At 37.6% G+C, this 144179-nt stretch overlaps 1 protein-coding gene, 2 long non-coding RNA genes and 1 pseudogene across 3 annotated transcripts; 1 reads left to right on the top strand and 3 right to left on the bottom strand.

Annotated features, from left to right (window-relative positions):
* Positions 1 to 2600: 2600 nt before the first annotated feature.
* On the bottom strand, positions 2601 to 5735 carry FSCB (fibrous sheath CABYR binding protein). The gene has a single exon (NM_032135.4). The coding sequence runs from the start codon at positions 5437 to 5439 to the stop codon at positions 2962 to 2964; it is 2478 nt and encodes an 825-aa protein (NP_115511.3). The 5' UTR covers positions 5440 to 5735; the 3' UTR covers positions 2601 to 2961.
* A 125-nt stretch (positions 5736 to 5860) lies between these two features.
* LOC105370473 (uncharacterized) lies at positions 5861 to 36965 on the top strand. Its single transcript, NR_135257.1, has 3 exons — positions 5861 to 5921; positions 7104 to 7181; positions 36726 to 36965. It is a non-coding gene; the product is annotated as an uncharacterized LOC105370473 (long non-coding RNA).
* Positions 36966 to 65364: 28399 nt separating this feature from the next.
* LOC124903432 (uncharacterized) lies at positions 65365 to 65450 on the bottom strand (annotated as a pseudogene).
* A 19820-nt stretch (positions 65451 to 85270) lies between these two features.
* On the bottom strand, positions 85271 to 94186 carry LOC105370472 (uncharacterized). The gene is made up of 3 exons (XR_943809.2): positions 88500 to 94186; positions 87781 to 87807; positions 85271 to 85756 (listed from the first exon to the last, which is right to left on the bottom strand). It is a non-coding gene; the product is annotated as an uncharacterized LOC105370472 (long non-coding RNA).
* Between the last annotated feature and the right edge of the window lie 49993 nt (positions 94187 to 144179).

Below are 144179 nucleotides of genomic sequence, written 5' to 3' on the forward strand. Positions count from 1 at the left end.
TCAAGATTATAAATCTACTGGTTTCAAAACAATGTTAATTGATGTAGAGACAGACATAAAGATCAATGGAACAATAGTGTACAAAAATATACACCTACATATATGATCAATTAATTTTCAACAAAGGCTCCAAGGCAGTTCAATGAGGACAAGATAATCACTTAAATAGTGTTGGGAGAAGTGGCTACCTGTACATCTAAAAAAATAAAAGTTAACCTCATATCTCTTCTCACACCACATAAAAAGATTACTGATGACAGATCTTAGAATTAAGTATAAGATACAGAAAAATAGCATTTTTAGAAGAAAACTTAGGAAGAAATCTTAGTAATACTCAGTTTGGCAAAGATTTCTTAAATTTGACACATAAAAAAGAAAAAGCATCGGCTTCACCAAAGAAGATATGCAGATGGCAAATAAGCACATAAAAGGATGCCCCAAATTATTAGTCATTAGAGAAACGCACATTAAAATTACAAGGAGATAGCACTATCCTCCTAGTAAAGTGGCTAAAATGAAAAAGACCAACCAGCCCAAGTGTTGATAAGGATGTAGAACAGCTTTAACTCCAACAGCTGTTGGTCAGAAAGTAAATGGTTTGTCACTTTGGAAAACAGTTTGGCAGTATTTTAAAGTCAGACATACACCTATCACACAGCCTGACCATTCTATACCCAGGTATTTTCTCTAGAGAAATAAAAGCATATGTCCACACAAAGACTCATACGTGAATGTTCATAGCAGCTTTATGTAGAATAGCAAAAACTGGAAACAACCCAAATGTGTATCAAATGAATTTTAAAATTTTGCAATATTCATATAATGGAATACAACTTCTCAATAAAAGTAAAAATATATTTTTACTATTTATATAACAGTCTAGAAAAATGCATAAAAATTTCCAGTGACAGAAAACAGATCAGAAATTGCTTGTATGTATGGGGTGGAGGGGTAGAAGCAGGGAAAGAGAAGTTACAAATGATCATAGTGGGAACTTTTGGCTTATGGCCATCTTCATTGTTTTCATTGTGGTGATGGTTTCACAGGTGTATACATGATGTCAAAACGCATCGAACTGTACAATTTAAGTAAATGTTATTTATTTTATGTAGGTTATATCTCAGGAAAGCTATCTTTAAAATACCTCACATTTAAGAAAAAAAATTTAATGGTTAGCAGCCTGACGTCATTCTTCCATTTGGTAGAGACTATCACCTGTATGTGTTTCTATTCACACGAATTTTTGCCAATGTTCAATGTATTCAGATTTTCTTACTTATACCTGTCTCTTAGAAGCATCAAATCAATGTTTCTTGCCCTAAATTTTCACAGCTACTCCTGTCAGAACTTATATTTGCCGCACTTTTTAACTTGATCTCCAGAATCTTACGAATATATTTGTTTACTATTTATACAGTGTACTATATATATATTCAGATAAATGTAAGCTCCACCTCAGCTCCAGAAACATCCAACTTTTAAGTGTTGAAAGCTTTCTCATGTTGCCAATTGATAGATCCCATCTTTATTAAACATATTCTCATTCTAGTATAATTCTGTACTCTCATGTGGCTTCTGAATTTAAAAAGAAAACAAGCCACAACAGAAAATCCAAAATAGAAACAAAAAGACCTAATTTAGAAAACCAAGTTTAACTGGATTTAAGTATCTCAGAAAACATAAAATGGAGGACTTGTACATTGCAAAAAAACAGCCCTCATTCTACATAGTCTAGAATAACATTTTCAACCTCAAGTTTGGCACATACAAGAAAGAATGTTCTTGCAATAATTTTTATAAAATTCTCAAAAACTTACTTAAAATATCATATACTCTTGATTACTGAGGTAATGAAGAATGTGACAAAAATCCAACAATGATAGGACATCAAAGCTTAATGAGGTTTGAAATCATCAACCTAGAGTTCTCACTAAATAGAGAAATACACTGACAAAATTTTAAAATTTTTGAGAAAATTATCTCAATATTTCAGCACATTGTAATTAATTTGTAGCTAGAGAAAATATTTTCCCAACGTTGTTATAACCATGGAAAACTAGATATCCTTTAATAACAGACATCTTAGAATACGTATTATTAAGGCTTGATGCCCTTTAAAAACTTCAATAGCTTTTACTACAGTAATTTCATTTTATTCTAAGTTGCTCTTCATTACCAGTTCATAGAGCAAAAAGCATAAGCCAAACTTCCCAAGGACTCATCACATTCTCAGTTGAAATCAAATTAAAAACTAAACACAGGGATGTGCCCTCAAGGCCATCTAAATATATTTTTCTTTATTTGCACACTTTTTAGTACTTTATCTATGACCATCTTCATTTCATTGAACTGAAGATTTTTACAAAAGAAATAAGGTTTTCTATCCAGACATTGAAATGTAAAACGTGCAAGAAGATAAAGAAGAACACTTAGGCTAAAACCAGGAAAGTAATGCTTGTCTCAGAAGGAATTGAATGAAAAGAGAATAAGAGATACAATGAATTATAATAAGGAGAAAGAGAACATCACATAACTTTAGATGTGTGACTAAGACTCAAGGAATTTAAAGTAGATGACAGATCTGCAGAAAAGACATTGGCTTTTCCACTAGAAACTATATTTACTTATAAAGGGAAGGCAAAGACAAGAAAAGATGGCTGCAGATTAAACTTTACTCGTGTCAACAAGTTTACTGTAGGAAGGATATTTTAAGCAATTTTTTTCAATTATAAACTTACTTTCAAAATAGGTATTTTTCATGCCATAAATTTGAATGAAATTAACACAAGTAATTTTATGCTGCTACAGTTTTTATTGTTCATTTTCCAACCTGTATTCCAAGTCTTGGGGTCCCCTTTAATTTGCCTTATTGACAAAGCTACTTCCCGCTGCCCACCCTTTTCTAAAGTATGTTCTTCCAAAACCATGTAGCTTCTGATTGCTAGCTTAGGTACAACCTGACTACAGTTCAGGAGGACGTTGTTTTAATTCTATATGAAAAACACTTTCTATTTCAAGAGTGGGAGCCTGTCCATCATTGGTATTAGACAAATCTTTAAGGACAGAATTGATTTTTGAAACCTCTTCAAATTTTGCTTCACCTTCCAAAACAACCGATCCTAATTTTACTGCTGGAATTCCTGCCACCTGCGGTGACTGAAATTCTGTAGACACATTCTCTACCAGAGCCTCATCTTCAGGGGTTTGTTCAGATGGTGGAGGTGAAACTTCAGCAGAGGCCTCTCCTATAGGAAACTCCTCAGTCAGAAGCAAATCAGCTGGTGGGGAATGTTTGTCAACGGAGGCCTCTTCTGCAGGGACATCATCAGCTGGGGGAGAGTGTACTGCAGCAAGGGTCTCTTCTATAGGAGTCTCCTCAGCTGGTAGAGACTGAACTTCAGCAGGGGCCTCCTCAGCTGGTGGAGGCTGAACTTCAGCGGGGGCCTCCTCAGCTGGTGGAGGCTGAACTTCAGCGGGGGCCTCCTCAGCTGGTGGAGGCTGAACTTCAGCGGGGGCCTCCTCAGCTGGTGGAGGCTGAACTTCAGCGGGGGCCTCCTCAGCTGGTGGAGGCTGAACTTCAGCGGGGGCCTCCTCAGCTGGTGGAGGCTGAACTTCAGCAGGAGCCTCTTCTGCAGAAGCCTCTGTAGCTGCTAGAAGCTGAATTGCAGCAGAGGCCTCTTCTGCAGTGGTCTCTTCACCTGATGGAGGCTGAAGCTCAAGAGGGGCCTCTTCTATAGAAACTCCCTTAGCTGATGGAGACTGAACTTCAGCAGGAGCCTCTTCTGCAGAAGTCTCCTCAGATAGTGGAGACTGAGCTTCAGCAGGAGTTTCATCTGCAGGAGCCTCTATAGCTGCTAGAAGCTGAATTTCAGCAGAGGCCTCTTCTGCAGTGGTCTCTTCAGCTAATGGAGATTGAACTTCAGCATGAGCCTCTTCTGCAGAAGTCTCCTCAGATAGTGGAGACCGAGCTTCGGCAGGAGTTTCATCTGCAGGAGGCTCCGTAGCTGCTAGAAGCTGAATTTCAGCAGAGGCCTCTTCTGCAGTGGTCTCTTTAGGTAATGGAGACTGAAATTCAGTAGGAGCCTCTTCTGCAGGGGTCTCCATAGCTGTTGAAAGCTGAAGTTCTCGAGCCTCTTCTCTAGGAGCCTCTTCAGGTAATAGAGGCTGAACATCAGCAAGGGTCTCTTCAACAGTGGGAGGCTCTACTTTAGCTGGGGCCTCTTCAAGGGCGCCCTCAGCTGGTAAAGGCTGTACTTCAATGGGAGCCTTTTGTGCTGAGGGAGACCGAATTTCACCAAGAAGCTCTACTGAAGGAGACTTTTCAGCTGGTGGAGGCAGAATTTCAGCAGGAGGCTCTTCTGAAGGGGACTCTTCAGCTGATGGAGGCAGAATTTCAGCCAGAAGCTCTACAGAAGGAGACTCTTCAGCTGATGGAGGCTGAATTTCAGCAGGAAACTCCACTAAAGGGGCCTCTTCAGCAGGTGGAGGCTGAACTTTAACAGAATTCTCCGCAACTGCAGTGGCTGCCTCAGCATCAGGAGTCTCTTCAGTTGATGGCTGTACTTGGACATGGGTCTCTTCAGCAGGTCTGGGCTCCGCTTTAGCAGTGGCCTCTTCAACTAATGGAGGCTGTATTTTAGCTGGGAATTTTTCTGTTGATGGAGGCTCTATTTCAGCAGAAGCCACTTTTTTAACAGCAGAACCTTCTTGTACAACAGGTACAGTTACTTCTTCCCTAAGCTCATCTTCTAAAAGTACCGGGGGACCTTTTTTAGTCTCCTGAGTAAATGAAGTTCTGCTGATATTTTTCTGCCCAATTTCTTCATTGCTGTTTGTTGCTGGTTGAAATTCAGGGTGTTCACTAGCAAAAATCTTTCCCGACGATTTATGTTTCAGGGCATCTTCCTTTGACTTTGTAGAAGAACTATCTGGCCTGGAAATAACCACTATTTCTGATTCACTAAAGTATGTCTGTTGTTCCTTGTCCACTTTTTCTACAGGGGGGATGTTCATCATGGTCCAGTATCCTGTACGGCTGGTCTGCTGAGATCTGTCCATTTTTAGTTGAACTGAAGGTATGTTTGGTGGAATTTCTACATCCTGAACACTCTCTGGCAATTCAATAGCAGCTTCTCTAACATCAGCTGACTTTTCTTCAGGTACCACGGTTTCCTCAACTAACTTGACTTCTTTTTTCTCTTCTACAATGGTGTCTGTCTGGAGAGACTTACTAGTCATTTCCTGTCCATGCTTTCTCTTTGTCCAAGTTTGCTGAAGCTCAGAAGATACTCTAATAGACTCATAGGCTTTGGCAGAGTAGCTGCCTTTGCTTCCAGAAGTATTACCAATACGATGGGTAGCTTTGGGGCTAGATGATTTTGGTATGGCCATGTGTTTCTTTTTCTCTATTACATCAGTTTGCTGGGATTTGCCTACCATTGGTTTGCTGGGTCATCTTCTCTTTCGAATTTCTTGCCTACACGCTGAGATAGGCTGATTAGAGTCATCACTTTCTTCCATTTCTAAGAGTAGTGATTTCAAACTTATTAATTTTCAAGTAATGACCAAAAATCACAAACGTACCAAGTGTCAAAGACTTTCCCTTTCTTAGGTGTCATTCTGTTGAGCTCCCTCAGAAAAAAAGTAATTCATAAGCTATTGCATTCCATACTACACTCTTGTTGGATCCCACCTTATTCAGTAAGCGTCTTTCTTCTTTAGTCTCTGTTATAACTAAATATCACTTTTAGAAGTTTCCTTCAAGGGTCTATGACATCATAGCCAGTTCTGCCTTCAGGATTCCATCAGTGGTATTCCTAGGACTTTTAAACTTAGTATACATCCATAGGTAATGGCTGCAAGTGAGAATCTACTTTTTGAAACAAGTTGAAAAAAAGCATTTGTCTACAAAAGAACATCAGGTAAATTCCAGTAATGCCACTTTCTAATTGCTGAAATTGATGCTTTTTTGAACTTTCAATTCTGTTCTTTTCATCCTATTATCAAAGACAGTAATGCAGAACTCAGAATGCTGCAGCCTATTTTCAATTGTACAAAACAACCCATAACATGAGTGAGGATGTTCTATCAATGTATTTTATATGACTTGAAAGGAAGTTACTACTGTTTGAAAAACTTGAATTCTGAAGTTCATCTTCATATAAGCTGCTTTTCTACATCCTTAGCCTTCAGTAACACAACAGCCTATTATCAAAATATAGAAGGCAGGTTTATCTTCTAAAACATCATGAGATATTTTAATTTTTATTTAACTATTTTAGAGTGTAGTTGCATCCAAAATTTGCCAACTAAAAGAATGAGTCTAAATACATGCCAAGTGAGATAAAATGCACCTTTTGAAGTAGTCACATTAGACTCTGCTGAGTACCTACATGGGAATGAATGCCCCAATGTAGATAAAAACTTTATTTTTATCTTTGTCTTGTTTTTTGAGATAGGCTCTCACTGTGTCACCCAGGCTGGAGTGCCGTGGTGCAATCATAGCTCACTGCAGCCTCAATCTTCTGGGCTTAAGCAATACTCCTACCCCTGCGTCCCCAGTAGCTGAGATTACAGGCATGAGCCACTGCACCAGCTGAAGATAAAAACATTAAATTGAAGCTATGAAAAGGAGGAATTCCAGTCAAGCAGATTGTAGATGACATTGTATTAGATTTGGAATACAGATAAAATTTTAACTCATATCACTCAAGAATTTTACTAGAAAGATGAATATTGATCAAACAGTATGCAAAAACATTGTGCATTAGTCTGAGGAAAATCAAGAAGAGAAAATAGACTTTTAAAATACAGTTATAGGAGACAATGTAATAACCATATGCCAAATAATAATTATGACTGCATTAATCTGGGAATATTTTTAAATTTCTTTATGCCATATTGCCCCTAGAAAACATAGTGAATTGAATAATTCCCCTTTTTTTCACATGCATTGGTGTTATGAGCTGAATGTTTGTGGCCCTGTCTCCTTACCCACAAATTCATATGTTGGAACCCCCAAAGTTATGGTATTTAAAGATGGGATCTTTGGGAGTTACAGGCATACCTCATTTTATTACACTTTGCTTTTTTGTGTTTTACAGATACTGCACTTTTTACAAATTGAATGTTTGTGGCAAGCCTGCATCGAGAAAGTCCATTGATGCCATTTTTTTCAAACAGTATGTGCTCATTTCATTTCTTTGTGTCACATTTTGGTAATTCTTGCAATATTTCAAACTTTTTCATTATTATGCTATCTGCTGTGGTGATCTATGATCAGTGATCTTTAATGTTACTGCTGTAAATATTTTGCAGCATCATACCCTATATATAACAAATTTAATAGATAAATGTTGTATGTGTTCTGACTAATCCACCAGCCAGCTGTTCCCCCATCTCTCTCTCTCTCTCTCCTCAGGCCTTTCTATTGCTTGAGACACAACAATATTGAAATTAGGCAAATTGATAGCCCTACAATGGCCTCTAAGTGTTCACGTGAAAAGAAGAATCACAGACCTCTCATTTGAAATTCATGTTGTTTTCATGCCTGCTAACACAACATCCATTCTGCAGCGCATGGATCAAGGGTTAATTTTGATTTTCAATGTTATTATTTAAATATATTTCATAATGCTATGGCTGCCATAGATAGTGATTCCATTAATGGATCTGAAATTGAAGGTAAATTTAAACCCTCTGTAAAGGATTTACCACTTTAGATGCCATTAAGAATATTTATGAATAATGGTAATAAGTCTAAATATCAACATTAACAGGAGTCTGGAAGAAGCTGATTCCAACCCTCATAGATCACTTTGAGGGCTTCAAGATTTCAGTGGAGAGAGTAACTGCAGATGTGGTAGAAATAGCAAGAAAATTTAAATTTTATGTAGAGCCTGAAGACATGACTGAATTGCTGCAATCTAATGGTAAAACTTTAATGGATGAAGGGCTGCTTCTTATGGATAAGCAAAGAAAGTAGTTTCTTGAGATGGAATCTACTCCTAGTGAGGTGCTGTGAACATTGTTACAATAACAAAGGATTTAGACTATTCCACAAACTTCACTGATAAAGCAATGGTACGGTTTGAGAGGATTGACTCTGATTTTGAAAAAAAGTTATGACACTATAAAATAGTATTGCATGCTACAGAGAAACATTTCATAAAAGGGTCAATTGGTGGGGCAATCTCCATTGGGTTGTTTATCAACATCTTTGTGATCACAAAGAGAGAGCCTGGTGTTTCTCTCAATTATATCTGACAAATATTGCAGGTGTGTTTTGTAATCAAGTTTCTGAAATTTCATGTAATATCTTCAAAGTCTATTTTGGGTCAATTCACAACAAGAAATAAATGTCAAAGCCAACATTGCACTAATTGGGTTAATATAAGATTACATGTATTGGATTAGTTTTGCTTCTTTAACTTAAATAAGACTTTTCCAAATTTCCTTAAACTGAATTGTCCATTTCAATGAAATTGAATTCTCAATTTCCAGTCCTTATATCTTTATGTTTTCCTCTCTTGTCTGTCTTTTTCATACAAGCCATTTTGACAGGGGTGAGATGATACCTCACTGTGGTTTTGATTGGCATTTCTCTGATTAGTGATGTTGAGCATTTTCTCATATCACTGTTTACCATTTCTATGCCATCTTTTAAGCAATGTCTATTCAGATATTTTGCCCATTTTTTGTATAAATTTATGTGGTACAAGTATAATTTTGTTACATAGATATATTGCATGTGGTGGAGTCAGAGATTTTAGTGTTACAATTACCTGAATAATATAAATTGTACCCATTAGGTAATTTCTTATCATCCCCCACTTCCATCTCCCACACACTTCTGAGTCTCCATTGTTACATCATTCAACACTCTGCATCCATGTGGATGCTTTATTTAGCTCCCACTTATAAGTGAGAAGATGCATTGCCTTTCTGTTTCTGAGTTGTTTCTGTTAAAATAATGGCCTCCAGTTCCATTCATGTTGCAGCAAAAGACATGATTTTACTTTTTTAAATTTTCTACCAGGTTAAGCTTTATTATTTTTTAATTTTAATTATACTTTAGGTTCTAGGGTACATGTGCACAACGTGCAAGTTTGTTACATTGGCATACATGGGCCATGTTGGTTTGCTGCACCCATTAACTCGTCATTCACATTAGGTATTTCTCCTAATGCTATCCCTCCCCTTTTTCCACACCCCATGACAGGACCTGGGGTGGGATATTCCCCGCACTGTGTCCAAGTGTTCTATTTTGTTCAATGCTCACCTATAAGTGAGAACATGCAGTGTTTGCTTTTCTGTCCTTGTAATAGTTTGCTCAGAATGATGGTTTCCAGCTTCATCCATATCCCTGCAGAGGTCATGAACTCATCCTTTTTTATGACTGCATATTCCATGGTGTATATGTGCCACATTTTCCTAATCCAGTCTATCATTGATGGACATTTGGGTTAGTTCCAAGTCTTTGCTATTGTGAATAGTGCCGCAATAAACATATGTGTGCATGTGTCTTTACAGTAGCATGATTTATGATCCTTTGGGTATCTACCCAGTAATGGGATTGATGGGTCAAATGATATTTCTAGTTCTAGATCATTGAGGAATCGCCACACTGTCTTCCACAATGGTTGAACTAGTTTACACTCCTACCAGCAGTGTAAAAGCATTCCTATTTCTCCACATCCTCTCTAGCATCTGTTGTTTCCTGACTTTTTAATGATCACCATTCTAACTGGTGTGAGATGGTATCTCATTGTGGTTTTGATTTGCATTTCTCTGATGACCAGTGATGATGAGCATTTTTTCATGGTCTTTTGTCTGCATAAATGTCTTCTTTTGAGAAGTGTCTGTTCATATCCTTTGTCCACTATTTCATGGGGTTGTTTTTTTCTTGTAAATTTGTTTAAGTTCTTTGTAAAAGATCAGATGGTTGTAGATGTGTGGTGTTATTTCTGAGGCCTCTGTTCTGTTGCATTGGTCTATACATATGTTTTGGTACCAGTACCTTGCTGTTTTGGTTACTGTAACCTTGTAGTATAGTTTGAAGTCAGGTAGCAGGATGCCTCCAGCTTAGTTCTTTTGGTTTAGGAGAGTCTTGGCAATGTGGGCTCTTCTTTGGTTCCACATGAACTTTAAAGCAGTTTTTTCCAATTCTGTGAAGAAAGTCATTGGTAGCTTGATGGAGATGGCATTGAATCTATAAATTAACTTTGGCAGTATGGCCATTTTCACAATATTGATTCTTCCTATCTATAAGCTTGGAGTGTTCTTCCATTTGTTTGTGTCCTCTTTTATTTCGTTGAGCAGTGGTTTGTAGTTCTCCTTGAAGAGGTCCTTCACATCCCTTGTAAGTTGGATTCCTAGGTATTTTATTCTCTTTGTAGCAATTGTGAATGGGCATTCACTCATGATTTGGCTCTCTATTTGTCTGTTATTGGTGTATAGGAATGCTTGTGATTTTTGCATATTGGTTTTGTATCCTGAGACTTTGCTGAAGTTGCTTATCAGCTTAAGGAGATTTTGGGCTGAGACAATGGGGTCTTCTAAATATACAATCATGTCATCTGCAAACAGGGACAATTTGACTTCCTCTTTTCCTAATTGAATACCTTTATTTCTTTCTCTTGCCTGATTGCCCTGGGCAGAACTTCAAACACTATGTTGAATAGCAGTGGTGAGAGAGGGCATCCCTGTCTTGTGCCAGTTTTCTAAGGGAATGCTTCCAGTTTTTGCCCATTCACAATAATATTGGCTGTGGGTTTGTCATAAATAGCTCTTATTATTTTGAGATACATTCCATCAATACCTAGTTTATTGAGAGATTTTAACATGAAGGCTGTTGAATTTTGTCAAAGGCCTTTTCTGCATCTATTGAGATAATCATGTGGTTTTTGTCGTTGCTTCTGTTTATGTAATAAATTAAGTTTATTGATTTGCATATGTTGAACCAACCTTGCATCCCAGGAATGAAGCCCACTTGATTGTGGTGGATAAGCTTTTTGATGTGCTGCTGGATTTGGTTTGCCAGTATTTTATTGAGGATTTTCACATCGATGTTCATCAAGGATATTGGCATAAAATTCTCTTTTTTTGCTGTGTCTCTGCCAGGCTTTGGTATCAGGATGACGCTGGCCTCATAAAATGAGTTAGGGAGTATTCCCTCTTTTTCTATTGATTGGAATAGTTTCAGAAGGAGTGGTGCCAGCTCCTCTTTGTACCTCTGGTAGAATTTGGCTGTGACTCCGTCTGGTCCTGGACTTTTTTGGTTGGTAGGCTCTTAATTTTTTCCTCAATTTCAGAGCCTGTTATTGGTCTATTCAGAGATTCAACTTCCTCCTGGTTTAGTCTTGGGAGGGTGTATGTCTCCAGGAATTTATCCATTTCTTCTAGATTTTATAGTTTACTTCTGTAGGGGTGTTTATATTATTCTCTGATGGTAGTTCGTATTTCTGTGGGATCTGTGGTTATATCCCCTTTATCATTTTTTATTGTGACTATTTGATTCTTTTCTCTTTTCTTCTTTATTAGTCTTGCTAGCGGTCTATCAATTTTGTTATCTTTTCAAAAAACAAGCTCCTGGATTCATTGATTTTTTGAAGGTTTTTTTGTGTCTCTATCTCCTTCAGTTCTGCTCTGATCTTCGTTATTTCTTGCCTTCTGCTAGCTTTTGAATTTGTTTACTCTTGCTTCTCTAGTTCTTTTAATTGTGATGTTAGGGTGTCAATTTTAGATCTTTCCTGCTTTCTCTGTGGCATTTAGTTCTATAAATTTCCCTCTACAAACTCCTTTACATGTGTCCCAGAGATTCTGGTACGTTGTGTCTTTGTTCTCATTGGTTTCAAAGAACATTTTTCTCTCTGCCTTCATTTCGTTATTTACCCGGTAGTCATTCAGGAACAGGTTGTTCAGCTTCCATGTAGTTATGCGGTTTCAAGTGAGTTTCTTAATCCTGAGTTCTAGTTTGATTGCACTGTGGTCTGAGAGACAGTTTGTTATAATTTCTGTTCTTTTACATTTGCTGAGGAGTGCTTTACTTTCAACTATGTGGTCAATTTTGGAATAAGTGCAACGTGGTGCTGAGAAGAATGTATATTCTGTTGATTTGGGTTGGAGAGTTCTCTAGATGTCTATTAGGTCTGCTTGGTGCAGAGCTGAGTTCAATTCCTGGATATCCTTGTTAATCTTCTATCTCATTGATCTCATATTGATACTGGGGTGTTAAAGTCTCCCATTATTATTGTGTGGGAGTCTAAGTCTCTTTGTAGGTCTCTAAGGGCTTGCTTTATGAATCTGGGTCCTCCTGTATTGGGTGCATATATATGTAGGATAGTTAGCTCTTCTTTTTGAATTGATCCCTTTACCATTATGTAATGGTTTTCTTTGTCTCCTTTGATCTTTGTTGGTTTAAAGTCTTTTTTATCAGAGACTAAGATTGCAACCTCTGCTTTTTTTTTTTTTTTTTTTTTTTTTTGCTTTCCATTTGCTTGGTAGATCTTCCTGCATCCCTTTATTTGTGTGTGTCTGCATGTGAGATGGGTCTCCTGAATACAACACACTGATGGGTCTTGACTCTTCATCCAATTTGCCAGTCTGTGCCTTTTAACTGGGGCATTTAGCCTATTTACATTTAAGGTTAATATTGTTACGTGTCAATTTGGTCCCATCATTATGATGTTAGCTGGTTATTTTGCCCATTAGTTGATGCAGTTTCTTCCTAGTATTGATGGTCTTTACAATTTGGCATGTTTTTTGCAGTGGCTGGTACCAGTTGTTCCTTTCCATGTGCTTCCCTCAGGAGCTCTTGTAAGGCAGCCCTGGTGGTGACAAAATCTGTCAGCATTTGCTTGTCTGTAAAGGATTTTATTTCTCCTTCACTTATGAAGCTTAGTTTGGCTCGGTATGAAATTCTGGGTTGAAAATTATTTCCTTTAAGAATGTTGAATATTGGCCCCCACTCTCTTCTGGCTTGTAGAGTTTTTGCTGAGAGATCCACTGTTAGTCTGATGTGCTTCTCTTTGTGGGTAACCTGACCTTTCTCTCTGGCTGCCCTTAACATTTTTTCCTTAATTTCAACCTTGGTGAATCTGACAATTATGTGTCTTGGGGTTGCTCTTCTCAAGGAGTATCTTTGTGGTGTTCTCTGTATTTCTTGAATTTGAATGTTGGCCAGCCTTCCTAGGTTAGGGAAGTTCTCCTGGATAATATCCTGAGGAGTGTTTTCCAACTTGGTTCCATTCTCCCTGTCACTTTCAGGTACACCAATCAAACGTAGATTTGGTCTTTTCACATAGTCCCATATTTCTTGGAGGTTTTGTTTGTTTATTTTTACTCTTTTTTCTCTAAACTTCTCTTCTCCCTTTATTTCATTTATTTCATCTTCAGTCACTGATACCCCTTCTTCCACTTGATTGATCAGCTATTGAAGCTTGTGCATGCATCACATAGTTCTTGTACCATGGTTTTCAGCTCCATCAGGTCATTTAAGGTCTTCTCTACACTGTTTATTCTAGTTAGCCATTCATCTAATCTTTTTTAAAGGTTTTTAGCTTCCTTGCAATGGGTTCGAACATCTTCCTTTAGCTCAGAGAAGTTTGTTATTATCAACCTTCTGAAGCCTGCTTCTGTCAGCTCATCAAAGTCATTCTCCATCCAGCTTTGTTCTGTTGCTGGCGAAGAGCTGCGATCCTTTGGAGGAGTAGAGGTGCTCTGGTTTTTAGAATTTTCAGATTTTCTGCTCTGGTTTCTCCCCATCTTTGTGGTTTTATCTACCTTTGGTCTTTGATGTTGGTGACCTACAGATGGGGTTTTGGTGTGGATGTCCTTTTTGTTGATGTTGATGCTATTCCTTTTCGTTTGTTGGTTTTCCTTCTAACAGTCAGGTCCCTCAGCTGCAGGTCTGTTGGAGTTTGCTGGAGCTCTACTCCAGACTCTTTTTGCTTGGGTATCACCAGCAGAGGCTGCAGAACAGCAAATATTGCTGCCTGATCCTTCCTCTGGAAGCTTCATCCCAGAGAGGCACCCACCTGTATGCGAAGTCAGTTGGCCCCTACTGGGAGATCTCTCCCAGTTAGGCTACACGGGGGTCAGGGACCCACTTGAGGAGGCAGTCTGTCCATTCTCAGAGCTCAAACACCATGCTGGGAGAACTGCTGCTCTCTTCAGAGCTGTCAGACAAGGACGTTTAAGTCTGCAGAAGTTTCTGCTGCCTTTTATTCAGAGGCAGTAGGCCTTGCTGAGCTGCGGTGGGCTCCGCCCAGTTTGAGCTTCCCAGGCTGCTTTGTTTACCTACTCAAGCCTCAGCAATGGCACATGCCCCTCCCCTGCCAGGCTGTCACCTCGCAGGTCAATCTCAGACTGCTGCGCTAGTGGTGAGCAAGGCTCCGTGGGCATGGGACCTGCCAAGCCATGTGCGAGATATAATCTCCCGGTGTGCCATTTGCTCAGACCATTGGAAAAGTGCAGTATTTGGGTGGGAGTGTCCCATTTTTTTCCAGGTACAGCCTGTCACGGATTCCTTTGGCTAGGAAAGGGAAATCCCCCAACCCCATCCGCTTCCCGGGTGAGGCAATGCCCCGCCCTGCTTCAGCTGACCCTCCATGGACTGCACCCACTGTCCAACCAGTCCCAGTGAGATGAATCAGGTACTTCAGTTGGAAATGCAGAAATCACCCATCTTCTGTGTTGATCACACTGGGAGCTGCAGACTGGAGCTGTTCTTATTCTGCCATTTTGAAACTCCTAGCAATTTTATCATTTTTTATGGCTGAAAAGCATTCTAACATGTATATACACTACATTGGCTTTATCCAGTCATCCAATGACGGACACTTAAGCTGATTCCTTATCTTTGCTACTGTGAATATTGTTGCGGTAAACATACTAGTATAGGTATCTTTTTGGAACAATGATTGCCCGTTCTTTAATTTGATAATTTGGGTTTGTTTTTTTTTCTAGTGAGTTGTTTGAGCTCCTTGTATATTCTGGTTATCAATCTCTTGTCACATGATTAGTTTGCAAATGATTTCTCCAATGCTATGGTTGTCTTTTCACTTTGCTGGCTGTTTCCTTTGCTGTGCAGAAGATTTTTAGCTTGATGCGATCCCATTTGTCTGTTTTTGCTTTGGTTGCCTGTGCTTGCCCAGACCAATGTCCTGGAGTATTTTTACTAGTTTCATAGTGTTATATCTTAGATTTAAGTCTTTAATCCATTTTAATTTGATTCTTGTGTATGGTGAGAGATAGGAGTCTACTTTCATTCTTTTGCATATAGTGATCCAGTTTTCCCAACACCATTCATTGAAAAGACTATCTTTTCCCCCATTGTGTGTTCCTGTTGTCTTTCTCAAAAATGATTTGATTGTATGTAAATTCTTGGATTTATATCAAGGTTCTCTATTCTGTTTTACTGGCCTATGTGTCTGTTTTTATGCCAGTACTGTGTTATTTGGTTACTATACTTTGTGGTAAATTTTGAAGTCAGGTAGTATGATGCCTCCTGTTTTGTTCTTTTTGCTCAGGACTGCTTTAGCTATTCAGGGTCTTTTGTGGTTTCGTACAAATTTTAGAATTTTTTTTTCTATTTCTGTAAAGAATATCATTGGTATTTTGTTAGGGATAACATTGAATCTATAAATTGCTGAGTAGAATTGTAATTTTAATAATGTTAATTATTCCACTCCATGAGCATGGAATATCTTTCCATTTTTTGTATTATCTTCTATTTCTTTTATTAAAGTTGTATAGTTTTCCTTGTCTAGATCTTACACTTCATTGTCTAGATTGACTCCAAGGTATTTTATATTTGTGCAGCTACTGTAAATGGGATTGCTTTCTTGATTTCTTTTTCAGATTGTCCATTACTGGCATATAAAAATGTGGCTGATTTTTATATATTTATTTTGTTTCTGCAACTTTACTGAATTTATCAGTTTAAACAGTTTTTTGGTGGAGTCTTTAGGTTTTTTTATGTATAAGATCATGTTATCTGTGAACAAGGCTAATTTGACTTCTTCCTTTCCAATGTGGATGCTTTCTGCTTCTTTTTCTTGCCTAATTGATCTATCTAGGACACCCAGTTTTATGTTGAATAATGGTGGCAAAAGTGGGCATGCTTGTCTTGTTCCAGTTTTTCCCCATTCAACACAATGCTAGATGTGGGTTTGTCATATGTGGTCTTTATTATTTTAAGGTATGTCCTTTCTATATCCACTTTGATGAGGGTTTTTATCATAAAGAAATGTTAAATTTTATCAAGTGCTTTTTTGGCATCTATTGAAAGGATCATGTACTTTTTGTTCCTGATTCAGTTAAGGTGATATACCACGTTCATTGATTTACATATGTTGAACCATCCTTACATCCCTGGGATGAATTCCACTTGATCATGCTGAATGATCTTTTTAATGTGTTGTTGCATTCAGTTTGCTAGTATTTTGTTGAGGATTTTTGCATCTTGTTCATCAGTGATATTGGCCTGTAGTTTTCTTTTTTGCTGTGTCCTTCTCTGGTTTTGGAATTAGATTAACGCTGGCCTTGTAAAATGACCTTGGAAGTCCTCCCTCCTCTTCTATTTTCTGGAATAGTTTAAAGAGAATTGATATTAATTCTTGTTTAAAGGTTTGGTAAAATGCAACAGTGAAGCCCTCAGGTCCTGGGCTTTTATTTGATGAGAGACTTTTTATTACAGCTTCACTATCATTACTTGTTACTGGTTTGTTGAGGTTCTATATTTCTTCATGGTTCAATCTTGGCAGGTTTTATGTGTCCAGTAATTTATCTGTTTTTTCAGGTCTTCAAATTGGTTGGCATATAGTTTTTCATAATAGTCTCTAAGAATTATTTGTATTGCTGATGTTTTGGATGTCGGGTCTCCTTTCTTGCTTCTGATTTTATTTATTTCAATCATCTCCTTTTTTTAAGTCTAGCCAAAGGTTTGTTGATTTTATTTTTCAAAAAACCCTTTTTGGTTTTGCTGATCTGTATTGTTTTTTAGTCTCCATTTCATTTATTTCTGTGCTGATATTTATTATTTCTTTCCTTGTACTAATTTTGGGTTTTGTTTGTTCTTGCCTTTCTAATTCCTTGCAGTGCATCATTAGGTTGTTTATTTGAAGGCTTTCTACTTTTATCATACAGGCATTATTGCTATAAACTTCCTTCTTAGTACTGCTTTGCCATATCCCATAGATGCTGATTTGTTGTATTTTCATTTACATTTGTTTCAAGAAATTTTAAATTTCTTAATTTCTTCATTGATTCATTGGTTGTTCCGGAACATGTTGTTTAATTTCCACGTGTTTGTGTATTTTCGAAGGTTCCTCTTGTTACTGATGTCTAATTTGATTCCATTGTGGCCAGAAAAGGTACTTTATATGGTTTTTATCTTTTTAAATTGATTCAGACTTGCTTTGTAGCCTGGTCTATTCTAAAGAATGTTCCATATGCTGATGAAAAGAATGTGTATTCTGCAGCAGTTAGGTTAAAAGTTCTTTAAATATCAGTTAGGCCTATTAAATCTAGTATATTGTTTAACTCTGTTTCTTTGTTGCTTTTCTGTCTGGATGATCGGTCTGTTACTGAAAGTGGAGTATTAATGTCCTCTACTATTTTTGTATTGCAGTCTGTCTCTCCCTTTAGATCTATTAACGTTTGCTTTATACACTTGGGATCTCCAGTGTTAAATGCATAGATATTTAGGATTTGTATACTGTCTTGCTGAATTGACCTCTTTATAGTGACTTTCTTTGTCATTGTTACAGTCTTAGATTTGTAAACTATTTTATCTGATATGAGTAGCTACCCTTGTTCATTTTTGGTTTCCAGTTACATGGAATATCTTTTCCACCACTTCACTTTCAGTTTATGTGTATCTCTATAGGTAAAGTGGTTTTCTTGAAGTCAGCACTTAGGTGGGTCTTGTTTCTTAATCCATGCAGCCACTCTACCCCTTTTAATTAAAGAATTGTAACAATTTACATTCAGTGTTATTACTGATAAGACTTACTATTGCCATTTTTTGGCTTGTTTTCTGATTTTAAGATTCCTCTCTTCCTTTTCTCCTTCCTTTCTTTCTGTCTTCCTTTGTGGTTAAGTGGTTGTATCTGGTAGTATGTTTTAATTTTCTTTATTTTTAGTGAATCTAGTGTAGGTTTTTCACTGTAGTTACCATGAGGCTTACAAAGAACATCTTATTTACATAACAAGTTATTTTAAGGAGGCGACAACTTATCTTACATCACAAGCAAAATAATAGAAACAAAAGTAAAAAAACCCACACAAAAAAATTCTACACTTTAACTCTACCTTCTCCCCAACCACACTGTGACTTTTAGTTGTCTCAATGTACACATTTTTATATTATCTATCTCTTAGCAGGTTGCTATAGCATTATTGTTCTTTGTCTATTTGTCTTTTGGGCTTCATGCTAGATTTATGGGTGGATTTCACACTACAAATACAGTAATAGAGTACTCTAGATTTTCCCATTTACTTAATTTAACCAATGGATTTTATACCTTAAAGTTTTCTTTTACACATTAGTGCTTTTTTCTTTCAGACTGATGAACTCCCTTTAGCGTTTCTTGCAAGACAAGTCTGGTGTTGGTGAATTCTCTCAGTTTTTGTTTGTCTGAGAAAAAAATATATATGTCTCTCCTTCGTAGTTAAATGTTAATTTTGCTGGTTGCAGTATTCTTTGATGACAGTTTTTTTTTTCCTTTGGGCACAGTGAAAATGTCATTCTAGTCCCTCCTGCCTATATGGTTTGAGGAGTCTGTTGCCAGATGAATTTGGAACTTCTTCCTATGTTGTTTCTTTTCTCTTGCTGCTCTTGACATCTGTTTGTCTTTGACCTTTGAGAGTTTAATTATTATATGCTTTATGATAAGTAGCCATATTTGGGTTGAATCTGTTTGGTGCCCTAAGACCTTTCTGTACGTAGTATTTCTTTCTTTCTCAAGTTTTGGAAAGTTTTCTGTTCTTATTTACTTGAATAAACTTTCTACACCCTTCTTGCTCAGCCCCCTCTTGAACACCAATAATTCTTAGATTTGGTCTTTTGAAATAATTTTCTATGTCTTGTAGGTGGCCTTCAGTCCTTTTATTCATTTTCTTTTTCCTCCTCTGTGTATTTTCAAATAGCTGGCCTTCAAGCTCACTGATTTTTTTCATTGGTTGGTTCATTCTGCTGTTGAGAGCCTCTAAAGAGTGCTTCAATTCAGCAAATGTATTCACTTCAGCAATGTCTTATTATTTTAATCTTTTTGTTAAATTTCTCTGCTAGATTTCTGAATTTCTTTTCTGTGTTACCTTGGAGCTCATTGAGTTTTCTTAATATTGGTATTTCAAATTCTTGGTCAGAGAGCTCACATATCACCATCTTGTTAGAATCAGTCATTTAATTTTTACTTTGTCCTCATGGGGAGGTAATGGTTTTCTGTTTGCTGTTGTTTCTTGAGGGCATATGTCTATGTCTTTCTATTGAATAATTAATTATTTATTCTAGTTTACTCTGTCTGGCTTGTTTGGGCTTTTACTGAATATGTTTGCTTAGCAAATCTTGTAGGTCACTGCCTCCTTGTTGATGCTGAGTGACATCTTAGACCCAGGTTCACTTCAGCTATAATAAATGGTCAGAGTGCTGCCTGTCCCAAGTGGGGGATGTTCCAAAGGGATTATCCCAGCAGTGTGGGAAGAGTGACTAGGGGTTTTTGTCCAGTGGATCCAAAGAACATACCTTCTACAGTGTGCTGCTGCTGAACAGTCATTCTGATTTGACATCTCCTTTGGCCAAGTTACACAGCAGAGTTTCTAGGATTAGGAAATGGTAGTACCAGCTCCCCTCATTGTCTCTGCCTGTCCTCAAAGATATTTCTCTATTCAGGCAGTCATGATGCTTCCTATGAGAACTCAAGAAGGTGGAGAAGCTGGTCAAGAACCTCAATTTCACTTCTTCCACTGTATAAATCATGAGTTGTGGGGAGATTTTTTATATGCTTGGTGCCGGGCAGAATGGGGGTGGAGGGGCATTATGGATGTGGAAGATCAATTCTCCTACCATCTACTCAGAGTTTTTCCACTTTTCTGAAGCCCCAGCAACTGTCTCTCATTTTTACACTTGAGCTCTGCGTTGTTGGTGGTGAAAATCTTAGTGTTCCATGTTTGTTTTTGGTTTTCTGTATGGAGGAGAGGGAGGGGAAGCCAGCTTGCCTCTACACTGCCATTTTGGAACTGGAAGTCAGAACTTGATCTTTCTTAATCATGTACCAAACTGTCATAGTAAACTGCCTTTTGCTACTAGTATTAGCTTGTTCATAAAAATATCATGCATAGATAATTTTAAAAATTACCTAAGATTTCAAGTAGAATAATGAGATTTCATGGAGCAGTTTCTCATTCCATTCTTAAGACATACATATGTTTCTTTTGCTCGAATCATCTACATGACCCCACTAATCATTACACAAACTCTCTTTCAATTTAGGACTTGGCATTTTATCTTTTGTTCTAGAAATCCCAGATGATTCAGCTCTTTCTCCCTCACTTGGTTCACATCTGTTATGGATTGAATTGTATTTCCCCAAAAGATACGTTGAAGTCCTACTGCCAGTACCTGTGAATATGACCTTCTTTGGAAATAGGGTCTTTACAGATGTAATTAGGTTAAAATGGTATCCTTATAAGAAGAAAAATATTGGGGCTGGGTGCAGTGGCTCACACCTGTAATCTCAGCACTTTGGGAGGCTGAAGCAGGTGGATCACTTCAGGTCAGGAGTTTGAGACCAGCCTGGACAACATGGCAAAATCCTGTCTCTACTAAAAATATAAAAATTAGTCAGGCATGGTATTGTGTGCCTATCATTCCAGCTACTCAGGAGACTGAGAAACAAGAATTGCTTGAACCTGGGAGGTGGAGTTTGCAGTGAGCCAAGACTGTGCAACTGCTCTCCAGCTTGGCTGATGGAGTATGTCTCCTTAAAAAAAAGAGAGAGAGAGAAAGAAAAATTTGGGCACAGACACAGAAGGAAGATGGGCATGTAAAGATTGAGAGATTAGAGTTATGCTGCCACACAGTAAGGAATATCTGGGACTACAAGAGGCTTCAGAGGGACCATGGTCCTGCTGCCACCTTAATTTGGGATTTCTAGCCTCCAGACTTTGAGGGAATAAATTTGTTATCATAACTCAATTTGTGATACTTTCTTGTTGCAGCCCTAGGAAACTATTACAACATCATTTTGTAGCCCCATGTTTCTGACTCTTGCCTGACACACTATACTTCTGACTCTCACTCTCTGGTGTTTGTTTCTTTATTTTTTATTCAGGCTTGTCATTACCATGTTTGACCCATTTCTATAATCATAAAACCACAGAGATTTGCTGAAAGGCCTCCTCCTGATGATTTAATTTTATCAAAACAAGTTTGCTGAGTAGCATTTAATTTTACTTATAATTCTAATGACTTTGAAAGCTATGATTTAGTGATGGCAGAGATGCTACGAATTAATATAGGGCAAATATCTAAACTGTGACCTATATTGCCTTGTTTTTAACCGAATAGAACAAGTAGGATGAAGCCTGAAAAAATGCCCATTTGCTATAACAATGAAGAGGTTATTGGTAATTTTATTAATAGTAAGAGCAACTTCAGTAGAAGGGTGAGGACAGAAGTCATAAAATTTTAAAATCTCTGTACATTAAAAATAAAATGCAATATGAGAAACTAAGAAAAATAAGTGTGAAATTTCACATATTTAGCCTTAATATCCAAAATCAATATAAAAATAACACAATAGGAAAATTAACAAAAGGCATAAATAGAAAACTTGAAGAAGAAAAATAAGACCAATAAATACATGAAAGAGATCAAATTCACTTCTGAAATAAAAATTAAAATAATTCCAATGTAAAAGTAGCAAAGATTTATTTTAAAGATACCCAAAAAATAAAGTGCTAGTAAACGGATAATCTCCCACATTTCTGTCTAGAGTTTGACTCGATATAATCTTTATTATGGATAATTTGAAAATACATATCAAATTTCTAAATTCTGTAGATTTAATGTACAAGGTAAGTATAGTTAATAACGTATTATATACTTGAAATTGCTAAGGGAGTAGATTTTAAATGCATTTACCACAAAAAAATAGTAACTATATGAGGTGATGAATATGTTGATTGTGATAATCACTTCATAATACATATATCAAAACATTACATTGGGCTGGACACAATGGCTCATACCTGTAATCCCAGCACTTTGGGTAACTGAGGCAAGTGGATGGCTTGAGCTCAGGAGTTTGAGACCAGCCTGGGCAACATGGTGAAACCCTGGCTCTACAAAAAAATTTAAAAATAAGCCAGGCATGGTGGCTCATGCCTGTAGTCTCAGCTACATGGGAGGCTGAGATGGGAGGATCGCTTGAGCTCAGGAGGCAGAGATGACAGGAGTCAAGATTGCGCCACTGCACACCAGCCTGGGTGACAGAGGGAGACCCTGTCTCAAAAACAAAACCCAAAAAACAAAAAACACATCACATTGTGCAACTTACATGTATACAATTTTTATGTGTAGAATATATAAAGTTTCTAAAATATGCACACAACTTACCAACAATTCTACTTTCAAGAAACTTGAATTTTTGAAATAATTATTTCCTGAAGAAATATTTTTGAGCACCTATATATTCCAATGACTGCTGCTAGGTATTAGGGAAACAAAAAAACTAGACATTGCTTCTTGCCTTCATGTACCTTACAGTTTAGTGGGAGAAACTGAATATATAAACAAGTTTAAAATCAAGTTTAAAAAGTATATTAAGTAGTGAAGAGAGCATATACTTTACCTAGGTTAATAGGAGCTGAAGGGGTTTGTAAGAGAGAGCTTCTATTAGAGAAAGCAAAAAAGAGTCACATTAGGAGGCAAATGCCATGTTCTAGAAACTGTAAGAAAACTGCTGTGGCTGGAGGGAAGGCCAAGTAAGGAAAGCATGCATGAGATATGCTTGAACAAGTAGACAGGAGCCTGATGATGCAGCGACTTACAGATTCTACCAAGAATTGTTATTTTGTTTTAAATGCCACATAAAAACATTGAAGAGTTTTAAGTTTCCTCTGTCCTCTGTGTTTATAATGATTGTAGGAACAAGGAGGAAGTGTATTAATGCCTATGCTGCAAAACAAATGACCACAAATAGCCCATCTTAAAACAATCCAATTTTATTCTGTTTCTGTGGGTCAAGGATCATGGTACTGGTGAAATGAGTCCTCTGATCTGGATCTCGCCAGGCTGGAATCAATGTCAGCTGCACCTTCAGTTAAAGCAGAGATGGATGTAGCAGGCCATCAGTATATTGACAATGTCTGAAATCTTTTGTGAGGGTTAGGGAAATGCCCAAAGTAAAAGGATTGAATTGGATGGGATCAATGAAAGATTAGAAAAGGAATCAAATGAGTATGAGAGTTGACCAAGATGGCCTATGTCGCCCTCAGCTTGACTAAATTTCAGATAGGCTTCTTCTCTGGGACCTGTTTTTTTAGAGCATTTATTTAAAAAATAAACTCGCAATTGTAAATTCTTTCCCTGCTCCTCTAAGATATAAATCTTTCTTTCTAAAAGCAAATCTTTCTAAAAGCGTCCTGCCAGTTTTACAATCCAGGACTGCTTTCTCAAGGACCTGGGAGCCATCCTTTTGAAATGCAGTCACCTAAGAAGATAGTGCCCCTATCTTCCATTCTCTGTGGGATGATAGAAGACTACATTCAGCTCCAAACTGTAAAACTACCTTCTGTCATGAATACATGAGAAAATTTACTTTTCCTTTCGGTAAGGCCAATTAGCAAGCACAGATGACCTAAGCTTTGCCCCACCCCAGGTCTTTGTCTCTCAAAAATCCTCCCGTCATTTGTTTTAGTGAAGTTGAGTTCAGACAATGTGTTCATCTCTCTTTTATTACAATAGCATTGAACAAAGTCTTCCTTGCTGGTTTAGCTTGCTTCGATGCAATTTTTTGCTTTGACAGAACAAAAGAATAGATTTTTTTTCAGGCAAAGTTTAGCATGTGTAGTAGCCAAAGGAACAAAGACATGAAGCATCCTGAGATAGTGTAGTCTCAATGTTACCAAATATCTCAGACTAAAAAGTGTTTTACTGTTAGTGTAGGCTGCAATGTCTTATTCTGGTAACCCTTGTTTAATCACAGGCTACAGAACAATTTTTGTCCCACCCTTCTTTCTATTATTGTTTATGGCAAAAGATATATATATATGTCTGTGTGTGTGTGTGTGTGTGTGTGTATATGTGTGTGTATATATATGTGTATATGTGTGTATATATATGTATATATATGTATATATATGTGTATATATACGTATATATATGTATATATATGTATATATATGTGTATATATACGTATATATATACATATATGGCAGAGTTTTTTTAGATATTGTTTTGGTCTTTTTTTTTTTACTAAAAGAAACATCTAGAAAATGCAAATAAGTCTGGGATAGAAGGATATTGGTTTTTTTGTGTGTGGATGATTTTACAATTCCTCACTTTACCTCTATAACAAGATGTCAGGGGTGTCTGTATGTGTGTGTGTTTATTAATTCAATAAAGTTAGTTCCAGAATACATCAGTAAGTTAGTACATATTCAGAATAATTTCAAAAAAGTATACAATTCAAATCAATATTCATATGATTATTCACAAACATTCAGAAATATTTGAGTGCCTCTGAATCTTCAAGTTTTAAATTAAATATTATTCTGTCTTCTATTTATTATTATAGATCTTCTCTTCACTCTTTTCCCTACATTTTACCCCAGCAGTATGGGCCAAATGGACCTCAACAATGAGTGGCAGTGCTCTCTGACTTTGATTGGATTCAGCAAATGAGGTGCACTTAGCAGAGATCTGATGGAGGCAGAATAGTGAAGTTCTCCCAGCTCCTTTACTGAAGAGTTGCTTCGAGCTGGCTGAGTCTCTCAGACAAACATCACAGCTTTTATAAGATCCCTCTCACTTAGCTTTCTCCATACAGCATTCCCACTTTTTCTTGCCTCCAAACCAATATTCTCCTTCCCCTTTCAGCCTAGGGATAATGATGTTACTAGCCTCAAGGTAACCTTTGTGATTTCCCTATACTCTGCTCAGACATCTATAACTAGTTCTCATTAAACTCTTCTTAAATTACACAAATAGAGCATTTTCCTGCAAAGCCAGTGAATGATGCACTTATCATATTTAGGGATCTGAGGATGTTATTATGTCATAAACTTTGAAGTCACTGGTATATGATTTAAATTATAACTCCCAGATAAGAATGCACAGTTACCAGTACTCTTTGTCTAAGTGTTTTAGATTAATAGTATTTATTTCAGATTAAATCAGAATTTAGCTAGAGAAATAAAGGAGGTGAAAAGGAAGTTTATGTCAGTTCTTTTTAATGCACCATATGGGAAAATCAAATTGAGTATTAGTTCTATTACATCAATGTAATAGATGTAGCCTTTTATTACGCTACATTACAGGAGTCAGACAGCGGGAGCTTAGTGACAACAGTCAATCATCTCCCTTTCCTAACCTAACCCTGCTTCAACAATCCAGGAAGTCTCTTTTAGGATGGATATTGCTTAGCAATAGAGACAAATGTAGTACATTCATTTGGGCTATGCCATAATTGCCACTGGGCCCTCAGGTTAGTCTTTTTTACAAAGAATATGAGTTATGTGAACAAAGAAGGATACACACCAAATAGTCCTGGATTGTGACCAGAATTCAACTGCTTACAGAGTAATTTTTTTTTTTTTTTTTTTGAAACAGAGTTTTGCTGTGTTGCCCAGGCTGGATTGCAGTGGGACGATCTCAGCTCACTGCAACTTCTGCTTCCCAGGTTCAAGAGATTCTCCTGCCTCAGCTCCCAAGTAACTGGGATTACAGGTGCAAGCCACCACTCCCAGCTAATTTTTAGTAGGGACAGGCTTTCCCCATGTTGGCCAGGCTGGTCACGAACTCCTAACCTCAAGTAAACCACCAACCTCAGCCTCCCAAACTGCTGGAATTACAGGCGTGAGCCACCATGCCTGGCCACAGAGCAATTTTTTTACCTAGGTAGGTTCTGCTCCTCCTTAGTTCAAACCACCAAGTTATGACATTAGAATCAGAACCTACTTCTAATCCAAAAAAAAAAAAAGCCCAACACAAAGGACTAAAACATTCTTGTATGCAGCAACTAATAATCAATATAAGGTCTTAACATTTCTATTTTTATCTAAAGACTTACAATCCCTATACAGATTTAACATTTTTTCTCTTTTCCATTTCTCCTGAGAAAATTAAAGAGAATTTAACAAAATCCCATATGTAGATTTAAAGCTCAACATATATAAAACCACTCAAGTGGTTTTGTCAACAAAATGGATATATAATAAAACATTAAATTACTCCTCCAGATTATCTCTAAATCTAAAACATTGTCTCTCCTGGTTGAGAGAATATCAGACTTAATCAAACCTATTAATGAAAATTTTCATACCTGTTTGGGTAACTTATTGAACTCCTCCTAACTCCAGTTTCTCCTTAGACAAATGATATATGGACAGGCTCAAATATTCCATGTATAGCAATTTGAAAGAACCCTTTGGATGAAAATTTCTGTTTAGTCCAACACACTTTTTAAAACTTTTTATTTAACATTATATAGTTTTAAATAGAACATTGTTTTGACAGAAATTTGAAAAGTATAAGCTCTACTTTGAATTTTTCTAATTATATAGAAGCAGAAATGCTCAAGCAGAAAACTATTGAAAATGCAAATTCAGCAATTTGAAAGGCTATTAAAAATTCTTTATTAAAAAAGAAGACCAGAGTTTTTAAACATGCTCAGAAAAAAAAAATGCTTAGAAAAAATCCCCCAGGGACAAATTATGAACTTGCTGAGAAAGAACTTTAAAAGTATATAGTTATCCCTTCTATTAATTCTGACTTTAGATTGTGGATGACTACAGATCATTTTCATAAATATATCTACCAGAAGTTTCTATAAAAACAATATTAGAGTTAGATTATACTTATGAAAAATCCACTGCCCCATCCAGAATAAACCCACCTTCTGACTCCTCTGCCCTGCATAAGTCTTCACTGAAGAGAAGGCTAAAGGAGGCAGTCTTGGACTAGAATTTTTGCAATAGGATGGTAAAATCTGAGGTACAGCTGTGTTTTATGCAAATTACATGTGACCCCAAAACTTGAGTACCCTTTGACGATTTGCCCACAGAAACAGCACCCCTCAATTAACTTCCAGCATTTGCTTGCTTTAAATAGCCCCAACGTGTTAAGTAGGTTAAAAAATATCCACATCAACTCTTCGTGAAAATACACAGCCTCACATACACATAACAAAGGTAGCATTAGAGCAATTGAGAAAAAAATATACTCCTACCACATGAAGGCATTTGAAATAATCCTTTGTTTAAGGGACTGAATGTACAATGGATTAAAGTTCTAGCTCAGCTGAACAACATAAGTCCTTATGTTGGGCATGCTCAGCTCTTGCTGAAAGGTCAAAGCTCTCCATGGACAATAGAGGCTACTGCACACACAAATGGGGCATAGCACATGACTCTGGAGATTCATTCTAAAAGTATGACTTGTCAGCTCTAGCATTACAAAGCATTAAAACCCAAACACTGCTCTCTGATGATAACATTGTTCCTAACTACTTGGCACCAGGAGTCACAGTGAAAACCACTGACAGCAATAAAAGGCAGACTAAGGAAATAGGATCCCCACTTCTCTGAATTTCAACATGACATTACACTATATTGCATTCAGTGCACGGCTAGATCTTTTTAAGTGTGAAGCCCATGGGACTTGAGAGAAAATTTTGATGATGCATTTGGAAAAACTGGAAAGCATCCTCACCTCAACACTACATATAAGCTTTCTGCTTCAATCATACAAATAAGCAACTATACCACCACCCTTCTGGTTTGTGTTCTGTTGTTTTAAAAGAGTTATGTAAAACAAATTTTTCCAATTCCAGCCTCAGAATGAATGCCAAATCAATTAACAGAGATCAAATCACAACAAGCTCAACCCGCAGAGATTTCAAGTAGGCATTACTTGAAATCAAGTATTTTGATGCAGACTGAATATTAATGTTGCATCAAATAAGATAGAATAGAAATTTCTAAGTTTCCAAAAATGGGATTGAATCCAGATTGTGAAAATCAGAGAGTGTACACAGATCTGTATGGTGGATTAGTTCTACACATATATTTATGTGACTGTAAACATAAAAGCCTTCTCCTAATTCTGATGCTGAAAGTTTCTTTAATAAGAAGCAAAGGCATTACATAAGAGATGCAGTCTAACATGCAAATATCCTTCAGAGAAGAAAAACATTTGTAATAAGCTTATAAATGACATTTCTGTGGATTTTCCTTTTTTCAGAGCAGACTTTGATAGTGAAAAGAAGGAAGAAAACATGTAGGCCCTAAAGATCCTTAAAAGAGGGAAAGAGGTGACACAAGGTAAAAAGGGGTAGAAGATCCTACAAATAAACATAGCCTCATAGCTTACTGCACAATTTTTTCAAGGTTTTATTATACCATAGAAAATTGCCCCAAAACATACTGACATACTGAGACCTCTAATATTTTATATATGTATATATATTTTTTAAAATATTAAACCAACATACGAGTTTCCAGTATGTAACAATAAGAAACATAGATAATAAGGAAAACATAATTTTGCCAGACCAACTTAAGTGTTTTTTTAGAGAGCAATTTCTCAGTTTAAGCACATCAGATATCTGCAAGAACATTAAGAGGCAGGATTAGCAATAACAAATAAATGCTTAACATTTATATTCAACCAGACAAATATCAAATGATGTATACGTCATTTGATGTATACAAATATCAAAATGATGTATACCTGGTGGAACTTTAAAAAATGACAACATATTTACTGATTTTGTTAAAAAGTCGGCTTCTTTTTGTTAAAAAGAAGGCTCAAAGGATAGGGGCTGTCCCATGTGAGATAATTCAGATAAAGCTTGGAAAAGGAGAGAGTCCAAGATCAGCCCCAGGGACGATCCGTAGGTGACTAATGCTCTCCTCATCCAGTAATAAATGGATTCATCCATACACTAGTCATCATCTGCATAAATCTCCCAGATTGCTCATGTTCTTTTTTCCAATTATCTAAAGAAATATTTTAGAACTTTGGGCAGTACTAAAAAAATAAATCTCTATTAATGACCTACTATGTGTCAGGAACAGTACTAAGCACATCATATAAATTATTTAACAAATATTTGAATGTGGTGGACAGAATAATGGCCCTCCCAAATATGTCCATGTCCTAATACTCAGAATCTGTGAATATGTTAGTGCATATGGCAAAGGAGTATTAGGGCTGCTAATCAGATGACCTTGATATGAGGGGATTATCCTCAATTATCTGGCTGGGCCAAATGTCCTTATAAGTAGGAAAGGGAGGCACAAGAGTGAGAGATTTGAAGATGCTATGGTGTTGGCTATTCTCTGTTGGCCTTGAAGGTGGATGAAGGAGCCATGAGCCAAGGAAAACACAGGTGGCCTCTAGAATCTAGAAAAGTAAATGAATTCTCCCATAGAACCTCCAGAAGTAATGCAGCCCTGCTGATACCTTGATTTTAGCCAAGATCCATTTCAGACCTCTGACCTTTGGAACTGTCAGAGAACACAGCTGTGCTGTTTTAAGCCATGAAATTTGTAGTAGTTTGGTAAAGCAGCAATAGGAAACCACTACATTGACTGTTCCATTATTTCATTTAATCCTTATGAAATTCTATAAATGTATTATTATTGCTATTTTACGGATAAAGAAACTGAGTCCGAGAGTTTAGTTAACTTGCCCAAATTTACCCAGCTAGTGGGTACCTAAACCAGGTTTCAAAACTATTCTAATTCCAAGGTCTATCCATTTAATTATTATAATTCTTCTCTCATGGGTTGATATTACCATACACTCAACATTACAACTCCCCACCACGTATTTATTCCAAGAAAAGATTTCATCACTGGGGCCTTACTCTGTACCTGCACATGAAGCAGCTGGTGCAGACTGTGGCTCTTTCAACTCAGAATGAATGAGAATGTGGTATAAAACAGTAAAACAGTGACTTATTGGAGGAGCAAAACTAGGAGTTTTACACATATAGATGTGAGCAATGAAGCAGGGAGGCATTCTGACAGCTGCTGATGACAAGCAGATTGGCTGCTATAGCACGTCAGACGCCATGAATCACAAGAGAGCTTTCAGTAATGGTTCCCACCAGTACAGCCCACTGACACCATTTTTCAGTGTTGACAGACTCAAACATTCCCATTTCCAGTGACTCATTGGGCAGAGACAATTTGACATATGGACTGACCACTCCTGGATAGGATCCCTCTACTAAAGAACATTAATGTATATTGCAGTTTTACTATTAATCATTTAAAGCACTATTGTTTTGCCTTCTGATTTATATTAGTTTTCATGGAAATAGCCATTGACTAAACCTCATGCTAAGTATGAATCCACTCAGATGTCTCTACTCCAAGTCTCAAGGTTTCACTCTTTTCCAATCAATTCTCTATCACATAAGAGATCTGGCAAGATTGCAACTTATGTTGTAATTCTGCAACCTGCACAATTAAATTTTGTGCCTGATTTTCAGTAAGCTATAAGAAACAAGGAATTTTTTAAGCAGCTCTCTGGTTCTCTGATAATGACTTTGGCTGGGAGCTTAAAGACCTGGGTTTGAATTTCTTCTCTGAGTGCTCCAGTGCATTCAAAGAAAAGCATTCCATACCACAGTGCTTGTAGTCGTCATCACTTCCATAATGGTCAGCACTACCAATGCACTTGATTATTAGGCACTTCCACACAGTTAACAGCAGATGAAAATTTTATTAATCCTGATGACACTATATACCATATATTACTAATATCTCATTACACATTTGCACAGAACTCAGTACTGTATTCAAGCTCAAGCATACAACCAATGCAATCCCCAAATCTCATCTTTGAAGGTCTGTTTCCTGAGACTACTCCTAATACCAGCTTTGTATTGGTTGGGAGACAGGAGAGAAAACCCATACCAGTTATTAACACAGAGAATATAACATAAAAAATTATTAAGGATAATTTTTTATCCTTAATTGGAAAACTGAAAAGACAAAAAGGAATATTAAGAAATCATTGAGATAGTCATACAAAGAGCAGCTACCACCTCCAGGAGCTGGGAATAAAAAGGGGGAAAGGTTGTAATGATAAAACTTAGATGCTTGGAGAAGGGACCCATGGAACTGAACTCAGATCTCTGAGGAAGGGGCAGTGTTCAGCTAGCTCTGGTGTCCCTGAGTAGTCATAATAAGGCTGGTTACATGAGTGTTAGAAAAACTGCAATCTGATATCCACAGCAGCTATGGAAAGAACTGACACTGCTTCTGAGATAAAGAAACTTTGCTGGGGAAATGCTGAAGGGAGCAGGCATGAGTACCCCTACCTCCTCTATCTTTGCAAACTTCTAGTTGCCCCTATTGGCAAACCCTAACAGAGAACCAGCCTGCCTGCAAAGCAGAAAGGTGGGTTTGCAGTGTCTCAGTTCAAGCAAAGAAACACATGGTATACTGTTTAGCTCATTCATTCACTCACCAAACATTTTTAAATGCCTACTATATTCTGGGCACTGGTGACCACTGAACAAAATAACAAAGTCTCCACTTTTGCGGTTGACATTTTGGTAGGGTGAGGCCAATAATAAATAAATAGACAAATATTTAATATTTGAGGTGGTAAAAAATGCTTTGAAGGAAAATAAATCAGTGATGGGGTGGAGAGAAATGGGTGCAGAAGCAGTAGAGATGGAGGCTGTGTAGATAAAGCATGAGCAGTAGAGCCACACTGCCAGCACCTGAGTCCTATCTCTGCTTCTTACTAAACCTATGATCTCAGGCAAGTTACTTAGCCTCTCTGTACCTCAGTTACTTTACGCGTCAGATGCAGATAATGGTGACAAAAATATCAACTTCATGGAATTGCTGTAAAGATTAAATAAATGGGTATCTATAAAGTGCTTAGAATAATATCTGGTGTATAATAAGTTCCATATTGTTAAAGAGTGGTATCATATAATGACAGACTACAATGAGCCTAGACTGGGAGGAGGGAGAGTGTGGTTACGGTAAAAGAAGACATAAAAGGTATGGAAACGGTAATGAGGAACAAAGAAGACCTGAACTCCAGGCCAGTGATATGAGGGATATAAAAGAGAAAACAGCTAACCGTGAGAACTCTGAGAGGGAGGCAAAGTCTTCAAAGGAGAGTCAGGTTTAAGCCACATTCAGAAAAGAGGCTGAGAATACTGCACTGTAGATGATAGTGGATGCAATTTAGAGAAAGACATAGAAGTGTGAAAGAAGTATTTGCCACTTATTACCTTACTTTTACTAAAAGTAAAAACGCTATGATTAGAATGATAAGGCCGGGCGCAGTGGCTCACGCCTGTAATGCCACCACTTTGTGGGGCCAAGTCGGGCAGATCACCTGAGGTCGGGAGTTCAAGATCAGCCTAACCAACATGGAGAAACCCCGTCTCTACTGAAAATACAAAATTAGCCGGGCATGATGGCACATGCCTGTAATCCCAGCTTCTCAGGAGGCTGAGGCAGGAGAATTGCTTGAACCTGGAAGGCGGAGGTTGCTGTGAGCCAAGATCACGCCACTGCACTCTAGCCTGGGCAACAAGAGCGAAACTCTGTCTCAAAAAAGAAATAAACAAACAAACAAACAAAAATGATAATAGTTTTCTGACGGTAAAAACACCAAAACATTTATTATGAGCAATAATATAATTTCTATAACACTGTCTAGTTTACAAAATGTTTTCACATCTACAGTGTTATTGCTCATAATAACATTGTAAAACTGAAACAATATACATTCACAATGAGAGTGAAGACATAGGCAAACCTAGTATTAGTCCAATAATTCTCAAACATTTGACAGTTGCTAAGAGGGTGAATATATCTACTGAAAACTAAAATAAGGCTTTAGGGAAAATATGTTGTAGACACTAAGATGTTTTCACATTGTATATGTAAAACAGTAGATGGATTCTGAGCTTCTGGTGTTTCCAAATAAAAAAAGGCTTTTTGGTAGAGCAATATACTAGTTAAACCACAAAGTACCTAGATAGTGGATCCCTAATGGCCCAATCACAAGGCCACTTTTCAGAGGTCCTACCATATTGGAAAACAGCCCTTAAAATGTGGCCATTCTGCATACTTGTCAACACACTGAAACCTCAAGGTGACCCACACTAAAAGGTCTGTCTCTGCTCTCTTACTCAGCTGTCATTCCCAGCATAATTTCAAGGGACTTCAGGGACTTCCAACATGTACTTTATATAGATCACGTAGAAGTCCAAAATGCCACAATAGTATCAAAAAATAGATTTTTAGGATAACAGAATCAAAATTAGTTTCCTAGTATGACACAAGATCTTAAAGAACCCTCATCTAATCTCTCACGTTATTGATTTGAACAATGAAGTAGAGCGAAAGAAAGTGACTTTACTCAAGGGCACACAGATTCACAGCTACATAGTGACAGTATAGGGCTAAATTTCTGGTTTCCTAGATACTGAGTTCAACATTCTCATTCAGCTCTACATGCTGCCTTAATATTATTGGGAGAATGATACAGGAAAGGGAAGCAACCTGGAATTAAAACTGATATAGGAAAAGAAATATTGGTGGGGAGGACATGTCTTACAGATGCATATGACTAACCTTACAGAAGAGAAAAAAGTGGCTCATCAGTGTATTTAATCACTGTGTAACATGCACACATATTCTGCAGATTTCTCAAGTGACAGGACTTAAAAATTTAATTTCTACAGCTTATTATTTCTACATTTGAACTGATTTGTAAAAACCTTGAAGACAACTCCATTTTCCAAGTCTTGGTATTCCCTCAAGCGCATCACAAACTGGGCCCACAATAGTTACTCAATAACTGCTTCCTATGTATGTACCTGATTATAATACTTGACAAAATATTCACCCTTTGGTTATGAAAATTATTTTTAATTTTTTCTTCTTTGTTTAGCAAAGCAACATTTAGAGTTATTCTAAAACTGTCTACTGATATATAGATTTTATTTAGAAAACATTTGTTTTATTCAGTTAGTCATTTTTTAGCAAAATTCACAAATCAAAATTATGATTTAGATTAATATAAAGTAACACATTTGAAGTTATGAAGCTTTGCTTCATGAAAGATTTAAGAAAACAAAGATTATTCTACATGAAATGCCACATAAAGCAATTTAGCAGACTTGAAAAACAAGAAAGGGGAGGGAATATGTGCAAAGAACTACATAGGAATGGAGCACTTTTAGTTTCTATAGTAACCAATATAAATGAATACTGTTTTGGAAAATGTACTAGCAAAGTCAGTGAGACGTAAATTTATGAACACAAAAACCAAAGACCCAATTCAATCCTATGGTATAAATCCACACTTTTCCTCTAAATGGAGCTGAAATTTTTTTAAAAGCCCTATTGCTAACTGGTCTGTTCAAAGGATTTTTTTCTTAATTTGCTATTCTGCCTTCTGGGTATTTGTCTACTACACAAACATTTATCAATAACTAGAAATGACTTTTTTATTGCCTGCTGGATCGTTTATTAAAACTCTAGTGGAGAAGCCAATGAGAACATAATTGTCTAACAATCCCTTCTTCCCAACTGTGTGTGGTAAATTGACTCCAGAGACCAGGACACACAACGTGATAACTTTTTCAAAATTAATTGAAATATTAATCATAAAACAAAAAAAGAAAAATATGTATATATTATTTACTTTTATCTAAGCGAGTAAATCTCCTTTGTTATAAAAACTATACTAAATGTATGTTTTCAGTTTTTTAGATAAAGAGAGAGGACTATGTGAAGTTATTTTCAGAGACAGAGCAAAATCCATTGCCCAGGCGCCCTGTTGTTCTTCTGATTTGTGTATGCTTAGCCTACTCAGTATAATAAAGATGGTCAAGGATTATACAATTTACACCCATTTAAACATATATACTTTTCTCCTAAAGTAAATGACTAAAACAAGACATTTATCTGAAGAAGAAACTTCCTGTAATCACGTAAGTGTTACAGTGATGAAGAGAGCCGAACAGTTATTTCAACATTTCATGTAAAATTGTCATGAAAAGGAAAAAATTTCACAATGTACAATGCAAAACACTTTCATTTAATACTTGTTTTATTAATATCATTGAGTTGTCTAGAAATCAGTGTCTTTAAGCATATTGAGGTTGATTTTCAACATGCCAATTATCTTACTCCAAGTGTTTATTCCAATGCTTTAAAAAGAAGGAATTACATCTAAATGCCTTGTGTCTGTATATTGACCTAGCTTGATGAACTGGTGATGCTGCTTCCTTCAGCCTCATATTGTAAAGTGTTCTTCCTACATCCTTCACAGTTACAATGTAATCAGATTTTCTAAATATCTAATTGTTAATACTCATCTTATTCCATAATGATGCTACTGATAGAGACTATGTGCAGACTAATAAGATCAAAGTCAAAATGACTGATCTTGCCAAAAGATCTTTTTTATTTTCTATTATGTATTAAGAAACACTATAGGAGGCGCTGGAAATGTAAGAATGAGTAAGATGCCCTGCTGTCCAGGATATCACAAGCTAGCCAGAAAAAGAAACAAAAAAAAATGGCTATCAAAATATTGTGGTTGCATAAGAATTCAGTAATTCAAAGGAAAAATTCAAATTAAAACAAGTTTTCAACATTTGTTATAATGTCTACTACTTTGTTTTGAAATATTTCTAGACTTGAAATTCCTAATTTTCCAAAATTGATATTTGTGAGAAAGTAATCACTAATACTCTGAAAGGTTAATATGATCTATATTTAGAAGAAAACCTTCAGACAAATTAAATTTAGCAGAGTTTATTTAAGCAAAGCTCATGAATCAAGCAGCACATTGAACAAGTTGAAGATCATTTAGCTCCACCCGTCAGTGTAGGCAGGCAATATTTGTAGACAGAAAAAGGAAGTAATGTACATAAAGAGCTTGGTTGATTATAGCTCCACATTTGGGCCTGGTGTGATGAGGCATTTGCTTTATATGGACATGGTCTGATCAGTTGGCAGTCTGTGATTGGCTGTTGGCAGTCTGTGATTGGCTGAAGCTCAGCTGCTATGATTGGCTAAGACTCACCTACTTGTTACAAGAATATATTCTTAAGTTAGGTTACAGTTTGTTCACATACTAAGATAGGTTGCTTTTTGCTACTTAGAGAGGCAGCTCTAAGCCAAATTTAATTTAACAGGACAGTTTCAAATATATGTGAGGCAATATATGTGGAATTGCTTTCCATGAAGTATTTTGAATGAGCCTTTTTCAAATGTCTGAAGAACTGTATACCATGTTAGTATAATTAAATTTTACACAACTGAAAATTTTTATATAAAAATAAATACTAATTATTCATATATGTTAAGATTTAGAAAGCGTATCCTTTTCTTCAATAAATACATTAACTTTACTGTAAAGAAAATTTGTTGCCTTACACGATCATCTATAATTTTAGTATTTCAAAGATGACATTATTTATTTTGTTATATTAAGGAAAAGTAAAGATGTTTCTGGAAGGCACCAGGAGTCCTGTCTGCACTGAGCACCATGAAGTTCACCTGCATTGAGTTCTTTCCCTTTGTACAACACTTACTCCCAGACCAAAAAATAACTCCTTCTCTCCAATCTGTGTTCCAGGCAAACCAATAGACTCCAGTTGTCTCCCGAAATGCTTAAAGTGCTTTTCCAATATCCACTATGTTTGGGCAACATATTAAAAATATACAACAAAAAATTTTTGCTATGTTTTTCTTCTTAAGCATGTAGGACACAGGGCTCAAAAGTAATGAATATTTCAATGTTACCAAATTCTTCAACTTCAGTTTTCATTATTGTTGATCTTGTCCTTCTGGGTGGGCATGGATAGTATTAAAACACTTTGTAGATATGAAGATTGGTTTGAAAATTTTGGCTACTTTAGTGCAATGCAATCTGTCAGTTTTCCTAAAGACTTGTTAGGCATGATCTAACATCACACCTAGAGGAACTGGAGTAACAAGAATAAACTAATCCCACAGCTAGCAGAAGAAAGTAAATAACGAAAATCAGAACAGAACTGAATGAAATTGAGACCCAAAAAATTGATACAAGAATCAACAAAACCAAAAGTGGAAAGGATAAACAACATGAATAGACCACTTGCTAGATTAACAAAGAAAAAAAGAGAGACTAGATCCAAATAAGCACCATCAGAAATAACAAAAGTGACATTGCAACTGATCCCACAAAAATACAAAAGATTTGTAGAAACTATTACGAACACCTCTATGCACACAAACTAAAAAATCTAGAGGAAATGAAAAAATACCTGGAAACACAGTCTCCCAAGATTGAATCAGGAAGAAATTGAAATGCTGAACAGACCAATATCGAGTTCCAAAATTGAATCAGTAATTTAAAAACCTATCAATGAAAACAAGCCCTGGACCAGATGGATTCACAGCTGAATTCTACCAGACATACAAAAAAGAGCTAGTACTGATTCTACTGAAACTATTTAAAAAAAAAATTGAGGAGGAGAGACTCCTCCCTAACTCATTCTACAAAGTCAGCATCACCAGGATAAAAAAAAAACCTGGAAAAAAACACAACAAAAAAGGAAAACTACAGGTCGGTCAATATCCTTGATAAACATAGACACAAAAATCCTCAACAAAATAATAGCAAACTGAATTCAATAGCACATCAAAAAGTTAATTCATCATGACAAAGCAGGCATCATTCCTGAGATGCAAAGTTGGCTCAACATATGCAAATCAATAAATATAATTCACCACATGAACTAAAATAAAAACAAAACCCATATGATTATCTCAATAGATACAGAAAACCCTTTCAAAAAGATCCAACATCCTTAATGATAAAAACCCCTAAGGAAATAGGCATCAAAGAAACGTACCTCAAAATATCCTTAATGATAAAAACCCTTAAGGAACTAGGCATCAAAGAAACATACCTCAAAATAACAAGAGCCATCTATGACAAACCCACAGGCAACATCATACTGACTGAACCAAAAGTAGAAGCATTCTCCCAGAGAACTAGAAATAAGACAAGGGTGTCCACTCTCACCACTCCTAATCAACATAGTACTGGAAGTGCTAGCAAGACAATCAGGCAAGAGGAAGAAATAAAAGGCATCCAAATAGAAAAAGAAGTCAAATTATCTCTCTTCACTGATGATATAATTCTATACAGAGAAAACCCAAAGGACTCTGACAAAAGGCTATTATAACTGATAAATGACTTTATGAAGATTTCAGATGCAAAATCAATGTACAAAAAGCTGTAGCATTTCTATACACTAATATAGTTCAAGCTGAGAGCCAAATCAAGAATGCAATTTCATTTAAAATAGACAGAAAAAATAAAATAAAATACCTAGGAATACATCTAACCTAGGAGGTGAAAGATCTTTATAAAGGGAACTACAGAACACTGCTAAAAGAAATTGTAGAAAACAGAAACAAATGGAAAAACATCCCATGTGCATGGATTAAAATAATCATTAAAATACCCATACTGCCCAAATCAATATACAGATTCAATGTTATTCCTATCGAACTACCAATGTCATTTTTCACAGAACTGCTAAAAACTATGCTAAAATGTATATGGAATCAAAAGAAAAAAGAAGAACCTGAAAAGCCAAAGCAATCTTAATCAAAAAGAACAAACCCAGAGGCATCACACTTGACTTCATACTACTCCATAACCCAAACAGCATGGTACTGGTACAAAAACAGACACATAGACCGATGGAACAGAATGCGGAACCCAGAAATAAAGCCATACACCTACAGTCATCTGATCTTTGACGAAGCTGACAAAAATAAGTAATGGGGAAAGAATTCCCTATTCAATAAATGGTGCTGGGATAGCTGGCTAGCCATATATAGAATGAAACTAAAGCCCTACATTTTACCATATACAAAAATTAACTCAAGATGGATTAAAGACTTAAAATGTAAGACATCAAATCATAAGAATACTAGAAGAAAAACCTAAGAAACACCATTCTGGACATCGGCCTTGGGAAAGAATTTATGACTAGGTCCTCAAAAGCAATTGCAACAGAAACAAAAATTGACAAGTGGGACCTAATTAAACTAAAGAGCTTCTGCACAGAAAAAGAAATTATCAACAGAGTGAACAGAAAACTTACAGAATGGGAGAAAATATTCACAAACTATGCATCTGACAAAGATCTAATATCCAGAATGCATAAGAAACTTTAATAATTGAACAAGCACAAAACAAATAACCCCATTAAAAATGGGCAAAAGACATGAACAGACACTTCTCAAAATAAGAAATACAAGCAGCGAACAAACATAAAAGAAAAAATTTTCAACATAACTAATTATCAGAGAAACGTGAATCAAAACCATAATGAGATACAATCTCGTACCATTCAGAATGGCTATTAATAAAAAGTCGAAAACAATAGATGTCGGTGAGGCTGCAGAGAAAAAGGAAGACTTACATACTGTCAGTGGGAAGATAAATTAGTTCAGCCACTGTTGAAAGAAGTTTGGAGATTTCTCACAGAACTACCATTCGACCCAGCAATCCTATTACTAGGTATACATCCAAAAGAAAACAAATCGTTCGACCAAAAAGACACATGCACTCTCACGTCCATTGCGGTACTATTCACAATATGAAAGACATGGAATCAACCTAGGTGCCCTTCAGTGGTGGACTGGATAAAAAAATGTGGTACAGATGGATTAAAGACTTAAATGTTAGACCTAAAACCATAAAAACCCTAGAAGAAAACCTAGACGATACCATTCAGGACATAGGCATGGGCAAGGACTTCATGACTAAAACACCAAAAGCAATAGCAACAAAAGCCAAAATAGACAAATGGGTTCTAATTAAACTAAAGAGCTTCTGCACAGCAAAAGAAACTACCATCAGAGTGAACAGGCAACCTAGAGAATGGGAGAAAATTTTTGCAATCTACTCATCTGACAAAGGGCTAATATCCAGAAACTACAAAGAACTTAAACAAATCTGCAAGAAAAAAATGAACAACCCCATCAAAAAGTGGGCAAAGGATATGAACAGGCAATTCTCAAAAGAAGACATTTATGCAGCCAACAGACACATGAAAAAATGCTCATCATCACTGGCCATCAGAGAAATGCAAATCAAAACCACAATGAGATACCATCTCACAACAGTTTAGAATGGCGATCATTAAAAAGTCAGGAAACAACAGATGCTGGAGAGGATGTGGAGAAATAGGAACACTTTTACACTGTTGGTGGGAGTGTAAACTAGTTCAACCATTGTGGAAGACAGTGTGGTCATTCCTCAAGGATCTAGAACTAGAAATACTATTTGACCCAGCAATCCCATTACTGGGTATATACCCAAAGGATTATAAATCATGCTACTATAAAGACACATGCACACGTATGTTTATTGTGGCACTATTCACAATAGCAAAAACTTAGAACCATCCCACATGTTCATCAATGATAGACTGGATTAAGAAAATGTGGCACATATATACCATGGAATACTATGCAGCCATAAAAAAGGATGAGTCCATGTCCTTTGCAGGGACATGGATGAAGCTGGAAACCATCATTCTGAGCAAACTATCACAAAGACAGAAAACGAAACACCACATGTTCTCACTCATAAGTGGGAATTGAACAATGAGAACACTTGGACAGAGGGTGGGGAACATCACACATGGGGGCCTGTCATGGGGCGGGGGGCAGGGGAGGGATAGCATTAGGAGAAATAACTAATGTAAATGATGAGTTAATAGGTGCCACAAACCAACATGGCATATGTATACCTACATAACAAACCTGCACGTTGTGCACATGTACCCTAGAACTTAAACTATAATTTAAAAAAAAAAAGTGGCACATACACACCAAGGAATACTATGCATCCATAGTATTTGCGGCAACATGGACACAGCTGGAGACCATTATCCTAAGTGAATTAATGCATGAACAGAAAACCAAATACCACATGTTCTCACTTATAAGTGGTAGCTAAACATTGGGTACTCATGAACATAAGGATGGCAACAATAAACACTGGGGAGGTCTAGAGGTGAGAGAGAAGGAAGGGGGCAAGGATTGAAAAACTAACTTGGGTACTATGCTCAGTACCTGGATGACACAATTATTCCTGACCCAAACTTCGGCATCACACTGCATGCCCAGGTAACAAACCTGCACGTGTACCCCCTGAATCTAAAATAAAAGTTGAAAGATAAGGAAAAAACAAAAACAACAAAAAACAGTTTTTAGCATGGTTCCTTCCTTCTTTGTTAATCACTGTATCCCTATGTACTGTGCTTAAGTGAGTTTGGGGATAGCTTTCAACTCTGCTATGCTTGCCCATATATTCACAATTTCTCCTGCTCTTTATTCCTCTCTTTAGATCTATATTTCCATCTGATATCATTGTACTTCAGCCTGAAGAATTCCTTCGACATGTCTTATAATGCTCATGTGTTCATGATTAATTTTTTCAGCTTTTGCTATAGCCTGGAAACTCAAGATAATACACTGAGGCATGGAGTTCAGCTTTTCCCTTCTCACCATTTGTTTCCCTTTTCTCAGGAGTTTCTGTCCTATGTTGCTTATTGTTAAAGGTCTGGAAACAGTTGTTTGACGTATTTTGTCTGTTTTTGTTTTTGTTATTCAAGGCAGGAGGGTAAATCTGGTCCCTGTTACTCTATCATGGCTAGAAGCAGAAATCTTACCCTTTCATAGACAAAAAATGGATCTGACTCTTTTTTTCCAGCTTTATTGAGGTGTAATTTAAAAATAACAATTATATATATTAAAGATGTATGATGTCATGTTTTAACATACATACGCATTGTATAACGATTACTATAATCAGATTAAGACATCCTCACCACACAGTTACCCTTTTTTGTGTGGCAGGGGGGTGGGGTGTGAAGACACTTCAGATCTACTCTCTTCACAAATTTCAAGTAAACAGTACAGTAGTATTAACTATAGTCACCATGTTTTGACCCTAGCAACTACCATTCTACTCTCTGCTTCTCTGTGAGTTCAACTCTTCTAGATTCCACATATAAGTGAGATCATACAGTATTTGTCTTTCTATGTCTGGTGTATTTCACTTAGCATAATTGCCTCCAGTTACATCAATGTTGTCAAAAATGGCAGGATTTCCTTCTTTTATATGAATAATATTTCATTATATATGTGTATAGTATATGTACATATATGTATGTGTATATATTATATATGTATGTATATAATATATATTATATGTATATATGTATGTGTGTGTGTATATTACATATACAAATATATGTATATACACACACACATACACATATACACACACAAACACACAACAGTTTCTTTATCCATTCACCTATTGATGGATACATAGGTTATTTTTGTATCTTGGCTATTGTGAACTTGGGGGTACAGATATCCTTTAGAGACACTAATTTCATTTCTTTTGGATATATACCCTGAAGTAGGATTGCTCGATCATATGGTAGTTCTATTTTTAATTTTTTGGAGGAACTTCCATACTTTTTTCCAAAACAGTTGTTAACAATTTACCTTCCCACCAACAGTATTAAAGGTCATTTCTCCACATTCTTGCCATCACTTGTTATCTCTTGTCTTTTTTATAATAATCATCATAATGGGTGTGAGGTGAGATCTCATTGTGGCTTTGATTTATATTTATATTTCTGATTTATATTTATATTTCTCTGATGATCCATGATTTTGAACATTTCTTCCTATACTTGTTGGCCATTTGTAAGACTTTTTAGAAAAAACATATCTATTCAGGTTCTTTGCCCATTTTTAATAGGATTATTTGGCTTTATTGCTACTGAGTTGCATGAGTTCTTTATATATTTGGACATTAAGCTTTTACTCAGTACATGGTTTTGCAAATATTTCCCCCCATTCTGTTTTCTTTTTATTGATGGTTTCTTTTTCTGTACAGACACTGTTTAGTTTGTTGTAGTCCCACCAACTTTCGATAAAACCTATGTCATAGAATATGTTGTTTTCATCTTTGTGTTAAGTGCCTTTTATGATTTATTAAGAATGTTGGCCGGGCGCGGTGGCTCAGAGTACTTAACGTGTCATTTGCAATTGGAGGACCTAGTGGTCTGTTGTCTATTTATACCTGTGCAATCTACATCATGATTTACTCTGGCTAGCTGTTCTAATGGCAAAGCAAGGAAGAATTTCCTGAGTTGCACATGGCTTGTACCCTCAGAGAATGCATGAATTTCCCTTCAAAAACCAGGAGGAAAAAGCTGGCTTTATTGATCTTAGGCCCTGTCCAAAAAACTAACTAGAGGTACAAAATAGATCTCAGTAAAAACAATCTGAAGGTACTGCTGGGTTACACGGTGCTAAAAAAAATAAGTAAATGACTTAGTATAAATTAGATATGCTGTCCTCTATAAGGAAACTTGTCTTAGGTGAAACATCACCAGCATTTACAAGAAATAGACTTGTTTTTAAACACCTATTGAACCCAGAAGAGAGCACAGGTGCCAGACAAGGATGACAATGCCAATTGAAAGAGAACTCTTTTCCTACCTCCTCTCTACCTGAAGGGCCACAAAAAGGGTTTATGAGATGAGAAAGAAAAGGATTTAGGAATGCTAATTAGAAGCCTCAATTTTAAAGCAAGTTTGGATATTTGATAATTACAAAGAAAAGATCACATCAATTGCTATATTGAGATGCTGTGATCTCTAGTGACTATTGAAACTTTTATGTTACCTAAAAGAGACCAGAGATGTTATGGGGTCTGCCCAAGTTTTCATTCAGGGGCAGGGGAAGAACTAACTCCATAGTTTAGATTTAGAGGACAGTCAATATGAGAGGAGTCAAAAATAGGGTGGCCTGGTATTACATCCCATAGATTGTTCTTGTTCAGTATAAAGGTTTTGTATATTTTTGTATACAAAATACACAACTTCTACTTCTTCACTGAAGTTAATATTAGATATGGAAAGCTAAATCATAATTCTGCTGTATAAGAAATACACCATAATGATTAAGGAAATAATAATGTTTATTTACAATCATAAAAATATGTAGAATAGCTTTTTAGTTATGTAAATTTACCCAAGAAGGTAGTTGAAATGAAAGTAAGAGAAAAGCCTATTATGAGCTCTTTTTTAAACCTCTTCATGGTGTCCTTTTAAGTTGTTTAATTTTAACAACTCTATTCCCTTCGGTGTAAACATTTTGATTTCAGCAACATTTCATAATTTATCCAACATGTAAAATCACATTAATGCAATGTTTGACTAAATTTGATTTTTTTAAAAAAATTTGTTCATTTTAGACAAGAAAATGTGCTTCAAAGAAATCAGAAATTATTATCACATTATGTATTACAGCCATTTATTTGTGGAAATGGAGCATGAAATAAACTATTTAGTTCATTAGCTCGAGTAGGAGAGCACTGTTCAAGCATGTCGTCCATTAATCATTGATAACCAGTGTTTAGTGTGCAGACATGCAAGACTGCTAATCTGGCTAAATAATATAGAATCCTCTTTATCAACATCATAGTATGTGCAACTTTTATGTGTCATTTATCACAGTCCCCTTGGCAGAGCCCATGGAAAAAAAGCTTTGAATTGAGATTAATTAAATAGTAAAGCTTTATGTGTTTTCAGAAAACAGATCTTGAAATTTTCAAATATTTTCCTTGTTCTTTTTTTTCTCTTATGATATCTCAAACGAAATTTGGCAAGACATCTGTGTGACCAGTTCAATCTCTAACTCCCTTTTGAAATCATGGTCTACCCTGTTCTTATAACAAATGATTGATGTCCTGTCAATAATCAACTCCTGATGAATGCTGCTGAATAATCATCAGTAATATTGAATGGGAGGAAATCCAAATGAAATCTTGTACACAGTGTATTCAAATAATCATTTTCCTCGGCATCGAAATACTAGAGGTAGATTGATTATACTTTAGAGATAAGAGCAGTGGATATTTTCTTCCCAAGGTTATCAATAAAATCACTTATAAAATTAACTCTGCCACTTTCCAAATATACTGCCCACCCTTAATAGCAAAAACTTTAAATTCTCTTTAAAACAAAATAGCAGCACTATTCAAAATTGTGATACTATGGAAATGTCAAAGTTCCTATGACAGCTTAATAATAAGCTGGTATAGTCACATAATGGAGCACATAGAGCAATGAGAATAAACACCCTGCAACTCAACAATATAGATGAATCTCACAAACACGTTAAGCAAAAGAATCAAGACCTCAAAGCTATATACTGTATGATTACACTAGTATAGAGTACAAAAAAGCAACAAAATTGAATTGTGCTATTAGAAGTCAGGGTGTGGTTACTTTTGATGGAGGCATCAGTGGTGAGGAATGGTTAGTGACTAGCAAGGAATGTGTGAGAGTTTTCTGGGCTGCTGGTGATATCTGTTTTGTGAGCGGGGTGCTTCTTGATCACACATGTTGACGTTGTAAAAATCCAGTGAGCTGTATACTTATGGTGTGGGCTGTTTTCTTTTCTTTTTCTTTTTTTTTTGAGACGAAGTCTGCTCTGTCGCCCAGGTTGGAGTGCAGTGGAGCGATCTCGGCTCACTGCAAGCTCTGCCTCCTGGGTTCACACCATTCTCCTGCCTCAGCCTCCCGAGTAGGTGGGACTACAGGCACCCACCACCATGCCCAGCTAATTTTTTGTATTTTTTAGTAGACATGGGGTTTCACCATGTTAGCCAGGATGGTCTCGATCTCCTGACCTCGTGATCCACATGCCTTGGCCTCCCAAAGTGCTGTGATTAAAGGCATGAGCCACCGTGCGATATGGGCTGTTTTCTGTAGGTAGGTTATACCTCAATAGAATGTTAAAAAATGATTCTACATGGATGTAGAACAAAATATATAGGTCTCTTTCTTTTCATAGACAGAGGATCTGGGTGAAGAGAGACTGAGACACAGGTGTCCTAAAGCAGAGGACAACAGTGCAGAAAGAGGACCTGTGCCATCTGAAGGCATGCCTCACAGCAGAGAAACATCAACTCACCTGAAAGGGAAGCAATGGACAGTTGCATTAATGAAATTGGATCATGCTTTCTGCTTGTTATTAAATTTTACTTTCTGATAGTTAAGGAATGCTTGTAACTGAGGAAGTACCGACTTTTCTGGAAGGCATATTTCCCAGATTTGTAAGAAGAGTTAGAACCACAAAAACATGGTAGCAAAAAAGGTAACTCACCATGTCTTTTGGGCTTCGGGTACCCCAGCCTGAAAATTTGGTTCTATTTCAGCAATCAGGTAATTTAGTAGTATTTGTCTTTTTATATTCCCATTTAAATAAATCTAGACTGTATTACATCTGCTCTTTCTGAATATGTATAAACCACATCCTAAGATCTGCTGGCTGTGGAATTTAAATATTTGCCCAAACTGGCCACTTCACTTTCTCTGGGCTGGAAGTCCTGTAACACCAAGTCAATCCCATATATAAGCTCCTTTTATTTCCTCTTACATGACCAGGCTTGGACATGTTTTTGGCTTGCCTTCAACACTCTCCTTCAAGACTTAATTTTTAGCATCTTCCATTGGCAGATAAGGGTCCCTTTCACATCCAGGTCTTCAGATACAGCTTCCAAACACCAAGTGGCCACAGATCCCATCTTCTATCACACCATCCTATCAGGGGAACCAGACTAGACAAAGAAAAACTTAAAGGCAGTGCTAGTCCTGTCAAACTCAGAGGATGCTTTAATAGCATTTGCTCTGAATTTTGAATTGAATTAATTCAATTTGAAATTTGAGTTGAATTAATTCAATTTGAAATTTGAATTGAATTAATTCCCCAATCTGTACAGACTCACAAGATGGAGAGAGAAGTAATCATTGTTAATTGTAATAATAATAATATTGACTAACATTTAATCAGCCTTTATAATGTGCTAAGGACTGATTTACTGTGGTTATATGAATATCTTCTTTAAGCCTCACTACTGACAAAGATTTTCTCCTTGATCAAATTTTGGTCAGGTTACCATGAGCCCTCTTCTGAACTGGGACCTTGGCCCAGCCTATCTCAGCCTAGCCCAGTTAAGCAAGAATCTTGTTAACTCCATTTAGCAAGAATCTCCCAACCCTTAATACACGATCTCCCTTAATGTCTGATCAAATTCATTATCCCCTACCTTTGATGTATAAATCCCTGGCCTACCTTTAACAAAAATTCTTTTAGAACATTAAGCAAGAATGCCCCTACCCTTGATCTCTCCTCTTAGTAATTTTCCATTCACTGTCCCCTACACTCTGTTCTTTGGCTATAAAATCCCAGCTGCTTTTGCGGTAGTCAGAGGGAGCTCAGTTGCTCCCCACTATTGTGACAGTCATGACCCCTATTGCAATAGTCTTGAATAAAGTCTTCCTTACAGTTTTAACAAGCATGAGAATAATTTTTCTTTAACACAACCACTCTATGAGGCATGTAATGCCTGCATCTCCTTTCTACCAAGATAAAACAAAGACAGAAATTTCAAATAAAACATTTAAGTACACACAATAATACCCAGGATTGGAAGCCAGGCACTGTGACTTCAGAGGCTAAGCTCTTGGCTATTTTCCTTTGTAGGAAAATACTGTTCTGCTTCAAATTGTGTTTTAGCCACACACACACACACACACACACACACACACACACACACAAAAGTTCAATTGTGGTGATGTTAGACTAGGCTTTTATGGCTTATGAAGATGTAGGTTAGCAGGAGAGAAAAACAGACTAAGTTAATCTTTCTCAGTCAACCTCTTTTAAAGAAAATGATGCTACATGAACTTCAAAGGAAATAGAATTTAGTGCAATGAAAACTTAGCAAGTGAGAATAAAGTGGAGAAAATGCTGTTTTGACAATACCCAGAGATAGTAAAACCTTCAAGTTCACTGTTTTTTTTTTTTTTTGTTGTTGTTGTTGTTGTTGTTATTGACAAAATGTAGACTCTGCTGCTGAGAAGTTTAATAAAAGAAAATATATTAGCTAGCTTTTAGGTATAGGTCAGTGAAATCCACATTAGGGACCACTTTTGTTACATATCAGAAATCTTTTTATTAGGTACAATGCAGTTCTTTCACTCTCTGTGCCAGACAATCTGGCTGGTTAAAACAATTTCATGTTTTGGAAGGTCATGCTTGAGGTGGGAGTAACAGGTTTAAGAGCTCAACTACCCACAAGAAGAATAGGAAAAATTTTACTCCTACTCAAGCAGCCAACCACTGTCAAAACTGAAAGAAGCATCAGTAAAATAAGAATACACTTACTGTAGTATCAGCTGTGAAGAAACTGGGCCACCTAATGGGAAAGTCTGAGGCAGAGAGAGGAAAAGAAGAGGAAGTAGCAGGAGGATAGAGAAAATCAGTGTTTTGGGCCCACACTGTCATGGCAAACAAGCTAAGTCTGTGGGTCTGAGGACTCCCAGGAACCTACATGTACTCAGGGCATCTCATATCCTGTGAGAACTGCTCTGAACCTACAAAAGGTGTCCTACCTCCACCTTCTAGGGCATAGGAGGACATATGAATGCATATCCACATATGTGAGCAGGGATAGGTAAAGACCATTCTTTCTCCCATTCTCCCCATTGGTAATAGAGTCCCCATGTTTTAGGTGGCATCATGACCTGCCAGCTTGAAGCTGCATTTCCTTGGCTCCCTTGCAGATAGTTGGATTAGAAAGATCTTGCCAAACGAATGTGAGCTAAAGAGATATGCACAACATCTGGGACTTGTCCTAAAGTCTTGCTCTTTTTAACTAGGAGACTGACATCAAGAAGCTTAAAGTAAAATTAAAAATTGGATGGCAGTAATAGGATTCATAATGGAAGCAAGCAAATAAATGTTTTTGTATTCGTCCATTTTCATGCTGCTGATAAGGACATACCCAAGACTGGGCAATTTACAAAAGAAAGAGGTTTAATGGACTCACAGTTCCACGTAGCTCACGAGGCTTTACAATCATGGTGGAAGGTGAAAGACATGTCTCAAATGGTGGCAGACAAGAGAGCTTGTGCAGGGAAACTCCCCTTCATAAAACCATCAGATCTCCTGAGACTTATTCACTATCATGAGAACAGCATGGGAAAGACGTGCCCCGATGATTCAATTACCTACCACCAGGTTTCTCCCACAAAGGGAATTGTGGGAGCTACAATTCAAGATGAGATTTGGGTGGGGACAGGGCCATATCATATCAGCTATCATGTTACATAAATGGTATAAATAAATACTACCATGTCACCAATAAATAGATGCTACCATGTTAACTGAGTTGGAAAAACAAGATATGCCTGAAACTAAACATGTCAATGGCAGTGGGGGAAACAGGTCAGATTTAAGAAATAATTATAATTAAGGCCAGGCGTGGTGGCTCACGCCTGTGATCCCAGCACTTAGGGAGTCCAAGGCAGGCAAATCACCTGAGGTCAGGAGTTTAAAACCAGCCTGGCCAACATGGTGAAACCCCACCTCTATTAAAACTGTACAACAATTGGCCAGACGAGATGACGCATGCCTGTAATCCCAGCTACTCAGGAGGCTGAGGCAGGAGGGTCGCTTGAACCCGGGAGACTGAGGTTGCAGTGAGCTGAGATCACGCTACTGCATTCCCACATGGGTGGCAGAGCGAGGCTCCATCTCCACAAAATAAATAAATGAATAAATAAATAAATAAATGATTAAAAATCAAACTCTTTTTTTTAATTTTATTATTATTATACTTTAAGTTTTAGGGTACATGTGCACTATGTGCAGGTTTGTTACATATGTATACATGTGCCATGTTGGTGTGCTGCACCCATTAACTCGTCATTTAGCATTAGGCATATCACCTAATGCTATCCCTCCCCACTCCCACCACCCCACAACAGTCCCCGGAGTGTGATGTTACCCTTCCTGTGTCCATGTGTTCTCATTGTTCAATTCCCACCTGTGAGTGAGAACATGTGGTGTTTGGTTTTTGGTCGTTGCAATAGTTTGCTGAGAATGATGGTTTCCATTTCATCCATGTCCCTACAAAGCACATGAACTCATCATTTTTTATGGCTGCATAGTATTCCATGGTGTATATGTGCCACATTTTCTTAATCCAGTCTATCATTGTTGGACATTTGGGTTGGTTCTAAGTCTTTACTATTGTGAATAGTGCCGCAATAAACATACGTGTGCATGTGTCTTTATAGCAGCATGATTTATAGTCCTTTGGGTATATACCCAGTAATGGGATGGCTGCGTCAAATGGTATTTCTAGTTCTAGATCCCCGAGGAATCGCCACCCTGACTTCCACAATGGTTGAACTAGTTTACAGTCCCACCAACAGTGTAAAAGTGTTCCTATTTCTCCACATCCTCTCCAGCACCTGTTGTTTCCTGACTTTTTAGTGATCGCCATTCTAACTGGTGTGAGATGGTGTCTCATTGTGGTTTTGATTTGCATTTCTCTGATGGCCAGTGATGATGAGCATTTTCTCATGTATTTTCTGGCTGCATAAATGTCTTCTTTTGAGAAGTATCTGTTCATATCCTTTGCCCACTTTTTGATGGGGTTGTTTGTTTTTTTTCTTGTAAATTTGTTTGAGTTCATTGTAGATTCTGGATATCAGCCCTTTGTCAGATGAGTAGGTTGCAAAAATTTTCTCCCATTTTGTAGGTTGCCTGTTCACTCTGATGGTAGTTTCTTTTGCTGTGCAGAAGCTCTTTAGTTTAATTAGATCCCATTTGTCAATTTTGGCTTTTGTTGCCATTGCTTTTGGTGTCTTAGACATGAAGTCCTTGCCCATGCCTATGTCCTGAATGGTATTGCCTAGGTTTTCTTCTAGGGTTTTTATGGTTTTAGGTCTAACATGTAAGTCTTTAATCCATCTTGAATTAATTTTTGTATAAGGTGTAAGGAAGGGATCCAGTTTCAGCCTTCTACATATGGCTAGCCAGTTTTCCCAGCACCATTTATTAAATAGGGAATCCTTTCCCCATTGCTTATTTTTGTCAGGTTTGTCAAAGATCAGATGGTTGTAGATATGCAGCATTATTTCTGAGGGCTCTGTTCTGTCCCATTGATCTATATCTCTGTTTTGGTACCAGTACCATGCTGTTTTGATTACTGTAGCCTTGTAGTATAGTTTGAAGTCAGGTAGTGTGATGCCTCTGGCTTTGTTCTTTTGGCTTAGGATTGACTTGGTGATGCGGGCTCTTTTTTGGTTCCATATGAATTTTAAAGTAGTTTTTTCCAATTCTGTGAAGAAAGTCATTAGTACCTTGATGGGGATGGCATTGGATCTATAAATTACCTTGGGCAGTATGGCTATTTTCACGATATTGATTCTTCCTACCCATGAGCATGGAATGTTCTTCCATTTGTTTGTATCCTCTTCTATTTCCTTGAGCAGTGGTTTGTAGTTCTCCTTGAAAAGGTCCTTCACATCCCTTGTAAGTTGCATTCCTAGGTATTTTATTCTCTTTGAAGCAATTGTGAATGGGAGTTCACTCATGATTTGGCTCTCTGTTTGGCTGTTATTGGTGTATAAGAATGCTTGTGATTTTTGCACATTGATTTTGTATCCTGAGACTTTGCTGAAGTTGCTTACCAGCTTAAGGAGATTTTGGGCTGAGACAATGGGGTTTTCTAGATATACAATCATGTCGTCTGCAAACAGGGACAATTTGACTTCCTCTTTTCCTAATTGAATACGCTTTATCTCCTTCTCCTGCCTGGTTGCCCTGGCCAGAACTTCCAACACTATGTTGAATAGGAGTGGTGAGAGAGGGCATCCCTGTCTTGTGCCAGTTTTCAAAGGGAATGCTTCCAGTTTTTGCCCATTCAGTATGATATTGGCTGTGGGTTTGTCATAGATAGCTCTTATTATTTTGAGATACGTCCCATCAATATCTAATTTATGGAGAGTTTTTAGCATGAAGGGTTGTTGAATTTTGTCAAAGGCCTTTTCTGCATCTATTGAGATAATCATGTGGTTTTTGTCTTTGGTTCTGTTTATATGCTGGATTACATTTATTGATTTGCGTATGTTGAACCAGTCTCGCATCCCAGGGATGAAGCCCACTTGATCATGGTGGATAAGCTTTTTGATGTGCTGCTGGATTCGGTTTGCCAGTATATTATTGAGGATTTTTGCATCAATGTTCACCAAGGATATTGGTCTAAAATTCTCTTTTTTGGTTGTGTCTCTGCCAGGCTTTGCTATCAGGATGATGTTGGCCTCATAAAATGAGTTAGGGAGGAGTCCCTCTTTTTCTATTGATTGGAATAGTTTCAGAAGGAATGGTACCAGCTCCTCCTTGTACCTCTGGTAGAATTCGGCTGTGAATTCATCTGGTCCCGGACTTTTTTTGGTTGGTAAGCTATTGATTATTGCCACAATTTCAGAGCCTGTTATTGGTCTATTCAGAGATTCAGCTTCTTCCTGGTTTAGTCTTGGGAGGGTGTATGTGTCGAGGAATTTATCCATTTCTTCTAGATTTTCTAGTTTATTTGCATAGAGGTGTTTGTAGTATTCTCTGATGGTACTTTGTATTTCTGTGGGATTGGTGGTGATATCCCCTTTATCATTTTTTATCGTGTCTATTTGATTCTTTTCTCTTTTCTTCTTTATTAGTCTTGCTAGCGGTCTATCAATTTTGTTGATCCTTTCAAAAAACCAGCTCCTGGATTCATTAATTTTTTGAAGGGTTTTTTTTTGTCTCTATTTCCTTCAGTTCTGCTATGATTTTAGTTATTTCTTGCCTTCTGCTAGCTTTTGAATGTGTTTGCTCTTGCTTTTCTAGTTCTTTTAATTGTGATGTCAGGGTGTCAATTTTGGATCTTTCCTGGTTTCTCTTGTGGGCATTTAGTGCTATAAATTTCCCTCTACACACTGCTTTGAATGTGTCCCAGAGATTCTGGTATGTTGTGTCTTTGTTCTCGTTGGTTTCAAAGAACATCTTTATTTCTGCCTTCATTTTGTTATGTACTCAGTAGTCACTCAGGAGGAGGTTGTTCAGTTTCCAAGTAGTTGAGCAGTTTTGAGTGAGTTTCTTAATTCGGAGTTCTAGTCTGATCACACAGCGGTCTGAGAGACAGTTTGTTATAATTTCTGTTCTTTTACATTTGCTGAGGAGTGCTTTACTTCCAACTGTGTGGTCGATTTTGGAATAGGTGTGGTGTGGTACTGAAAAGAGTGTATATTCTGTTGATTTGGGGTGGAGAGTTCTGTAGATGTATATTAGGTCCGCTTGGTGCAGAGCTGAGTTCAATTCCTGGGTATCCTTGTTAACTTTCTGTCTCGTTGATCTGTCTAATGTTGACAGTGGGGTGTTAAAGTCTCCCATTATTATTGTGTGGGAGTCTAAGTCTCTTTGTAGGTCACTAAGGACTTGCTTTATGAATCTGGGTGCTCCTGTATTGGGTGCATATATATTTAGGATAGTTAGCTCTTCTTGTTAAATTGATCCCTTTACCATTACGTAATGGCCTTCTTTGTCTCTTTTGATCTTTGTTGGTTTAAAGTCTGTTTTATCAGAGACTAGGATTGCAACCCCTGCCTTTTTTTGTTTTCCATTTGCTTGGTAGATCTTCCTCCATCCCTTTATTTTGAGCCTATGTGTGTCTCTGCATGTAAGATGGGTTTCCTGAATACAGCACACTGATGGGTCTTGAGTCTTTATCCAATTTGCCAGTCTGTGTCTTTTAATTGGAGCATTTAGTCCATTTACATTTAAAGTTAATATTGTTATCTGTGAATTTGGTCCTGTCATTATGATGTTAGCTGGTTATTTTGCTCTTTAGTTGATCCAGTTTCTTCCTAGCTTTGACGGTCTTTACATTTTGGCATGTTTTTGCAGTGGCTGGTACCAGTTGTTCCTTTCCATGTTTAGTGCTTCCTTCAAGAGCTCTTTTAGGGCAGGCCTGGTGGTGACAAAATCTCTCAGCATTTGCTTGTCTGTAAAGTATTTTATTTCTCCTTCACTTATGAAGCTTAGTTTGGCTGGATATGAAATTCTGGGTTGAAAATTCTTTTCTTTAAGAATGTTGAATATTGGCCCCCACTTTCTTCTGGCTTGTAGAGTTTCTGCTGAGAGATCCGCTGTTAGTCTGATGGGCTTCCCTTTGAGGGTAACCCGACCTTTCTCTCTGGCTGCCCTTAACATTTTTTCCTTCATTTCAACTTTGGTGTATCTGACAATTACGTGTCTTGCAGTTGCTCTTCTCGAGGAGTATCTTTGTGGTTTTCTTTGTATTTCCTGAATCTGAATGTTGGCCTGCCTTGCTAGATTGGGGAAGTTCTCCTGGATAATATCCTGCAGAGTGTTTTCCAACTTGGTTCCATTCTCCCCGTCACTTTCAGGTACACCAATCAGACATAGATTTGGTCTTTTCACATAGTCCCATATTTCTTGGAGGCTTTGTTCCTTTCTTTTTATTCTTTTTTCTCTAAACTTCCCTTCTCCCTTTATTTCATTCATTTCGTCTTCCATCACTGATACCCTTTCTTCCAGTTGATCGCATCGGCTCCTGTAGTTCTTGAGCCTTGGCTTTCAGCTCCATCAGCTCCTTTAAGGACTTCTCTGCATTGGTTATTCTAGTTATCCATTCATCATGTAGTTATCCATTCTTCATGTAGTTCTTGAGCCTTGGCTTTCAGCTCCATCAGCTCCTTTAAGGACTTCTCTGCATTGGTTATTCTAGTTATCCATTCATCTAATTTTTTTTCAAAGTTTTTAACTTCTTTCCCTTTGGTTTGAATTTCCTCCTGTAGCTCGGAGTAGTTTGATCATCTGAAACCTTCTTCTCTCAACTCGTCAAAGTCATTCTCCATCCAGCTTTGTTCTGTTGCTGGTGAGGAGCTGCATTCCTCTGGAGGAGGAGAGGCACTCTGCTTTTTAGAGTTTCCAGTTTTTCTGCTCTGTTTTTCCCCATCTTTGTGGTTTTATCTAGTTTTGGTCTTTGATGATGATGACGTACGGATGGGTTTTTGGTGTGGATGTCCTTTCTGTTTGTTAGTTTTCCTTCTAACAGACAGGACCCTCCGCTGCAGGTCTGTTGGAGTTTGCTAGAGGTCCACTCCAGACCCTGTTTGCCTGGGTATCAGCAGCGGTGGCTGCAGAACAATGGTGGCTGTAGAACAGCAGATATTGGTGACCTGCAAATGCTGCTGCCTGATCGTTCCTCTGGTAGTTTTGTCTCAGAGGAGTACCCCACCGTGTGAGGTGTCAGTCTGCCTCTACTGGGGGGTGCCTCCCAGTTAGGCTGCTCGGGGGTCAGGGACCCAGTTGAGGAGGCAGTCTGCCCATTCTCAGATCTCCAGCTGCATGCTGGGAGAACCACTCCTCTCTTCAGAGCTGTCAGACAGGGACATTTAAGTCCGCAGAGGTTACTGCTGTCTTTTTGTTTGTCTGTGCCCTGCCCCGAGAGGTCGAGCCCACAGAGGCAGGCAGGCCTCCTTGAGCTGTGGTGGGCTCCACCCAGTTCGAGCTTCCTGGCTGCTTTGTTTACCTAATCAAGCCTGGGCAATGGCAGGCACCCCTCCCCCAGGCTCGCTGCTGCCTTGCAGTTTGATCTCAGACTGCCGTGCTAGCAATCAGCGAGACTCCGTGGGCGTAGGACCCTCCGAGCCATGTGCGGGATATAATCTCCTGGTGTGCCGTTTTTTAAGCCCCTTGGAAAAGTGCAGTATTAGGGTGGGAGTGACCCGATTTTCCGGGTACTGTCTGTCACCCCTTTCTTTGACTAGGAAAGGGAACTCCCTGACCCCTCGCACTTCCCGAGTGAGGCAATGCCTCGCCATGCTTCGGCTCATGCACGGTGCGCTGCACCCACTGTCCTGCACCCATTGTCTGGCACTCCCTAGTGAGATGAACCCGGTACCTCAGATGGAAATGCAGAAATCACCCATCTTCTGCATCGCTCAGGCTGGGAGCTGTAGACTGGAGCTCTTCCTATTCGGCCATCTTGGCTCCACCCCCGAAACTCTTAAGATTTAGTGAATATGGCTTAAGGGATAAGTGATAGCCAAGATGTCTCAGCACATATATCTAGCTGACTGGGTGGTGGTGCCATTCATTGAGATAGAGAATACATAGAAAAAAGCAATTTTAAGGGATTGACTAGAAATCTTGGTTAGTTACCACAACAAAGCTGATGCATCTGACACAGGAATGGAGCCAAATTTTTCCTTCTTTGCAAAGAGTACCAGTGCCCTGAAAATACAGAGAAAAGACCTCATGCACCCCTTCTTCCACAGGTTGGAGGATGATCTCATGCTTAAAATGAAAGAACTATTCATTAATGGCAAAAACAGAGGCACCCGCCTCCAGGAAGCATATTAATTGTACAATCACTGTCATAATATGAGAGACTTTGCCTTCTGCATCTGAAAATGCCTCTCCATGTGGGGACTCAAAATCCAGTATGACAGGTGGAGTAGAACCCAAAAGCACACACAATGGAATTGAGACATAAAAAGGAGGCATGAAAATTTTATGCCATGGAAGCTCCAGTAAAGAAAGAGTAATAGCAATCAAAGATCACTATATAAGATGATTAAACAGCCACTCATTATTTTCTCCCATTTGTATTAGAAAAGGGTGCTGATCTTCATGCTATTCACTGTCATCAATAAACCTCTCTCTTTTTCTTGTTTTCTATAATGAACTTGTGCTGCAAGTGTAATCACTGCCATTTGAATAAAAAATATGGCCACACCCTCAATAGGAATTACCTGTGGGTGGTGGTCACTGTGTGGAGTTGAATGGGAAAATGAGCTTGATAAACAGCTGGGCCTGCTGGACCAATGCCTCGTCTGTGACACTGCCATAGCCCAGCAGTATTTGTTTTTTTAATCTGTTCAGAGGAATATATTAGTCCAAGTCCCACTTGGAAACAGAAAACATCCTTCCTGTGGTTGAAGTAGATATAAGGGAAAATATTATGTAGAGTATGGCACCTGACAAGACAGACACCTTCAGAAAAGTTGCCTGCAACTTTCACAAGCACAAAACAAAATACAAGCACAGTTCCCAGCTTGGTGGGTGCAGAAAACTTGCATCACATCATCCCCTGGGTGTCTTGAGTTTGCCAGAGCCCTAAGATTATCCAACAAGAAGCACCGAAATATATTAATTATAAACACTAACTCTGGAGCCAGACAACCTGGTTCAAATTCCAATACTGCTACTCAACTTAGGCAAATTCCATATGTTCTTTGTGCCTCAGTTTCCTAATCTTTAAAAATGGAGATATAATAATCTACAAGACTAACAGGCTTCTGGGTTAAATGATTTAAAATGTAAAATGTGGCCGGGCACGGTGGCTCATGCCTGTAATCCCAGCACTTCGGGAGGCCGAGGCGGGTGGATCACGAGGTCAGGAGATCGAGACCGTCCTGGCTAACATGGTGAAACCCCGTCTCTACTAAAAATACAAAAAATTAGCTGGGCACGGTGGCAGACGCCTGTAGTCCCAGCTACTCGGGAAGCTAAGGCAGGAGAATGGTGTGAACCCGGGAGTTGGAGCTTGCAGTGAGCCAAGATAGCGCCACTGCACTCTGGCTTGGGCGAAAGAGTGAGACTCCATCTCAAAAAAAAAAAAATAATAAAAAATAAAATGTAAAATGTAAAACAGAACACTCCCAGGTACTCAGTGAGAGTTGTTTACGCATTCCTGCTACTGGAAAAGGAGGTGGGGGACCCAAAAGGACCTGTTTAAAAATCAGCAGCAACACTGTCATCTAGAGTCCATCCTGAAGGGTTGTCATATGAACACACCATAGCCCAGGATCAGCCTCCTTCACCTGAAATCAACAATAGCAGTATAGAAATCCGAGGCATGGTGCACAGTCTCCCACTAAGCTGAATACACATTTTCCTTACCAAAAAGTTACCTAGTTGGGGGATTTTTTTCTCTATATTCTGGCCAAGAGCAGTCACTCTTATAACTTCCTTACCTGCCAGAAGGCTGCATCTCTTTTGGCCTGTTTAAAATTTTGAATTCTGGAACCTAAAACTTTTGGATACCTCAAGTTGTGGAGAACATAAAGCATCACATTAAAATGTGTGGGGTATGGGACTAAACCTAAACTCAGACATGGAAACATAAAGTGTTTCTCTACTGCCTGCTGAATTTGGGGCCACTGTAGGTTTCTAACATAATAAATGGTATCTGGGAATTCCTTGCAATACAGGGCTACAATTTGATCTCCCTGGTCATTAGCAAAGTCTAAAAAAATGGCTCACAACTTGGACCTCTCTGAAAACTTGTGCTGTCCGTGAGTTTGCTCTGAGCATCTGCTGTCTCCGCAAGCTTCATACCCAGATGACTTTGTGGCATGAGAGCTACTTTGTTTCCTACTTTGGAAAGGTTTTTTCTTTTTTTCCTGGTGAAAGTGCATTTATTACTATAATTTTTCAAGGGCAAACACATCCATGGCACCATGGAAGCTACCTGTGGTCCTATGTCACATACTCCTCCTCCCCACTAAGTTTACCATATTTGATTTAATGCAACGCCTCCTCCACCCAAATTAAGGTTTCTAACCAAGGTGTTTAGGTTTTTCCTCTCCTCCATCTTCCTCAGCAACAAATACTTTGGGGAAACTTCAAGAAACACATCTTTAATAGGACAAAAGACCACAAGACATGATCTAAAAAACAAGGGCTTTTGAGGAATTCTCAACATAAAGAAGGGAAATCTGATTATTAAACAAATATCTCCATTCCATTCAATCCTCTAAAAGAATAATTCCTAGTCCTCAATATGCTTATCCATAAAATCTGGAGACCTGTAAAATGCAAAGCCTGCCACATGACCCCAATCTTTTCATTGATTTTCCCTTCCAGACTTGACAATCGCGAACTATTATATACTCCCCTTCTTGACTAGTGAACAATAGAGTGTGAAAATTATACCATCCTGTATGTCCTGCATCACTAGAGGTGGCTCCAGTACCTCACTGATGGAAGGTAATTGGGTCCAAAGTACATCCTTAAGTTAGCGAAGTCATTCTCCGAAACTCAGATTAGCACCACACCATGTACATAAACTGGGGCAAGGACCATGGGCACATGTCAGAGCCCACAAACAACTCCTTTGGTCATCATAGCTGGAACAGCATCTGCCAGTCTCCAAAGTCAGCTTGGTCCACACCCAAAATTTTGACTACAGTTTGTTAATATATCTCACTGAATTAATTCCCCATCTATTGTTTCAAACACACACACACAACCCACAGAGGGAAAAACCTCTCCACTCCATTTAGGCAAGTAGAGATAATTTTTCTTTTTTTTTTTTTTTTTGTCATGCCATCGCTACAAGTTGGTCCTATACACAACACTCTCACCATAACCATTCTCTTTATTAATACCTCTCAGGTCTCCCTTTTCCCACTTTATTCACTTTAGTTCTTGCATTAACAGAACCTATGCTTCATTTTTTTTAAGGAAGTCATAATGAATAATTCAGGAAATGTTCCAGGAACACAACTATCATAAAAATCAAGAATTATCTTTGAAGTTCTCCTCCAGAAAGAGTAGTAGCTAGAGAAGCAGTGTAGTATCATGGTGAACTGCAAGGACTGTGGGGCCACATTCATGGTTTCAAATTTCAGCTCTGGCACTTATTAGCTGTTTGACATTGGGAAAATTACTTAACTTCCTTATGGCTGTTTCTTCATCCATCACATGGGGATATTAATGAGACTGCATCATAGATTTTTTTATGAGAATTATGAGTCTCGTTATACCTAAAGTGCCTAAAACAATGCCTGACACACAGAGAACATGATATAAGCGCTAGCTCATATTGTTGCTGACAACCACTGTGTTATGCTATCTCCTAAGGTAGAGAAGATAGGCTCTAGAGAAACAGACTTGGGTTTGAATCCTGACTCTGCCTCTCTCTAGCTGAATAGCCTCGGACAGGTTACTTATGAATATGATGACACCCACCTTATAGGATTTTAATAGGATTAAACAAACAAAAAAAAACAAGTATACACTCCTCAAAAACCACTAGCAATTATTAGTATTAAAAAGTTTTCCCAAGATATAAGAGAAAGAAGGGCTAAACTAAAGCAAATAAAAATTTAAAAACTGAAACTGAAACCCACACAGTTTCTAACTTTGCAATTGCTTAAACTAGGGAGTTAACACTTAGAAAGAAAGCTAGGAATGGAGGAGAATGGGATAAGTAGTTATTAATGAAGTACAATGACAGCATTTCTAAAATCTCAGCCTCTTCCCCCATGCCTTCTAAGTAAATCCAAGCTATTCTCCTGTTCCAATATTCAAAATTGCCTGCTTATCACTATGCACCAAGAAAAACGCAATTGTGAATCCCAAATGGCAATTCTAATACAAAGGTCCTGATTCTCAAAATGAGCTTTTTAAAGTTATTCAGTCATTTAAAAAGTTTTACGTTGATACCATAGAGTAAAACTAAGTTAGGTTATCTAAATCACCTCTTTAATTTTACAGATGATGTCACTGAGAGCAATAGAGGTTGAAAAACTTACCTAAAGTTATATGACTAATAAATAGTGGAACTAAAGTTAAATTAACACAGATTTCTAATTCCTAATTTCACTGTGTATGTAGGGTGCTTGCTTCTTTCTGTCTCTTTTTTTAATCATGTACTGGAAAGATGTTTCTCCTCTTTTATTGATTCATCTCTTTGGAATGTACATGTCTCTGTATCCCTGGGAAGGTGAAACAAGTACATACAGAAAGTAGAATTAAATGCAGGAACACAGAAAGTGGCCATGCTTCATTAAGAGCAAATGGAGTAAACCTATGTGTAGCAGAGCAGGGATTTTGCCATAGCTATCTGATTTTCCTTCTTACAGAATCTGTGTATTCCTTGCTCATGTCTCATTAAAAGTTGCTGTTGGTTTGCTGGGGTAATTTTAAAAGTTTTGAAGACGAACTAAAGTTATTGCCCTACACATGAGGACTTAACTGCACTTGAGGTTCGTTGACCTATTTACTTTCCTCAAACATTTTGTGCCTATGATAATGAGAACTTGAAATAGAGCCATAGTCAGTAGGAAAGACAGCATCATCTGCTTTTCAATTAAATTATCCAGCTCAACAATTTCTTATTTACACCAATGCTACAACCAGATGGAGGGGAGGACCTCTCACATCTATAGTTGACACTTTATTTTCTTTTCCAGATTCTAAGCTCTTACAATTTTCCTCATTTCAATCTGCTGGGGGAAAATGTTCGTTTTCTTATTTGAGAGACATAAGTTTCCGGTAGGGGTAAAATATAAAGCCTTACTAAAGTAGACATCATTCTAAATGCCGTTTTTGAAACAAGCGACCTTAAAGATTTCATTATGACTGCTTTTCAGAGCAACTGAAATGCCTAATATACAAATTGCATTTTATCCATGCTATAAGCAAGGAAATAAAACTGTAAATGCAATGTTTTGTTTTCAAAATATACAGTTTAGAATCATGCAATTTTTTTACTAACAGAGACAATGCATTTTTTCATTGTTAAATTAGTATAGGCCATAGTGAGAACCAAATTCTCCTAACAGTCTTATCTTCGTAATGTTAATATTGTGGTACCTGCTAACCACCAGATGTGAGTACCATAGCACCATCTTGCTTATATTAAGGGGTCCTCAACTGGCTTTCATGTCATGGCTCAAAGATGAAGGTACACGCTAATCAAAGGACTCTAAATTCCAGCCAAATAAAAAACCTATATCCTCTTATTGACTAAAAACTTGAAAAAAATGGAAATCAAAGAAAAAGAAGAATTTAGATAAAGGATGACCCAAGAAAACACCTTTAGTGAGACTCGCTTGAGAAGGCTTAATCTCGACTCAGATACTTTCCAGAACTTATTCTAGACTCCTCGCAGGATGCTAAGAGACTCTGTGGGATATCAGGAAGTATTACTTCAATGAAAGCTCAAAGAAATTGCCTTTCTATCCTCAGATAGAATGTTTAGGCCCATTCAAACAGACATGAAGGAAGAGGCAGAACAATATAGAACTGCCAGTATAACTTAGTTTCAGATCCTCAACTTCATAAAGGATCTCAGTGGGTCTGAAGGCTCTCTAGATTTCTCAGGCCAATTCCATGACCAGAACAATCTTATAGATATTTCAAATCCCATGTGCCTCCAATATAGCATCGTCTTTGGTGCTACAAGCTGCCCTATTTTAACAATAAATGATATAAACCCCACATCTTTGGGACATCAAGATGGCCTGCTTTTTTATTACTGACTATTCTTTGAATGTCCAAGTCATTGGGGCTCATTAGGAGGAACTCCAATTAATGTGTGCAATTAAAAGGAACCAGCTAGACAAGAGCAAACAAATTCTATGAAACCTTCATCTGATCAAAAGATCGCCTTCACAATGGTTCCTCAATAGTCTATCCAGTAGCAGTCACCCAGGAGACATAACCCTCTTCATCCTATAATAATAGGAATAGGTTTAAAGGGCATCAGGCAAAAGTCTCCTAGCCCTCAGTGGTGTCAAAATTTTGATGTCTTCCAGGGACTTCATCGCCTAATCTGAGACTGACTGACTGACTGACTGACTATACATACACATACTGACTACATATCTGACTACATATACTGACTGTATATACATACTATACTGACAATATACACCCTATACTGACTATACATACACACTGACTATAATTGACTATATATGCACACACAAATACACACGCATATATATATATTCATTATAATTTAGATATATAGAAAGATTTATGAAGTTGTATTAGATATTTATCATATTTTCCTGCCCTACATCAAATCCCTCTTATTCACATAATAGCAGTTGGGGATATCTTGTCTTTCCCCATTCTCAGTTCATATAAATGGATCTACCCCTGGCTCTGAGCTTCCATATGCCTCAGGCCTTGTCCATTAGAGCATAACACCTGATGACCAGAGGCATTTAATTGAGTAATGAGCATAACCCAAGCTACAGGACCAAAGAAACTCAATCCCAGGGAAATTTAATTATAATTTTAGAAAAGAAATTTTTGCCTTTAAAAGTAGGGAAAGTGGTAGTGGAGGAAAGTGGCTGGTTGATTCAGCTGAAATGAAGCTGATGCGGAAGGAAGGAAAAAAAAAAAAGCTGAGAGGTAAAGATAAACTAAACTTTGAGGACTTTGTTTTAGTTTTAAAATACAGCTCTGCCAGAAGACTGACCTATGCCTAGAATTTTCTATTATATGAGTCAGCAAACTCTTTTTTTCCCTTTAAGTCAGATCATATTACATGCAATGAAGAGTCCTCACTACGAGATTTTATTAAACCTCTTTAGCTTCATTCAAGCCTTACTTTTCAGATGAATCATAGTGCAAGCTTTTCAAAGAAAGCTAACTTTATTAATGAGTATCTTGTAAATAGGTACACACAGACATACACCATAAGTGTGGGTAATCTATCTTTCTTCCCAAGAAAGAAATGGAGTAATAATATGAATATCAGTTAGAGAATAGGATTTTTTAATATCTTAAATTCAACCAAAAAGGGTACTTTGAAACAAATCTGAAAATTTTCAAAATATCTTTAAAATTTTTGATATCAATCCATAGAATATCTTTCTGATGATAATAAGGCACATCTGAATTTTGGTAGAAAAACATAAAAAATCAGAAGACTATACATTAAACAATAACAGCTTTATTCAAAACATGTAAGACTTCCACAAGGGCTGTTTTGCTTTATAGTATGACAAGTGCTACCTTGTTGGCATTCTAAAGTGAACGGTGATGTGGAGAAAGGCAGTCCTTTCCATTCTAAAAAGGAAAATATTTGCATCTACTCTAATAATTTTCTGTCAAGTTAAGAAAAAGGACTGTTCTCATTATTTGTGTTCTCCCCAAAGCAGGCACAGAATATGTAGGAAATGAAAAAAAAAATGTTTAGAAGAGCTCGTTTTCATGCACTACGGATTCTAACCTTGTCTCCAAGAGCCAAGGTTGATGCATCCCATGCTAAATTAAATCTAAGATGTATGCAGTAATGAAAAGGGTAGCATTCCATGAAAAATTCCACTTTTCAGTTAAAGTACCTAGCGTTTATTAAATATGCAAAAATTACAATGTCAATATAACTGCAAAAATTAGGGTTTTCTTTTTAAATGTTTAAGCACTGCAAAGAATGAAACAGCTGAAGACTTTCACAGCTTGTTATCTGTATCTTTTTCTCAAAAAACCTGCACTAATAAATAGGCCATACACTTCCCAAAGATAAGGGATTGTTGTTCATATCCCAGTGAGCAGTTTATTGAATACATTTGAACAAATTGTCTTTGTTCAATGACTCTGACTAATTCTCCTGCTAGTTGGATCAGTGTTACAAACCTTGGTACCCTGTGATTCATAAGCATTCATATTTTTGAGCTGGTATATCCTCTCCATGCAGCTGATCATTGAGCACAAAGATGTTTTATATTAGAATAACATGTACCTTATTTTTTAAAACTGAGATCTGCAAAGGCTTAAGGAAGCTGAGGCAACAATATAAAAGATCTGAAATAAACATGTATTTGAATACTGTACCAATAACTGATTTTTTTCTTCTTAAATTACTTTTTCTGATAACAGTCAATAAGTTTCAGTAGGAAAATGCAGAAAACACAGAAAAATATACAGAATAAAAATCACCTGTAATTCCTACAGGTGATTTTGAGAATTAATTTTAGAATTAATTCCAAAAATATTAAAGTTCTAAAAACTTCAAATTCTTCCAAAAATTTTTAAATCTAGGGTGAAGAAATCTTTCCAGGCCTTTTTTTATTGTTCCTTTTTTTCTTCCAAATTTTATTTTAACTTCAGGAGTACACGGGCAGGATGTGCAGTTTGGTACTTAGGTTAATGTGTACCATGGTGGTTTGCTGCACAGATCATCCCGTCACCTAGGTACTAAACCCAGCATCCATTAGCTCTTTTTCCTGATGCTCTCTCTCCTTCCAGCCCTGACCCTCCAACAGGCAAAATATGGAAATAAATAAAGACCCTTTTTTGAAAATTTAGATTATATGCTAAATACTATTTTGTACTCTTTGAGGTTTTTTTTTTGTAATTCATGTCAGACAGGTAATGTGCAGACATGGTAACAGAGTTTGAAGGAGGCATATCTCACACATGAAAATCCAATCATCATGCTTAACATTCTTTGTTTTTTATAGTACATGTATCATGAACATTTCTTTACATCATTAATTATAAAATATGATCACTAACAACCTATAAGAATTTACTGACCTTTTCATTTAAAAATACTTTTATTGGTTTACTAGAGGGAAGATATCAGGAGACAAGGCTGATGTGTAGCTTCCACTTGGACAGAAAGAACAGCGTGTGGAGACTCACACCATGGACTTTTACTCCAGAAACAGCAGCAGGAGCATACCAGGAAGACTGAAAGAAATAACAGATCCTTTGAAAGAAGCAGCAGGCCACTGCAAATGCTGCAAGATAGGCAAAAAACGGAGTTCACAAAGTGTGAAAGGGGAATACCTGCCTCTAAACACATCCCCACTGGGGAACCTGAAAATCCAGATTACGGGAGAAGGATTTAACCTTACCTGGAGCTGCAATGGATTTAGTGTGAAATACAAAAGTAGAAGCAGCAGTGGAAAGAGCATCGTATGCACTCCCATTCTCCAGCTCGAGCCCAGGGAAGCCATCCCTGACTGTATTTCACAGGAGCCCTTGGGGAAGGCAGCCAACAGAATGTGGGAGGGGTCACAGGGTAAAAGAAGCTTCCAACTGAACTTTGTAATAATTTTGGCTGGGCGCAAACTCTTCTGAGCAAAATCCGGAGGTGAGGGGAACTGCTGCAGAAAGAAGAGCAGGAGTCTAGCAGACAAGGTGGGCAGATGGGCAGGGGCATGGCCTGAAAGCCATGCTGCTTTCTCAGTGGGGAAACTTACAGCCTGGGGCTAGCTCTGAGTCCCACTCTGCAGGCTGCCTGGAGATAAGCTTGTGTCTGTTAGAGGTGGGAGCAAGACCGGCCATGCCAATTGTGTGAGAGCTGGGTGAGGCCTAGTGCTACCAGCTTTCCCCACTTCCCTGGTGACAGAGGCAGCCATAATCCCCCTTCATAATAACCCCATTGGCCTGAGAATCACTCCCCATTCCTTGTAGTGGCCATGGCAAGCCCTACCCAAGGAGAATATGCCTAACCCTGCCCCCCACTGATGATATTTCTCTACTTGCCCTGATAGATCACAGAAGACATAAACTCCTGAGAGCTTTATGACCTTGCCTGTCACCTGAGAAACCCAAATTCTTATCCTTGCCAACTTAGGGCAAGCTTATATTCCCCTTCTACTATCAAGCTAGTGCTTTCTCAAAAGCTCCACCTCCTGGCAGGAGGCCAACCAACTCAGGAACTCAGGACATTACTGAAACTCATGACAAAAAACCCCTGCTCCAAGGAAGGAGAAAACAACAGCTAATTTCACTGCCTGCAACATCCTGGGTAACCAGTGGTCCTAGTTTGTCCACGAGACAACTTCATTGATAGCATAACCAGCATTCAAGAAAACCAGCACACTATCTACACACATATCCACAACCAAGGACTCTCACAGAGTCTACTTTGTTCCCTTGCCACCTCCACCAGAGCAGGTGCTGGTGTCCATGGCTGGAAGACCTGAAGACAGATCACATCACAGGACTCTTTGCAGACATTCTCCAGCACCAGCCCAGAGCCTCGTAGCCCCACTGGATGACTATACCCAGAAGAACAACAACAATCACTGCATCTGGCTTGCAGGAAGTCCCATCCTCAGGTGGAGTGTACCATATCAAGGGATCACTCCATAAGACAAAAGAATCTGAACAGCAGCCTTTGAGTTCCAGGTTTTTCCACTGAAATAATCTACCCAAATAAGAGGGAATCAGAAAAGTAATTCTGATATGACAAAACAAGTTTATATAACACCCCCAAAAGACCACATTGGCTCCCCAGCAATGGATTCCCACCAAGAAGAAATCTCTAAACTTCCAGATAAAGAATTCAGAAAGTTATTAAGCTTCTCAAGATACCAGAGAAAGGTGAAAAATAAAAAAGTTTAAAAAAATACAAGATATGGATTAAAAATGTTTCAGAGAAATAGATATTATAAAGAAAAAACAATCACAACTTCTGCAAATAAAACAAACACTTAGAGAAGTACAAAATGCACTGGAAAGTTTCAACCATAGAATCGAATAAGCAGAAGAAAGAACTTCAGAGCTTGAAGATAAGGCTTTTGAATTAACCCTGCAGAAAAAGACAAAGAAAAAAATAATTTAAAAAAATGAGAAGACTCCAAGAAATTTGGGATACGTTAAATGACCAATTATAAGAAGAATTGGTGTTCCTGAGGAAGAAGACAAATCTAAAAGTTTGGAAAACATATTTGAGGGAATAATCAAGTTAAACTTCCCTGGCCTTGCTAGACATCTAGGCATCCAAATATAGAAGCTCAAAGAACATCTCGCAAATTCATTGCAAAAAGTTCATCACCCAAGCACATAGTTATCAGGTTATCTAAAGTCAAGACAAAGGAAAGAATCTAAAGAGCTATGAGGCAAAAACATCAGATAACCTATAAGGGAAGACATAGCAGACTAACAGCAGATTTCTTAGCAGAAACCCTACAAGCCAGGAGGGACTGAAGTCCTATCTTTAGCCTCCTCAAACAAAATAATTGCCAGACAAGAATTTTGTATCTAGCAAAACTAAGCTTCATAAACGAAGAAGAGGTAGTCTTTTTCAGACAAATAAATGCGGAGACAATTTGTCACTACCAAAACAGAACTACTAGCAATGCTAAAAGGAGTTCTAAACCTTGAAACAGAACCTCAAAATACACCAAATTAGAACCTCCTTAAAGCATAAATCTCATTAGGCCTATAAAACAATAACACAATGAAAAATCCAAGGTATTCAGGCAACAACTAGCATGATGAATAAAACAGTACCTCACATCTCAATTCTAACGTTGAATGTAAACAGCCTAAATGCTCCACTTCAAAGACACAGAATAACAGAATGGATAGAAATCCACCAACCAAGTATCTGCTGTTTTCAAGAGACTCACCTAACACATAAGGACTCACATAAACTTAAGTTAAAGATTAGCAAAAGGTAGTCCATGAAAATAAAAGCCAAAAATGAGCAGGAGTAGCTAATTCTTGTATGAGACAAAACAGACTTTAAAGCAATAACAGTTAGAAAAGACAAAGAGGGACATTATGTAATGATAAAATGATAAGTCATACAGGAAATATCAGAATCCTAAATATATATGCACTTAACATGGGAGCTCCCAAATTTATAAAACAATTATTACTAGACATAAGAAATGAGAAGGATGACAACACAACAATAGGGGGTACTTCAATACTCCACTGACAGCGCTAGACAGGTCATCAATACAGAAAGTCAGCAAAGAAAGAATGGACTTAAACTATACCCTAGAACAAATGAATGTAACAGGTATTTACAGAATATTCTACCCAACAACTGCAGAATATACATTCTTTTCATCAGTACGTGGCACATTCTCCAAAATAGACCACATGATAGGACACAAAACAAGTCTCAATAAATTTAAGTGAATCAAAATTATATCAAGTACTCTCTCAGACCACAGTGAAATAAAATTAAAAATTAACTCCAAAAGGAACCTCAAGACTATACAAATACATGGAAATTAAATAATCTGCTCCTGAATGATCTTTGGGTCAATAATAAAATTAAGATAGTAATTTAAAAATTATTTGAACTGAACCATAATAGTGACATAACTTACCAAAACCCCTGAGACACAGAAAAAGCAGTGCTAAGAGAAAAGTTCATAGCATTAAATGTTTACATGAAAAAGTCTGAAAGAATACAAATAGAAAATCTAAGGTCACACCTCAAGGAACTAGAGAAACAGGAACAAACCAAACCCAAACCCAGCAGAAGAAAAGAAATAACAAAGCTCAGAGCAGAACTAAATGAAATTGAAACAAACAAAAATTAAAGACAAATGAAACAAAAAGTTGGTCCTTCGAAAAGATAAACAAAATTGATAGACCATTAGCAAGATTAACCAAGAAAAGAAGAGAGAAGATCCAAATAAGCTCAATTAGAAATGGAACAGGATATATTACAACTGATACTGCAGAAATATAAAAGATCATTCAAGGCTACTATGAACACCTTTACGTACACAAACTAGAAAATATAGAGGAGATAGATAAATTCCTGGAAATACTCAACCTTCCTAGATTAAATCAGGAAGAAATAGAAACTCTGAACAGACCAATAACAAGCAGCAAGATTAAAATGGTAATTTAAAAAATTGCTAACAAAAAACGTCCAAGGCCAGATGGATTCACGGCTGAATTACATTAGACATTCAAAGAATTGGTATCAATCTTACTGAAACTATTCCAAAAGATAAAGAAAGAGGGAATCCTTCCTAAATCATTCTATGAAGCCAATATCACCCCAATATCAAAACCAGGAAAGAACATAACAAAAAAAGAAAAGGAAAGAAAACTACAGACCAATATCCCAGTTGAACATAGATGCAAAAATCCTCAACAAAATACTAGTTGACCAAATCCAGCAGCATATCAAAAAGATAACACACCATTATCAAGTGGGTTCATACCAGGGATAGAAAGATGACTTAACATCCAGAAGTCAATAAATGTGACACATCACATAAACAGAATTAAAAACAAAAATCATATGATCATCTCAATAGATGCAGAAAAAGCATTTGACAAAATCTAGCATCCCTTTATCATTAAAACCCTCAGCACATTCGGCATAGAAGAGACATACCTCAAGGTAATAAAAGGCTTCTATGACAAACCCACAGGCAACATTATACTGAATGGAGAAAATTTCCATTCCTCCTGAGAACTGGAACAAGATAAGGATGCCCGCTTTCACCACTTCTATTCAACATAGTACTGGAAGTCCTACCCAGAGCAATCAGACAAGAGAAAGAAATAAAGGGCATCCAAATTGGTAAAGAGAAAGTAAAACTGTTACTGTTCACCAATTATATGATTATATACCTAGAAAACCCTAAAGACTCATCCAAAAAGCTCCTAGATCTGATAAATGAATTTAGTAAAGTTTCAGGATACAAAATCAATGTACACAAATCAGTAGCATTGCTATACACCAACAGTGACAAAGCTAAGAATCAAATCAAGAACTCAGCCCCTCTTACAACAGCTGCAAAAAATAAAATAAGATACTTAGGCATATACCTAACCAAGGAGGTGAAAGATCTCTACAAGGAAAACTACAAAACACTGCTGAAAAAAATCACAGATGACACAAACAAATGGAAACACATCCCATACTCATGGATGGGTACAATCAATATTTTGAAAACGATCATACTGCCAAAAGCAATCTATAAATTCAATGCAATTCCCATCAAAATACCACCATCATTTTTCATAGAGCTAGAAAAAAAATCCTAAAATTCATATGGAACCAAAAAAAAGCTCACATAGAAAAAGCAAGACTAAGCAAAAATAACAAATCCGAAGGCATCACATTACCTGACTTCAAACTATACTACAAGGCTATAGTTACCAAAACAGCATGGTAGTGGTATAAAAAATAGGTACATAGACCAATGGAACAGCATAGAGAACCCAGAAATAAAGCCAAATACGTACAGCCAACTGATCTGTGACAAAGCAAACAAAAACATAAACTGGGGAAAGGACACACTACTCAGCAAATGATGCTGAGAAAATTGGCAAGCAAGCCACATGTAGAAGAATGAAGCTGGATCCTCATCTCTCATCAACTCAAAATGGATCAAAGACTTAAATCTAAGACCTGAAATCATAAAAATTCTAGAGGATGGCTGGATGCAGCAGCTCATGCCTGTAATCCCAGCACTTTGGGAGGCTGAGGTGGGTGGATCACAACATCAGGAGATAGAGACCATCCTGGCTAACACCCCCCTCTCTACTAAAACACAAAAAATTAGCCGGGCGTGGTGGCAGACGCCTGTAGTCCCAGCTACTCTGGAGGCTGAGGCAGGAGAATGGCATGAACCTGGGAGGCGGAGCTTGCAGTGAGCCGAGATCGCGCCACTGCACTCTAGCCTGGGCAACAGAGCAAGACACTATCTCAAAAAAAAAAAATTCTACAGGATAACATCAGAAAAACTCTTATAGATACTGGCTTATGCAAATACTTTATGACCAAGAACCCAAAAGCAAATGCAACAAAAACAAAGATAAATAGATGGGACCTAACTAAACTAAAAAGTTTCTGCACAGCAAAAGAAATAATCAGCAAAGTAAACAGACGATGACAACCCACAGAGTTGGAGAAAATATTTGCAAACTATGCATTCCACAAAACACTAATATCCAGAATCTACAAGGAACTCAAAGAAACCAGCAAGAGGAAAAAAAATAATCCCATCAAAAAGGGTGCAAAGGACATGAATAGACAATTCTCAAAAGAAGATATACAAATGGGCAAGAAACATATGAGGAACCACTAAACATCACTAATTATCAGGGAAATGAAAATCCAAACCACAATGAAATACCACCTAACTCCTGCAAGAATGACCATAATTAAAAAGCAGAAAAATAACAGATGGTAGTATGGATGTGATGAAAATGGAACACTTTTATACTGCTGGTGGGAATGTAAACTAGTACAACCACTATGGAAAACAGTATGGACCTTCCTTAAAGAACTAAAAGTAGAACTACTATTTGATGCAGCAATCCCACTACTGGGTATCTACCCAGAGGAAAAGAAGTCATTATATGAAAAAGACACTTGTATATATGTTTATAGCAGCACAACTCACAATTCACAATTGCAAAAATATGGAACCAGCCTAAATGCCCATCAACCAATGAGTGGATAAAGGAAATATGATATAGCTATATATATCTATACCTATATCTATATCTATATCTATACACACCATGGAATACTACTCAGCCATAAAAAGGAATGGAATAATGGCATTAGCAGCAAGCTGGATGGAGTTGGAGACCATTATTCTAAGTGATGTAACTCAAGAATGAAAAACCAAACATTATACGTTCTCACTTATAAGTGGGAGCTAAGCTATGAAGATGCAAAGGCATAAGAATGATATAGTGGACTTTGGGGACTAAGGGGGAAGGCTGGGAGGAGGGTGATGGATAAAAGACTACACATTGGGTACAGTGTACACTGCTCAAGTGGTGGGTGCACCAAAATCTGAGAAATCACCATTAAAGCACTTATCCATGTAATGAAACACTACCTGTTCCTCCAAAACTAATGAAATAAAATTTAAAATTATATATATTTTTATTGAGAGCCGAATGTCTACTAAGCACTATGCTAAATGTTCAGTGAGGAGAAGTGAATGGACGGACCCTTATGGAGATACAAACATTAAACCATTAATTACATACTTGTGTACTCTGATCACTATTTTTTAAAGACACAGACAAGGTACTATAAGAGCAAATAATATAGGCGCTCAGCCTAATCTGAAAAAATCGGAAAGGCTTCCCTGCAAAAGCACAATTAAAGATGATGCCTTATGGAGGAGTAGGTGTTAAGTCAAATGAAGAGAAGAGGGGAAAGTAAGAAAACCAAACAAGATGTATGAAGTCCCTGGACTGAGAAAAGGTTTCAGAGTGTGTGAGAACACAAAAGTCAGAGTGGTAGGAGTGTATAACACTGGCACAGGGGGTGGGAGTTCAGCAGGATATTAGGCCGACAGAGTAGTCAGGCGCAGAGCCCTCAAGGTCTTTTAGGACATATTTAAAAATGTAACTCTTATAAACTAAAAGCAATGAGAAACCAAATAAAGGGATTTATGCCAGGGAGTGATATTATCAGATTTGCACTTTAAAAAGACCTCTTTGGCTGCTAGGCAGATGATGAATTATAGGAGAGCAAAGTGGAAGGTAAGAGACAATAAGAGAGCAATTGTAATAATTTAGGCTAGGTTATTGGTTAGGACCAAAACAAAGTAGTGGAAAGAGAGTGAAATATAATCAAAATATATTTTGGGAGTAGAATCAATGGGACTTGGCTGTACATTCAATGTGAGAGATAAGCGGCTGATGTCAGGATAATTCATAAGTTTCTAACATGAAAAACTGAGCAATTAAGACCCCATTTACTAAATGGGAAAGACTGGTGGAGGAAAAAATGTGAAAGGGACAATCAAGAGTTCAACTGAAAAGACAACAAATTTGAGCTGACTATGAGACACCAGAGTCTCATAAAAAGTCAAATTAAAAGTTGGATATTGGCTGTGCATGGTGGCTCATGCCTGTAATCCCAGCACTTTGGGAGGCCAAGGCAGGCGGATCACCTGAGGTCAGGAGTTCGAGACCAGCCTGGCCAACATGGCGAAACCCTGTCTTTACTAAAAATACAAAAAAAAAAAAAAAAAAAAAATTAGCTGGGCGTGGTGGTGTGTGCCTGTAATCCTAGCTGTTCAGGAGGCTGAGGCAGGAGAATTGCTTGAACCCGGGAGGCAGAGGTTGCAGCGAGCTGAGATCACGCCACTGCACCCCAGCCTGGGTGACAAGAGCAAGACTCCATCTGAAAAACAAAACAAAAAAAAACAGTTGGATATGCAGAGAAATTTGGTCCTCAGAAAAGGACCTAGGTAGGAGATTAGATTTTGAAGTCATTAACAAATTTATGGTATCTAATGTCTTTCCTAATTAGCAATATATTTTAGGAAGGGTATGTAGAATAAGCAAAGAGATACAGTGGGAACTCAAACAGATATCAAAAAGACACGAAGTCTAGGCAAAAATATTATTCAAAAGGAATGGTCATATTGGTAAGAGCAAAACCAGAATAATGTAGTGTCAAGGAAACCCAAAAAAGGAGAATGTTTCAAAGACAGAAAATTATCCATGTGAATGAGAGTTAATAATAATGACTGAAAATGATCCCCTGGAATTAACAATGTACAATCCGCAATGATCTCAATGAGAGAAGTTTAGGTAAGAGGTGGCAGTGGGGGAGAAGCAAAAGTTAAATGAGAATAGTATAAGAGTGGCAAGAGATGAAGTGCTGAAGACAGTATATGTACACCTTTTTGAGAATCTTGGCTGTAAAGAGCATTACAGAAAAAAATAGGTGAGTTCAAGGAAAGGTGTGTTCATTTAATTGCTTATTTGTTTTTTGTTTTAGAGAAGGAGAAATTCAAAAGCATGTCTGAATGCTGAACATGATCCAGTACCTAGCAGAGGTTAAAGGGAGAAGACACAAAATAACTACTTGAATAAGGTCTTAGGGAAGATAAGATAGGATGGGATCCAGAGCACCCATGAAGGATTTCATCTCTCATAGGAGATGGGTCCCTCACCTACTACCACAGAAAGAAAATAGGAAAGGCAGCTGTGCAAATATAAACAGTAGATTTGGAGTGACTATGCAGCAGCTTCCACTTTTTTCTATACAATATGTGGCAGTGTCATCATCTGGAACCCCAGCAGGGAGAAAGGAGTGTGAGAAATAAAGAGAATGGAGATTTGAAAAGACTGGAGAAAAGGTGTGCAAGTATGAAATAACTTTTGTTTAGCACAAGAGAATGGACTTGTCAGTGCTGAGGGCCCAGATGAAGTGAAAGCTAACTTAAAAGATGCATGATTTTCTCCAATAATTCTTAGTTGCAATAATACAAGCATGGGAAAAGCTAGTAGTTGAGTTTTTCCAGAGCTGGAATTTTGCCTGGAAGTGAAGCAAGAAGAGAACCAAACCTGCAGAAGAGTTTGCAGGAAAGTGATTTTAATGAAAAATGGACTGTAAGCTGAATACAGTGAGACCAGGAAGAGAAGGTAGAGCCAGTCTCATAATTTAATGAACCTACTGGTTGCACATTCAACTTACTCAAAATTTTTCATTATTATTATTATGTAAAGTTATGAACATCTTTGAAAATAATTATCCAATAAAAACATTATTTTATTTAGAGTGATTTCTAAATGGAGTTTCCGGGTCAAAGTTAATAAACATTTTAGGAGTCTTAATACACAGATCCAAATTGCTTTCTATTAGAGTATACATATTTTTAAAAGTATATGAGGATTCTCATCACATTCACTAGCACTGAATATCATTACTTTTAATTTTTCCCTGTTTGATAGCAAAATAATGGAAGAACTAATTAGAAAGGAGATATTGAGATACAAAATCAAAATACATTTTTCAGAGAGTAATCTACAATCTTTATTTTGCCTTTATCAACTCAATTTTTTAAAAGTAAATATTTTATTAATATTAATACTTTTTGAATGCACATAAATAATAGAACATAATGTTAAAATGTATCAACATTCCTAAACTATATTTTGTCTTCTAATAATCCCTCTATAGCCACATTTTTCCATGTTTTTTGTTTTAATTTCATTTTTTATTTAATGGGAGTTGGAATGGATGTTTGGCGAACCATGTCTGCCATTAAAGGCTTACATAATTCATGGGAAAATTAATGATAACTTGGCTGTAAATATTTATTTCTACTGTATCAGGATTTCACTAGAGGCCTAAGAAGAATACCAAAGGGGAAAAAATAAAAGGAGCTTGCCCTCACGTCATTTACAATCCCGTGTGAAAGACAATTGTATTAATGAAAATTTCTTAAGAGCAATGGATAAAGCAATATTTTTGTGAACATAAATTATTAAAGTTCAGCCAGAATGATCCCCAAATATATGTGAAGAAAAACGAGAGAAGTGTAGGTGAGTCAGCTGACTGGATCAACTTGTTAAATACCAAACTCCTCTTCCCTTACCCCAAACCTCGTCCCTCTATGTACTCTGTGTCTAATTTATACATCCAGTTGCCTAAACCAGAAACCTCAACAGTCTCTCTGATATACCCACATTCAACCATCTATCAAGTTCTATCCACTCAAGTTCTATCCACAAGATCTAAAACTTCTTGTATTTGTAACTTCCTCTCTAACTCCACTGCTGTCTTAATTTGGGCAGGAAGATTGTTTCTTGCCAGGAGGATTGGATTACCATTCTTGCCAGCACTCTTATGCCAGCACAACCACTATGAAAGAATTGTTAATTGAATGGAATTTTATTTCATCAAACCATATTAAATGGGAAAGGGCCATGAACTTCAGCCACTCAAACCTCACTCATATATGATACGAATTGTTCAAGTAGACATCCAAATTTTACTAGTATAGCTCAAAAAACAATTGAAAGTTTGATGTAGCTATGTGATTGATACAGTTCTGTCACTAATTTTCCTTTCATTACTTTACAGATATTTGCTGAAACTCTATTTAGTACCTATGTATGTGGTATTTTTCCTTTAAACATCATCGTTTTGATACATTCTCATACAAGTCTACATATCATAAATTCCTCTGTAAGTAATTTTGGTTTCATTAAAAGAAAAATAAGAGATTGGAGGTGGAGCAAGATAGTGGAATAGAAGACTCCACTGATCATCCCCCTGCAAGGACCCCAGTTTAACAAATATCTACAAAGAAAAAAAAACACCTTCATAAGAACCAAAAATCAGGAAAGCACTCATTTAATTGCTCATTTGTTTTTTGGTTTCAACTTCATGTTGCTGAAAGAGGCACTGAAGAGATAGAAAAAACAGTCTTGAATTGCTGACACCGCCCCTCCTCCCCGACTCCCACAGTGGTGACATGGTGCAGAGAGCATCTCTGGGTGCTGGGGGAAGAAGAACACAGAAATTGTGAGGCATTGAACTCAGTGCTGTCCTGTTAGAGCAGAAAGGAAAACAACCAAACTCAGCTGACACCCACTCATGGAGACAGCATTTAAACCAGGCCTCGACAGAGGAAAACTGCAGATCCCAGTGGGTCTGAACTTGAGTTCCCACAAACCTCATCACTGAAGGCTCCAGTGCTCTGTGTCTCCAAGTAAATTTGAAAGGCAGTCTAGGCCATAAGGATTGCAACTCTTAGGCAAATCCTAGTGCTAAACTAGGCTGAGACAGTGGACTGGAAGGGCATGCGATATACTGAGACACCAACTGGGGCAGCCAAGGGAGTGCTGCTATCAGCTCTTCCCTAGCCCCAGGCTGCACAGCTCCCAGCTGCAAAAGAGACCTCTTCCTTCTGCTTGAGGGAACGAGAGGGAAGAGCTGGGAGGACTTTATTGCCCATCTTGGATACCAGCTCAAACACAGCAGGATAAGTCACTGATCAGAGCCATGAGGCCCCCGTTCCAGGTCCCAGCTTCCAGATAACATTTCTAAACACACCTTAAAACAGAAGGGAACTCCCTGCCCTGAAGGAAAGATCTTGGTCCGGGCAGCATTCATCACCTGCTAACTGAAGGCCCTGAATAACCAGCAGTGATACCCAGGTATGATATTAAGAGCTTTGGATGAGCATCTAACGCTTGCTTCAGGTGAGACTCACGACATTACCAGAAATGGTGGCTACTGGGAAAAACAACTTCTGCTTCAGAAAAGCAGAGAGAAAAGTAAAGGGGACTTTGTTTTGTACCTTAGGTACCAGCAAAGCCACAGAGTGGGCAGAGTACCAAACAGACTCTTGGGGTCCCTGATTCCAGGACTTGAGTCCTGGATGGCATTTCTGGACCTTCCCCGGGGCAGAGTGGAGCTCACTGTCATGAAGGATGGGTCCCAGGCCATGCAGCCTTCATTGCAAATTGACTTAAGAGCCCTTGACCCTTAGGGGAACATCTGTGGTAGTCTGGCAGTACTCCTTGTGGCTTGGAGTAGTAGTGGCTTCAAGGTGAGGCTCCTCTGCCTTTGGAAAGGAGAGGGAAGAGTGGGAAGGACTGGATCTTGTGGACTGAGTGCCAGCTCAGCCACAGTACAACAGGATACCAAGTTGACTTCTGGGTCTTTGACTCTAGTCCCTGACTCCTGGATTGTACCTCTGGACCCACATGAGGCCTAGAGGACCTCACTGCCCTGAAAGAAAGGACAAAGGCCTGGCTGGCTTTGCCACCTGCTGATTGTAGAGCACCAGGGCCTTGAGTAAACACAGGCAGTAGCCACAGAGGGGTTACTGCAGGCCTTGAGTGAAACTCAGTGCTGTGCTGGCTTCAGGTCTGACCCAGCACAGTCAAAGTGGTAGTGGCCACAGGAGTGCTTGTGTCACTCCACCCCTAGCTTTACGTGGCTCAGAACAGAGTGAGAAACTGTCTCTTTGGGAAAAAAGTAAAGGAAGAGAACCAGAGTCTCTGCCTGGTAATTCAGAGAATTCTTCTAGATTTTGTCCAAGACCGTGAAGGCAATACTTCCATGAGTCTGCAAGAACCATGGTGTTACTGAACTTGGGGTGCCCCCCTAAAGCAGATACAGCTTAGATCACAACACCAAAGTCCTTTCAAATATCTGGAAAGCCTTTGCAAGAAGGACAGCTATAAATAAGCCCAGAGAGTTAAGGCTACAGTAATACTCCTCAAGGAGAGCAAGCCCAAGATACATAATCTTCAGATTCGCCAAGATTGAAATGAAGACAAAAATGTTAAAGGCAGCCAGAGAGAAAGATCAGGTTTCCCACAAAGGGAAGCCCATCAGACTAACAGCAGATCTCTCGGCAGAAACCCTAGAGAGAGAAGCCAGAAGAGAGTGGGGGTCAATATTCAACATTCTTAAAGAAAAGAATTTTCAACCCAGAATTTTATATCCAGCAAACTATAAGGGAAGGAGAAATAAAATACTTTACAGACAAGCAAATGTTGAGGGATTTTGTCACCATCAGGTCTGCCTTACAAGAGCTCCTGAAGGAAGCACTAAATATGGAAAGGAAAAACTGGTACCAGCCACTGCAAAAACATACCCAATTGTAAGGACCACTGACACTATGAAGAAACTGCATCAACTAACGGGCAAAATAACTAGCTAGCATAATAATGACAGGATCAAATTCACAGATAACAATATTAACCTTAAATGTAAATGGGCTAAATGCCCCAATTAAAAGGCACAGACTGGGCCTGGCATGGTGGCTTACGCCTGTAATCCCAGCACTTTGGGAGGCCTAGGTGGGTGGATCACAAGGTCAGGAGTTCGAGACCAGCCTGACCAACATGGCGAAACCCCATCTCTACTAAAAACACAAAAATTCACCGGGCATGGTGGCACATGCCTGTAATCCCAGCTACTCAGGAGGCTGAGACAGGAGAATCTCTTGAACCTGGGAGGCGGAGGTTACAGTGAGCTGAGATAACGCCATTGCACTCCAGCCTGGGTGACAGAGTGAGACTCTGTCTCAAAAAAAAAAAAAAAAAAAGCATAGACTGGCAAATTGGATAAAGAGTCAAGACCCATCGGTGTGCTGTATTCAGGAGACCCATCTCATGTGCAAAGACACACATAGGCTCAAAATAAAGGGATGGAGGAATATTTACCAAGCAAATGGAAAGCAAAAAAATCAATCGTGGGTTGCAAGCCTCGTCTCCGACAAAACAGACTTTTAAACAACAAAGATCAAAAAAGACAAAGAAGGACAATTCATAATCGTAAAGAGATCAATGCAACAAGAAGAGCTAACTATTCGAAATATATATGCACCCAATACAGGAGCACCCAGATTCATAAAGCAAGTCCTTAGAGACCTACAAAGACACTTAGACTCCCACACAATAATAGTGGGAGACTTTAACACCCTACTGTCAATATCAGACAGATCAACAAGACAGAAAATTAACAAGGATATTCAGAACTTGAACTCAGCTCTGGACCAAGCAGATCTTATGGACATCTACAGAACTCTCCACCCCAAATCAACAGAAGAGAAAGCCAAATCATGAGTGAACTTCCATTCACAATTGCTGCAAAGATAATAAAATGCCTATGAATACAACTTAGAAGGGATGTGAAGGACCTCTTCAAGGAGAACTACAAACCACTGCTCAACAAAATTAAAGGGGACACAAACAAATGGAAAAACATTCTATGCTCATGGATAGGAAGAATCAATGTGAAAATGGCCATACTTCCCAAAGTAATTTACAGATTTAATGCTATACCAATCAAGCTACTATTGACTTTCTTCACAGAATTAGAAAAAAACTACTTTAAATTTCATATGGAACCAAAAAAGAGCCCATATAGCCAAGACAATCCTGAGCAAAAAGAACAAAGCTGAAGGCATCACACCACCTGATGTCAAGCTATACTACAAGACTACAGTAACCAAAACAGCATGGTATTGGTACCAAAACAGATATATAAACCAATGGAACAGAACAGAGGCCTCAGAAATAACACCACATATCTACAACCATCTGATTTTTGAAAAACCTGACAAAAAACAAAAACAATGGGGAAATGATTCCCTATTTAATAAATGGTGTTGGGAAAACTGGCTAGCCATATGCGGAAAACTGAAACTGGACCCCTTCTTTACACCTTATACAAAAATTAACTCAAGATGCATTAAAGACTTAAATATAAGACCTAAATCCATAAAAACGCTAGAAGAAAACCTAGGAAATGCAATTCAGAACACAGGCATGGGCAATGACTTCAGGACTAAAACACCAAAAGCAATTGCCACAAAATCCAAAATTGACAAATGGGATATAATTAAACTAAAGAGCTTCTGCACAGCAAAAGCAACTATCATCAGCGTGAACAGGCAACATACAGAATGAGAGAAAATTTTTGCAATCTATCCATCTGACAAAGGGCTAATATCCAGAATCTACAAGGAACTTAAAGAAATTTACAAGAAGAAAACAAACAACCCCATCAAAAAGTGGGCAAAGGATATGAACAGATGCTTCCCAAAATAAGACATTTATGTGGCCAACAAACACATGAAAAAATGCTCATCATGACTAGCCATTAGAGAAATGCAAATCAAAACCACAATGAGATATCATCTCACACCAGTTAGAATGGCAATCATTAAAAAGTCAGGAAACAACAGATGCTGGAGAGGATGTGGAAAAATAGGAATGCTTTTACACTGCTGGTGAGAACATAAATTAGCTCAACCATTGTGGACGACAGTGTGGTGATTCCTCAAGGATCTAGAACCAGAAATACCATTTGACCCAGCAATCCCATTACTGGATATCTACCCAAAGGATTATAAATCATTCCACTGTAAAAACACATGTACACATATGTTTATTGCAGCACTATTTACAACAGCAAACTTGGAACCAACCCAAATGCCCAATAATAGACTGGATAAGGAAAATGTGGCACATAGACACCATGGAATACTATGCAGCCATAAAAAATAATGAGTTCATGTCCTTTGCAGGGACATGAATGGAGCTTGAAACCACCATTCTCCACAAACTAACACAGGAACAGAAAGCCAACCACATGTTCTCACTCATAAGTGGGATTTGAACAATGAGAACACATGGACACAGGGAGGGGAACATCACATATTGGGTCCTGTCAGGGGGTAGGGGATAAGAGAAGGGATAGTATTAGGAGAAATACGTAGTGTAGATGATGGGTTGATGGGTGCAGCAAACCACCATGGGACATGTATACCTATGTAACAAACCTGCATGTTCTGCACATGTATCCTGAACTTAAAGTATAATAATAATAAAAAAAGAAAACATGGTACATATACACAATGGAGTAGTATTCAGCCTTCAGCCATAAAAAAGAATGAGATCCAGTCATTTGCAACAACATGGATGCAACTGGAGATCATTATGTTAAGTAAAATAAGCCAGGCACAGAAAGACAAACATTACATGTTCTCACTTATCTGTGGGATCCAAAAATCAAACAATTGAACTCATGCACATAGAGGATAGAAGAATGGCTACCATAGGCTGGGAAGGGTCATGGGGGGCTAGAGGAGAGGTGGGGATGGTTAATAGGTACCAGAAAAAATGGAAAGAATGAATAAGACTTCCTATTTGATAGCACAACAGGGTGACTATAGTCAATAATAACTTAATTGTACATTTTAAAATAAAGAGTGTAACTGAATTGTCTGTAACTCAAAGGATAAATGTTTGAGGGGATGGATACCTCATTCCCCATGATGAGCTTATTTCACATTGCGCGCATGTAACAAAACATCTTGGGTACCTCATAATACATACACCTACTATGGACCCACACAAATTTTCTAAATTTAGAAAAATCATGAATACTGTTTTCAACATCATTCGATTTCAACTTTCTTGGTGTGTTTTCTGAACTTTTTTTTTAATTAACTAATTTATTTTTTATTATACTTTAAGTTTTAGGGTACATGTGCACATTGTGCAGGTTAGTTACATATGTATACATGTGCTGTGCTGGTGCGCTGCACCCACTAACTCGTCATCTAGCATTAGGTATATCTCCCAATGCTATCCCTCCCCCCTCCCCCCACCCCACCACAGTCCCCAGAGTGTGATCTCATTGTTCAATTCCCACCTATGAGTGAGAATATGCGGTGTTTGGTTTTTTGTTCTTGCGATAGTTTACTGAGAATGATGATTTCCAATTTCATCCATGTCCCTACAAAGGATGTGAACTCATCATTTTTTATGGCTGCATAGTATTCCATGGTGTATAGGTGCCACATTTTCTTAATCCAGTCTATCATTGTTGGACATTTCGGTTGGTTCCAAGTCTTTGCTATTGTGAATAATGCCGCAACAAATATACGTGTGCATGTGTCTTTATAGCAGCATGATTTATAGTCATTTGGGTATATACCCAGTAATGGGATGGCTGGGTCAAATGGTATTTCTAGTTCTAGATCCCTGAGGAATCGCCACACTGACTTCCACAATGGTTGAACTAGTTTACAGTCCCACCAACAGTGTAAAAGTGTTCCTGTTTCTCCACATCCTCTCCAGCACCTGTTGTTTCCTGACTTTTTAATGATTGCCATTCTAACTGGTGTGAGATGGTATCTTATAGTGGTTTTGATTTGCATTTCTCTGATAGCCAGTGATGATGAGCATTTTTTCATGTGTTTTTTGGCTGCATAAATGTCTTCTTTTGAGAAGTGTCTGTTCATGTCCTTCGCCCACTTTTTGATGGGGTTGTTTGTTTTTTTCTTGTAAATTTGTTTGAGTTCATTGTAGATTCTGGATATTAGCCCTTTGTCAGATGAGTAGGTTGCGAAAATTTTCTCCCATTTTGTAGGTTGCCTGTTCACTCTGATGGTAGTTTCTTTTGCTGTAAAGTTCATATGGAACCAAAAAAGAGCCCGCATTGCCAAGTCAATCCTAAGCCAAAAGAACAAAGCTGGAGGCATCACGCTACCTGACTTCAAACTATACTACAAGGCTACAGTAACCAAAACAGCATGGTACTGGTACCAAAACAGAGATATAGATCAATGGAACAGAACAGAGCCCTCAGAAATAACGCTGCATACCTACAACTATCTGATCTTTGACAAACCTGAGAAAAACAAGCAATGGGGAAAGGATTCCCTATTTAATAAATGGTGCTGGGAAAACTGGCTAGCCATATGTAGAAAACTGAAACTGGATCCCTTCCTTACACCTTATACAAAAATCAATACAAGATGGATTAAAGATTTAAACGTTAGACCTAAAACCATAAAAACCCTAGAAGAAAACCTAGGCATTACCATTCAGGACATAGGCATGGGCAAGGACTTCATGTCCAAAACACCAAAAGCAATGGCAACAAAAGACAAAATTGACAAATGGGATCTAATTAAAATAAAGAGCTTCTGCACAGCAAAAGAAACTACCATCAGAGTGAATTTTTAACCATATACCCTCTTCCTCTTCATGCAGATATCAAAAACCAGTAGAACAAAAAGAAAATGAGAGAAGGTTAAACAATATATTTAGTTCCTCCACTCTTGGTGCAACAACTTTTGCTTTTTTATCCATAACTTCCTCTCTTCCCAATTAGTTATACAGAAATCATTCTCTCTATCTAAGTAGAAAAAGAAAATGAATAAAGATTAACTATACCATATGCTTACGTTTGATATAAAACATGACCCAAAATAGTATTTTTAAATTATACAGGATCTTAATTATCTCTTACACAAAACCTGTATTTCATAACTAATTGAAAGTTAAATTCTAATATTTGGCACTGGAATGTATAAATGTTGGCAACACATAGATATAGAGCCTTCGGTTTTGGCTAATTTGAGCCATTATTCTGACTCACATAAACCTTAATATTTCAGTTAGCCTCACTAGGCTCCCTATTCCATTTGGAAAGAGCAGGACAAACAATTCACTTTCAGACAAGATCTTTGCTTCTCTTGATATATAAAAGTGGTCTGCTTTCCCTTCCAGAGGGGAAAAAAAGATTTATAATAAGAAAAACCACTACGTTTTTACCTTAAGGGCAAAATCCAGAATATCCTAACCTAAATTATCTCTCCTCTTCTGGTATCAGATTTGCATGCTTGTATTAGTATTCAACATTTAATTTGATTAAATACTCTATTTACATATCTAATGGTTGCACTGCATGATTATACTCCTTTTGTAGAATGGGAATATTTTTTAAATCCCCTTCATAGAGTCTGATTAATGCATTTAGTAAAATTTATCATTAACTTGCTACTAATTACTGAAATAATAAGGGAGAGGTGTTTGTTTGTTTGAGACAGAGTCTCGCTCTGTCGCCCAGGCTGGAGTGCAGTGCTGCCATCTCGGCTCACTGCAACTTCCACCACCTAGGTTTAAGTGATTCTCCTGCCTCAGCCTCCTGAGTAGCATGGATTACAAGCGCCCGACACCACGCCTGGCTAATTTTTGTATTTTTCATAGAGATGGGGTTTCACCATGTTGGCCAGGCTGGTCTTGAACTCCTGACCTCAAGTGATCTGCCCAGCTCAGCCTCCCAAAGTGCTGGGATTACAGGCATGAGCCACCACGCCCAGCCAGGGAGAGGTTTTTATTTAAGGGAACGGTGATCAGATTACTAAGAGAGGAAGATGGGAAGGAGAAATAGACAAGAAACAAATGAAAAAAAATGCGGTTTTAAAATGTTTTGGAAACACTACAGTATCTGTTCACATAGAAACTAGAAAGCCTGACCATCAAAAGGAATAAATAAGCCATTTGGGTTCTTTTTTTCAAGAGTGGTTGCTTATCTAGATATTTAGCTGAAGCCATGCTTGCTGGCTACAATTATTGGCTGCATACACCTGGCTCAGGTATTATTCTTTAATAATGCCTAAGATGATTGTCTGATTGTCTGTTTACCTTGGTACTTAAACTGGTCAACAAAACTATTAACTGGGAAAAACCAAAGGCATAGAATGGAAAGAACTGCCTTTGTTTAAACAGTAGGTAGTCCCTATAAATAACACACCAAATTACAAATTGCATACAGATGTGGTTCATTTAACCTTCATTCAACTGTTATTGAATTTCCACTCTGTGTCAGGTGTTACAAAGTTCCTGTCTCCAACTTGGTGTTGATCCAACTCTCCATTTTTCACTGTTCTGTCTCCAAGCCTTCTTCTCTTCTGAATTGCACACCAGTAGCAATCTAATAAACTAAATGCAAAGAGAAATCCTTGAAAGTTCTCTCCTTGAAATAGACAGGCACCATGACCTACTGGAAAGAACACAGACTTTAGGCAAAAACAGATTGATTTTTAAATCTGAAATTTGACTCTTAATAATGTTGTGTCTTCAACTTCTTTAGCTACGAGAATAAGAATTGTGCCCTCCTCATAGAATTCTTATAAGGATTAAACGTGATAATATACGTGAAATACATAGAACATAGTACGTATGTGATAAACAAGGCAATTTTTTAAATATAAACATTATCTTTCAAGGTTCTGGGATTTTATTCCCAGTTCTGGTCTAACAGCCGAAAGTCCATATTCCATGGGTACTTTGGAATGTATGTACATTGTATGCAGTTCCCTTCATGTGTCAACCACTAGTTTTAAGTGGGAAAAAAATAATGTTTTTCAAGTGCAGTTCCTGGCTTTTTCCCAATGCTCCAACAACCTATCTACTGTATTTATTTCCTGTCTCTCACTGTGTTTCTATCCCCCACCACCACCTTTTCCCATTCCAATTTACCAAACAGAAATTCCAAAAAAGAAAATACCTGAATCTGGAACTGAGTTTAGACTCACCTAACCAGCTCACCTGCAGGTTAACTGTTTTATAATCACCACATGAAGCACACATAATAAACAAAACAATACACCCTCTTACAGAGATGCACACTCACATGAGACACCACACAGCATTTGCTGCTTTCTCACATATCTATTCTCAGACATTTCCCTGCCCTCCCTCAGCAAGTCTATCAAAAGCTCAAATTTTCTGCGAGGAAGCAATTCTCTAAACATATATACATAGGAACATTATTTTGAATAAAAAGTATAAAAATTGGGAAAAGGTACATAGCTCTTCACATGTAACATTTAAGTAAATTTAAAAATATGCACAACACAATAAATCATATTTTGTAAGGGTACATACATATTCAACGGCATACAAAAAACACATCAGAATGAGTGCCTACAGGGAAGAAGGTATTGGAAACATGAATCAAAAATTAAAAGAAAAAAATAAAACAAAAGAGTAGACTTGCACAGATGAATTATGGTAAGTGCCATTAAGTAGGGCTATTTTAACTACTGGGATTTAAGAAAGATAATTCAAGCAAATGTTTTATTGTATTAGAAATGTTAGGCTAAGCTCTGCTGTAGTAAGATACAAACTCTGAAGATAAATGTATTACTTGTATTATTATTATTACAAAGCTGATATTCCTGAATATGATTTAACTCTGAAAGCTTTCAGGCTCTTTAAAACCTGAACCACAGAATTAGACAGGCTTAGTCATTGATAGTACTGAATTCATCAGACTTTCTAACACTGGAGACTACAACTATAAAACAATACAGAGGCATAGGCCTGAATGTGTGCCTCCTTTCTGTGGGCAGCTAGCTCCCAAAGAGAATGGGGAGAGAAAGAGGGTTTAATCTTCAAATGTTCAGTTTGTCCTTCCAAATTCACCAAATTGCTACTTGTTTCCCTTTATGGAAGTGGAGTAAGGGAGTGGGGAGAGCACAGGAATATTAACCTAACGGAACTCTCTTTACATGGGAGGAAGCATTAGGAGTAGAGAAGTTTCCCATCCTACCTTAAATACTGACTAAACCACAGTGAAAGTTTAAATAAATCTTTTGCCACATTTTTAGTCAGCTTAAAAAATTATACTACCACTATTGAATTAAGACCCTTAAATACAGTCATGCATTGTTTAGCAACAGGGATATATTCTGAGAAATGTGTCATTAGGCAACTTCATCATTGTGTGGGCATCACAGAGTGTACTCACACAAACCTAAATGGTCTACTACTGCACCTTTAGGCTATATGATATAGCTTATTGCTCCTAGACTACAAAGCTGTGCAGCATGTTACCGTACTGAGTGCTGTAGGCAAGCATAACACAATGTTAAGTATTTGCATATCTAAACATAGAAAGCATACAGTAAAAATACAATATAGGAAATTTTTTAAAAGTTACACCTGTTTAGGGCACTTACCATGAATGGGGCTTGCACCACTGGAAGCTGCTTTATGTGAGTCAGTGAGTGAGTAAGTGGTGAGTGAATGTGACGGCCTAGGATACTACTGTATGCAACTGTAGACTACAAACACTGTACACATACTCTACACTGAATTTATTTTTAAAAAATTCTTTTCTCAATAATAAACTAACCTTAGCTTGCTGTAACTATTTCGCTTTATAAACTTTTTAATTTTTTTTTAACTTTTTGACTCTTTTGTAATAACACTTAGCTTAAACACAAACACATCCTAAAAATGTACAAAAAATATTTTCTTTCTTCATATCCTTATTCCATGAGTTTTTTTTCTATTTAATTTTTTTTTTACTTTTTAAACTTTATTGTTAAAAACTAAAACCCAGGCTAGGTGCAGTAGCTCATGCCTGTAATCCCAGCACTGTGGGAGGCTGAGGAGTGTAGATCATTTGAGGCAAGAATTCAAAACCAGCTTGGTCAACATAGCAAGACCCCATCCCTACTAAAAAATTAAATTAAATTAAAAATTCACTGGGCATAGTGGCACATTTCTATAGTCCCAGCTGCTCAGGAGGCTGAGGCAAGAAAATCACTTGAGCATAGGAGTTTGACGTGCAGTCAGCAATGATCATGCCACTGCACTCCAGCCTGGGTGACAGAGCAAGACCCCGACTCAAAAAAAAGCTAAAACACAAACACCCACATTAGCCTAGACCTACACAGGGTCGTGATCATCAGTATCACTCTCTTCCAACTCCACATCTTATTCCACTGGAAACTCATCAGGTACAATAACATACGTAAAGCTGTCATCTCCTATGCCTTCTTCTGGAATACCTCCTGCAGGACCTGCCTGAAGCTGTTTTACAGCATATTATCTATATATCTATATCTCTATATCTATATGTCTATATATAGATATAGATATAGATAAAAGAGCATGCTGTAAACTAACAATTAAAAGTATGGTATAGCACATATACCAGTAACTTATTAATAGTATTTTATGGTCATTATCAAGTATTATGTCCTATACGATAATTGTATATGCTATACTCTTGTATGCCTGGCAGCACAGTAGGTTTGTTTACACCAGCATCACCACAAACATGTGAGTAATGTCTTGCACTATGATGTCACTACAGCTACTGTGTCACTAGGCAATAGGAATTTTTCAGTTCCATTATAATTTTATAGGACTACCATCATATACACAGTCCATCATTGACTGAAATATTGTTATACAGTGCCTGGTTATAGCTAATTTTATTTGAACAAACTTTAGATATTCTTACTTCTAAATAATATTCTTTGTATTCTACCAATATTATAGCTTAAGTGAAACTAATTTTTTCTCTTGTTTACTGAAATGTAAAAACCAGTTCAGGACACCATTACTAGTCCTCTAATAGCTTACTAAGTCACGTAATTCATTCCCATACAATGAAATAGAAAATAATTTAGGCTATTATGAGGTCTGTAATTGGTTACTTCTAATGCTATTTTAAGCTATACCAGATTCAACACATTTTATAGAAAATATTGAACAACATCCTAAATTCATATATACTTTTTGAACTATTTTGATTTCTATTCACTTGTCTTTTCAAAGGGGAAATTGAATCTCTTCTCATAAGTCATACTATCTAAAGGAATAACTAAAGCAAATATTTTTAGATATGTTTTGGGCAAGAAATACAGGACTTGAAATAAGACCTTTTAGATAGTATACACCATACATTTTCTGACCACTATATAGTTCAGATTGCTTAAATTCACAGACATCTTTTTTAAAATCTGTACATATTCCACCACATATCTCAAACTATTCCTTATCATTAGTTCTTGTTCTCTTTAAGAAAGATACTATGATAAATTTGGCGTTATTGTCAGGTACTTCTGATGCTGAAGAAGCCAATTATTATATAGTGCATATGTGATGTGTTATGAATGCACAATTTATATTTAAAATGGAGAATTCTTTTCCTTTACATTTATTTAGTGGGTATCACCATGGTAACTGAGCACTTTCACAAAGCCTAATTTATGACACAAAAAACATAAAGAAAAGAAAGAGCTTATACTTTCCATATTTTGCATATTGACAGAAAAACTTCTTGGTTGACACATATTTGGGGAGGAAAGAAAGAGATGCAGGAGATGATATGGACAAAAGCAATCTCTTTTAATATGTAAAGATTCTGACTTCTCAAACCTATGTTGTAAGAAAAACTTCCCCAGGAAAAAAACTTTTTCACAAAGAATAATTCAATCTCACGATAGAAAGGGCCACAGAAATAATCTCTCCTAACCCTCTTGTTTTAAAGATGAGATCCCTGAAGCTTAGTCCATTGGTCTGAACTCTTCAAGATCACACACCCAGTTTGTAACAGAACTCAGTTTCAACCCCAAGCCAGTTGCCTTCTAGTCCTGTGTTCTTTCTATACAATCACATTTCAAATATTCCATTTCTACCTCTTGTCCTCATTAAAACACAACTACTTTGAGAAGTCTGATCTGATCAGAACACATTATTATTTTCCTTAATAGCTAGTTTTTAAAAAGCTTATAGTGCCAATCAAAAAAAGATAAATAAAAACACATAAAATGTTAGGATGTAGTCTTTTTTTAAGTTTGTTTATGACAAATGTCAAGAACCATGAAGTGTCAGATTTTACCCTAGTTGCAAGCTAACAAATTAGCTCATTAGAGACAAAAAATAGATTATTTCTCACGGCAATAGCAATAGCTAGAGTATCAACATTTGCAACATGTCCCCAAGAGTAATGCAAAGAGGGCCAATGATGCTAGCACATGCAATGGGATGTTACAAAAGAAGAACCCTAAACTTAGAGAGTAGAAATATTTTATTACAGACAGTGAGCCGACCTGATCTTTCTGTAGAAGGGATACTAATTTCGTTATACTGGACGGTAAGCTAATATGTCCTTTACTCCAGAGAAAAATATTATCTCTATTTTTCAAGGCTATTTTTATACAAATATCCTTAAATAGTCCAGAAAAAAAATCAGCCTCTATTTGCAGAAGCACAAGAGACCTTTTGAGAATTGTCTTGAAACTATAACCACCTCTCATTGTTACATTTTCTTAGCCTCTGAAAATTTTTCACATGAGTACAACACTCCATCAGTTATGATGATTAATCTGAACAATAGCGGTCAAATCCTGCGGGCCGTCAATTCTTTAAAAAGTTTTATTAAAACACAGCCATTCATGTATGTATTGTCTCTGACTGTTTTCATTCTTTAATAGCAGAGTTCACTATACCTTGACTATCAGCCTATTGCTGAGTAGCTTTTGTGATGAAAAGCACATCACTGTCAGACTTCAAATGGTCTAGAAAAACACATATTAATATATAACACAAAATACTTTCAAAGGTCCCAATAGTGGGGCCAGAGTCAGCTAATCAGACAGGAAAAGCAATTTCATAATCTGAAAAAGTGTTAATGGAAGGGAGGCAATATTATATACCTCCAAGATGTAGGCAGCCTGCCAGAAATGGGTGAGGGCTCCAATCCCATGTGATGTGTCTTCCATTTCTGGAGGACAAATGGGTTAACTTTTGGCAGGAGTTGCAAGTCTTCTATGCAGAAATGTCCTCTGCATCAGAAACATAGAGTCCTTTACTTTGTGCCCAATCTGTGATGGTGAATGTGTTGCCATGCCCAGGGTAAGGATGGAACCAGGAAGCACTGACAGCAATCTGGGCAGAGCAAACTTGATCAATAGTGTAATTCCAGCTGTTCATATCAGAGAATGAGCCCATATCATGGGCACCTAGAGAGTGACCCAGACAGTTTCATCAGCAGCTACAATTTGTTTCCATAATTTCCCAGGCCCAAAGAGGTGTGTCTTGAATTTGCCAGCCATAATTTTTCCACACCAGCAGCTAGGACATTGGTTACAACCTACAGTCGGTAAATATATAAGGTTAGTCAAGGGGAGTATCATCCAGAGGCAAGAGAAAAGCCTTGAGTTCTGCCCACTGTGCAGAATATTTATGTCCATTCTCAGTTCTATTACAGCTGGTGCTCAGGCTGAACAGCTGAGGGCCCATCCCACAAAGGGATAGCTGCCACTTTTTCACATGAAGCCAAGATGTTATCTGGACTGACTGCAGTCCTGAAAATATCATTTCCTTTAGACAAATGAGACTTGTGAAACCCTTCTCACCTTAATAGTTGTTGATCCTGAGTTCACTCACCCCAAAATTGGAATATCAGGATAGAGAGTCAAAAGCCCTCCAAGGTTCAGGCCTTCAGTTTCAATAAAAGCACAGTAGCAAGCCAACAGGTGCTTTCAAAAAGAGTGTGCATGGTGCCAATATAAGGAAAGTGATGCATCTAAAGTAAAGCCCCAAGGGTGCCTCAGGTGGAAGCTGCCTCCCTTTGCCAGAGGCTCAAGATGGAAAAATCATTAGTCACTGAGACTATAGCTTGAGGAGGTCATCCAGTTTGTGGGATCCCAAAAGTATTATTACTTTCCTACGGATAGCTCTTCTTGATCAGAATTCCCTTTGGTACTTATGGAATGGAAGGTACAAGCATATTCACATCAATTTCTACTATATATTCAAATATAGAAGCAACAAAAGCAGTACATTGAATTGTTCCAAAGGGCCCTACCAACTACAAACTTACATTAGTGTCTCTTACCCCACTGTAAACTTTGCCCAGTCAGATAAGTTGAACCTGGGCTTCCTTCCCGACTCAAGACCAGGTAGAATAATGACATGGACGCCTGCATCCAATAAGGTCATACGAGTTTGAGTCTTTCTCCCTGAAGTTCTCTAGCATACTTAACTAGGTGAATATGTCCTTTGATCCCTCTTAAGGATGGGGAGACCTCAGCCTCACCCCTATTCATCTTTCTCCATAATGAAGCTACAGAGGAGGCAGGAGGTGGCAAGAAGTGACATAGGGGCTTTATGAAAAGATGCAAAGGGAAAAAGTGGGGTAGCACAGCTCATAGCTCATGACTCAACCAAATGAACTTCTAATGTTCTCATTCTGACCAAAATTCTGTATCAATTGGCAAGATTCTTATGGCTAGCAGCATCAATTTCAGTATTAGAGACCCCTGGATATAACATAACACCCACAACCACATCGCATTCTCACTGGGGGTGCAAGGGTTATGCCCTTTGCCCAACTCAAGCCTGACACAGCAACAACTTTTTTAAGGAATTCACCTAAATCTGGAGCGTCTGCAAGCACCACTACCAAAATAACATTCTCTTAAATTCTTTCAAGTTTCAATATAAAAAATAGGGGAGTGTTCCAGGGCTGCAGCACTAACCATAAAATTGATCTAAGAATTTGGTTTAGTTTCTCATTCTTCAGTGGATCACCTTCATCAGCATCATAAACCCAATTTGGATCAGGAAAACCTCAAGTACTTGTTAATCCCTCATCGATGATTTGCCACAGGAGTTTGTCTCCAAAAAATCTCAAAGAAGCTCAAGAATCTCTTATAACAACCATGAATAATTTTTTTAAAAAAAGAAAGAAAAGTCAGAAGACTTTATTTTCATCTCTAAACGGGTCTAAGATTCAGATGATAGACTGCAGGAGGCACAAAGTCATATGATGGCATTTTGGTTGCCATTCTTTTTAAACAAGCATTATATAACCTACCCCTCATCTCTTGAGTAAATCAAGCAAGTGCTAGCCATTTGCCTGGTTTCTGTCTATGTGGTTTCAAATTTTCCTCCTTGACACTCAGTAGTAGTTTTTCTATAAATATTATCACACAGAAGTAAGAACCTTCTGGTCTCCCCAGGGCAAATTTTAATAATACTTGTTACCATAGGGTGGACCTGAGCCTGACCACCAGATTGAAAAGATAGTCTTCCTGCCCAGAGGAGAATTAGATACAATCAGGGCACCATTCAGACAGCTGCCTTTGAATTTACTTCTGAGTTCTCAGGCTGCAACACCCTCCCAAATTCATCCTCATTAACACCCATTAAAGTAGAAGATTATTAATTGTCCTGTTGACCATATAGTTTGGTCAAATGTCTGCTATCAACACATGGCATTGCCTTAAATCAGCCATAAGGATCTCATTCTTCCTCTTCCAAAAACTCATGTCTCTTTCAGCATCCCATGCTCATCATCAAAACTATCAAGGACTTAGAAGGGTCTGAAATTTTACCATATATGAAAGCTAACAAGAAAGGCAGCCATAGTTTCATGGAGACTGATGAGAAATGTGAGACTCCTGCCTCAGAGACAACGTTCAGTCTATTCCTCAAAGCTATTGCCGATATCGAAGTATCTACAGTATGAGCATTTGCATCACATTCCTAAACCTCAGTTCTTAAGGGCATCATCAAGAAGGCACATGCTATGAGTTGCATTTTGCATTACAGGAGAGAAACTCCAAGCTTAGGAAATCCAGATCTTTTTAAAAAATATATATTTATTTATTTATTTATTGAGATGGAGTCTCACTTAGTTGCCATGCTGGAGTGTAGTGGCACAATCTCGGCTCACTGCAACCTCCGCCTCCCAGGTTCAAGCGATTCTCCTGCCTCAGCCTCCCCAGTAGCTGGGACTACAGGTGCTTGCACCACGCCTGGCTAATTTTTTGTATTTTTAGTAGAGACAGGTTTTCACCGTGTTAGCCAGGATGGTCTTGATCTCCTGACCTCATGATCCACCGGCCTCAGCCTCTCAATGTGCTGGGATTACAGGCATGAGCCACTGCGCCCGGCCAGGAAATCTGGATCTTTTAAAATGGACAATAAAGCATGCTTGCTCCAAAAGGAGACATTATATTTTTCATACCAGACAGTAAATAAATCTGCCCTTTGTTTAAGAAGGAGGTATTATCTCAATCTTCCAAGGCTTTTCACTATATAATCATCATTGATAAGATAGCCTGGAATAAAGGCAGTCAGGGCCTCTGCTCAGAAAATGAGCAGAAATGTGAAAGACCCATGAATTGTCTCTCAATTATGTAAACAATTAGTGATGTAGTGTTAAAAGGTATATGTCTATATAAGCTTGTTATTGTTATGCTGATATTTTTATTTTTAACACATTTATTGAGGTATTACTGTCATGCAAGAAACTGCACATATTTAGGGAAGAAATTTTGCTAAGTTTTGATGTATGTATATATACATGGAGCCTGACCACCATATTGACAAGATAGTCTTCCTGCTCAAAGGAGAGTTAAATACAACCAGGGCACCAGGAGCATAATCAAGTTAATGAACATAGGCATCATCTTAAAAAGTTTCTTAATGTCTTTTTTTAAAAAATTCCTTTTTTAAAACATCAGATGACTTTTATCCAAAGCAGATGAAATTAATTGAATTGCCAATATCTCCTTTAAGGTAAAAATTATATTTCTACCAGACAAGGCATGATAAATGATTCCTGGTGGAGGTAAGGATATGTCTTAGGGCATAGTTTGAGCTAAATGGTTGCACTAAAAGAAATTACAAAAGTTTTCTATCATTACTCTCAATGTCATGCAGACAGGACATTTAAAATTGCCACTGAGTTTCACTTTAGTCAATGGAGATTTTCATTCTGAAAACTTACCCATCAAACATGATCTTCTTGCAGGATTTAAGTAATTGCTGAAATATAATGCTTTCATTTTCTTTCAACAGGTTTCCTGCCTACTTCTTTCCTTAGAGTTGATTTCTAAAAAAGATAAGTGGTTCGATTATATCATTTTGAGGTAAATGAGGATAACTTAAACGTTCTTCTCATCTGTTAAAGAAAGATGCCCTTTTTATGTTTTTCAGTTTTCCAAAGTAAAGATTTTATTTCCATAGTCTTTGGAATATGGAAATAAATTATATGGAACATTATTACAGTTACATGTTACATTAAGATTATATGAAACCAGAGCTAAACAAAATAAAATTCTTATATACATGTTTCATCATATTATAAATCAAGTTTTACTTTACTTAAATAGTAAAGAACTAATAGGCTATACCTTGCATCATTCACCATGAAGTAAAGCAGATCTTACCGAAAAATTGACACCTAAAAATTATTTAAACTGGAATTTCGTTTGCAATGGTCCTTGAAATAAATTCCTATACAGGAGAAAAACTTCAGTAGCAATATGTAAACATCTTCAGCTTGGTGCCCCAATGGGAATCAATAGGATCATAATTAAAGAATAATAAAGAGCACACAAGTTACATATTGTAACATCTCGTGTCTGTTTTTAACATGCAAACTACACAGCAAATAAAATCTGTTTTTACATTCATATTTATCACAGAGTTAATATTTTTGTTGGTATTTTGGGGGACTCATAAAACAAAGTAATTTTAAAACATTAGATCTTTTTTAAGTATGCCTTAAAAGTTAGAGATATATTCCAGGAACTTAGACCTTGCTGCCTTTGAAATATACCACAAAGATGCATTAATGAAAGAAATATTAATACATTTTTACACAATGTCCTGAAAAATGGTTAGAAATGCAGGAAATAAATGATAAATATTCATTATTTTGCTATCTTAAGCAATAACAGTTTGATAAGAAAAACTGAAAGATTTTCTGAAATTAGAATAATATTTCAATAGGTTAGATAAATATCACTATCAAGAATGTGTTTGAGCAGGCATAAAAATATTTTATTGGCCATAGAAAATTTAATGAAATTCCCATGCTTGAAAACTAGCAATTTGTAAGCAGGTCATCATGGAAGAGGATATTGGGGGATGACCAAAATCTTCCTACAATACTCTGGCATTCTGAGCCCCTTTTAAATCACATTCTTTTTCCTCTCCATTCTTTATTTGCTATCTTTATTAGTCCATTTTCACACTGCTATAAAGAACTACCTGAGACTGGGTAATTTACAAATAAAAGAGGCTTAATTGACTCACAGTTCCACATGGCCAGGAAGGCCTCAGGAAACTTAACAATCATTGTAGAAGGTGAAGGGAAACAAGGCACCTCTTACATGGCAGCAAGAGAGAAAGAATGAGGAGGGCGAACTGCCAATCACTTTTAAACCATCAGATCTCCTGAGAACTCACTATCATGAGACCAGCATGGGGGAAACCACCCCCATGATACAATCACCTCCAACCAGGTTCCTCCCTCAACATCTGGGGATTACAATTCAAGATGTGATTTGGGTGGGGACATAGAGCCAAACCATATCACTATCTTACTTCATTAAGAGCAATACGTGTTAATTAAACACTATGGAGAATTTTTAAACTCCTTGGTGAAATCTGTGGCATTACTCGCTCTACGCCTATGTATTTTATGGGTCTGCCCACATATTATACTCTTCTGACATCTCTATTACCATTATTGTTCTAATTATAAATTCTCAGCAGACACTATTATAATCATGAGAGTTGGGCTTACTCCCCCAACCAGTCCTTTTCCATCCTCTTAAATTATTTATCCCACCCAATTTACGTCCCACAGTTCAATCTTTAAACTAGGACTCAGCACAGAATGTTGAACCAGCAAAATCCTTCTTTAAGGAAATATGCCTGGAGATACATTTCTCTACCTGTATCCTAACTATGAATTCAGAAATCAGAGAGAGAAAAAGGGAATGCAAGAGGAGACAGACAGTGGTGATGGTTACACAACATTATGAATATATTCAATACCTCTCAACTATACACTTAACTAATATAGTACATTTTATGTTATGTGTATTTCACAACAAAAAAATTGAAAATATTGTGGCAGGGACATTGGATTTGTAGTCGATCAGAATTTAATTCAAATAGTTGGCTCTATCCATTTCTGATTTATATAGCAAATTATTTAAGTTCACTGGGCATAGTATTTCTCAACTATAAAATACAGATAACAATTTTATCTACCCCACATGGTTCTTGTGAGAATTAAATTATAAAATGCAAGTTATGACATTTGTTCATAGTAAATATCAAATAAATGTTAGTTATTAATCCAAACTTAAATCCATTTTATTGATCATTAATTATTGCCTATGTTTGGTGTGCTTTAGGATTTTATTAGTTTTTTTTTTCTTAATCTGAAGCCAAGTTTTCTCTAGTGTGCAAATGTTATACAGTTGCAAAGGTGGTCTTTCTAAACCAGAATCATTACCATATTCAAAATTCTTTAGTTGTTTTCTGTTTCCATCCTTTCTAACCTCATTTCCCAGCTCTCAATCTTACATCAAGCCAGACTGGGACTGAGACCCACAAGCAATTCCCTGAAAAAGCCTCATCTTTCTCTCCTCCCCAACCTGACACAGTGTCACCCCTGATCAGACTGCCTCCTTGGCCCTCTTTCTTTTCTACTTGAACAAGTCTTATTCATCCCTCAAGCTTCAGCTCAATGACCCTACCTTAGAAATCCTTCCAGGACTTCTGCAAATATCAGTGTTCCCATATCATTTAATTCATATGGCTATTATAAGGTCTGTCTAGTTGCTGTATTTCTTCAGGTATCTGTTCACACACTTGGCTGTGGTCCACTGGTAGGCAAAAGGCTATTGATTTCTTTGTTTCCCCACTACCTGACACATATTTGACATTCAACAAATGAAAAATGAATGAGTGAAAGGATTGGATTCTATTGGGAACATGAACAAACCAACCTGTAAGTGATGATCACAACCACACAGAGAAGATATTGCCCAACAAATTTTCCACTTTTGAACTGACATAAATTAAGACACTTTCTCCAGAAAACCTCCATTCAAAGGTAAATGCATTACATTGGAGGGAAAATGTACTAAACTATTACTATATTTACATGAATTTGTTTAACCAAACAGCAAGTCTTAGAACAGGATTCTAAGAGTTTGAAACAAAACTTTTTATGGGGCATATGTTGCCACAGAAGAATCCAAAGCAGACACTGCTGCTTAGGGACAGAAAGAAAAAACGCAGGTGGACAGTCATAGTGGGTAGCTCTAGATAGGTCATATCTGAATTGGTGTAAAATCAGAAATGACAAGAGGAGAAATCTGAGGAAAAACTGTTCAGTCAACAATTTGTCACAGAGCAGACCTGCACCTACAACAATACACAGCCTCCTCTGGGAAGACAAACTAATTTTTTTTTTTTTTTTTTTTGAGATGGAGTCTCGCTTTGTCACCCAGGCTGGAGTGCAGTGGCGTGATCTCAGCTCACTGCAAGCTCTGCCTCCCGGGTTCACACCGTTCTCCTGCCTCAGCCTCCCGAGTAGCTGGGACTACAGGCACCCGCCACCATGCCAGGCTAATTTTTTGTATTTTTTAATAGAGACGGGATTTCACCGTGTTAGCCAGGATGGTCTCCATCTCCTGACCTCGTGATCCGCCCACCTCAGCTTCCCAAAGTGCTGAGATTACAGGTGTGAGCCACCGCGCCCGGCCAAGACAAACTAATTTTAACTCTAGTAACATCAAATTTTGTTAAGAAAGTAAATGCACTAAAAATAAAAATCATTTAGAAGATTAAATATAAACTATTCTCCTTCTCCCTCTCCCTCTCCCTCTCTCCACGGTCTCCCTCTCCCTCTCTTTCCACGGTCTCCCTCTGATGCCGAGCCGAAGCTGGACTGTACTGCTGCCATCTCGGCTCACTGCAACCTCCCTGCCTGATTCTCCTGCTTCAGCCTGCCTGGTTTTCGTATTTTTTTGGTAGAGACGGGGTTTTGCTGTGTTGCCCGGGCTGGTCTCCAGCTCCTAACTGCGAGTGATCCGCCAGCCTCGGCCTCCCGAGGTGCCGGGATTGCAGACGGAGTCTCCCTCACTCAGTGCTCAATGTTGCCCAGGCTGGAGTGCAGTGGCATGATCTCGGCTCGCTACAACCTCCACCTCCCAGCCGCCTGCCTTGGCCTCCCAAAGTGCCGAGATTGCAGCCTCTGCCCGGCCGCCACCCCATCTGGCAAGTGAGGAGCGTCTCCGCCTGGCCACCCATCGTCTGGGATATGAGGAGCCCCTCTGCCCGGCTGCCCAGTCTGGGAAGTGAGGAGCACCTCTTCCCGGCCGCCATCCCATCTAGGAAGCGAGGAGCGCCTCTGCCCGGCCGCCCATCGTCTGAGATGTGGGGAGCGCCTCTGCCCTGCCGCGACCCCGTCTGGGAGGTGAGGAGCGTCTCTGCCCGGCTGCCCCGTCTGAGAAGTGAGGAGCCCCTCCGCCCGGCAGCGCCCGGGCTGAGAAGTGAGGGGCCCCTCCACCCGGCAGCCGCCCCGTCTGGGAAGTGAGGAGCGTCTCCGCCCGGCAGCCACCCCATCCGGGAGGGAGGTGGGGGGTCAGCCCCCGCCCGGCCAGCCGCCCCGTCCGGGAGGTAGGTGGGGGGTGCCTCCGCCTGGCCGCCGCCCCGTCCGGGAGGTGGGGGGCGCCTCTGCCCGGCCGCCCCCTCTGGGAAGTGAGGAGCCCCTCTGCCCGGCCACCACCCCGTCTGGGAGGTGTACCCAACAGCTCATTGAGAACGGGCCATGATGACGATGGCGGTTTTGTGGAAGAGAAAAGGGGGAAAGGTGGGGAAAAGATAGAGAAATCAGATTGTTGCTGTGTCTGTGTAGAAAGAAGTAGACATGGGAGACTTCATTTTGTTCTGTACTGGGAGGGGTTCTTCTGCCTTGGGATGCTGTTGATCTGTGACCTTGCCCCCAGCCCTGTGCTCTCTGGGGCATGTGCTGTGTCCACTCAGGGTTAAATGGATTAAGGGCGGTGCAAGATGTGCTTTGTTAAACAGATGCTTGAAGGCAGCATGCTCGTTAAGACTCATCACCACTCTCTAATCTCAAGTACCCAGGGACACAAACACTGCGGAAGGCCGCAGGGTCCTCTGCCTAGGAAAACCAGAGACCTTTGTTCACTTGTTTATCTGCTGACCTTCCCTCCACTATTGTCCTACGACCCTGCCAAATCCCCCTCTGCAAGAAACACCCAAGAATGATCAATACAAAATAAATAAATAAATAAATATAAATTATGCTTTGGATTTTCCATGCTATTGCTTCCCATATGTAGCATGAATAGCTCAGAGCTAGTACAGGACTTTCACACCAAATGAAAAGCTAAGAAACTCACCAAGTCCTGAGAGAACCACAGCTAAGTAACATGTCAAGCACTCTTTCACTGCTCTTACCAAAAACGCATACAAAAAAAAGGTTACTCCCATTTATAAAAACAGAATTCTTACAGAAAGAAAACTGCATGAAAAATTGACTCTTTTATGTTAAACCAGTGTTATTTATCTTCATTGCTCATAGTGAGGGCTAGGTTAGGACAAAGGAACTGAGACCAACAAGACCCAGTGGCCTCACAGGCAGAGATATATTGGCACTGCTACCCCGCAGTGCTCAGGGACAGAAGCTGAGAAGTTAACTCTGACACCAGGGCAAAAAAGGAGTCACTGAGAGAAGCAGACCCAGACATGCAGTAAGGAATCACACTACTCCCATAACCATACTTGAGGGAAATTGCTTTACAATAGAGTACAGACATATTTCTCAGAGCGTGAGTTTCTTTTCCATCATTGTTTTGATATAACTTTATGTGAGTAAAATGCCTGACTCTCAGCTTTAAAGTATTCCTCCCAAGAATGCTTATGAAAAGTGTAACAGTTTTGATGCTGTGGTAGATTGCATAACTATTCACAAAAATGTACTGCCCTTCCTGTGGGGAATTAAACATTCTTACCCTGTTAAATGCACGGGCAGCACGTGACTTGCTTTAGGCAACGAAACATGGGAAGGAACAGGTATTCAAGCTGAAGCTTTAAGAGCAATGCATGCTTTGTCATTCTGTCTCTCCTGCTTCCATAACAATTGCCAATTTTCAAGCGAAAAGTTTCTCCATTAGCCAAGATCCTGGGGTGAAGGTGACATGGAACAGCACTGTGGCCAACCAGTGATTGACATGCAACATGAATAAGATATAAGTTTTTGGTTTTTCTTTAAGATGCTGAGACTAGGAGGACTGTTTGAGATTACTGCATAACCCAGCTCATCCTAACTAGTAGAGCCATTTCTCAGACTGCAATGTGGCAGGCCAAAGGGAAGACTGCTTGGTTATAGGTTTGTAATACTCTACTGCCATATGGGTGACAGCACCATCAGGAAATGGAGTCATTAAGAATGGAGGGATATGCATTTTGTTCTTAAATAGCTAGGATTCCTAAAACTAAAGCTGATATCCATTTAAATTAAAGTTAATTCTCAACATAAAAATAAGTTGTATCCCAAAACATAATTTTAGGTCAGAATGCCTCTCACAAAGGAACCTGCTATAAATGGAAATTAAAATCCTATGCTAGTCCTTTATTACTTAGTTTCTAAAAGTTAATATTGAGTTGCTTTAAGATTAAAAAGATAAGTCTAAGTCTTAGACTTAGCCTCCATAATCATGTGAACCAAGTCCTTACATCTCTTCATTATATAGATTATTATATAATAAAGATTATAATAAATAAATAATTTCTTTATAATAGATTATTATATAATATATAAGAAAGAAATTATTATTATATAATAGTTAGGGTTTATATCATGTTTAACCAAATAATTATGATATAATAATACTATTATATAATAATCTCTTTTTTATATAAAGAGATGTAAGGAATTGGCTTACATGATTATGGAGGCTAAATCTAAGGCCCACGGTCAGCAAACTAGGAACCTAGGAATGCTGATGGTACAAGTTCCAGTCTAAGCCTGAGTTCAAGTCTGAAGGCAGGAGATCTATGTTCCAGCTCAAATACAGTCAGGCAGAGAGAAAGAATTCTTTCTTACTCAGCCTTTTATTCCATCCAGGCCCTCAATAGATTGTCTCAGCCCACTCACACTGGAGAGGGCTACCTGCTTTACTCAGCCTGCCAATTCAAATGTTAATCTCATTCAGAAATATGCTCACAAACAACCCAGAAATAATGTTTAACCAAATATCTGGGTACCCCATGGCTCAGTCATGTCAACATATAAAATTAACCTTCACAACTTGTAACATTGTTTCTTGAGATCAACTAGAAATTACAGCTTAAAAGCCAGAACACCAACACATACGTCCCAAATATCACTGGGTCAGTAACAGGAAACATGTTTTTATTTAATGTTTGTTTATATGTTTTATTTTATATTTTCATAGGTATTTATTTTGTTTATAGATTTCATTTCATATTTTTTTCTGTCTGTGTTTTGGCCCTGGAACAAGAGCAGAGACTCCCTGTGTACAAATCCTCATCTGCTTATGGGAGTATCAACTTTTTTGGTTTCACAGATTCTAATAGTGTCAGCAAGCAGTGACAATTTAATTGGAAAAGTAAAGAGGAATACAAAGTTTCCCTGATAACATTGCATTAGGTATCTATTTCTATATAACAAATTACCCCAAAGCTTAACAGCATACAATGATAAACACGTATTATTTTACACAGTTTCTCTGGGTCAACAATCCATTTTAGCTGGGTGGTTTTGGCTCAGAATCTTTCATGAAGCTGCAGTCAACTTGTCAGCCCAGGTTACCGTGATGTGAAGGATTGACTGGGCTGGAGGATCTACTTTCAGGTGGCTCACTCACATGCCTGAAAAATTAGTGCTAGTTGTTTGACCCTTGGTTTTTTGGCACATGGTTCTCTTCATGGGGACCCTTGAATGTCCTACTCAATCTGGCTTGAGTAGCCTGCTTTCCTCACAAGTAATACAAGAAATATCAAGCCATGATTTTTAAGACTTTGCCTCTAAACTCACATACTGTTATTTCCACATGGTCTTGTTAATTACACAGATCAGCCCCATTCAGTAGATGGAGTAGGTGACATCCACTGTGAATATCAGGATGCAGGGATTCTTAGAAGTCATCTTGGAGGTTAGCTACCATATTTATATTTTCCCCACAACTTACAGAATATCCTGGTCACTGGCTTTTATCATTTATTAAATTCAAGTCTATAACTTTAGCTCATATAAAATTCTGACCAACATAATTCCAGATTTTACAGATGTCAAGATGTCTATCAAGATATCTGTAAAATCAAATAAAGAGAACATATTTTAAAATTCAGCACATTTAAATGACAGGTAATACAATAATTATTATAATTTATTTAATATATTTAGCTTTGTCATTTTCCCTGTGGTATGATTCACTTAGTACCAAAAATAAATATCCAAAAGGTATTACCATAATGTAAATCTTATTTTCTCAATTTCAATATATTCTTTCTCATTCATATCCAGTAGGGTCATACAGGTAAGGCCTAAGAGTAATAAAAGGGCAGTGTAAGAAAAATTCTATTATTTTAATGCCAACAAAACAGATGTTATTACATTGAAAATGTGATCCTAGAAACATTTTAAGAATAAGCTTTTGTTCAAAAACCTAAATAAAGCTTTCAAAGATTTAATTCCAAGTGCTAAGGTTTATTTGCAGATTTTCACGTTGTCTTTTATATTAATTGTTTCAAGTCTTGACAAACCTAAATGAGAAGTATTTGCTAACATCCTTCACACCATTCTTTCAGTCAACAAGTATTACCAACCATGTCAAGTAAGATATAGTCTCTGCATTCAGGACCATACAGTGTAATAGAGGGAGACAGATATATAAGTAAATATACTTCTAATGCACCCCAAGCATGATCAAGAGCTTAAGTGTCACACTAGCTTTAATACATAAATCTTGCTAGTTCCAAGTCCCACTTGTTCACAAAGTAAATTTAGTCCCTTGAGAATCCCTTCCTCCATCCTTACCAGCAACAAAATTTGTCTGTGAAAGCCAAGAGTTTGCTTCATGTACTCATATGTGGAGGTTCTTCCTGCCACAGGCCTCTGCTGCCCTTAGCTGTTCCATCTGGGTTGGCCTTAAGTGCTACAAGTTCTGGTCTTCCACTTCCTCTAGACTTCCCTCTTCTGGGTTTCACCCACCACCCCATGTTAACTCAGAGTTCTCATTCCTCACAGATCTCTGTGCAGAAGGCACAGATCCATCTCAATTTACCCCAGTCCCCATGGTATCCAACATTTTGGCAATTTCCTGTAAAGGGGGAGGGTGGTTTGCAACCTGTGTTACTCTCTATCATTCTTAATAAAAGACTCCATTTCCAAGTCCCTTTAGTCCAAAGCACCACAGGCTCTTCTCAGGACCTTGCTATGTCACACCTCACTCTATGCCACCTCAGCCCACCTTCTGAAACTTTCCACAACTCCCTCTATACCGGCTCCTTCCATTTGCATATAGGCATGCCAAAGCGTCTTCAGTGTTCCCTGTACCTGACTCTCTGTAGGAAAAGCATAGTCTATATTTCTTGAGAAAGATAACTACACTCAGTGTGCCTAACTCCTCCTTTTACCCTCATTTACCCTTTCATTCTATTCTGGTATTTGCATCTGCAATTCCATGAAACTACTAAGGTTAAGGTCATCAGTAGACCCCTTGTTGTTAAATCCAATGGAAACATATTTCTCATTGTCCAGTGGTTCTGCATCGAGTGCTTCCTCACCTACTCCACCCACTGGGCCTCCGTTCCAAACCAGGTCTTCTAATGACCTATTGTGATATGGAGATATTTCCATACAATAAGGAAAGCTGTGTGGGACTTGGTTTAGTTCCTGGCTGCAAAGCAGGAACTTTGATCGTTTTCTCATGAGGCACCCTGCTTGCTATGAGCCACAGCTTCAAGCAGCAATTGTAGCCATTTGGATATTTTGGCCATTTGGGTTTTTTAGCTTCTATGAGCAGAGTGCTGTACTCCAGTCCCCAGTTTTATGCTGTGAGTCTGGTTTTAGTCCCCTATCTCACATAAAAACATGTAAGACTATTATCCACAGAGGCCAAGTTCCTGCTGCCACTTTCCTGCTACTGGGTCCATAGCTCAGCAGCCCTGTGGCATTTTCCCCATGTTACATATGTACTCTGTGTCTGGTCTGTAAAAATATCCATCTCCTTTTTGACCTAAGCCTTGACTTTCTGGTATTGTCCTTTAATATATGATTAGCATTAGTGTATAATTTTATCAGAAAGGGTGTAGAAGCATGACATATTATGAAGACATCTCCCACCATTTCTTAACTTCACAGGATTGTAGTGTGGATAAAACCCTACAGAGGAGAAATCGTTTGTGAGCAGTAAGGTCTATACAAATGTTATTTAGTAATAGTAAGCACAGATACTCAAGGAAGCAGGAAGACAGTTTATTAAAACACACTGGTTTCTCCCCTTTCGCACTGATCTAAGACGCAGGGAGGAGATCCTAGAGGAAGGGGCCACAGGCACTGAGGGGCTGCCTAAGGGAAAGCTTAATGGACAACTGCCAGCATTAACCTAGTGCCAGATATTTTTAAAGCTCTTTACAAATACTACCTGATTTAGTTCATTATTATTCTTCCCATTTTATAGATGGGGTACAGAATACTTGAGCTACTTGCTCAGGATGACCCAGCTAATAAAAATCAGACTGCTGGAATGTGAGCTCCTAGCTCATGCAAGAAGTTGTTTCTACAGCAAGAAGGGCTAGGTCTTAGGTAATGGTGGGTGGAATGAAACACTGTATTTCCTTTTCACACAGCCCTTTCAATTAGCCCCTTCTCTTAAAATATCCCTGGGTGCTTGAGAAGTGAGCAGAATCTGCTTACTTGGCAAACTTTTGTATCAGCGAAGAAGATAGGTTGATGGTAACTCTATAGTAATGGGGATCCAAAGAGTTTCCTTTGTTTTTAATAATTGCTAATTTACTCTAGTACACATAATTGAGTCAACCATTCTCATTTGCTTGAACTCCTTTAAAACATCTGATGAGCTGTTTTCAAGGAGAAAAGAGAATACTGACAAGTAAACCATCCTCTTTCCTACTTAAAGAGCTGAAGCCTAGAGTATAGTCAGGGGGAAATGAAAACTGTGAACTCACACTACTGTTTGAACAGCCATTCCAATTAAAAAGCGCCCTAGGATGGGTGTGGATCTGGTCACCATGCATGGTGGACATAAGACCTCTGCTGGGAGTGCCTGTAGAGTCATTTTGGCAAGGCATCCTCCCAGAGCCAACCGATCAATAGGCATCTCTCACCTTTTTCAAAGTACAGCAGGAACTGAAGACACTGAAAAACAGCATCCTTCTCAACAAGACCACATTAACCCAAACCACAACAGCACCGGTGCCAGCTCCAGAGAAGGCAGCCCTCATGAGGGGACATCAGCGATGAGCAATGTGATGGAGAGGTTTGGAATTGCTTCAGCCACAATCTAGAGGAGCACTTCAGGGACCCGCCGGCCCAGCCATTGTCTCTATTTTTCAGAGATCCTTTATGTGGCTCAGTGGGTCATCAGACACATCTCATGCCCAGGTATAAACAAAAGGCACGGAAGTATAAGGGAGGGAGAGACTTCACAAAGTGCCCAGCTTTACATCGAAGTTCAGTCCTCAGGTAGAGGGCTAAATCAAAGGCTTTCAAGTAAAGCTAATATGTGAAACCTTCATTTAATAGAAGTGCAAATTTGAAAGAAAAAAAACTAGAAAAGAATCAAAAGTTAAACAGAGTAAAGGGAGGAATAATGAGGGGCCATAAGCCACTCATAAGTAGTGATTGTCAATATAAGACACGACTCAGTAGCTCCCTCTTAGGAGATTAAACTTTGCATCCTTCAAAGCATTGAGAGAGAACGACATCCCCCTACCTCCATTCTCTGTCTTGTTCCTTTGTCTCCTCATTCCACACATCATTTCTAAGCTACAAGTCCCCCATATTCGCACCTGCAACCATGTTCTAGCACCACATTTGTTAAAGGGTAGTAACTTCTACATTTGCTTACTAAGTGCTTGAAGTATCCCAACACCACCCAACATAAAAAATATTAAAGCCATGTAATGCATTGGTGGGAAGAGAAGGTAGTCTGTATTTATGACAGTTCCTAGACAAGTGGGGCTAAGTAAATATTTACCAAATTCACTTTAATTTGTTTGCTCATCTCATACACATACCCCCACAATGCCCATTTGGCTGGGATAATGTTTTGAAATACTGGTTTGCTATTACTTTTTCTCCCTGTACTTTTCTTTTTGTTCTCTCTTTAGTTCAAGTAGGCAACTAGATTGTGCTCTTTACTCAAGATAAATACGGAACAAAGAGGACAGTAGCTTACAATTTTTCTATTATCTTCCAAAGCCTGATCTCTGGAGTTTTATAGAGGGGATTAAAAGTAGAGGATCCCCAAACATTGACAGTGTATTAGTCAGAAACATGAAAAGAAAAAGATTTCCTCCCAGGAGAAAAAAATACAAGGGATTTCTTCTGGGTGGAGAAAGAGAGAGAAAGACAGAGACAGAGAGAGAGACAAAGAGAGAAAAAGAATTCTGTGGGTCTACAGAATATGGAAGAGCCCATCAGTAAAACCATCAGGGTAGGCAGCAAAGCCCCTGAAAGGTAAGAACTGTAGGCAGTAGAAAGGCAGACAGGAACACAGAGAGCCTTGCTGAAGATTGTGGAGGCTTAATAAGCCTGTGGACTGACGAGCTTTGTAAACAAGGATGATAAATATCTCATTGACAATCAGTGTAAGAAAAGGCTGTGGATCCTGGAGGCTCACTCCTTTCCACCCTCTGTGATGTGGCTGGAACTATGGCAGACACTGGAGGACTCTCTCTCTGTCTCTCTAGTTTGAGGTGAACTCCTGCTCTCCTTCCTCTTGGATGAGATGCTGTCTATATCTGCAAATCGTCTCTGGACTCTGGGGTTAAATCTTGAGGGAATAAGTGAAAGGAAATGTTAGGCATGCAACTTTCCGCTGGTTATTCTGCTACATCCATCCCCTGAGACTACAAATACAAAAGAGCACATTATTCATTAGACAACTTGGAAAGAAAAATGGAAAATACAAGAAGAATAAAAGATAAATATCTCCATATGTTATCTCAGCCATATTCTTTCCTAAATAAACATCTTATGTCTTTCAAAATCAAATGTACTTTTCCTAAACGCTACTCCTGCCAGCTCCAGTACTCCCAAGCCTCTGCTTCTTACATCCTCAGCATCTGGGGTAGGGGGGTATCTGCTCCAGGCTCCCTAAGGTCAGGTTGGTGAGCCTAATGTGGCACATTTCTCTCCTTTCCAGAATGTGTATGCATGTTTGTGTGTGTGTTGGGGATAGAGAGGGGGCCATGCGATCCCTACTCGGGAGATTCTTCTCCCTGCCAGCACTGATTCCATACAACAGAGAGTTCAGCCACAGGTAATGGAGGCCCAGACCCTGACTGCATATTCCTCTCATGGACCTAGATAAATTAAGTGCTGACCAGCTGTCTTTGGCAAAAAAAACAAACAAACAAACAAACAAAAAAAACAACCTGCTCTGCTCAGATTGGTTAGAGATGGAGAGCTGATTCGCCAACATGAGTTGGAGTCTCTTCTTTACCACTATGGCCATCTCCCCACAGCTTTACTTTTGCCTCTATGATGACGTAAAGCGGTAATAAATGAATGAAGAAAATTCTCCCCTGTCTAACCTCAGCACCCTACTAAAAATGTCAGAGGTCCCAGTAGGAAGTAATCCCCTTGGGTTTGTTTGGAATCTCACTGGGTGCCAGAGGAGAAAATTCCTGACTATTTAGGATTCCTTCAATGTCCAAAACTCACCCATTTCTTCAGTCTTACAACAGTCACTAAAAATTTCAGAGAAAAAAAATCCCTGCCTTCGTAGAAAAATTCTCCATCTTCTCCAGTATCTCTTATGACAAGTCCCATGCAATTAAATGTATGATTAACATTAAATTAATCCACTATTAAGTTCAAAAGGGCTAGACATCAGAATCGTAAATATGTTAGCTAAGATGTTTAGTTATTAATCTTTATGATTATAAAGGAAAAGTATTCTTAAGTGATAGCACTCAGACTGCCAGATAATTTCAAACTAGTGCTTTAAAGTCAGAAAAAATCTGATTTAGAGCTAAAACGTAAAGGGGAAAAAAGAAAAAGGAAAATCTTCCTCAGACATTATCCAACCTTCTCTCCCCAAGCTTCTACTTTAATTGCAAACACTGCTGTGAGAACTATCAATTTCAGTCTTTCTTTCTCAACCAAAAACACTTTTAAGCCAAAGTAAAGTTAACTCAAGCGAGAGGGGAAAGTTTAAAAACATTCCTTCTAATATTAAAAGCCATGTTGAGAACATACTTGCAAAACAACTCCTACCTAAACTCACTTGTCTCAACCAACAGAAAAAAAAAAAGTTTGATTTTGAAGTGCTACAAGCAAAATGCACTTCCTCTCATGTTTCTTGTTTGTATGTGTGCACACATACCCTGCCTTATACCAGCAAGGATGTGGAGACATTCCACAAAAAAATTTATTCAGTGCAAGTCCACAAAATGTAATAAAACCAAATTTCAAAATAGGAATAAATTGGGGGGAAACAGAAACATGAAAGTAAGAAATATAAGATGAACCCATAAATGAGATTAGCCTTAAAAGATAAAAAGGGATATCAAAAGCCTGTTCATTTGTCAAAAATAAGCCAAACACTGGGAATTACATAAGTCATACCAAATAGGAAAACATGAACAATTGCTGTACATGCTTCTCGGTGTTCAGAAGATGAAATCCACCAATTCCATAGAAGAACAAAAAAAGATAGTTTCACGTAGATCTGAGAGATAGTAAATTGCATAAGATGGTAAACAGCACCATTAACAACAGCCTAACAAATGTGGCAGTGTGTCTTATAGGACTGTTTCCTTTAACACCTTCAAAGTAATCCAGTGATGTAATGTCAAAGTGCAACTTAGCAAAAGCATTTCTACAGAGGAGACCAGGAATGGAATGAGGTTCCCAGCTCTCTGCTTCCCTGGTATGAGCCAGGGACTGATTTTTGGAATGAACACTAAATCCTTTCGGCAAACCTGCATATATACTCTTTCTCTCAACCAAGTTTTCAGTATTGTGCAATGATGAGCTCAGATAATGCCTCTTTCAAGTACCTATACTGTTATTATTCTATGTTACAGGCTAACCACAGCTCCTTTGACTTTAACAGCCAGCCAAGCCAGGGTAAGTTGCCATCCTCTAATGGAACTGAGGCGCTTAAAAAAGATTTGACCCGAAGGCAATGCCACTTCTGAACAGATGCGGCCAAAGGAGTAGCTAAGTGCCCTCCCTTGAGAACTAAGTGCCCTCCCTTGATTTCTAAGTACTGCTTAGAACTACCTTTGTTTCAACCAGGAGTTTTGGAGCCTCTGATTATATCATAACCAAATTATCCTACAACAAAAACTATCATCTTCATTTATAAGTTGGAAGAAAACAAAATCCTCTTAGAAATATAAACATATATGCCAAGGAGCACTGCTGCATATCTACAAAAAGAGAAGTTGACACATGTATACAAAAGTTACAAAATCCTTAGTGAATATCAGGATTCCAATATCCATGACTCAGTGCAATGAATTTGCCAGGGAGCCTAAATTAAATTGAGGGTCATCTTAGGCATCAGTCTTCCAAAAAGCCTGCTCTGAACCCAAACGACAAGACTATCCTGAGATGTTAAAACAGCACCTGTAAATACCCTCTCACAGAATTTATTACCCTGTACGTAATTGCCCACTTACTCTTTGTATTAGTTAGGATGCATTCAACTTGAAGTAACAAAGACTTTAACCAATAGTGATTCAAGTAATAGGAGTTTATTTTTCTCAAATAAAAGTAAGTTTGCAGATAAGAGACTGCAGGTATTAGTTCAGTAACTCAATGGTATCTCCAATTCTCTGGGCATTTCCTTCGTTGTCACTAGGTCCCTGCCAATGATTTACGTCCACATTTAAGACAGAAACAAAGGGGTAAAGGAGAGGAGAATGGATGGTGCTATCAGTGCCTGTTTCATTTACCAAGGCAACAAAATGTTTCCAGAAATCCTCCCAGAAATTTATTTCATCTTATTTCTCATTCGCCGTAATTGAGTCAGGTGGCCAGCCCTCACTTCAAGGAAGGCCGGATAAGTAGGTGACAGCCTGACCATAAATGGCTTAGAGTCTCAGCCTTAGACTAATCATGATACACCATGATACACCATCTGGAACTGGGCACGGGATGGGGCAAGAAAGAAATGCAAAGTAAATATTGACTTTAAAACTAAAAGGCTTATTATGTTTCTCTATTTCTTAAATTAAATGTAAGCTTCTTGAGATTATATCTGTTTCACTATTTTATTCCCCCAGAGCCTGGCACAGTGCCTAGCTCACAGCAAGCACTCAGTGAGTAACAAAGGAAAAAAGGAAGGAAGGAAGAAAGGAAGGAAGGAAGGAAGGAAATTTTAACTTGCCAGCTATCTATCAACACAGTTAACACTTGTGTAAGGATATGAGATCAATATTTATGCATAGTCTGAACACACCAGCATTCTGAAATGAAAATATTCTACTCTTTATTCCCAATTTAGGCATTCAGTAAATAGTGTTACTGATTATGATAATGCTGAAAGTCTCTACAAGACACTTCTGTGCAGAAAATAACAGTGCTGATATCAAAATATTAATAAATGTTAAAAGTAGGTAGATTTATTGGCTCGATGAATACACAAAGGCTCGTCCATTAAATAGGAAACTGATAAGAAGAACCTTGTCCTTCTGAGCCCAAAGAGGCATATGATAATTAAAGTTCATGTAATCAGGCCTTGTAAACTCAATTCTCTAAATAAATTGTTTAGAAAAAACTCCAAACCAAAGAATGATCATTTGTCTCTGAAAAAGTGGGGAAAAAAAAGTATGACTGTGAGGCACATAATTTGTAGAAGCAATCAACAAAATGCAAGCTTTATATTGGATTTAAACAAGAGCTTGCATCGAAGTTAAAGGAGTGTTCTTTATGGATTTAATTAAAATGTTGCATATAAGACCTTTCTAATCTTACTGTGCTGCAACTGTATTAAGACACTCACATCAAAATATTTACATTTAAATATTTTATAACATCACACTTTAAAATATTAATGATGCCACAAGTAATCAGTGACATTTCTATAGCCTTTTCTGTAGTAAGTTTGCAAGAAAATAGCAGTCTAACTGTGTTATCTCTAGTCAGCTATTTGAAATTCAGCTTAGGAAAAACACCAGCTTGCCCATTTCTACAATTCTAATGAAAACTCCTCTAAGAGCTTAACTTCTTGCTATTACAATTTGTTCTGATTCTGGTCTAGATAGTGGCACCAAAGGGAGGAAAAAAAACTGCTCTTGCATTGTTAAGTGCCACTACTGAGTTTAAATGCACTCCTTTTCAAAGAGATAGTTTTATTGAAAGGTTTCATTAAAAATATGAGAAAGGTAGCTATAAAACATAGCAAGTGAACAAGTCAATGTTATTGGTGTGTTCCTTACAGTGAAGGGATCTTTACAGATACCTAAGTGCTATTTAGAGACAGATGATGTTGCAAATATTGCATTTGTATATAATAATAGCCTTTGTAATTATAAGATTCATTTCTTAATTTTTTTTTACTTGAAGGCATCAGAGAACTGCTACTGCTCTATAGTCACAGCTATAACCTTTTTTCTGCTTTCTTTTTTCTTGTCACTGGCCAAAAGAGGCAACTGAGGAAGACATGACTCAAATTCTCATCTCTATAAAATGTCAAGCACAAGTTTTGCAGTGATGATAAATATAGCACAGACAATAAAAGTTGGCAGCATCACCTTCGAATATGAAAGATGATTATTCCATTCTTTGTTCCTTAGAGAAGCTAATTATTAGGGCTAATCATAAAGGAAGTTAATGACTAGAGGAATGGCAGCCAGGTGACAGAGACTCCAAAACCTGCAAACTCCAGCATAAATTTGCTAAGGGATTTCAGATGCATCCAGCTATCAATTTCTCTACTGAAAAAAAAAAAGCCATCATACTTACACAATACTTTGAGAAGTACTGAAGATACATTATTATGCTACCTTCATGTGGAGTTAATTATGGAGGGATAAAATAGTGATAGTCCTAGGTTTGGGGTTGAGATAGGAAACATACAGTTATGTGATGAAATAAATTCCTTGTGGCAGGGGATTTTCTGACTTGCAAATAAAGATCATATAAAATAATGATGACTCACTCAGAGATTTTTTTAAAAATTGAAATCTCTTCTGAGCAATCTATACCAATGATGAAGCAGAAACTTGTTTTCTTTCTGATCATTCTAAGTCAGTTCTCAATGCTGTTTCTAATTGCTAAAAGAATTAACCCTTCTGATACTTCTGCCCATGTATTGTAAGTTTTTTCTCTTTTTCTCCTTGAAGAATATGTTTCTTAAAGAAAATTTCTTTTTCCTTTCTTGGAATTCAAAAGTTTTATCACACGGCTAACTGTCCTGATGATACCAGAGGTCAGGTCAGCATGCATATGTTCCTTCCTATAGAAGAGAAATGTCTACTGCATTTCTTTAAAATATACTTAATTCATATTTATTTGATATGGTTTGGCTCTGTGTCCCCACCAAAATCTCATGCCAAAATGTAATTCCCAGTGTTGGAGGAGGGGCCTAGTGGGAGGTGATTACATCATCGGGGCGGTTTCTATTGTTTTACCCCTAGTGCTGGTTGTTTAAAAGTGTGTAGCACCTACCCCTACTCTCTCTCTTCCTCCTTCTCTGGCCATGAAAAGACATGCTTTGCTTCCCCTTCACTTTCAGCCATGATTGTAAGTTTCCTGAGGCCTCCCCAATCATGCAGAACTTTGAGTCGATTAAGCTTCTTTTCTTCATAAATTATCCAGTCTCGGGTAGTTTTTTATGGCAATGTGAGAATGAACTAATACAATATTTAGTGTGTTAAAACATATTTTACTGAACTTAAAGTAGCAGGACTTTTAGTTTTTTTCTAAACATATCATTCAAAAAATTGGGAAGATAGGCTTGACTTTTCGAATCACATAATCTAGTGATTCTAGTAAGATAAAAAGCAGAGACACCAATACGATAAAACACATAAACCTGTTCTTTTACCCCAATCCACCTTTATTCATTGAGCCTCAACAGTAGATGACATTTTACAGAACATGCATGACTTTCTTCTCTGTATTTCAGAAATTTGCATTCTAAAGCCCAATGTCCCACAGCAATCACTGTCGAAGCACAAAAACAAATTGCCTGAAATAACTGGACAGTTTAGCTGGATCAGTGTGAATACTTTTAGACAGCTGAGTGACATTTCACTTAGCTTTAGATCTGGAGATCCAAATTTAATAAATAAAAAGCTTTCAAGACAATAGGCATATTTTATTCTTCTCCCTCCAGCAAGAAGCAATTTAATTCAAGAAGTATTTAACAAGAATGTACTGTTATACATGCTGTGGGGAGCTTTAGCAAAGTAGGAGATGGCATCCTATCTTCAAGTGGCTTACAATCAAATAGTATGGAGAAAGCATGCCTATTCATGAAATCGCTAAATGACAATACTGTAATTGTGATAGGCAGAATTCTGAGATGACTTCCATTACCTCCCATACCTGATTCAGAAGGAGATGAAGTTTAGCAATTTGTGTGATGGGGAAAAAAATAACCTTCATTTGGTTTAAGTAAGGTTAATGCAAAAATTCACAAATTATATTCAACACTTTCTCTACAGAGTATTCAGGGCATATTTTAATCAGTCAGATGTTTAATATTAATTTAACTATTTGAGAGCACAAAAAGAGAACTGAGCTTACAAGCTTAGGGGTTGAGACAGGAGAATACATAAAACAATGAAATTACTGAGAAAATTTTCAGAAATAACTCCTATAATGCTATCTCTTGTCAACAGTAGTTCATTGACAAGAGATAGCATAATAAGATACAAATGTCAAGAAAGCTTCTGTGAAGAGGTTGGTCTTGTTTAGATTCACTGTTAATAGAGAAAGTGAAGGCCGCTGGAGGCAAGAAGGATAGAATGTATAAAGGCCCTGGAGGTAGGAAAAAGCACAACACTTCCATTTCAGCCACATTAATCTTTCCTTCCTTTAAGTTTTCATATGCTTTCTCATTCCTGTAACTAATCTGACACTAATTATATACTGTTATACTGGTTTTCTATTGCTTTGTAACAAATAACCACAAATTTAGCAGCTTCAAAAAACATCACTTTAAAATATATATATATATATATATAGTTCTGTAGTTCAGAAGTCCAGGTGGGCTCAAATGTGTTCTCTGGTTAAGGCTGAACTATATCAGGGTGCTGTTTTTAGCACTGCTATTATTGCTTCTTGAGAAATTATTTCAGCAGCCTTTACTTCTCAGAATGTAAAGGCCTTAATGTAGAAATATTATATTTATATACTGTTGATATGCTTCTGGTTGGGCAGCAATCAGTCATCTGCAGATTTATGGTCATCTGAAATCATTGTTTGTCCTGCAAAACATTTTTTGCCTCTCCCTTTGTTGCAGCTCTGTCCTGAAGTGATTGAGTATTTTGTTTTCCCCTTTTAGTTCTTCCCAAGATAAATATCTGCAGAAAAACAATTGTCTCAAAAAATTGTTGTTGCTACAAAGCAGAGAATAGTTAAAAATAACAATTAATATTCCTTCAAAAATCTTCAGAAGTTTAGACTTATATGACACAAATACATTCTTGAAAATTTGTCTGTGCCTCTGAAAGACTTCTACTCATTTCCCAAAAAGCACTTTTTAAGGCCATTTTTTCTGCTTTATGTTTTTCCTACCTCTGCCATCTTTCCTCCAGGAAGTTAAGGCTATGCCAAAAGAGTTTTCAGTAGTTGCCATATTCATAAATATAAATCAGTAAAAACAATCAAGAATAGGTGACTTCAATGTATATTTACAGAGGAAAACCATGGGTCATAAAAAATTTAGGTTTTAGTTCAATTCTTCCACTTACTGACAGTTCCATCTTTTCTCTTTCCTAATCCCCAATTACCATATCTATAAAATGGAGGTAATCACCTACCCAGCAAAGGTCACAGAATAAAATTATGCCAAATGCATTAAAGTTATTTTAAAAGCAGCAAAGCGCTTTATAAATGCAATGCACTTAATTATTAGCAAATTGAGATGATAAATTATATACTATATGCTTGAATAACAGGGGTTCAAAATCTTATATTACTGCAAAGTCTAAGTCAAAATTGATTTCAAATCAATAAGCATTTATTGACTAACCAAATATAATGTATCTGACTCAACATGATCAGCCCAAGATAAAAAATTTTATTTATTTTATTTTTATTGTAAATCTATTATTATTAATTGCATACAGTATTAATATTATGTATGCTAATTAGCATTGAGTTGCTATGATAAGTGCTTCACATGTACTATGTCATTTAATTCTCAAAACAACCATAACCATAAGAGATAGAACTCATTCTCTTCATTCTACAGATAAGTCAGGCATTCAAGGTTCAGAGAATGCCAAATACCTGCTAAAGTCACACAACTAATAAGTAGAAAGCCCGAGATTAACACATAGTTTGTACAGTCTCCAAAACCCCTGTAATTTACTCCTTCATATACATTAGAATACAACAAAGAATAGTATATAACAAAACAAAATGATGTGGTACCTTACTAACTGCAATAAGAGAAAGGATCTGGACCAAGAAGGAAAGGCTACATGGAAGCAGTGATGTCGAATTGGAATATGAAGTGTAAACTTGTAGTTTGATTATTATTCCATGCAGCACTGAGTGTAGACTATGCGCAGAATGGATACTTAATAAATGCTTCTGAAAAAATAAAATAAAAGCAATTTTCCTAGACCTGATACAGAGCATTTAATTTCAGAAGTCTACCTTCTAAGTTCATTGTTCTATCTTTTCCTTGATGAAATAAACTTTCTTCTCTAATTTACATGCCCTGTTTGACATTTAGTTTGTATCACCCAGACATACATAGGAACAGATACTCTGAGTTCCTATTGATGTTATCATCACTCTGAACCATGTTCATATCGAGAATCCATTTGAAAATCAGCCATGTAAAACTCTCTAAATGAAGATTTATCAAATAGTTATGAGTTCCTAAAAGACTCAGAATATGCAAAAGGATTTACTCTAAAGGAATACTTTCAAAACAAGACTTCATAAATAATAAAGAGAAATTTCCAATTGGTTAAATGACAAACCATTAGCCCTTTAATGCTGACTATTATATTCTTCCATCTGGCAAGCTATTCATTTTTGTCTTTTAATTTGAACTAAAAGACCACTGGGCAAGATTTTATTTCCTTATTCTATATTCTAGGTTTCATTCAGTGTATTGTTGAGGATATCATGCAAAATGAAAGTTTTGTATTTTATTCTTTGCTAAATATTAAAATTGAGCAATCAAAATAATTAAAGCAATTTCTTTCTACAGTCCTTCCAAAACTATCATTCTGCATCAGTCTAGACCCCTCATTTTATAAGTAATGAGAAACTCAGTTCAAACTGGTTTAAAAACTATAAAGAGGATTTATTGACTCTGGTAACTGGAAGGTTCAGAGGAATGGAAGACTTCAGCATGGTTTGATTTATCAACTCAACAACAATATCAAGGCCCTGATTTCTTTCCCTTTCCCCTCTGCCTTTATTTCAACCAGCACCATCCAATATTTTTTCTTCTCTGGTGGTGACAAAAAAACATTTCCTGCATCATTTCCACATATTGAAATCACACTGTCCAGAAGGAGTGAAAGTACTGATTTTTCAGATCCCAGCAAACATCCCTTTCCCCCAGATTTCCTAAGCCACTGTAGAAAGCACTGACTGATTGGCTTACACTTTTATACTCTGAATACAGGGGCAAGAAGATGGGATTCACATGTCAGGGTTTAAAAAATTAGAACCCACCTTGGAATTGTGGATACAGTCATTTTCTAGCCCTCTCATTATACCCCAACTGCACGGATAATACAAAATGAGAGCAAGAAATAAGAGATAGTGAGGACACAACCACAGTATCCACTATACAATCCTAACTGGCTAGTCTTTTTCTACATTTCAATAAATTGTTGTAAGTCTACATCATCCTTTAATCCACAAAATGTTCTAGGATCTTTCCAACAGCTACTCCCCTAGATTCCTCCTCTACATTCCATGAACATAAGCAGACTTGTAGTCCTTCCTCATATTTCACGGAGTAAGCAGACTGTGAAAGCAGGCTTCAAACTGTAAATCAAAGTTAAAGTAAGAAAATGCACCACCAATTATAACCAAGTATTTCATATACTAGCTTATCAAACATAGATTCCTGGACTCATACACTGACATGCTACAACACTGGCATTCCAAAAGGGATACACAGATAGTGAGAGAGGGAAAAATAAGTGGCTCCACATTTCTGAGCACAGCCAGCCTGTCCAGACCCTGTGGGCATTTTCCTTGGGGGCAGGTACCTGAGCAGCAGAGCATAATTCCGCCTTTTTCATAAACTGGTAGCAATATTCATCTGTGTGGTGCCAACCTGTCCAGATACATGCTCAGTGGAAGACTGTGACACTAATGATTATTACATTAATACAAAAAAATGCTTTGGCTCATATCCTCAAGGAGACATTATTTTCTGGAAGAGGGCAAATTAATAGTACATATTTTAGTTGCTATGTGTCTAATGTACATTTTGCCAACTAAAACAAACTGCATAAAAACCCTACCCTGGAAACAAAAGATCTATAAAGGAAGAAAACAAAGAAAATGCCTATTTAAGAACAGAATATGGTTCAGTTTGAGCAATTCATTTCAAAAAGAGAAAATCATCATCAAAATAAGCAGTCATCTACACACATAACCATGACATTCAACTAAATATCCTTTTATCTTTGTTTATGTGACAACACTTATTTTCACTTTCAAATGGACTTCTGTGTTCTGAACCCTGATTTATAAATGATATATGTAGCAAAGTTTCATAAAATTCATCAACCAGCAAAGCAAAGCTTTTAAAATCTCATTAAAACATGATTTGTTTGTCTAGTAACCAAAATACATTTTCTAATTTAAACTCAAAAAGCTTAATTAATTTAAATGCCACCTTGATTACCTCTACTATTGATCCAATGAAAGAATTTACTAACATGCTGAAAGAGTTGAATGCTAGTCTGTTTGCTTTTTTGTTATTTAGCACACTATAAAAATCACTGGATAATGTAAGAATCATGGTTTTGTGCTCCAAGCTAGAAAATTTCTCACATAGCCATTATTACTGGGTAGAATTATAGAATCTTGTCAACTTTCATTCACAAATTTTTACTAATAAACATGTTGTCTTTTAAGAAGAAATTGTTTTCACTCTCAAAATATTTTTCCCTCTAGTCTCCCTCGCAAAGGTCAAAGAAAAGTCTTAGATAAAAGAGGCAACAGCTTGGAAGTCTTAGTATATTCTCTCTCTTGCAGACCTCTTGTTTCTCATTTCTTATGAGAACTTATACTTTCAGTGAAAACATGCTTTCCAAAAATGAATTTTGCTAAATGGTGCAAAGAAAAGTCATAGTTTGAGTAAATTTGTTTTCTAATTATGAAAGGCAGCTGATAGCATAGGACAATTGAGGCAATTATAGTGATTTTTATTAATTTGCTATTACTATTAGCACTTTAGTAAACATCCTTGAGAAATGAAGATATTTTTCAGTTACCATAAATAATGGCTGATATTTCAAGTAATTTGGTTACTGATCTGAGTTGGAGGCTGGAGGCCTAGGTCAGGCTGAAAGTAGAGTATACTGACCAGAGGTCCAGAGTATAGACACAAGGTTTATCAAGACACTATGTCTACGCAGTCTAGTGGAGGCATTACAACATGGGGACTAGGCACAGAGACAGAGGCCATGTGTGAGCTGGAAATGTTAGACAAGAATATATGGCAGAGATGAAGAGAATTTGAAATGGAATGGTCCCCTAAACCTCATTGCAATTCCAAGATGCCCTTTTAAGAACACCTGAGACTGCTGGCAGTAGATAGGGAGGGCCTATTTAGAGTGGCAAGCTGCCTCAGATATACATAAGAAGCTCACAGGAGTCTCTGCTTGGATTACAGGTTGAGTATCCATTATCCAAAATGCTTGGGGCCAGAAGTGTTTTGAAGTTCAGATTTTTTTAGGATTTTGGAATATGTGCATTATACTTACTGGTTCAGCATCCCTAATCCAAAAATCTGAAATCTGAAATGCTCCAGTGAACATTTCCTCTGAGTGCCACATCAACACTCAAAAAATTGTGGATTTTGGAGCATTTGGAATTTTGGATTTTCAGAATGTGGTGGCTTTAGGCTGTCTTGAATAGGAAGAGAGGGCCTAGAAACAGTTACTGGAATCCCAATTCCTATCTGCAAATTCATAAATAGGTGTTTTCAGTGTGAACCTCTTAAAAAAAAAACAACTTAGATTGGTCATTCTCATCTTCTGGGAGAGAAAGGTGCTTTTCATGATCTCATAAAGAAGCCTCTAATGAAGTTCACTTTCCTCCTATTAGGTATTGGGAAAAACGTATTAAACTTATAACAATAAAGACTTATTCTTTAGAGAAAATTTATCATTTTGACAAAGGTATTAAACTCTTTCAGTGAAAACAAAGTTGCCTTAGGTATAGGTTCAGAAGACTGAAAAAAATTCAAAGTTCAGGTTGAGTATCCCTACTTTACGGTTTTCCTACAGATTCAAGCAAAAATGACTCTCTGCTCTTTTAAATACAACCAACTCTTTCCCTGTAGACCCAAGTAGGTAAATAACATAATAATTAGTTGATCATCATCATTTCTTTTTTAAAAAAAAAACATAGTATTTATGAAATCAAATAGCCTTTGCTTCAAGTTTCAAACATCTTTGAAAACATAGTTAAATTTGATGATCACATTATCTTTGAAATATAAACCAGCTTTTTAAAATCCCTTCCTTTTGAAATGCAATAAAAATCTGAAAATGCATTTTTCATCAGAAAGAAATTTTCATTAAAAGTGCAGATGGACTACATCTTACAGAACACTGGCATTTCTGGAAAAATAATCTAGGAAATACAGACATCTACTATACTTACTGACTTTATTCATAATATTCAAAGACATAGGACATTGAGGTGATTGCAGCTCTTGCAGCTAAAAGGGAAGAAATTAATTTACTCGGATTCCTGACTTTAGCAAATAAAAACAAAAGAAATTAAGTGACTCTCTCAAGGTCACAGTTAGTAAATTGAGGAAATAACATTAGAATCCAAATTCTATGCTTCCTAATGAAGTATTTCTTCTAAAATGTTACTTTTAAATTGGTTGTAGATAACTGAAAATAAGGTTTATGATCACCACAAATATTTTTGAATTACTTATTTTAGAGAATTGTCTATTTCAAATCAAATAATATATATTATACTCAAAAAAAGTTGCAATGGTATCTGTGGGACTTCAAAAATTAAAGAAGAAGGGGTTGCTAAGGAGTCATTCTGCTTATATCACATCCCCTTTCTGCTACTCTCCTGCAGAACGGAATGTGTATCAGTAGATACAGAATAAGACCAAAATGAATCAAATCCAAAAATTTAAGATCAAACGTGGCTTAAGCAAAAGAAAAATAAAAACAAGAAAAAAATTGGAAAGTAGAATGGATACAAGAAATGGGCACCTTCATGATGTAAGATAGCAACAATTAACAACACAAGCATACCTAGGAGACACTGCAGGTTGGGTTCCAGACCACTGCAGTAAAGTGAATATCACAATGAAACAATTTGTATGAATTTTCTGGCTTCCCAGTACATATAAAAGTTATGTTTACACTATACTGTAGTGTGAAATAGCATAATGTCTAAAAAATATACAAATAGCTTAATTTAAAAATATTTTATTCCTTAAAAATGCTAACAATCATCTGAGGCTTCAGCAAGTCATCTATTTGCTTGTAGAATATCCTGTCTCAATATTGGTGGCTGCTGACTGATCAGAGTGGTGGTTGATAAAGGCTGGTGTGGCTGTGGCAATAAGAAAAATGATGGGTAAAATATTTCAAGATGCCAACTCAAGGTATGAAAGAATTACCAGGGCCCCCACTTGACTACCCCTAAACATCTATTTTTGTCCTCCTTTCTCTGGGAAACTATGAAAACTGCTGCCTCATCTATCTCTTCCTGAATAACCAAAGGCCCCCTAAGGGAAAAGTTGTCCCATACTTACTTGCCTATCTGGGTTTCCATCTTCTGCCAGATCTTAGTCTCATAATTAATTCTTCTCAATCCTTGTTAGATTTTTAAGTATACATATAAAACTGGGTAGCAGGGCTGATACTTTACTATTCCCCAATGGGAGGGCTGTTCCAGAGAACCAGGTCTACCATAACTGGAACTAGAAGTCAACAGAAAAATTTCTTAAAATTTCATGTCCCTAGCCCTCATGCTCTCCTGGCTACAAATAGCAGTTTCCCTCAAAGTCTCTTTCCCATCCACCCTGCAAACTTTTCAGCAAAACATTTTCAAATTCTTCTGGAAACAAGCTAGTTTTCCCTTCTTTCACGTCTCTTATTTTTCCTCACCAACAACTCTCTGTTTAAATAAGCTAGCCTCTCTATTTCCTTGAGCTCGCCCTTTCAACCATCACTTTGATCATCACAAAAAACAAGGACAAGAAGCAGATTCTCTGCCTGGTGGGAATATGGGTAGTTTTTATATCTTTATTGTTATCTGTATTTTCTAAAGTTTCTGCAACAAATGTGAATTTTTTAAATAATCATTTTTAATGTTGTAATGCTTAACAGATCTCAGAGCATATGCTATTATTTCCTACCTATGCATAATTTGGTATTTACTTGTGCTAAATCAAGTCAGCATGATCTATTTGTACAAGTGAATTCCCTGTTTCCTTAGGACTTTAAAACTCTGCAGCTGCTGTCATGTAGAAAACGAATTCCCATACAGGTATCCTTGCTTTAATAACAGACTCACAATTCTGTTTCCAGGCTTCCCTCTTAGCTTTCACTTTTATTTATTCGGCACTCCTTTTCCCTTTTCTCAGTAGTGTAATGGAGATATCATTTTTTAAAATATTTTCAGATGCATTTTGATATCATGTAAATAACATTGTCCTGTGACTCACTGCCCACTCCTTGACCTAGAAAGGACTGACACCAACTGGAACAGTATACTTACTGCTCAGCACTGACTGAGAAATTAGATTTTTAAAAAATCCCTAAGAAGATAATGGTCTAGAAAGCAAGCCTTGACAGAAAAAGAAACTCTTTTTTTTTTTTTTTTTGAAACAGTGTCTTGCTCTGTGGCCCAGGCTGAATTGCATCATGGCCCACCACAGCCTAGAACTCCTCAACTCAAGCCATCTTCCTGCCTCAGCCTCCCCAGTAGCTGGACTATGGGCAGGTGCCACCACACCTGGCTAATTTTTTACTTTTTCTTCTGTAGATACAGGGTCATGATATGTTGCCCAGGATGGTCTCGAACTCTTGGCCTCATGCAATCCTTCCACCTAGGCCTCCCAAGTGCTGGGATTACAAGCATGAGCCACTGCACCTAGCTTTTGTAATTTATTTAGTTTTTTAGAGATAGGATCTCACTCTGTCACTCGGAAGTGCAGTGGTGCAATTATGAATCACTACAGCCTCAAACTTCTGGGCTCAAGTGGTCCTCCTACTTCATCCTCCTGAGTAGCTGGGACTAAAGGTGTGTACCACATAGCCATGCTAATTTTTAAAAGTCTTTTAGAGATGAGGTCTTGCTATGTTACCCAGGCTGGTCACAAATTCCCAGCCTCAAGTGATCCTCCTGCCTAGGCCTCCCAAGGTGCTGGGATCATAGGCATGAGCCACCCCACCTGGCCTGTTTTATAAATTCTTAAAGCTCCAATTAACATATCAAGAGCTAAGCCTCAGTCTCTGGATATGAGGAGAGATAGCTTGGGCTGTGATATTAAGCTGTTCCTGCCACACCAAAAGCAGGAGACCCTGCCCATTGAGGCCCCATAGACTGCAGAAGGGAGAGGGAGACAGAAATAAATGAAAACATAAAGACATACACCTGGCATAAAATTTCAGGGAGGAGGTATATAAGAGAAATTGAGAAATCTTGTGTGACATACCCCATTTGGAACTCTGGAAACTAGAACACAGGATAGCCCCACACAAATGCAAGATGCTACATCAAAGCGATGTCAGTGACATGACATAAACAGGTAGAGAGAGGACTAGAATAAGCACTCCTTAGCCTCCCTTCACTGTTAGGTGATATAGAAGGGACCTTAAAGTCACTGCAAGTCCAGGGAAAGGAGCTGAGATGAAGGCCTGTGGAACTCTCATGGAACCATACTGGTGATGAGCAATGACTGTTCCAGCAGCTGTAAACTTGATAGTCACAGGCTGGGTGGAGAGCATGGTTTAGACTCAAAGAGCACTACAGTTCAGTGACAACCATTGTAAGGTACATGGCTGTGCTTTGGTCAAAGAATAGGCCCAGGTAAACATCCTGCATGACTCAGTGAGTTTATAACATAGGCGCACAATTCCATGTAAAATGTAAACACAGCTATGTAGTCATAACATGGGAAGGCCATCACTTGGCTCTAGGCCACTATTGTCTGTAAAAGGTATAATTGCCCTGCTGACACGGTACAGGCATACTCACACCCAGAGAGAGAAAGAGATAGAGGGCCAAAACGGTCCATCTTTGAAGACGGACAGTGGGGAGCCAGGACACAGCTCAGCTTATTTGCACCCAGAGGGAAAGATTTAAGCTGCTGACCCTGAAGTCAAGAGAGAGCCAGCTGTGCAGCTGTGCATGAGAGTGGCCAGAGCAGGCAGCCACAGAGACAGGGACAGACAGACAGCGTAAGAGGGCTACTAAATAAAGCCATATTTCACCTACCTCTGGACCCCCGAGTGTTCTTTCAGCTATCTGTCACTCATCCACCCATTTCCTTCCAGACCTCAGCATGAGCTGGAACCCGACCCTGGACCTGACAACCATGGTGGTGCCAAATCTACAAGGGTGACCAAGCTCTGCCTGATGCAAGAAAATAAAGTGCGATTTTGTCTGCCACACTTTGGCAGACCCCACTCCAAGGGGCCAAAACCTGTATCATGATGTATATACTGCAGTAGGAACCAAAAAGGCGCAAAGGAAAGCAAAAAACCTCCTGGTAGATTCAAGGTTCTTCCTACCCAGCTCCACAAGGTGCTTTCATTGTCCCCACATACCAGGCACCAACCATCTCAAAGTGGTATCTACACCCCCATGTTCATAACAGCATTATTCACAATAGCCAAGATGTGGAAACAACCTAAGTGTCTGTTGAATGAATGAACAAAGAAAATGTGGTATATACACACAATGGAATATTATTCAGACTTAAAGAAGGAGAAAAAAGAGGAATGGGAATATGAATCTCTGAGCATTTACAAAAAGAGAATGAATTTTTTAAAAGATACTATTTAAACTGGCAGAGACTCAGACTCAATTGATTCAAAAGTTAGGTTTCTTCCTTTTTATCTCCACCATTGGATAACGGGGTTCATGAGAAAAACTGTACCTGTTGTAGAAAACAAACATTTATTAAGCCCAAAAATATACCTACTCATATATAAACATTTGATTTATGACAAAGATGGCACTGCAAAGTGGTGGGAAAAGATCTTCTTTTCAATTTATATAGCTGAAACAATTAGATTATCTTATGAGGAAAAACAGAGCTTGACCCCTACATTGTTCCATACACACATATCAATTTTAGATGGTGAAACAAGATGTCTTTTAGAACTGTGTTGCTCAATTTGATAGCCACTAGCCACATGTGGCTATTAAACACTTGAAATTGACAAGTATGAATTCTACTGTGGCTATAAGTGTGAAATGCACATCAGATTTCAAAGTCTCAGTATGATTTATAAAATGTAAAATACTGATAATTTTTACATTGAATAAATGTTGAAATGCTAATATTTTGGGTACATTGGGTAAAATAAAATACATTGTTTAAATTCACTTGATTCTACTTTTTTAAGTATGAAAAATTTTAAGCGAAATATGTGGCTCTCACTATATTTCTCTTGGACAGCTCTAAGATATAAGGTATTATTGGAGAATATCTTCTTAACTCAAGTTAGGAAAAGATTATTTAAATGGGACAGAAAATTCACTAATCATAGTGAAAAAGAATGATAAATTTTACTACACTAAAATTAAAACTCTTGTTCATCAAAATGCACTATTAGGAAAATTAAAGGTAAGCCACAGAGGGGGAAAATATTTTGGCAACACAAAAAACTAGCAAAGGGTCAGTAGACAAAATGTTTTTTAAAAAGTCTGCTACAAATCAGTAAGAAAAAGAAAGACAATACAATTTTTAATAGACAAGATAATTTAACAGGAAATTTATAAAGAGCAAATCTGAATGGTCAATAAGCATATGAAAAAATACTCAGCCTTATTATAATCATAAGAATACAAATTTAAACCACAATGAGATATGACTACACATCTACCAGATATGCATAAAACGGAAAAACTTGACAATGCCGTATTTTGGTCAAGATATTAAATCACAAGAAATCTTCATACAGATTTCAGATTGGTGCAATCAATTTGAAAATTAATTTGCCATTATCAACCAAAAGTTGAAGAAAAACACTAAGCAATTTCCTCACCTAGGTATGCACTTAGAAATATGCAGATCAAAACCTCAATGAGATAACACCTCTCACCTGTGAGATGGCTCTTATCAAAAAAAAACCAAAAGATAAGTGTTGGCAAGGATGTGAAAGATTGGGATATTTATACACTGTTGGTGAGAATGTAGAATGGTGTAGTCACTATGGAAAATAGTACGGAAGTTTCTCAGAATGTTAAAAATAAAGCTACTATATGATCCAGCATCTCACTTCTGAGTATATAACCAAGAGAATTGAAATCAGGATCTCAAAGAGCTAACTACACCCCCATGTTCATTACAGCATTATTCACAGTAGTCAAAATAGGGAAACAACCTGAATGTCTGTTGGATGAATGGATAAAAAAAAAAAGTGGCATATACATACAATGGAATATTATTGACACTTAAGGAAGAAAGTTCTGCCATTTGTGGCAACATGGATAAAACGGGAGGGCATTATGCTAAATAAGATAAGCCAGTCCAGTCACAGAAGGACAAATATGCATGATTCCACTTTTAGGAGGTCTCAGAAATAGTCAAAGTTAGAGGAAGAAAATATGATGGTGATTGCCAGGGACTGGAGGAAGGAGAAATGTGGAATTTTTGCTCATTGAGTATAGTTTTAGTTACATAAGATGAATAAGTTCTAGAGAACAGCTGTAAGACATTGTGCCTAAAGTTAAAAATAGGGTATTGAGAACTTTAACAGACATTAAAAGGATAGATCTTATGTTAAATGTTCTTACCATAAACACACACACACCACAAGAAAAGTTTTGGAATGGACAGATATGTTTAGTGTCTTGATTGTGGCAATGGCATCACATGTGCATGAATATGTCCAAACGCATCAAAATGTATACATTAAATATGTGCAGTTTTATGTAAATCAGTTATATTTCAATAAAGCCTTAAAAATGCTATGGCATACTTACTAGATTTGGAAGTTTTCTATGCAGCAAGAATTCTTTGACATTTATTTGTCTTAACCATTACTTAAAGGGTATGCCACAGTCATATTTATAAAGTTTCTCTCTAGTTTTATTTTTCTAATGAGAATTAAGAATTTAGTATTTGCTAAGGGGCCTCCCAAATTTATTCTATTTTAAAATTTTCTATTAAATATGAATCCTAAGATGTTGAATAAGGCTTGGACTATCTGAAGTACTTGTTACTCCTATGTCTATAAGATTTACTTCTGGTATGATTTTCTGCTGTTTGTTATATAAGTATTACTTAAAGTTCATGACAATGCTAAAATAATTTGTTAAGCCTTTATCTACACTTAATACATTTTTCTGTATTTATGTTATAGTCTATAATTAAAACCACTAGAAAAAAGAGCTAACATTTTCCTTGCATATTTAAGTAATAGTGTGTTAAGTTTGCCACCCTGCTATAAGTTATTATATAGCCTACTTCTTTCTTGCAACCATTTCAGCTATGATATCCTGCTCCCTTTACTCTGGGACAAGCTTTCAAGAGATACAAATTTTTGTTATCACTATGTCCATCCAAATAATTCTCAACAATCCAGCCCAACTGTATGTTAATATTTAAATACCTAGATATAACCATGATGTTATCAATTAATTTTTAGTCTCTGCATATACGAGCACTATTTCCTCTGCATTCAGGTTGAATATTGCTAATTAAAATACTACTTTGAGAATGCATTAAAAAGAAGTTTTAAACTCTCTAAAACTCACAAAAATGTTTGGTATTCAGTTAATTTTTTTAATCAGTAAAATATATCAGAGGAATTACTCTCAACCGAAAACCTTAGATTGGGCTCTCACCTGTTGTATTACTGTTCTGAGGCTTCCTTAAAACAGTACTACAAACTTAGTGACTTAAAACAGCAGAAATTTATTCTCTCACAGTTCTGGAGGACAGAAGTCCAAAAGCAAGATGTTGGCAGAACCACACTCCCTCCAGAAGATATAGAGGAGAAAACTTCCTTGCCTCTTCCAGGTTCTAGTGGCTGTGGCAATTCTTGGCTTTTTTGGTTTGTAGCCATATCACTCCAATGTTCATCTTTACATAGTATTTTCCTTTGTATGTCTATGGCTTCTCCTCATCTAGCTCTTATAAGGATATTTGTCATTAGAATTAGGGGCCACTCAGGTAATCTAAGACGATTTCATCTGAAAACCTTTAACTTAATTACATCTGCAAAGACATTTTTTCTAAATAAGGTCAAATTAGGTCAAATTCACAGTTCGAGAAGGAGATCACCCATTCAATGTTGTTAGGTCTATTATGAAGGAAAAAAGAAAAATGAAGAAGGAAAGAAGGGAAAAGGGAGAGAAGGAGGGAGAAAGGAAAGAAAGATTATAGGAAATTAAAGGGATACAAGTACAATAGGAGTAATGACATTGTTTTGCATGGGCTTCTATAGTTAAGTCTCTAACAAAAGTTATATATATATATATATACACATATATATGCATATACACATTGTCATATCCCACACATTTATTACAGACTTCTAGGAGAACAGTATCTAGGTTTTATTTAACTTTGAATCCCAAGCCCTAACCTAGTTATACTTGACATAGTAAACAAGCAGGAAATAATGCAAAAACACTTAATACATATTATATAAAATAAGTCTATAGCTACTTATGGATATAAAATCATTCTGTAGCTACTTGCAGACCACTAGTTTTGCCTGGGCTCAGAACTGGCTTCAGCAACATCAGTTGTAATTAGTTACAACTGATGTTGTTGACAGATGTTCCTGCTTTATTTTGCTTAGTTGCCTGATGTTCTTAAAAATACATTATTTTCCTATAAGACACCTGAAAACCAATCATTGTGTTAAACACTGACAACAAAAACAACAGAAAATTGAGATCTAGGGAGAGAAAGGAAAAAGTGAAGTAAATGATAAAACAAGATGTGGGTGTTTTTGCTTCAGGAAACGTAAAGGGAAAGTACAAAGGTAAAGAGAGAAATTGACGAAGTGCTAGTCAAAGCATTCTGACATGTCCTAGAGGATTTTATAAGAAATCCACATGAATAGCACCAACCCATGAATGGTAGAGAAAAGAGTGGAGACCCTCAAGGAATTGATCACAAGATGGACAAAAAAAATTCTCTTACATAAAGGTAGAATTGGAATGGTTTATCTTACAAAGAGAAAATAGCCCACCTACATACAACTTCTTGAAGGAAAAAGAAATTGTAATGTCAGAGATATAAAATCAGGCCGGCGCGGTGGCTCATGCCCGTAATCCCCACACTTTGGAAGGCCGCAGCGGGTTTCGAGAACAGCCTGCCCAACATGGCGAAACCCCCGTCTCTACCAAAAATACAAAAAGTAGCTGGGCGTGGTGGGCACGCCTGTAATCCCAGCTACTCAGGAGGCTGAGGCGGGAGAATCACTTGAACCCCGGAGGCGGAGGTTGCAATGAGCCAAGATCGTGCACTCCAGCCTGGGCGACAGAGCCAGACTTCGTCTCAAGAAGAAAGGGGAAAAAAAGCCCGGCACGGTGACTCACGCCTGTAATCCCAGCACTTTGGCAGACCGAGGTGGGAGGATATCCTGATGTCAGGAGTTCGAAACCAGCCTAGCCAAAATGGTGAAGCCCCGTCTCTACCAAAATATACAAAAAATTAGCCGGGTGTGGTGGCACGTGCCTGTAATCCCAGCTACTCGGGAGGCTGAAGCAGGAGAATCGCTTGAACCCGGGAGGCAGAGGTTGCAGTGAACCAAGACCACACCATTGCACTCCAGCCTGGGCGACAGAGTGAAGACTCCGTCTCAAAAAAAAGAAATATAAAATCACTGTCAAAGGTATACAAAGCCAACTCTGTAAGTTGTAAAATAAGTCATAAGTCTATCCTTAGACACGATAAAAAGCACACTTTGAATAAAAATTCAAAACTTGATCATTTTGTTATCATTCGAGTGCCAATCACTATCCAGCTAGTATTATGCCTGCTCATTTGCTCACAGAAATGTGTGTTTGTGCATGTGTGCATGCGTGTGGGTACTGAGTGAACAAAATCATTTCACTCTGTTTCAGTTGCTTGAGATTCCAGTTAGAAACAACTGTAGTTTCTTTCTTGGTGTGTGTGATTATCTGAAAATTATGTCAATACACAACTTGCTATCATTTTTAGAAAAATTCCTGAGAGATTATCCAGTGAGTTAAGAAGGATAAAATTTGCATAAGAATATTGTCACCATCGAAAAACTTAATCTTCTGGTAACAATCAAAACCCATATATATATGCTATCCAGCCCAGGCTGGAGTGCAATGGCGTGGTCTCGGCTCACTGCAACCTCTGCCTCCTGGGTTCAAGCGATTCTCCTGCCTCAGCCTCCCGAGTAGATGGGATTACAGGCACGTGCCACCACGCCCGGCTAATTTTTTGTATTCTTTAGTAGAGACGGGGCTTCACCATTTTGACTAGGCTGGTCTCAAACTCCTGACATATATATATATACATATATGTGTATATACATATATGACAAAAAAAAACCTAAGAGCAGTAATTATGGGAAAAGGAACGTTCACTGAGCAGAGATCTTAATGATTTTTTCAGAAAGGTGGAAAGGAAGCAGCAAACTATTATATAAAGCTTCCAGCAAGGCCTGATGTGTAGGTGGTGGCTGATCCATCTAAATGGCCCAGAAGAAGCACGAGAGTCAAGCCAGAGGTATAAAGAATGGTAATGGAAAGAGGAGCTGAAATCGGTATAAGACTTATAAAATCAGCCATCCCATTAATGGGTATATACCCAAAGGACTATAAATCATGCTGCTATAAAGACACATGCACACGTATGTTTACTGCGGCATTATTCACAATAGCAAAGACTTGGAACCAACCCAAGTGTCCAACAATGATAGACTGGATTAAGAAAATGTGGCACATATACACCATGGAATACTATACAGCCATAAAAAATGATGAGTTCATGTCCTTTGTAGGGACATGGATGAAATTGGAAATCATCATTCTCAGTAAACTATCACAAGAACAAAAAACCAAACACCGCGTATTCTCACTCATAGGTGGGAATTGAACAATGAGATCACATTGACACAGGAAGGGGAACATCACACTCTGGGGACTGTTGTGGGGTGGGGGGAGGGGGGAAGGATAGCACTGGGAGATATACCTAATGCTAGATGACGAGTTAGTGGGTGCAGCGCACCAGCATGGCACATGTATACATATGTAACTAACCTGCACAAGGTGCACATGTACCCTAAAACTTAAAGTATAATAATAATAATAATAATAATAATAATAATAATGTGGCACATACACACCATGGAATACTATGCAGCCATAAAAAATGATGAGTTCATGTCCTTTGTAGGGACATGGATGAAGCTGGAAACCATCATTCTTAGCAAACTATCGCAAGGACAAAAAACCAAACACCACATGTTCTCACTCATAGGTGTGAATTGAACAATGAGAACACATGGACACAGGAAGGGGAACATCACACACCGGGACCTGCTGTGGGGTGGGGAGAGGGGGGAGGGATAGCATTAGGAGATATACCTAATGTTAAATGACAAGTTAATGGGTGCAGCACACCAACATGGCACATGTATACATATGTAACTAATCCGTACGTTGTGCACATGTACCCTACAACTTAAAGTATAATTAAAAAGAAAAGGAAAGAAAAAAAAAACGTTTTTCAAATACCTCTGGCCACTTTATATACACAAATTTGTGAATGGCTTCAATCATTTTGCTATGCAAAAAGGGGAGTTGTTGGACACTTTGCATATTACAAAAAATTTCTGAGATAAAGACATTAAATGCACCCAAATCTGTACTGATATTAAAAAAAAAAAAAGTCTGCCTGTAGAATTACACCCTTTCCATTTTCTCTCTTTGCTCCCCGTTCTGGCTCTCGACTGAGAGGTGCTGTGTTTACTTCCATTCACAAGCCATGCCATCTGCTTTAAAGAAATTGATCTTCTACCTCTGGCCCATCAGAGTAAACCCTTTATCCTTTCGGAAATAATTCCTGCAACTTCCCTGCAGGCTGCTCCTCTCTGCCTTATACAAAAAAAAATCGTAGTCAGCACTTCCAGATGCAACACCTTCTCCATGAATATGAACAGAAAATCAAAACTCATTAATATTTCAGAGAAAGACACACACAAGTGAAAAACTAAAGCAACAAACTGAATTTACCCAAAAGCATTGATAATTCAGAAAAACAGAGAACAACTTAATTTTTGTCCTAATGAGGATTCTCAGGATGGAAAACATACTGTAACCATAAGATTAGAATAGGATTCTATGCCAATGGAGCAATTAGAGAACTTTTAATATTGCCTTGGAAAGCTAAAATATGTTTGCTGAAATTTAGGAGATAAAAAACAGAAGAGCTGAAGTTGAAAAAAATGAGAATGAAAATGTGAAAGAAAAAAAAATGAGAGACAGACCAGTGCTTCTCAAATATTAATGTGAATACAAGTTACCTAGAGATCATGTTAAATGCAAATTCTGATTTCATAGATGTGAGATGCTGCATTTCTAACAAGCTCCCGAGTGATGCCATTTCTGTTGGTCCACCAGCCACATTTCAAGTAGTAAAGACTTCAAAGATACGTGCTTGTGAAATTTCAGAACAGCCAAAGAAAATTAAAAAAAAAAAAGAAGGAAAGACTAAGAGTACAGTCCAATGTCAGTCTCAAACCATTATTTGAAGAAATTAAAAAAGAAATCAAAGTGGGTCCCGTCAGTGAGGACCCAGGCTCAGTCCTCATAATGTTCTCCCTCCTGGCCTCTCTCCAGCAACTCCAAGTTTCTCCAAGCAACTTGAACACTATTGCATTTCAAGACAGGATTTGTTCTCTTCAGCTTGTTTACTTTTCAGACCAGTTCAGAGAATCATGATTAATTCAGTGCTTTGTCTTTTAGGAAGACAAAATTTCATAATGGTAGAATTAAGACTAGGTCATACTAACCTGTACCAAATTACCTCTAATTTATTATTCAATCTAGACAAGGGAATACTCAGTTTCTACACCTAAACATCTTGAATGTAGTTCTCATATTAAAAGAGAGACAATCATAGCACTATTCTAATATATATTGTCCTTTCCTTGTCCTCAAGGTAACATAATCACAGGCAAATTTTTTAAATCTTCTAAACAGGAGCAAAGTCACTCTATGCATGAAGCTACATAGTTTGAATTTATAGATTTTGAACTACATCTTATGCATTATTAGCTGTGATTTTAAAAGTTATGAAGAGTAAGAAAACATTACATACTTTAGCAAATGGTACTTAAATATATTCAGGTAGCAGAAGAATAAAGAGGCTTGCTAACCTTGTTTTCCAAATTTGAATTTATCTTTTGTTTAAAACACCTTTATTACATACTAATTGTTTCAGGAATTTGAATTTATCTCTTATTTAAAAATCCTTTATCACATACTAATTGTTCAAAGAAATCTTTCTAGAGAGCTTCAAAGTGAAACTATTGACCATTTTCTCTGTCTTCTAATGTAAAATCAATGTAATACTTTCATATTTATCATTGAGAGAAACAATTAGTGTTTATAAGACCATTTGGGAAAGAATGTTGGATTTAAGTCAAAAATTATCTCTAAATATTTCTAAGTTTTTTCAAATGCCATCTTTTTGGAGGAAAATATAAATTCTGATCCTCCAAATAGTTCCTGGCAGCTCTAAACACAGACCATAAAAACAATATTTGTGAGATAAACACTGTAATATTAGAAATACTTAGAGGTAATTATAGCAGTTATAGCAGTTTGTACATTACAATAGTAAATTTAAAGTTACACTTTTGGCAGATTGGCTAAGAAACAGCAAAGTGAAAGGAAATTTAGAAATTTTTTAATGGAATGAACCACTATATGAAGGAATAGCCTAACATATGGAAAATTTTAAAGACTTGACATAAACTTTTGCTAGAATTTTTATTTTAGTGGAAATAGTGAAAAATTCAAGGTTCTCTATGAGCATATCAATTGAATCCATCTTAGCTATTCATTTATCCAGCATGCTATTACAATACTGCCCTTTCTGTTAACTATCTATACTACATAATTCTTTGATCTAGCTACTCACTATGGTAAGTGCTGAATGTTTCTTATCTATTTTAAAACAAAAAGGAAACACAGTGGCCTGAGAGCCTATGAAGAATTCAGTAATATTGTAGATATTTTTACATTAGCTAAAAAATAGCTACTGCCTTACTGATTGAATCTTAACTATTAGAATACCATATTTTGATGAATGTGATATCTTTACACTCCAAATTTTAATATACAGGCCCTAAATCTTTTTGCTAAATATATAAATTGGACATTGCAGCAGACATTGTGCACTGCCCATATCTCCTTGTCCTTCCTACCTAAGCACACATCAATACAATTCCCAACTGAAGACATAAAGGTCTTCTCTGGACATGGATGTCTACTCTGCCAACCCATGCAGCAGGCCAGAAATGCTGGAGAATTAATTATCCACTGGCTCCAGAAACTCTCAATCAATGACTGAAAGCAGTTGGTGTAGCTCCTCTGGTGAGATAACCCTGAGGCATGTGCCTACACTGGCCCCAGAGTTTCCCCAAAGGAGTTAAGTTCGATTACCCCAATGGTAACTGGCTTGCTGATGTGCACTTATTGGCAGCTGTCCCTTCCCTGTCTCAGTATTTCCTTCATATTCCAAATAAATCACCTACACAAGGATTCCTGTCTTGGCATGTGCTTCTGATAGAACCCAATCAAGAAAATGGTCCTAGGAAGCAATCTTCAGGATGACATTCTGGAACCCAATTGCTTGCCTGCCAAATGGCAACAACGATTGCATTTCTAGGCGTAAGTAAGATGGCAATAACCTTTGACATAACCACATCTGTGGATCTAGAGCAAGGCTATGCTGTCTGCAACAGAAAATGGTTCTGTATTTGAAAGGTAGTTTCCAGCATGATAAAGAACCCTAATATACTCTGAGTGCCTGAGTAGCATATATCAAGCCACTAAGCAATTGGAGATGCTCATAATAAACTGGATATTGTCAGCCACCAAGTGATCAGGCTGTAACATCACCTTTACTAGGGCTCTGACTTGGGGTGAATTGAAAGGAATAAGGTATAAACGGAGACCAAGTCCATTTGAGGAAGAACCCTGAACAAGTATATAAGAAGTATATAAAATGGTAAAGGATAAGTAACCAAACAAAAAAAGTAATTAGTTACAGCATCTTTCTTCCCTGTTGCTAATAAATAAGCACAGTACTTAGTATATATCATATATCTTAAGTTTTTTTTTGGATACTGGGGGTCTCACTATGTTACTCAGGCTGGACTTTAACTCCTGGGCTCCAGGGATCCTCCCAACTCAGCCTCCTGAGTAGCTGGGATTACAGGCACATGCCATTGCACCTGGCTTATACCTTTACCTTATAGAGACTACATCACACACTTAAAATTGTTCCTAATACTTATCTAGGAGGCCGCCAGTTTTGAGTAGTCCCAGAACAATAGCTGACTCTGCAGTAGATTCAAATTATGGTACAAGCAGCCCTGCCCCTTGGGCTATGTGACTTAGAAGCTCCAAAGGTGCTAGAGGTGCCCATGATCTATAAAGATGCCCTGTGGATTTCTGGTCAACTTCAACAGGAGAAACACAGTGCAGACACCTGTGGTTCTAGAGCACGGTTACGTTGTCTGCAGGCAGAAAATCATTCTCTATTTGAAAGGTAGTTCCTGGCATGATACGGAACCCCAATATACTATGAGTGCCTGAGTAGCATATATCAAGCCACTATGCAATTGGAGATGCTCATAATAAACTGGATATTGTCAGCCACCAAGTGATCCACCAAGTGAAATGACACAGCAGCAAGTCATATGATAAAAACCCGTATCTCAAGATCAGGCCTGAGCAATAAGTTACACAGGCACAAGTAAGTTATACAGATAGACCCAGACCTTGATGTTGCCTAGCTCCACTGCAGTGATTACAACCTCTCAACTCATTCCTGTAGCTTTGTAGGGGTTCTTTAGATGAGATTATAAAGAAGGGAAAAACCTGAGCCTGATTCACAAATTTAATCAACCCAATTCATTAGTTTTTGCTGAAGACATTGCTGCCATAATACAGTCTCACTCAAGAATAATTCTGAAAACAGTGTCAAGTGGAAATCCCTGCAGCAGGCTCAAATTGGTGGATGAGTTTTAATGAAGATACCGGGAAGATTTGGCTTCAGTGATAGGAACACCAGGAAGGCTGAAATACTGAAAATAAACTTTACCTCTTTATAATTTCTCCTACAGCCAGGCCAAACTGTCTAACCTGAGAACTACTGATCTAAGAGACACATTACAAAAAAATAGCATCTGAACCCAGACATTTCTTAGGGGCCACAACATTCCATCATTTATCCAGGAAAATACTTACCAAGGACTTAAATACAAATAGCAAAGAGTACAAAATTAGATCTCTCTTAAAAACACAATCTTTGCCCATAAAGGACTCCCATGTTAAAATCTCCATTGTCCTCCATTATCTAACACTAAGCATGAATGCATAACTCTGGGAAAGCTTGTTTTCTGGATTCACTTTAGGGACTGGAGCTTCGCTAAGTGAATGTAAACACACACATACAGACATGCACACACATCCACATACAGAAAACCTGTTCAAACTTCAAACTTAGCATTTCTGGATTTATAAGGAGACAACTGGAGTACATGACATAAAATCCTTGCCACTGTCATTGTTATCACCACCCTTACTTCTGATTTATTCCCTTCTTTTATCTCCTCTTTCTTTTCTTCTGTCACCTGTCATTTCTCCTCTGACTCTCAGATTTCACACAGGAAAGTCTGCTTTCTACTAACATCTCTGTGCTCTATAGTCCCCCTTGCCTCCTGTTTAGGCAGAGAATGGACTAATCATTAGAGTTGCAAGGTTTCAGTTTCCTTACTCATTGCATAAATGGGTTTAGAATATTTTTCCAAACAAAGATACATTTATCTTTTATTTTTCTTACTTCTGGGCTCAGTGCCACTCAGACGCTTGAGAGTACAAGATAACCAAAGTTGTTTGTAAATGAATGTAATAATTCCAAGTTTGTTTATCATAGTTCCAACACTGATGAATTTGCAAGTCTATGCTTTTATTAAGAGTAGATATAAGAAATGGTGTTTGGTGAACATGTCTTGATTCAGCAGAATCATTTGTCTAGACACTGTCGCTATTCGTGTTGCTAATAAGACATTTTGATTTACTCATTTATTTAATGAGCATTTGCCAAGTTCCTATTATCTTTGGATGATAGGAAATATAAAGATAAGTAAGTTATAGTTTTGTCTCCTAAGGAAACCCACAGTCTACAGAGGAAATGTACAAGTACGCAAGTAATTTTTATATGATTCAACAAGTGCTACAGCAGAAACAAACACAAAGTGCAATTGAAACTCAGAGGAAGGCAGATCTAACTCTCCCTCGTGGGGTCTGGAAAGTTCTCAGAAGAAGTGTGACATCTGAGCCACATCCTGAAGAAAGAATACAAATTTGCCAAGCTGAAAATCTATGAGCTGGAGAGAAAAGAAACTATGTATACCATGGCATGGAAGAACAGCTTAACAATAGATCTAGAGAACAAGGTGCACATAATTAAGTGAAGGAAATAAGGTTCAGGAGAAATGCAAGGATGCAATTCAGAATGATCTTGTATACCATACTAGAGATTGGCTTTTAACCTGAGGAATAAATGGAAATCATTGAAGCATGAGAGCACGCATGCTTCAATGATTCTTACGCATGAGAGTAGCATGATCAGATTTGCACTTAACAAAATCACTTTGATCATAATAGGGGAAAAATTGGAGAAAGATAATATGAGAAACCAGATGACCAACTAAAAGAAATAATAAGAACCTAATCCTAGTAGTGGCCAGAGGGTGACTGCAGAGGAGACAGACTAGAGAGACATTTAGGAGATAAGATAAACAGAATCAGGTGATTAATTTGTATGTGAAGGAGGAGGAAGGGCAGAGGAGAAAGTAACAAAACAGGAAAGAGTCTAGCATAATGCCCAGATTTCCGACATGAAAAGCTGGATGATGGCTTTGGCTTCACTGAGCTAAACAATTTAGGGGAAGGAAAGTTTGGAGGTCAAGAGGAAGAGTTGTTTTGGAAATGTTGAATTTGAATAGTCTATGAGATAGCCTAATAGAGATAAACAGGTGGTTGTTATACATAAGTCAGCATCTCAGGGGAAAGGCTAGACAGGTAAGACATCAGAGCTAGACGAATAAGACATATAGGTAGCAGTTTTTTGTTTGTTTTAGTTTTTATTATATAAATTTAAGGTGTTTAGCAGAATGTTTATATATATATATTTACTGTGTGTGTGTGTATATATATATATATATATATATATATATATACACATATATGGTAAAGTAATTACTACAATCAAGCTAATTATATAGGGTGAAGTAGAAACCAAATCCAAAAGGATCAGACTTAGAAATTAATATGCAGAAATCCTGCCCAAATGGAGACTAACATTAACAATCATTTAGTCACTCAGGCAGTTGGCTCTGTTTTCTAAGACAAACCAATACAATTCCTTCAAGAAAAATGATGATATCTTTCTTAACCTTGCCATTTATCAAAAGCAAACTCTCTCTTCTCTTGAGTTTTAGACATTTGTGCATTACACTTATTATGTATTTCCTAATTCATGTAACCCAAATATCAATGGCCTTACGTGTTTATTCCTGACTTTACTCTTTTTTTTTTTTAGTATTTTTTCATTTTAATTCTTACCAATCCATTTAACTATATTATTCAACATCTACCAGTTAGTGGAATGAAATATTATTTGCTCTGTTAACTCTTGTTTATTATATTAGCAAATCTGCTACCTTAACATCCTCTGCATCCTTTTTTTTTTATATATATACTTTAAGTTTTAGGGTACATGTGCACATTGTGCAGGTTAGTTACATATGTATACATGTGCCATGCTGGTGCGCTGCACCCACTAACTCGTCATCTAGCATTAGGTATATCTCCCAATGCTATCCCTCCCCCCTCCCCCCACCCCACCACAGTCCCCAGAGTGTCATATTCCCCTTCCTGTGTCCATGTGATCTCATTGTTCAGTTCCCACCTATGAGTGAGAATATGCGGTGTTTGGTTTTTTGATCTTGCGATAGTTTACTGAGAATGATGATTTCCAATTTCATCCATGTCCCTACAAAGGACATGAACTCATCATTTTTTATGGCTGCATAGTATTCCATGGTGTATATGTGCCACATTTTCTTAATCCAGTCTATCATTGTTGGACATTTCGGTTGGTTCCAAGTCTTTGCTATTGTGAATAATGCCACAATAAACATACGTGTGCATGTGTCTTTATAGCAGCATGATTTATAGTCATTTGGGTATATACCCAGTAATGGGATGGCTGGGTCAAATGGTAATTCTAGTTCTAGATCCCTGAGGAATCGCCACACTGACTTCCACAATTGTTGAACTAGTTTACAGTCCCACCAACAGTGTAAAAGTGTTCCTATTTCTCCACATCCTCTCCAGCACCTGTTGTTTCCTGACTTTTTAATGATTGCCATTCTAACTGGTGTGAGATGGTATCTCATAGTGGTTTTGATTTGCATTTCTCTGATGGCCAGTGATGATGAGCATTTTTTCATGTGTTTTTTGGCTGCATAAATGTCTTCTTTTGAGAAGTGTCTGTTCATGTCCTTCGCCCACTTTTTGATGGGGTTGTTTGTTTTTTTCTTGTAAATTTGTTGGAGTTCATTGTAGATTCTGGATATTAGCCCTTTGTCAGATGAGTATGTTGTGAAAATTTTCTCCCATTTTGTAGGTTGCCTGTTCACTCTGATGGTAGTTTCTTTTGCTGTGCAGAAGCTCTTTAGTTTAATGAGATCCCATTTGTCAATTCTGGCTTTTGTTGCCATTGCTTTTGGTGTTTTGGACATGAAGTCCTTGCCCATGCCTAAGTCCTGAATGGTAATGCCTAGGTTTTCTTCTAGGGTTTTTATGGTTTTAGGTCTAACGTTTAAATCTTTAATCCATCTTGAATTGATTTTTGTATAAGGTGTAAGGAAGGGATCCAGTTTCAGCTTCCTACATATGGCTAGCCAGTTTTCCCAGCACCATTTATTAAATAGGGAATCCATTCCCCATTGCTTGTTTTTCTCAGGTTTGTCAAAGATCAGATAGGTGTAGGTATGCGGCGTTATTTCTGAGGGCTCTGTTCTGTTCCATTGATCTATATCTCTGTTTTGGTACCAGTACCATGCTGTTTTGGTTACTGTAGCCTTGTAGTATAGTTTGAAGTCAGGTAGTGTGATTCCTCCAGCTTTGTTCTTTTGGCTTAGGATTGACTTGGCAATGCCGGCTCTTTTTTGGTTCCATATGAACTTTAAAGTAGTTTTTTCCAATTCTGTGAAGAAAGTCATTGGTAGCTTGATGGGGATGGCATTGAATCTGTAAATTACCTTGGGCAGTATGGCCATTTTCACGATATTGATTCTTCCTACCCATGAGCATGGAATGTTCTTCCATTTGTTTGTATCCTCTTTTATTTCATTGAGCAGTGGTTTGTAGTTCTCCTTGAAGAGGTGCTTCACATCCCTTGTAAGTTGGATTCCTAGGTATTTTATTCTCTTTGAAGCAATTGTGAATGGGAGTTCACTCATGATTTGGCTCTCTGTTTGTCTGTTGTTGGTGTATAAGAATGCTTGTGATTTTTGTACATTGATTTTGTATCCTGAGACTTTGCTGAAGTTGCTTATCAGCTTAAGGAGATTTTGGGCTGAGACAATGGGGTTTTCTAGATATACAATCATGTCGTCTGCAAACAGGGACAATTTGACTTCCTCTTTTCCTAATTGAATACCCTTTATTTCCTTCTCCTGCCTAATTGCCCTGGCCAGAACTTCCAACACTATGTTGAATAGGAGTGGTGAGAGAGGGCATCCCTGTCTTGTGCCAGTTTTCAAAGGGAATGCTTCCAGTTTTTGCCCATTCAGTATGATATTGGCTGTGGGTTTGTCATAGATAGCTCTTATTATTTTGAAATACGTCCCATCAATACCTAATTTATTGAGAGTTTTTAGCATGAAGGGTTGTTGAATTTTGTCAAAGGCTTTTTCTGCATCTATTGAGATAATCATGTGGTTTTTGTCTTTGGTTCTGTTTATATGCTGGATTACATTTATTGATTTGCGTATATTGAACCAGCCTTGCATCCCAGGGATGAAGCCCACTTGATCATGGTGGATAAGCTTTTTGATGTGCTGCTGGATTCGGTTTGCCAGTATTTTATTGAGGATTTTTGCATCAATGTTCATCAAGGATATTGGTCTAAAATTCTCTTTTTTGGTTGTGTCTCTGCCAGGCTTTGGTATCAGAATGATGCTGGCCTCATAAAATGAGTTAGGGAGGATTCCCTCTTTTTCTATTGATTGGAATAGTTTCAGAAAGAATGGTACCAGTTCCTCCTTGTACCTCTGGTAGAATTCGGCTGTGAATCCATCTGGTCCTGGACTCTTTTTGGTTGGTAAGCTATTGATTATTGCCACAATTTCAGCTCCTGTTATTGGTCTATTCAGAGATTCAACTTCTTCCTGGTTTAGTCTTGGGAGAGTGTATGTGTCGAGGAATTTATCCATTTCTTCTAGACTTTCTAGTTTATTTGCGTAGAGGTGTTTGTAGTATTCTCTGATGGTAGTTTGTATTTCTGTGGGATCAGTGGTGATATCCCCTTTATCATTTTTTATTGTGTCTATTTGATTCTTCTCTCTTTTTTTCTTTATTAGTCTTGCTAGCGGTCTATCAATTTTGTTGATCCTTTCAAAAAACCAGCTCCTGGATTCATTGATTTTTTGAAGGGTTTTTTTGTGTCTCTGTTTCCTTCAGTTCTGCTCTGATCTTAGTTATTTCTTGCCTTCTGCTAGCTTTTGAATGTGTTTGCTCTTGCTTTTCTAGTTCTTTTAATTGTGATGTTAGGGTGTCAATTTTGGATCTTTCCTGCTTTCTCTTGTGGGCATTTAGTGCTATAAATTTCCCTCTACACACTGCTTTGAATGCGTCCCAGAGATTCTGGTATGTTGTGTCTTTGTTCTCGTTGGTTTCAAAGAACATCTTTATTTCTGCCTTCATTTCGTTATGTACCCAGTAGTCATTCAGGAGCAGGTTGTTCAGTTTCCATGTAGTTGAGCGGCTTTGAGTGGGATTCTTAATCCTGAGTTCTAGTTTGATTGCACTGTGGTCTGAGAGATAGTTTGTTACAATTTCTGTTCTTTTACATTCGCTGAGGAGAGCTTTACTTCCAACTATGTGGTCAATTTTGGAATAGGTGTGGTGTGGTGCTGAAAAAAATGTATATTCTGTTGATTTGGGGTGGAGAGTTCTGTAGATGTCTATTAGGTCCGCTTGGTGCAGAGCTGAGTTCAATTCCTGGGTTTACTCTTGAGATCCTGGACAAGAGAGACCTTCCACAGATCTGGGGTATCTCTTTTCAGTCTAATGTGTGTTGTTCTACTCCAGATTTTTAAAAATTGCTTACTAGAAATGAAACAATTATGTCAAACATTGAAATAAATAATATTGAAACCTTATAGTTATTCCAACTTTTAAAGTATTCTAAATATTTCCTTCAAACAATAAATGCTGACCTCTAAAAAATCAATACAATGGCTTCCTGATATGATCAGCTTCCTACTTCATAAGGTATTCATCATCATCTCATTCAAATTCTACGGTTCAAATAATTTCTTTTAAAAACAAGAACAAAAAAAATTAGTAAAAGTTACAAATTATTTCTGAATCTCACTTCAGTATAGTTAGATTTTGCAGCACAATCAGGTTCTAATCACA

This window comes from Homo sapiens, chromosome 14 (genome assembly GCF_000001405.40).
Source record: "Homo sapiens chromosome 14, GRCh38.p14 Primary Assembly".
Classification (NCBI taxonomy): domain Eukaryota; kingdom Metazoa; phylum Chordata; class Mammalia; order Primates; family Hominidae; genus Homo; species Homo sapiens.

Excerpts from the sequence above, each read along its gene's own strand:
- FSCB (NM_032135.4), bottom strand. The coding sequence starts at position 5,439 with ATGGTAGGCAAATCCCAGCAAACTGATGTAATAGAGAAAAAGAAACAC.